This window comes from Cherax quadricarinatus, chromosome 43 (assembly GCF_038502225.1).
Source record: "Cherax quadricarinatus isolate ZL_2023a chromosome 43, ASM3850222v1, whole genome shotgun sequence".
NCBI classification, from domain to species: Eukaryota; Metazoa; Arthropoda; class Malacostraca; order Decapoda; family Parastacidae; genus Cherax; species Cherax quadricarinatus.
In genome coordinates, this window is record NC_091334.1 from 27,995,392 (window position 1) to 28,111,149 (window position 115,758).

The window sequence follows — 115,758 nt, forward strand, 5'->3', positions numbered from 1 at the left end:
GTTGCTAGTAGTGTTGCTAGTCATGGTTGTAGTAGCGCTGTTAGCAGTGTTGCTAGTAGTGTTCCTCGTAGTGTTGCTAGTGATGCTTGCAGTAGTACTGTTAGCAGTGTTGCTAGTAGCGTTGCTAGTCATGGTTGTAGTAGTACTGTTAGCAGTGTTGCTAGTAGTGTTGCTATTAATGTTTGTAGTAGTACTGTTAGTAGTGTTGCTAGTAGTGCTGCTGATAGTGTTGCTAGTAATGTTTGTAGTAGCACTGTTAGTAGTGTTGCTAGTAGTGCTGCTGATAGTGTTGCTAGTAATGTTTGCAGTACTGTTAGTACTGTTGCTAGTAGTGCTGCTGATAGTGTTGCTAGTAATGTTTGTAGTAGCACTGTTAGTAGTGTTGCTAGTAGTGCTGCTGATAGTGTTGCTAGTAATGTTTCTAGTAGTACTGTTGCTAGTAGTGGATATAGCCACATCACCTATAATCTTATGTGTGAACTGTACTGCTGCTATTAGTGTTGCTAGTATACCTTGAGTATACCTGAAGTTCCGGGGGTCAACGCCCCCGCAGCCCAGTCTGCGACCAGGCCTCATGGTGGACCAGGGCCTGATCAACCAGGCTCTTACTGCTGACCGCATGCAATCCACCGTATGAACTAGTAGTGGAAGAAGTTACATCGCCTGTAACTTTGTTAAGCGTGAACTCTAGTGTTGGTGCTAGTTAGTAGTGGAAGTAGTCATATGACGAGTAACTTAAAGTGTGAATTGTAGTGCTGCTAGTAGTGTTGCTAGTAGTGCTGCTAGCAGTGTTGCTAGTAGTGCTACTAGTGTCGGGGATTTGATCTTGGAGTGAATAGCGAGATAGCAAAAAATGACCTCAGCCTTCTCATATGCTGCCCTTGGCCCTGGCCCTGGTCCTGGCCCTGGTCCTGGCCCTGGTCCTGGCCCTGGTCCTGAATCTGGTACTAGTCTGATTCTAACTGGTTGGCCTACAGCGTGGCCAGCCGCAGTTCAACTCCCACAAAACACCGGAGTAATTAACAAAAACCCACATAGAAATGACACGATATATTGCATACCACTGACAGCTCGGCAGTGCTATGGTATGACGTTCTCAACGTACAGTTATATAACTAATATATAAACTGGGCGGCAGACGCTTCAGGATTCTGTACAATGCAAGAGAACATTGTACAACAAAGATATATGATATACTAGACTGTTCAACTGCCTCCCAGCACACATAAGGGGGATTACCAACAGACCCCTGGCAGTCTTCAAGCTGGCACTGGACAAGCACCTAAAGTCAGTTCCTGATCAGCCGGGCTGTGGCTCGTACGTTGGTTTGCGTGCAGCCAGCAGCAACAGCCTGGTTGATCAGGCTCTGATCCACCAGGAGGCCTGGTCACAGACCGGGCCGCGGGGGCGTTGACCCCCGGAACTCTCTCCAGGTAAACTCCAGGTTAGTGCATAATTAATCATGATGAGTCAGGGAAAGTAAATGATATCGATTGTTATTCTTGTGATCTACGAATTGTGAGAAAAAATGTGTTCACAAAAGAAAGTATTTAATAGAAGACACAAACTTGGTGCACTCAAGTTTTTTCTGTTAAAACTTAGAATTTAGGGAGAATGTGAACACTCAAAAAAAGAAAACAGTTCGAACCTCAGTAAAATCGTCATACAGTAAGTTATTACACCCAACACACACATTATCTCAGTTCACAGTAAGTGTCAAACTTCAAAACCCAGCATCAGAGTACACAGTACTTTATCCACAGTGCCACTCTGGCATTGTGGATAAATACTGTGTACTCTGATGCTAAGTTTGCACGTTCGAATCCTACTGTGGACTGAGAAATAATGTTTGTAAATAATTTCGCCTGTTTGGGAATTATTAAGTACACAATTACATACTGACTTAACTTACACTAATCATGTATTCATGGCATTTGTATTTAACCCCAACTCTGATAAGGTGAGATTTACGTATGCAAAGTTGTTATCAGCTCTGGGGTCAAAGTTGTTATCAGCTCTGGGGTCAAAGTCTGCACCAGCAGCCGCAGCTAACACCTGCCGTGAATGAAGAGTATTAACGTTAATGGTAATGGCTAAAACCTGAGGTGTCCTTGTCACTTGTCGTGTACATAAAGAATAACGATAGACTGGACATAGGTCAATCAGGTTGTTTGAGGTAGAAGGTGTTAATGGGTCAGCAGGATTGTCATAGTCTGGTTCGCTTTTCTGAGTGCCAGAAGTCTCATCAACATTATCACACACTAACTTCACATAATCTAAATGTGACTAGACTGAGCACTATTGATTTCTCTAACTTTGTACTTGTTATCACTTATATGCTCAATAACTCAGTAGGAACCAACAAAATTTTGGTCAAACTTTGATGTTGCAGAAGTCTTATTAAAACTTGTTAACGTTATTACTTTCAAGTTTAATTTTAGTTGGTTACACTAGAGTATTAGTAACTTTGGTAAGTTGTGCTGATGATTTACAGTGTTTCTCATGTTCTTCTGAAAATTCTTTGGGCTAAACTGGTACGAGTTACGAAATCATCTACATTATAACTAGGTTTTAGAGTGAATTACAACAACTAATATGATACACGGTTCTCAGCACCATACAAGGTATAATGCAAGGGATCTCTTACAGAGACATTATATGCAGAATTTATAGAACACTGAACATCAGGTATACCTTCATCCCAGGTTTGCTATTGGAATTAATTGTTGCTCTCAAGTATTGAGCATTTTCTTATTTTTCCTTACAACTAAGCCATTGCTGGCAGAATGGTGAATAACTATGGTTGACTTAGAGATCGTGTAGAAAGTACACAACCTTTCACGAATCTCATTACAGAAATCACCTCCATTACCAGTTACGAGGGTCTTAGGAATAATGACTGTAGATCATGCTTTCCTTAAAACTCTGGCTATCGTCTCGGCAGTCTTATCTACTATGGTTACTAACTTACAGAGGGGACATTGGAAATTAGTCAACAAATACAGTGACACATTCTCAAGGTTTGCTAGTAATGGGATATGCCTGGTTTACATTTCGTCCACCATCATTACCTCTGCACTGCATGCAAACATTGCATTTCTTGGCATATTCTGAAATATCTGATGACATACAAGGCCAAAAGTATTTCAACCTGACTTGTTTTACTGAATGATCCATACCAGAGCGTGCAACACTTAGCACATCATGAAATAGCTACAGGGCTACATTCACCAGTGACTTCTGAGTTACTAACTGATGTACTCTTCTGCTAGGAGTGCACAAGTCGGCTATGCAGTACAGTAATTCTTGGTTCGCAACAAAGTCGTTGATAGGTGCTGGTGGTTTCACAGAGTTAGATCTTCACTAAGAAGGAATCGAATCATACCAGGCCTTAATGAGTTTGTTTCTTGAGCATTCTTTACATCCTCTGCATTGAATGGACGGTCAACTACTGCTGCATTAATGTATCATGATAAGGCATTTGACTTGCCTAGGAAGTGTTCAAAGGTCGGATTGAACTCTTAAATGGTCAAAGACCATCTGGCTAATCTTACAGTTGGCTGTTCTGGAACAGAAGAATCAGTGGAGCATGATCTGTCAAGACACAGACAGGATACTGGTATATAATATCTCTGCAGTGTTTTAAAGACCAAACTATACAGCCAATGCTTCTTGCTCAGCTACTGTATAATTACATTTAGCCTTGGTGAGGACACAAGTAGCAAATACATCTTGGTTGTACTTGTTATCAATCTTTTGAGCTATTATGGCACCCCAGGCGATGAAACTAGTCTGTTATCAGATAAAAGACTTTTAGTAATCTGGGAATCTCAAAACAGGAGCAGAAGTTAGCTTTTCCTTTAATGTTTAAATTACTCTTTTTTTGACAGAAGGTCCAGATGAAAGAAGCCATCTTGAGCAACACAGAGGAGCTGTGACAGAAGAAAAACTGGCAATGATCTGTAGAAACCTCTTATGCCTGGAAAAGATTTTATGGCATGAGCAGTTTTGGCATTAGAAAATTTTGGACAACAGTTACATTACTTTGACTCACAAAATCGTAATGACATGATTGCAAACAAACCATACCACAGGTGGGGTTTGAACCCGTGGTCAGAGAGTCTCAAAACTCCAGACCGTCGCATTAGCCACTGGGTTCAAACCCTACCCATGGCATTTTTTATTTTACATTACTTTGGTTTGTCATAACCCCTCCATGAGTGACTACATGACCAAAAAACTTAATTGCTGATCTGAAAAAGCTGACTTTCAGATAGCTTTATCTTTAAATTGGCTTCTTTAAGCTTATCAAGCACCAAGTCAAGTCTTTCAAGATGCATTTGCCATCTTCAGGCATAATGATCACATCGTCTAAGAACACAATGAGTGTGTTACCTATGAGACCTCGAAATATGATTTTATGAGCCTTGAGAACGTAATAGTTAAGGAACATAAACCAAAGGGCATTCTGAAGAAATGGTAATGACCTTTTGGAGTGGGAAAAGGCTGTTAGTTCTTGGCTGTGCTCTTGAAGAGGAACTTTGCAAAATCCTTGTAACAAGTCTAGAGTCGAAAAGACTTTATCTCCAGTATTACATAATAAGTCATCAAGAACAATAAGTGGGAAATGATCTGGTATTATTTTAGCATTCAACTTCCTAAAGTCAATCACCAGGTGCAAAGTACCATTCTTCTTTGGTACTAAGATCGTTGGTGCATTCCAAGGTGGATTATTATGTGTGGTGATGCCATCACAAGCATCTAGTTGACTAACTCTTCTGCCACTGCTACTTGTGAATGAGGCATTCTGTACGCAGGTATATAAATAGGTCTGGTATAGGTTCATGTGGATTGCGATGGGATGGTAGGTTCATTAAACCCATCTTCTCACAAGGTAAAGCAATGGTTCTAGGACATTTGTTCAACATATGCAACTAACTTGGAACTTCATCTGGGAAGTCAGTAGCAACTAAACATTTTTCCTTTCCTGGAGGAGTAAGGTTAGATAAGGATCGTCAGGAAACAGGAGAAGTGTTTCCTGACAACATACCCCAATGAAAAGCAGGGGTGCCACTAACATGATAAGAAACAACACAATAAGTGTCAGGGGCCCAAAACTGTTCAGCTACCTCCCAGCATACATCAGGGGGATTACCAATAGACCCCTGGCTATCTTCAAGCAGGCGCTGGACAGGCACCTACCTGGAGTTTACCTGGAGAGAGTTCCGGGGGTCAATGCCCCCACGGCCCGGTCTGTGACCAGGCCTCCTGGTGGATCAGAGCCTGATCAACCAGGCTGTTACTGCTGGCTGCACGCAAACCAACGTACGAGCCACAGCCCGGCTGATCAGGAACCGACTTTAGGTGCTTGTCCAGTGCCAGCTTGAAGACTGCCAGGGGTCTGTTGGTAATCCCCCTTATGTATGCTGGGAGGCAGTTGAACAGTCTCGGGCCCCTGACACTTATTGTATGGTCTCTTAACGTGCTAGTGACACCCCTGCTTTTCATTGGGGGGATGTTGCATCGTCTGCCAAGTCTTTTGCTTTCGTAGTGAGTGATTTTCGTGTGCAAGTTCGGTACTAGTCCCTCTAGGATTTTCCAGGTGTATATAATCATGTATCTCTCCCGCCTGCATTCCAGGGAATACAAGTTCAGGAACCTCAAGCGCTCCCAGTAATTGAGGTGTTTTATCTCCATTATGCGCGCCGTGAAGATTCTCTGTACATTTTCTAGGTCAGCAATTTCACCTGCCTTGAAAGGTGCTGTTAGTGTGCAGCAATATTCCAGCCTAGATAGAACAAGTGACCTGAAGAGTGTCATCATGGGCTTGGCATCCCTCGTTTTGAAGGTTCTCATTATCCATCCTGTCATTTTTCTAGCAGATGCGATCGATACAATGTTATGGTCCTTGAAGGTGAGATCCTCCGACATGATCACTCCCAGGTCTTTGACGTTGGTGTTTCGCTCTATTTTGTGGCCAGAATTTGTTTTGTACTCTGATGAACATTTAATTTCCTCATGTTTACCATATCTGAGTAATTGAAATTTCTCATCGTTGAACTTCATATTGTTTTCTGCAGCCCACTGAAAGATTTGGTTGATGTCCGCCTGGAGCCTTGCAGTGTCTGCAATGGAAGACACTGTCATGCAGATTCGGGTGTCATCTGCAAAGGAAGACACTGTGCTGTGGTTGACATCCTTGTCTATGTCAGATATGAGGATGAGGAACAAGATGGGAGCGAGTACTGTGCCTTGTGGAACAGAGCTTTTCACCGTAGCTGTCTCGGACTTTACTCTGTTGACTACTACTCTCTGTGTTCTGTTAGTGAGGAAATTATAGATCCATCGACCGACTTTTCCTGTTATTTTTTTAGCACGCATTTTGTGCGCTATTACGCCATGGTCACACTTGTCGAAGGCTTTTGCAAAGTCTGTATATATTACATCTGCATTCTTTTTGTCTTCTAGTGCATCTAGGACCTTGTCGTAGTGATCCAATAGTTGAGACAGACAGGAGCGACCTGTTCTAAACCCATGTCGCCCTGGGTTGTGTAACTGATGGGTTTCTAGATGGGTGGTGATCTTGCTTCTTAGGACTCTTTCAAAGATTTTTATGATATGGGATGTTAGTGCTATCGGTCTGTAGTTCTTTGCTGTTGCTTTACTGCCCCCTTTGTGGAGTGGGGCTATGTCTGTTGTTTTTAGTAACTGTGGGACGACCCCCGTGTCCATGCTCCCTCTCCATAGGATGGTAAAGGCTCGTGATAGGGGCTTTTTGCAGTTCTTGATGAACACGGAGTTCCATGAGTCTGGCCCTGGGGCAGAGTGCATGGGCATGTCATTTATCGCCTGTTCGAAGTCATTTGGCATCAGGATAACATCAGATAGGCTTGTGTTAACCAAATTCTGTGGCTCTCTCATAAAAAATTCATTTTGATCTTCGACTCTCAGTCTGGTTAGCGGCTTGCTAAAAACTAAGTCATACTGGGACTTGAGTAGCTCACTCATTTCCTTGCTGTCATCTGTGTAGGACCCATCTTGTTTAAGTAGGGGCCCAATACTGGACGTTGTTCTCGACTTTGATTTGGCATAGGAGAAGAAATACTTTGGGTTTCTTTCGATTTCATTTATGGCTTTTAGTTCTTCCCGCGATTCCTGACTCCTATAAGATTCCTTTAGCTTAAGTTCGATGCTTGCTATTTCTCTGACCAGTGTCTCCCTACGCATTTCAGATATATTGACCTCTTTTAGCCGCTGTTATTCTTTTCCGTCGCCTGTAAAGAGAGCGCCTGTCTCTTTCTATTTTACATCTACTCCTCCTTTTTCTTAGAGGAATGAACCTTGTGCATACATCGAGTGCCACCAAGTTAATCTGTTCTAGGCATAAGTTGGGGTCTGTGTTGCTTAGTATATCTTCAAAGCTTATATCTGTTAGGACTTGGTTTACTTGGTCCCACTTTATGTTTTTGTTATTGAAGTTGAATTTGGTGAATGCTCCCTCGTGACTAGTCTCATTATGTCGGTCTGGGGCTCCACGCATACATGTCTGAACCTCAATTATGTTGTGATCTGAGTATATTGTTTTTGATATGGTGACATTTCTTATCAGATCATCATTGTTAGTGAAGATGAGGTCTAGTGTATTCTCCAGTCTAGTAGGCTCTATTATCTGCTGGTTTAAATTGAATTTTGTGCAGAGATTTAAAAGCTCGTGTGAGTGTGAGTTTTCATCAGAGTTGCCTTCTGGTGTTATTACTGCAACAATATTATTTGCTATATTCCTCCATTTTAGGTGCCTTAAGTTGAAATCCCCCAGGAGCAAGATGTTGGGTGCAGGAGCTGGAAGATTTTCCAGACAGTGGTCAATTTTTAACAGCTGTTCCTGGAATTGCTGGGATGTTGTATCCGGAGGCTTGTAGACTACCACAATGACTAGGTTTTGGTTCTCGACCTTTACTGCTAAAACTTCCACAGAAGGAGAATATATCTTAATCATAACACTCACCAATTTGACTGCAGATTAATGTGTATCATACTCAAAAAACCTCACTGTCTATCTATGAAAATAACACTGGCCAGGTTACTACATAAGACTTATCTGAGGTTCCTGGAGCTGTCTTGTCTAGTCGCCTGATATCTCAAGTTATGCAGGAATGCACATCCAACAATTTCGCCTCCTATTTGAGAGGTGTCAACCCAATTTTAACCTCTAGAGCACGAAAATTCTTCACATTATTAATTAACGTCTTACTCCATTCAAACAAAATGGCGACTCACTCCCCCAGCCGCAGGTTTCCCATTTTTTATATCATACTTCTTTTAAAAATACAATATATGGCATCTATTTACCTATAAATTACCGTATTTCCGGAAAATATATACAGTATTTTCCACAGTGTACAGTGTCTTGAATGATTCCTTACTAAGGTATTGGAACGCTATTCTCAGGCTTGCCAGGCGCCCATGTGCTGCAGCAGTTATCTGGTTGATGTGTGCCTCCGGAGATGTGCTCGGTGTTATGGTCACCTTAGGATCTTTCTCCATAAGTGAGGTTTGCAGTCTTTGTCCACCTAGCCTATACTTTGGCTGCAGTCTTCTTTGCCCTTCCCCTATCTTCATGCCTTTGCATTTGGCAGGGTTGAATTCGAAAAGCCAGTTGCTGGACCACATGTCCAGCCTGTCCAGGTCTCTTTGTAGTCCTGCCTGATCCTCATCTGAATTAATTCTTCACATTAACTTCACATCATCTGAGAACAGGGACACTTCAGAGTCTATCCCTTCCATCATGTCATTCACATATACCAAAACTAACACTAGGCCTAAGACTGACCCCTGTGGGACCCCGCCCATCACAGGCGCCCACTGTCATACCTCATCATGTACCATTATTCGTTGTTGCCTCCCTGTCAGGTATTCTCTGATCCATTACAGTGCCCTTCCTGTTATACGTACCTGATCTTCCAGCTTCTGCACTAATCTCCTGTGAGGAACTGTGTCGAAGGCCTTCCTGCAGTCCTGTGCGCACCAAGTTGTGGATGTTGGTGTCCAGACAAGAGCGACACCATTATTAATGCCTAACCGCTTGGGTACGTTGCTAATAACACTATTAGTAGTATTACTATTAGTGTTACTAGTTGTGGAAAATACTGTATATATTTTCCACAAATTCAGTATTTGTATGTAAATAGATGGCCATACTGTATTTAATAATATTTATGTCATAGAAAACGGAAAACCTGCGTCTGCGCAGACGAGACTCGCCATCTTGGTTTTTTGAATTTGTATTAGAACGTTGGTGTAATGGGAAGAATTTTTCGTGCTCTAGAGGTTAAAATTGTGTTGACACCTCTCAAATACGAGGCGAAATTGTTGGATGTGCATTCCTGCATAACTTGAGATATCAGACGACTGGACAAGACAGCTCCAGGAACCTCAGATAAGCTCTCTAGATTTGTGTGTAATTCTGGCCAGCATTATTTTCATAGATTTAGTTAGAGTGAGGTTTTCTGAGTATGATACACATTAATCTCCAGTCAAATTGGTGAGTGATATTAAGATATATTTTCCTTCTGTTATGTAATTGTGTATATATAATCCTTTTTTAATTTTAATATACAGTCCACAAATTTATATATTTACCAGCATTCCTGGTGATGTATATTTCATTTAATTAATAGGTCCAGAGCAACTTGTGGATATGACAGTGGTAGGTATCGAAGGGGGACATTTTTGTGGCCTAGGTGTCCCAAATTCCTACTTGTCTAACTGATAAATAATAATTATCTGTTCATTAACTGTTATGTACATAATGATACATTCAGCTAAATGCAATTTTCCACACTAGTAGTGCTTCTAGTAGAGGACTAGCAGTGTTAATAGTAGTGATACTAGTAGTGCTACCAGTAGTGGTACTAGCAATGCTACTAGTAGTGCTACCAGTAGTGGTACTAGTAATACTACTAGTGCTACCAGTAGTGGTACTAGTAATACTACTAGTAGTGCTACCAGTAGTGGTACTAGTAATGCTACTTCGTGCTACCAGTAGTGGTACTAGTACACTACTAGTAGTGCTACCAGTAGTGGTACTAGTAATACTACTAGTAGTGCTACCAGTAGTGGTACTAGTAATACTACTAGTAGTGCTACCAGTAGTGGTACTAGTAATGCTACTAGTAGTGCTACCAGTAGTGGTACTAGTAATGCTACTAGTAGTGCTACCAGTAGTGGTACTAGTAATACTACTAGTAGTGCTACCAGTAGTGGTACTAGTAATACTACTAGTAGTGCTACCAGTAGTGGTACTAGTAATGCTACTAGTAGTGCTACCAGTAGTGGTACTAGTAATACTACTAGTAGTGCTACCAGTAGTGGTACTGGTAATACTACTAGTAGTGCTACCAGTAGTGGTACTAGTAATGCTACTTAGTGCTGAACATTAAAATGGTATAAAATACCGACAGGTTGTTAGGTAAGACACATATGCAACAGTTAGGTATCTTTATTATGAAACGTTTCGCCTACACAGTAGGCTTCTTCAGTCAAGTACAGAAAAGTTGATAGAAGCAGAAGATACTTGAAGACGATGTAATCAGTCCATCACCCTTAAAGTTTTGAGGTGGTCAGTCCCTCAGTCTGGAGAAGAGCATTGTTCCATAGTATGAAACAATATGGAGAAGAAGTGACAGGATGGAGTTTTTATAGCGCCAGGAGGTGAGACGTAGGCCACTAGGAGAGGTAAGAACTCAGGTGTTGAAAGGTTAGGTCCCTCTCAAACCCAGCCCCTCTCACTAGTGGAAGTTGTCGAAGTTGATTGCAGGTCTGTACCAAGATACCCTTGTGTTGCAGTGTCTGACAGATTGAACATTAAAATGGTATAAAATACCGACAGGTTGTTAGGTAAGACACATATGCAACAGTTAGGTATCTTTATTATGAAACGTTTCGCCTACACAGTAGGCTTCTTCAGTCAAGTACAGAAAAGTTGATAGAAGCAGAAGATACTTGAAGACGATGTAATCAGTCCATCACCCTTAAAGTTTTGAGGTGGTCAGTCCCTCAGTCTGGAGAAGAGCATTGTTCCATAGTATGAAACAATATGGAGAAGAAGTGACAGGATGGAGTTTTTATAGCGCCAGGAGGTGAGACGTAGGCCACTAGGAGAGGTAAGAACTCAGATATTGAAAGGTTAGGTCCCTCTCAGACCCAGCCCCTCTCACTAGTGGAAGTTGTCGAAGTTGATTGGTACAGACCTGCAATCAACGTCGACAACTTCCACTAGTGAGAGGGGCTGGGTTTGAGAGGGACCTAACCTTTCAACACCTGAGTTCTTACCTCTCCTAGTGGCCTACGTCTCACCTCCTGGCGCTATAAAAACTCCATCCTGTCACTTCTTCTCCATATTGTTTCATACTATGGAACAATGCTCTTCTCCAGACTGAGGGACTGACCACCTCAAAACTTTAAGGGTGATGGACTGATTACATCGTCTTCAAGTATCTTCTGCTTCTATCAACTTTTCTGTACTTGACTGAAGAAGCCTACTGTGTAGGCGAAACGTTTCATAATAAAGATACCTAACTGTTGCATATGTGTCTTACCTAACTACTTAGTGCTACCAGTAGTGGTACTAGTACACTACTAGTAGTGCTACCAGTAGTGGTACTAGTAATACTACTAGTAGTGCTACCAGTAGTGGTACTAGTAACACTACTTAGTGCTACCAGTAGTGGTACTAGTAATGCTACTAGTAGTGCTACCAGTAGTGGTACTAGTAACACTAGTGCTACGAGTAGTGGTACTAGTAATGCTACTAGCAGTGCTACCAGTAGTGGTACTAGTAATACTACTAGTAGTGTTACTATGAATGCTACTTATGGTGTTACTAGTAGTGAAACTATTAGCATTAATAGTGTTACTAGTAGTGCTATTAGTAGTGTTACTACTTGATAGATGGATCTGGATCTACAACTTCCTGACAAACAGAATACAAAGAATAATAGTAAACAGAGTAAAGTCTGAGGCAGCCATGGTATAAAGCTCTGTTCCACAGGGCACAGTACTCGCTCCCATTCTATTCCTCATCCTCATTTCCGACAGACAGAAATGTAAGCCATAGTTCCGTGTCTTCCTTTGTGGATGACACCCGGATCACCATGACTGTGACCTCCATCGAAGACACTGTGAGACTCCAAGCGGACATTAACCAAATCTTCGAATGGGTCACTCAAAACACAATGACGTTCAACGAGGAGAGATTTCAACTACTCAGATGTGGAAAACTTGAAGAAATTAAAAATGTGTCAGGGTATACCACAAATTCTAACCATACAGTGGAGAGGAAAAGTAATGTGAAGGACCTGGGAGTGATAATGTCAGAGGTTCTCGCCTTCAGAGACCACAACAATGTATCTGCCTCATCCGCTAGGAAAATGATAGGATGGATAATGAGAACCTTCAAAACTAGGGATGTCAAGCCCATGATGATTCTCTTCAAATCGCTTGTGCTCTCTAGGTTGGAATACTGCTGTACACTAACGGCCTCCTTCAAGGCTGGTGACATTGCAGACCTGGAGAATGTACAAAGAACTGTCACGGCACACATGAGTACGATAAGGCACCTAAATTACTGGGAACAGTTGAAGGTCTTTGATCTGTATTCCCTCGAATGCAGGCGAGAGAGATACATGATAATATACACTTGGAAGGTCCGGGAGGGATTGGTACCAAACCTACACACGAAAATCACTCCATGTGAAAGCAAAAGACTCGGCAGGAGATGCAACATTCCCCCGATGAAAAGCAGAGGCGCCACGAGTACACTTAGAGACAACACAATAAGTGTCCTGGGCCCAAGACTATTCAACTGCCTCCCAGCATACATAAGGGGGATTACCAATAGACCCCTGGATGTCTTCAAGAAGGCACTGGACAGGCACCTAAAGTCAGTACCTGAAAAACCGGGCTGTGGTTCAAATGTCAGCTGGCGTGCGGCCAGCAGTAACAGCCGGGTTGATCAGATACTGATCCACCATGAGGCCTGGTCTCAGACCGGGGCGTGGGGGCGTTGACCTCCGAAACCCTCTCCAGGTAAACTCCAGGTAAACCATAACATACTGGACCATAACATACTGGACCATAACATACTGGACCATAACATACTGGAACATAACATACTGGAACATAACATACTGAACCATAACATACTGGACCATAACATACTGGACCATAACATACTGGAACATAACATACTGGACCATAACATACTGGACCATAACATACTGGACCATAACATACTGAACCATAACATACTGGACCATAACATACTGGACCATAACATACTGGACCATAACATACTGGACCATAACATACTGGAACATAACATACTGAACCATAACATACTGGAACATAACATACTGGACCATAACATACTGGAACATAACATACTGGACCATAACATACTGGACCATAACATACTGGACCATAACATACTGGACCATAACATACTGGACCATAACATACTGGAACATAACATACTGGAACATAACATACTGGACCATAACATACTGGACCATAACATACTGAACCATAACATACTGGAACATAACATACTGGACCATAACATACTGGACCATAACATACTGGACCATAACATACTGGACCATAACATACTGGAACATAACATACTGGACCATAACATACTGGACCATAACATACTGGACCATAACATACTGGACCATAACATACTGGAACATAACATACTGGACCATAACATACTGGACCATAACATACTGGACCATAACATACTGGACCATAACATACTGGACCATAACATACTGGACCATAACATACTGGAACATAACATACTGGACCATAACATACTGGACCATAACATACTGGACCATAACATACTGGAACATAACATACTGGAACATAACATACTGGAACATAACATACTGGACCATAACATACTGGACCATAACATACTGGACCATAACATACTGGACCATAACATACTGGACCATAACATACTGGACCATAACATACTGAACCATAACATACTGGACCATAACATAAGGAGGAGAAATTTTTTCCTGGATAGAGGCATGGTTGACAAATAGGCAGCAGAGAGTTTGCATAAATGGGGAGAAATCAGAGTGGGGAAGCGACACGAGCGGTGTTCCACAGGGGTCAGTGTTGGGCCCCCTGCTGTTCACAATCTACATAAACGACATAGATGAGGGCATAAAGAGCGACATCGGCAAGTTTGCCGATGACACCAAAATAGGCCGTCGAATTCATTCTGACGAGGACATTCGAGCACTCCAGGAAGATTTGAATAGACTGATGCAGTGGTCGGAGAAGTGGCAGATGCAGTTTAATATAGACAAATGCAAAGTTCTAAATGTTGGACAGGACAATAACCATGCCACATATAAACTAAATAATGTAGATCTTAATATTACGGATTGCGAAAAAGATTTAGGAGTTCTGGTTAGCAGTAATCTGAAACCAAGACAACAGTGCATAAGTGTTCGCAATAAAGCTAATAGAATCCTTGGCTTCATATCAAGAAGCATAAATAATAGGAGTCCTCAGGTTGTTCTTCAACTCTATACATCCAGGTAAACTCCAGGTAATCCTTGGTTAGGCCTCATTTAGATTATGCTGCACAGTTTTGGTCACCGTATTACAGAATGGATATAAATTCTCTGGAAAATGTACAAAGGAGGATGACAAAGATGATCCCATGTATCAGAAACCTTCCCTATGAGGATAGACTAAGGGCCCTGAAACTGCACTCTCTAGAAAGACGTAGAATTAGGGGGGATATGATTGAGGTGTATAAATGGAAGACAGGAATAAATAAAGGGGATGTAAATAGTGTGCTGAAAATATCTAGCCTAGACAGGACTCGCAGCAATGGTTTTAAGTTGGAAAAATTCAGATTCAGGAAGGATATAGGAAAGTACTGGTTTGGTAATAGAGTTGTGGATGAGTGGAACAAACTCCCAAGTACCGTTATAGAGGCCAGAACGTTGTGTAGCTTTAAAAATAGGTTGGATAAATACATGAGTAGATGTGGGTGGGTGTGAGTTAGACCTGATAGCTTGTGCTAACAGGTCGGTTGCCGTGTTCCTCCCCTAAGTCAATGTGACCTGACCTGACTAGGTTGGGTGCATTGGCTTAAGCCGGTAGGAGACTTGGACCTGCCTCGCATGGGCCAGTAGGCCTGCTGCAGTGTTCCTTCGTTCTTATGTTCTTATGTTCTTATAACATACTGGAACATAACATACTGGAACATAACGTACTGGAACATAACATACTGGAACATAACATACTGGACCATAACATACTGGACCATAACATACTGGACCATAACATACTGGACCATAACATACTGGACCATAACATACTGGATCATAACATACTGAACCATAACATACTGGACCATAACATACTGGACCATAACATACTGGAACATAACATACTGGAACATAACATACTGGACCATAACATACTGGACCATAGCATACTGGACCATAACATACTGGGACATAATATAAGGCGTGTAGATACAAAAATTGCATTAACGGGAGATATGAACTTGAGATAATATGACTGGAACACTGTGACGGGAAGACTTGATACAATTCTGGATTAATTTTTAAAACAGGTTGTGAGAGAAGCAACTAGAGGAAATAACCTGCTGAACTTGGTTCTTGCCACCAGGAAATAACTAGTAATGTGATCACAAATCACTCAGTTTCAAGATATCATGGAATTACCTGGGTGGGTTGAACTGGCATGACCTGACTATGGGTCAGCCGACCTGACATTTTTCAAAACATAGTTCTAGCTTCCCAGATTACTTATGTTCAAAACAGGGAAATTAGATCAAACAAAAATAATCCTAAATGGACGAATAATGTATTAAAGCATCTCATAAGTCAAAATTGACCTAATTTGCAGGAAATGCTCAGCATAATAAGGGGCTTTGTTTATTGTATTATGTCATTGTACATGTACTTGTAGAAATAAAGATATTATTATTATTCTTATTATGAGTGGGTGTGAGTTCGACCTGACTAACTTGGGTCAGTAGGTCTTCAGCTGTGCTCCGGTGGCCCGGTGGCCTGGTGGCTAAAGCTCCCGCTTCACACACGGAGGGCCCGGGTTCGATTCCCGGCGGGTGGAAACATTCCGACACGTTTCCTTACACCTGTTGTCCTGTTCACCTAGCAGCAAATAGGTACCTGGGTGTTAGTCGACTGGTGTGGGTCGCATCCTGGGGGACAAGATTAAGGACCCCAATGGAAATAAGTTAGACAGTCCTCGATGACGCACTGACTTTCTTGGGTTATCCTGGGTGGCTAACCCTCCGGGGTTAAAAATCCGAACGAAATCTTATCTTATCCTTATGTTCTTAAAATAATTCATAACACACTGGACAATAATAATAATAATAATAAATATTAATAATAATAATAATAATAATAATAATAATAATAAATTAATTTTCTGGTTATTACTGGCAATAATTCTTGTAACGTTCGCGAAGGACGGAATTCGTTAGACATAATTAAAATAGTAATAACTTTACCTAATTTCCCAAAATAAAAGCATATAGTTTTATATGCTATTTTGGGCAAATATATTTTTTTAATAAAATTAGTAATAAAGTTTGTATTGATAATTTCGTTGAGTTATTAATGTTTGTTGTTGTTGTTGATGGGGGCTGAGTCGACGCCATATTGATCCTCGGAGTTCATTTATCACGTTTTGTCTGTATTTTGGGTGGCATGAGCCTATGAGATGAGTGATGAGGAGCGAGACATTGACATCGAGAGTGACGTGAGTAATTTATAGGCATGGTAGGCCTGGTTTTTCTCCTTTTTATTGAGGGAAATGTTGACCCCCCTCTGGTTTCTCCCTTCCAGGACGTGTACCATAGGCCTTTATTTGCATAATTTATTATTATTTTAGGCCATATATCCTAGATACGATGTGATTTAGGCCCTCATAGGCCTAGGTTTTTAGTTTAGTTTGCCATAATATGAAAATTACGTGTCAGTAGATCTTATTATAAAATTGCATAGGCCTGTTTTCACAACCTACCCACTGGTTTACACCATTTATAGGCCTATTTTGAGGGGTTTTAACTAAAGAAGTTTCGTCTGTTAGAAGTGTGTACTATATATTTTTTGTGTATCACCAAGCATAGGCCTATTTTTAACAAAATTGGCCTATTAGTATGTATTAATTGCTTTATTAATTATAATAATTATTATATTTGTAATATATTTCCAGCCCTGGGAAATTGTTTAGAGCCTAATAGGCCTATGTTTACTTTTTAGCCCAAAAAATTTCTTAGCATTGTGCATTAATTTATTACTCTCTTAATTACTTTATTAATTATATTAGTATTTTGTCAAATATATTTTGCTCAGCAGGTGATTTAGGCTCTCATAGGCTAATATTTTTTAATATAGAAACTTCATGTATATTAATTTCTTTAATAATTATATAATTTTATTAGTTATATTATTTTTATATATCTGCTTAGCAAGTGTTTTAGACCCTGGTAGGCCTAAACGAATTTTAAATATTTGTAACCAAATATTTAAAATTTGTGTAATATTTTTCTTACAGGTAGCAGCTTATAGGCCTCATTTAACTAGGTTGTATATTTTCAGTTATGTATTTCAGCCTAAGCAGTAATTTAGGCTTGCAGACCTATTGTCTTGATTTTATTTAAAAAATAAGATGAATTTATTCTATTGTATATTTTCAGCTATTTTTTCCAGCCTAGGCAACAATTTATGCTCTCATAGGCCTATTGTTTTGGTTTTACTTAAGAAAAACAAGAAATTTCTATTATATATGTCACTAATATATTTCACAAATTGTTCAGGTTTTTTAACATTATATGTAAAGTAAGACCAGCCTAGCCAACAATTTAGACTTATAAGCCTATTTGTTTTTCTTTGAACAAAGATAAAAATTTCGCCTGTTATCATGTTTGTTATATTATATGCCTATTTCTTAGGCTTTGTTTAAACAAGATTAGAAATTTCATCAGTTATCTTGTCACTAAGATGTTTCATACACAAATTTAGGTTGACTTACAGAATCATAATGACACGATTGCAAACATATCAGAGTACTGGTGGGGATTGAACTCATGGCAAGTGAGTTGTAAAACTCCAGACTTGTGTGTAAGCCACTGGGCCAGCTGGCTGCAGTAAGATTCTTCCAACTAGGTATATTTATACACCATGGAGAGGTTAGCATGGGCCCTGCTGTGATTACAAATGCAAGTTTTTACAGATGAATCTCCCGCCAGTGTGGTTGTGATGTACTCTAGCTCAAGTCCCCTCAAAGCTGTTATGATGATGGCTTTGAAGGGACTTCAACTAGAGTTTGTCACAACCACTGGTGGGTGATTCACCTGTAAAAACTTACATTGTGGCCCGGTGGCTAAAGCTCCCGCTTCACACACGGAGGGCCCGGGTTCAATTCCCGGCAGGTGGAAACATTTTGACACGTTTCCTTACACCTGTTGTCCTGTTCACCTAGCAGCAAATAGGTACCTGGGTGTTAGTCGACTGGTATGGGTCGCATCCTGGGGGACAAGATTAAGGACCCCAATGGAAATAAATTAGACAGTCCTCGATGACGCACTGACTTTCTTGGGTTGTCCTGGGTGGCTAACCCTCCGGGGTTAAAAATCCGAACGAAATCTTATCTTATTTGTGGTCGCAGTGGGACCTGTGTTAACCTTCCTACTGTGTATAAATGTACCTAGTTGGATGAATCTTTGTAGCCAGCTGGTCCAGTGGCTTACACACTGGTCTGAAGTTTTACAACTCACTTGCCACAAGTTTAATCCCCACCCAATATTGTGGTTTCTAATTTAGGTTATTATAATAAGGCCTAGTTTTGTGGCTTTGTTTAAACAAATTTTGGCAGTTATCTTTTTTGTCACTAATATATTTCTTAGAGTAACTTAGGCTCTTATTGGCCTATTTTTTTTGGCTTTGTTTAAACAGATTTTTTCTGTTCTCTTATTTGTCATTAGTTTAATTTAGGCTCTTTCAGGCCTGATTTTTGGCTTTAAACATAGAAATTTTGTCAGATACAGTGGACCCCCGGTTAACGATATTTTTTCACTCCAGAAGTATGTTCAGGTGCCAGTACTGACCGAATTTGTTCCCATAAGGAATATTGTGAAGTAGATTAGTCCATTTCAGACCCCCAAACATACACGTACAAACGCACTTACATAAATACACTTACATAATTGGTCGCATTCGGAGGTGATCGTTATGCGGGGGTCCACTGTATCTTGTTTGTCATTAATACGGTTTACGATATTATTTCATTCCAGAAGTATGTTCAGGTGCCAGTACTGACCGAATTTGTTCCCATAAGGAATATTGTGAATTAGATTAGTCCATTTCAGACCCCCAAACATACACATACAAACGCACTTACATAAATACACTTACATAATTGGTCGCATTGGGAGCTGATCGTAAACCGGGGGTCCACTGTATACAGTGGACCCCCGCTTAACGATCACCTCCCAATGCGACCAATTATGTAAGTGTATTTATGTAAGTGCGTTTGTACGTGTATGTTTGGGGGTCTGAAATGGACTAATCTACTTCAAAATATTCCTTATGGGAACAAATTTGGTCAGTGCTGGCACCTGAACATACTTCTGGAATGAAAAAATATCGTTAACCGGGGGGTCCACTGTATTTCTTTCAGTGTGTAGGCCTTGTTTTATAAGAACATAAGAAAGAAGGAACACTGCAGCAGGCTTAGTGGCCCATGCGAAGCAGGTCCAAGTCTCCTACCGGCTTAAGCCAATGCCCCAACCTAGTCAGGTCAGGTCGCATTCACTTAAGGAAGGAACACGGCAACTGACCTAGTAGCACAAGCTAATCAGGTCCAACTCACACCCACCCACACCCATTCATGCATTTATCTAACCTATTTTTAAAACTACACAATGTTTTAGCCTCAATAACTGTATTTGGGAGTTTGTTCCACTCATCCACAACTCTATTACCAAACCAGTGCTTTCCTATATCCTTCCTGAATCTGAATTTTTCCAACTTAAAACTTTTGCTACGAATCCTGTCTAGTCTAGATATTTGCAGCACATTATTTACATCCCCTTTATTTATTCCTGTCTTCCATTTATACACCTCAATCATATCCCCCCTGATTCTACGCTTTTCTAGAGTGCAGATTCAGGGTCTCAGTCTATCTTCATAGGGAAGATTTCTAATACATGGGATCAACTTTATCATCCTCCTTTGTATGTTTTCCAGAGCATTTATATCCATTCTGTAATACTGTTATGTTTTTCCTGCCTGGCCCATAATTTAGGTCCTCATAGGCATATTTTGGGGGGTTTGAACAAGAATAAAAAATTTCTCTAATTTTTTATTAATGTTTCTTACAGGTGGGAGCTTGTATATATTTACATTATATATATCTTGCCTGGGTAGTGATTTAGGCTTTCACAGGCCTATTTTTTGGTTTTGTTTAGGCAAGTTAGAAATTTTATGTTGGCCTTATTTAATATATTCATATCTGTATTTTATATATCCTGCCTGGGCAGTGATATAGACCCTCATAGGCCTGTTTTTAGGCTTTATTTTGATGAAAGCTAGAAATATATTGCATAAATATATTTTACAATACCAATATACGTAGTTATATTCTGAGGTTTTTTTCCTGGTCAGTTATATAGGCATCTCATAGGCCTAGTTTCTCAGTTTTTAGCTAAATGTATGAATTAGTGTAGGTGAAGCTCTTAATCCAAGCAACTGGAGTTATCCTCCACTTCCTTGGATCAAACATGACTGCCTCTCATTCTCCAGGGACTATATGACCATGAATGAAATAATAATAGTAATAATAATAATAATAATAATAATAATAATAATAATAATAATAATAATAATAATAATAATATGCAGTGGTACCCCAAGTTTCTTACAGCTCCCAACTCGAACAATTATGTAAGTGTATTATTGTAAGTGCTTTTGTAAGTGTATTTTTGGGGGTCTGAAATGGACTAATCTAATTTACATTATTCCTTATGGGAACAAATTTTTTTGGTAACGGCACTTGAACAGCCTTCTAGAATGAATTATGGCCAAAACTCGGGGTACCATTGTACAATGTATTCATAATTCGTGATGGTAACAATAATAATCATACCACTTCCAGGTCCTATAGGACCCCTATGGGTTTAGCTTTTCATCCAGTTAAACTCAAATGGTATACAGTAGACTTGTTATATTACATGGATTTATTTGCCACATTTTGGTTATTACACTACAGTGGACCCCCGCATAACGATGGCATCACATAGCGATTATTTCGCATACCGCTTACTTTAATTGCAAAAATTTTGCCTCACATACCGCTTAAAAACCCGCTTACCGATTTTCTTCCGAGACGCGCTCACATGTTCCGCCAGTGGCATTGTTTACCAGCCAGCCTCCGCGGTAACATCCAAGCATACAATCGGAATATTTCGTATTATTACAGTGTTTTCGGTGCTGTTTCTGGAAAATAAGTGACCATGGGCCCCAAGAAAGCTTCTAGTGCCAACCCTGTGGTAAAAAGGGTGAGAATTAGTATGGAAATTAAGAAAGATTTTGAAGGGTTTGGGGCTAACCCTGAGAAGCCTATGCCAGTTGTGGAATCCATTGTGCCTACTTCAAAAATTAAGGAAATGTGTGCACAGTGGGTTGAACTGCAAACCTTTATGGATGAAAATCACCCTGACACAGCTGTTGCAAGCCGTGCTGGTGACTATTTCAATGACAATGTTGTGGCCCATTTTAGACAAATCGTAAAGGAACGGGAGGTACAGAGCTCTATGGACAGATTTGTTGTGCGACAGAGGTCCAGTGACTCTCAAGCTGGTCCTAGTGGCATTAAAAGAAGAAGGGAAGTAACCCCGGAAAAGGACTTGCTACCTCAAGTCCTAATGGAAGGGGATTCCCCTTCTAAACAGTAAGAAGATAATGCTCTCCCCTCCTCCCATCCCATCAATCATCACCAGATCTTCAATAAAAGTAAGTGTCATGTAAGTGTGCATGCCTTTTTCAGTTTGTGTGTATTAAAATTAACATTTCATGTGGTAAAAAATTTTTTTTTTCATACTTTTGGGTGTCTTGCACGGATTAATTTTATTTCCATTATTTCTTATGGGGAAAATTCATTCACATAACGATTATTTCGCATAACAATTACCCCTCTTGCACGGATTAAAATCGTTAACCGGGGGTCCACTGTATTAAAAAATTGCGGCATAATTTTATACAAATTTTCCCCGCCTGCAAACTGAACACGGTTCTGTTTGCAGGCGGGGAAAAATTTTCCCAGCTCAAACTGCCGCCTGGCTGTGGGTGAGACCATTGTGTCAGTGGGGGAGACCTACTGCCATTCCCTGCCACCTTTGACACTCCTGCCCCCTCCCCATATCCCAGCCTTCGTGAATGTGTGTCTAGTGCCATTCTCTCCTAGGAGATAGCTGTGTTTGTGAATTGTGTTTTGATCTTTTAATTGGCATATCTTGTATCTGCCAAACAATCATGGCACCCAGTAGGCATACCAGTGTTACTGAAAGTGGCAAGAAAAGGTTTAGGCATTTAAGCCATGAGTTATGAAGAAAATAGAGATACAGTGAACCCTCGAGTTACGAACTTTTTTCGTTCCAGATGGCTGGTCAAGTGCTGCTACTGAACGAATTTCCTCTCATCAGGAATAATATAAAATAGATTAATCTGTATCAGACCCCCAAAAATATACTTACAAAAGCACTTACAAAAATACACTTACATAATTTGTCATGATGGGAGTGGTTCTTAACTCGAGGATCCACTGTGTTAGACGAGAGAGCCTGTGGCCTTAATAAAGCAACAGTTGGTACAATTAACCCTTTGACTGTCGCAACCCCCAATCCTGAGGTGTCTCCTGGTGTCGCAAAATTTAAATAGAATGAGGTAAATATACAAGCTTGTGTAATGAATAACCCAAGATGTCTTCTCGCTAACTGACTTACTGACTGACCTGACTGACTTACTGACTTTATTGATTGGCTTACTTGACTGGCTCACTTGACTGACTGGCTTACTGACTTGGCTTACTGACTTGACTTACTGACTGACTTACTGAATGACTGACATTCTGAATGACTGACATACCGAATGGCTGACTTACTGAATGACTTGACTTTACTGACTTACTGACATAAAGTTAGACTTTTTCACTGAAGAGGACCCTGACAAATTTAGAAGCAGTGCTCTGAAGTGGTGTCTGGAGCAGCTGATGCCTTACCATCAGATGTATAATGTACTGCAGGGTAAAATAGTCCAGAAATCCATTACAAAATTTATGCACACTCCAGTACAACCATTGACTTCAGTACCAGAACCTCTACCATCCACCTCAGCCCAGTAGGGCCAAAGCATAATTCTCCACTCTCTTCACAATCACTGACAAACACCAGCACCCACAATTTTAGGTAAGAAATACTGTTATTTCTCTTGCATTTGTAGTCCTAAGCAGTAAAAATAACATAATACATCAATACAATGAACAACAATTATGTATTCACTTATATTTTTCTAAGATCTGGAGGTCTAAAAAAAAGTTTGGCTCTTTTGGGGCTCCCAGGAATGTAACCCTATTTTTCCCATAATTTCTTCAGTTTATCTAACACGGATTTACCTAACACAGTTTTCAGGAAGTTACTACTATGTAACATAACAGTCTACTGTACATATCTAATGAGGAAATCTGATGGTTATGCCTGGCTTTTCCTGCTGATTGAATGCCTTCGCTGTTGGAACCCATAGTGAAAACTACGGTAGAGAATCTTTTTCTGAAGGTAATGACACCAAAAAGAAGAAACTTGATGGAAAATTTACAGAATTACGCAAGCACAAATTAAGTGGTCTGCGTACAATTTATGAATCAATGAGTTTATCACTTTGAGTCCTATTTTTGCTCCATTTGACAAAATTCTTAGCTATTTTGCTAGTACGCCTTATGTTTTATCAGTTGAGCACAAGAAATTCTTAATTCACCTATTACAACTACTATACTATAATGTGCACAGAAGTCAGTAATTTAGTCAATTTTACACAAATTGAAAAACTACCAATTTAAAAATAAATGCAAAATAAGCACTGTAGACATTCCAGCCAGTAATGTAACATTTCCTCCATTCATTAATCATGTCTGCAGGACTCCTATATAACTGTTGTCTTACATTCTGAATTCATCACACAAAAAATTTGAAGAGTTGTCCTTTTTCTCAGATAAAATATAACCAGGAATGATTGGTCATGGTTTGTGGCATCCAAATAATGGAATGAAGCAGACCAGGGGTGTAGGGGAGGCCCTTACCTGTCCTCAGGAAAGTCATCAGAAATTTAACATTTCTGCTGCTTTGAGCCCAATTTTAACCCGTAAACGGTCCAAGCAGATCTACGTTCACATGTGTAGCGCTACAAAAGTAGATCTATGTTTGTTTTTATATATTTTCAAATATAACAAAAAAAAGTAGATCAAAGTTTTTTTTTTGCACATTTTCAAATGTAAAAAAAAACAAAAAGATCTACTTTTTTTACATTCAAATGTTGAAAAAATGTATATATATGTTTGGACCGTTTACGGGTTAAGATACTTCCGGCCCTTAACCCTTTGACTGTTTCAGGCCCCTTTCTGAAACTGTCATTCTATGTCGCTAAATTTTTGAAAAAAAAAAATTATTTTTTCTTATGAAATGACAGAGAATGTTTTCCCAATGATAATGACACCAAAAGTTCGAAATTTGGTCGAAAACTCGTGGAATCACGCTCCCGCGAAGTTAGCGGTCTCGGCGACATATGCGTATCGGCGATTTCGCCGACTTTGAGCCCTATTTTCAGCCAATTCCGTTGTTCCAGTTGACCAAACTCATAGCTATTGCTTTAGAACTCCATTTTATCTATCCGCTGAGTACAAGAAACCTCCCATTTACCAATTTGGACTACCCAATATTGTGGTCAGAAATTGGCAATTTGGCCAATTTCACGCAAACTAAAAAAGATGCCAATTTCAAAATAGGGTCCAGAATAAACAAGGTAGACATTCTTGGCACTAAAATAACATATCCTCTGTTCATTAGTCACATCTCTAGGCCCCTCTTTTATTATTATTGCTTTCTATTTTGATTTTTTATTCATACAAAAAAATACAAAATTTACTGTTATGCAGACTACTGCATTATTGTAAAAATGGTATAAAAAATGTCAGTGCACTAGTGAAAGAATATTACACTCCCCAGCTAACGTGTATTGGACGTGTGGTGTGATTTGTTTACTGGAGTTTACCTGGAGAGAGTTCCGGGGGTCAACGCCCCCGCGGCCCAGTCTGTGACCAGGCCTCCTGGTCGATCAGAGCCTGATCAACCAGGCTGTTGCTGCTGGCTGCACGCAAACCAATGTACGAGCCACAGCCCGGCTGGTCAGGAACCGACTTTAGGTGCTTGTCCAGTGCCAGCTTGAAGACTGCCAGGGGTCTGTTGGTAATCCCCCTCATGTATGCTGGGAGGCAGTTTAACAGTCTCGGGCCCCTGACACTTATTGTATGGTCTCTTAACGTCCTAGTGACACCCCTGCTTTTCATTGGGGGGATGTTGCATCGTCTGCCAAGTCTTTTGCTTTCATAGTGAGTGATTTTCGTGTGCAAGTTCGGTACTAGTCCCTCTAGGATTTTCCAGATGTATATAATCATGTATCTCTCCCGCCTGCATTCCAGGGAATACAGTTTTAGGAACCTCAAGCGCTCCCAGTAATTGAGGTGTTTTATCTCCGTTATGTGCGCCGTGAAGGTTCTCTGTACATTTTCTAGGTCAGCAATTTCACCTGCCTTGAAATGTGCTGTTAGTGTGCAGCAATATTCCAGCCTAGATAGAACAAGTGACCTGAAGAGTGTCATCATGGGCTTGGCCTCCCTAGTTTTGAAGGTTCTCATTATCCATCCTGTCATTTTTCTAGCAGATGCGGTTGATACAATGTTATGGTCCTTGAAGGTGAGATCCTCCGACATGATCACTCCCAGGTCTTTGACGTTGGTGTTTCGCTCTATTTTGTGGCCAGAATTTGTTTTGTACTCTGATCAAGATTTAATTTCCTCGTGTTTACCATATCTGAGTAATTGAAATTTCTCATCGTTGAACTTCATATTATTTTCTGCAGCCCACTGAAAGATTCGGTTGATGTCCGCCTGGAGCCTTGCAGTGTCTGCAATGGAAGACACTGTCATGCAGATTCGGGTGTCATCTGCAAAGGAAGACACGGTGCTGTGGCTGACATCCTTGTCTATGTCGGATATGAGGATGAGGAACAAGATGGGAGCGAGTACTGTGCCTTGTGGAACAGAGCTTTTCACCGTAGCTGCCTCGGACTTTACTCTGTGAATGCTCCCTCGTGACTAGTCTCATTATGTCGGTCTGGGGCTCCACGTGTACATATCTGAACCTCAATTATGTTGTGATCTGAGTATATTGTTTTTGATATGGTGACATTTCTTATCAGATCATCATTGTTAGTGAAGATGAGGTCTAGTGTATTCTCCAGTCTAGTAGGCTCTATTATTTGCTGGTTTAAATTGAATTTTGTGCAGAGATTTAAAAGCTCGTGTGAGTGTGAGTTTTCATCAGAGCTGCCTCCTGGTGTTATTACTGCAACAATATTATTTGCTATATTCCTTCATTTTAGGTGCCTTAAGTTGAAATCCCCCAGGAGCAAGTTGTTGGGTGCAGGAGCTGGAAGATTTTCCGGACAGTGGTCAATTTTTAACAGCTGTTCGTGGAATTGCTGGGATGTTGCATCCGGAGGCTTGTAGACTACCACAATGGCTAGGTTTTGGTTCTCGACCTTTACTGCTAAAACTTCCACTACATCACTAGAGGCATTTAGCAGTTCTGTGCAAACAAGTGACTCTGCAATGTACAGGCCAACCCCCCCCTTTTGCCTGTTCACTCTGTCACATCTGTATAGGTTGTAACCTGGGATCCATATTTTGTTGTCCAAGTGATCCTTTATGTGGGTCTCAGTGAAAGCCGCGAACATTGCCTTTGCCTCTGCAAGCAGTCCACAGATGAAAGGTATTTTGTTGTTTGTTGCTGGCTTTAGACCCTGTATGTTTGCAAAGAAGAATGTTATCGGACTGGTGGTATTGTTGGTACTGGGGGGGGGATTTTTTTTCCAGCATTAGTATCTGTATCTGTTGGTTTGGAGTAAAGGCCATCGACTGTGGTTCCACTCCAGGAATGACTGGATTTGGTGTACGATTTCTGCCATTTCCTGCCAGTTTTTTTTCCTTCCTGGCACTAAAAAACCTCTCCCTCTTGAGTGGCTGTGGCTACCCAGGTTTTCCCATGGCCTGGATGTTTTGTATCTTTTTGTACCCTTTAGATGGTGTGCCTGGCAATTTAAGTTATAGCACAGTCTTTCCTGTACTGAAGAGGTACACATTTCAGGGTGAAAAAGCTTACAGGAAGGGAGTTTGCATTTTCCTGTTGTCATATGGGCATGGCATTTTCTAGGGTGGTCATAGTTGCACATCCCGTCCGTTTTTCCAGATTTCCCATGTCTGCAGATACCAAGTGCATAGTATGTGCACAGGCTTGGTTTCTGTTTGCCTTGGGTTTCTGTGACTGTATTCCCTGTTGGTGCATGTTTCCCTGTCTTATTCCTATCCTCCCTAGCACCAACAATGGAGCTCCCACCAGTTGTTTTTGGTAATATATCCTCACTATTGCTAGTGAAGTCCTCTTGTTTGCTATTTCCTGTGGTATTTCTAGTTTGCAATATTGGTTTTATCTTATCTTTGACTACACTTGTTTCCCCACTACGGCTCCTGTCCCCTATGAGGTCATTTATATGTATTCCTTCCTGCGTATAATTCCCGACTACCTGGACAAAATCTCCAGCTTCACCATTACTGTCTCCCAGGACAGCACCTCCAGCTTCACCATTACTGTCTCCCAGGACAGCACCTCCAGCTTCACCATTACTGTCTCCCAGGACAGCACCTCCAGCTTCACCATTACTGTCTCCCAGGACAGCACCTCCAGCTTCACCATTACTGTCTCCCAGGATAGCACCTCCAGCTTCACCATTACTATCTTCCAGGAGAGCACTATCAGCCCCACATTTACTGACTACCAGGACATCACCTCCAGCCTTACAGTTTCTGACTACATGGCCAGTATCAAGGGCAGTACCATTCAGCCTGAACATTGGTAAAAATCGAACATTTCCGCTACTTTGAGCTCAGTTTCAAGGTCGTTTTCATCGTCAAAGTAATGAAAATCATCTCTATTTCTGTAATATGTTTTCCATTTTATCACCTAAGACCATGAAAACGCAAATACATCGATAAATACTATAGGAAAGTACACCTCAAAGTCGGCGTTTTAATCCAAAAAAACGATCAGTTTTTTTTGCTCATTACGCACTGTGCTGCAGGATTTTTTTTATGTGGTGCACACTGACCACACAGACCCATTCTCTCACATGTGGGCCTACCAGCTTTCTTCCGCTTGATTTGAAGCCGCTTGAATTATTGAGTATATATACATCTGAAACACTGGCTCGTAAGACGTATACATATGACCAAAACAATCAAAGGGTTAAACCAACCCAAATCATCTCTATTTTGGTAGTATGTCTTCAGTTCTATCAGCAGCGCTGTATAGCCCTTGTGGCTTAGCGCTTCTTTTTGATTATAATAATAATAAATTCAGTTCTATCAAATGATACCAAGAAATAGCTAATAAAGGCATAAAAGTCATCCTAGAAAACACCTCACACTTGCTATTTTATACAAAACAGATGATCAGTTTGGCTTTTCCCATCATGCACCCTGTGGGGCAAGATTTTCTTTGTACTCTGCACACTCACCACAAACCCATTCTCTCATATCTAGGCCAAAATTTACTGCTCACAGCTTATCTGAGTGAGTGAGCTCATGATGTAGAACTATGTTCACTGTTTTATAGCAAGATAGAGCCTTTTCCCTGATCATAATGGCTATGAATAATAATAATAATAATTTATTATTATTATAATTATTATTTTTAATACCAGTATTATTTTTGTAAAATAATATTATTATTATTAATATTTTTACTACTGCTGCTTGTACAGGTCTTAGTTTCACGACCCCATGTAATAAGCAAAAATCATTGGTTGGTGGGAAAGAGCATCTTTTTCATTATTGAATGCATCAAATCTGCCTGATAACGTGTTTACACTATCATATATCAAGTGCTTAATACAGCTAGGCATTAAAAAACAGAAAAAGAAGTAAAATAAATACACATTACATACAGTACTTAAAATACGGTGCTGGTCGCCCTTCCCTTATGCAAATGTTGTACAAAAATGGAGCAAAAGCAGTAAGAGCACTGAACACAATGAACAATGGTTCAGTTGAAATCCAATGAAAACTTGGAACAACAAAAAGAGGCGCTGTATATGTGGGGCCCTCCTGTACTACTACTACTACTACACAATATTCTTCGTATCCCAGGCTATACATTATCCTTATGGGTATTGTACTCGCCCGCAGCCTAACTGTTTCTTGATTTTTGCCACAGGACGATGAGTCGCTGGGTGGTGGCGCCCGGGGCGAGTTTCAATTTGCCTCACAGGCGGAGAAACGTGCCCACCACAATGCCCTGGAGAGGAAACGTCGCGACCACATTAAGGATTCCTTCTGTTCCCTGAGGGACTCTGTTCCATCACTCCACGGAGAAAAGGTGAGACCTTAGCTTCAAGCTGCAGGTGTGCACTGGTCCAGTACCTGGTGTTACTGGCTCCCAGTACATGCTACACTGTCTAGTACCCAGTATACACTTCTAACAGTGTTTCTAGTACCCAGTACATACTATACAGTCTCTAGTACCCAGTCCAGTCTGTACTCTGTACACTGTTTCCAGTACCCTGTACACGGTCTCCTCACTCACCTGGGAGGCAGCTTACAAGCAAGAACTCCCTCCTCCCTCTCCTGCCAGGTTGGGGCCTAGTCCTAGGGTAGCCTAGACACACTGCCTGTACACAACCCAAATAATCCTAAGGCTCACCTGTGAAGAGTATTATTCACCGCACCTGAGTCAAACTCGTAAATGGTGGCAAACACTAACCTCGTACACCTCATTCGCTACCCATACATATCCTGTTTGGGTAGGAGTGAGTTGTCACCAGACCCGTGGATTGCTGTTGTTATACCCGTAGAGAATCCATTTGTCCCACTAGCAGAAGAAAAAGATTTAACAGCAACTGCCTTTCCAGGTGAAGTGACAGGTCTTATACAGGTATTGATCAAGACTAGACAGCTCATAGCCTGTAAGTGTTAATACAACCTCTCCTCGCTTAATGACAGAGTTCCACTCCTAAGACCACATTGGTAAACAAATTTGTTGCTAAGTGAGGAGCATACTACAGTGGACCCTCAGCTAACGATATTAATCCGTTTCTGAAAGCTCATCGTTAGCTGAATTAATTTTCCCCATAAGAAATAATGGAAATCAAATTAATCCGTGCAAGACACCCCAAAGTATGAAAAAAAAATTTTTTTTACCACATGAAATATTAATTTTAATATACACAAACTGACACTTACCTTTATTGAAGATCTGGTGATGATTGATGAGATGGGAGGAGAGGAGAGTGTGGAAGTTGTTTAGAAGGGGAATCCCCTTCCATTAGGACTTGGGGTATCAAGTCCTTTTCTGGGGTTACTTCTCTTCTTTTAACCCTTTCAGGGTCCAAGGCCAAAATCTGAAGTCACGCACCAGTGTCCAAGAATTTTCCAAAAAAAAATTTTTTTATTTTTTCTTATGAAATCGTAGAGAATCTTTTTGTGAAGGTAATAAAAAAAAGTACGAAATTTGGTGGAAAATTGACGAAATTATGCTCTCGCGAATTTTGATGTGTCAGCGATATTTACGAGTCGGCGATTTTGCCGACTTTGACTCCCATTTTAGGCCAATTACATTATTCCAATCAACCAAATTCTTAGCTATTTCACTAGTATTACTTCTATTCTATCGATTGAGCACAAGAAATCGCCAAATCAACTGTTTCAACTACAAAATAAAGTGATCGGAAATTGTTAATTTGGCCAATTAACACAAAGTTCAAAATATTCCAATTTCAAAATAGGCTCCAGAATAAACAATGTAGGTATTCCTGGAACTAAACTAACATTTCCTCTGTTCATTAGTTACATTTTGATGCTTTACAAATAAATTCCATTTTGATTTTTTATTCACATAATGAATTTTTATTCACACCAAAAAATAGAAGATTTACTGTTATGCAATACTGTAATAATTGTATAAATATCATCACCATATTTGTGAATGTATATTAGACCCACCAGCTGACGTGTATTAGATGTGTGAGGTCGTTTGTTTACTCTTGAATATCGGCAAAAATTTAACATTTCCGCTACTTTGAGCTCAGTTTCAAGCCATTTCCAGTGCTAAAACCAATCAAAATCATCTCTATTTCTGTAATATGTCTTCCATTCTATCAAATGAGACCAAGAAATCGCAAATACAACTATAAAAAACATACGAAAAAACACTGCAAAGTCGCTGTTTTAATCGAAAAATCATGATTTCAGTTTTTTTCTCTCATTATACACAGTGTGCTGCAGGATCTGTTTTATGTGGTGCACACATACCACATAGATGTATTCTCTCATATCTAGGCCCAAATGTACCACTCACAGTTTATCAGAGTGAGCTGAGCTCATGGTGTAGATCTACGGTTTGGACACTCACCGTAAAGCCGTAGATCTACAGGACGGACCCTGAAAGGGTTAATGCCACTAGGACCAGCTTGAGAGTCACTGGACCTATGTCACACAACAAATCTGTCTATAGAGGTCTGTACCTCCCGTTCCTTTAAGATTTGCCTAAAATAGGCCACAACATTGTCATTGTAATAGTCACCAGCACGGCTTACAATAGCTGTGTTAGGGTGATTTTCATCCATAAAGGTTTGCAGTTCAACCCACTTTGCACACATTTCCTTAATTTTTGAAGTAGGCACAATGGATTCCACAACTGGCATAGGTGTCTCAGGGTTAGCCCCAAACTATTCAAAATCTTTCTTAATTTCCATACTAATTCTCACCCTTTTTATCACAGGGATGGCACTAGAAGCTTTCTTGGGGCCCATGGTGACTTATTTTGCGGGTACAATCACTAAAAACGCTGTGATAATATGAAATGTTCCGATTGTATGCGTGGATGCAACTGCACTGGCTGGCTTGTAAACACTGGCCACACGTGGACGCGTCTCGAACGAATCATGTTGGGTGAGTTTTTTAATTAGCCGAGGCAAAATTTTTGCATTAAAATGTATCGTTAGCTGAGGGTCCACTGTATAATGAAAGTGGGTTTGTGTCAACCATTTTTTATATTGTTTTAATGTCACCTTTGCATGATTTGTAACATTTTTGATATATTTTTAAATGTTTATACAGTAGTGTACTGTATATTTTAATAAACAGAATAGAGGAAATCAGCTCTGATATACATTACATGTATTTAGGTATGGAAACTGGTCAGAGAGCCCGTTGTAAGTCCGAGGCGTCAGTAAACAAGTACGTCACTAAGTGAGGAGAGGCTGTACCACATAGTATAGATAGGTTAGGTTAGCTAAGGTTCGTCAGGAAACAGGACAAGTGTTTCCTGATGTGGGTCTTAGTCAGATGAAAACCCTTCGTTGGAGCTTTTGGTCATCTGACCGAGGCCTTCCACTGGCTTTTCAGTCCACCCCTTTAAAAATTGTGGTCATAGTTATAACCATTCAGATTTTTTCATGGTATAGATAACAGTTGTTTCAGTCATGACTATGTTTGGGTTTCACTCTACTTATAACCCTCATTGAATGAATGGTTCAGAAAGCCAAATTGATAAACAAGACACTTGCATAACATTTGGGTATCTTTATTCTGTAATAAGGAAACCCAGATGTTGTACAGGTGTGTCACCTATAACCCTCATTGCACTGTGTGTTATTTTGCAGTTGCTGTGTCAGTGTGTGTCACCTCACATTATTCAGATACAATGTAAATGAATTAGTAATAATAATAAATAATATCTTTATTTCTACAAGTACATATATACTGTACAAGGTATACAGACCATAGTTGACATCAGTGACATACTACTATATAGAAAGCCCCTTGTTATGCAGAGCATTTCCCACAAATTAGGTCAGTTTTGTCCCAGAATGTGACCCACACCAGTCATATAACACCCAGGTACCCATTTTAAACTGATGGGTAAACAGGGACAGCAGGTGTCTTATGGAAATGTGTCCGTAATGTTTTCCAGCCATAACGGAGGAGATTCGAACCCCGGGCCTCGCTGACTGTGTTTACACTTAACTGCTTCTGAAAATTATTTAGTGTGTGTTAACTTATTACATGTTAAGACTTCCTCTGCTTGATTATGTGTTGTTATGTGACAGTCATAGTATTGTAGTGTGTGTCATATTATGTTACTGTGTTATTGGTGACTGTGTTATACTACTGTGTCATTGTAACATGACTATGTCACTGCTAGTTTTAACTGTGGCTCAGTTAGTAATTTAAGCTGATTATTTATGTCCTCTATGAAAATTTACACTAATCAGATATATTAAGCATTTACACCTCCCCTCCCTCATTTACACTTTCCCCTCCCTCATTTACACCTCCCCCTCCCTCATTTACACATCCCCCTCCCTCATTTACACATCCCCCTCCCTCATTTACACAAGCACTGTAAACCGGCTGTGAGTGACCTTGTTCAGTAATTAGTGAAGAATTCGCAGGCCAGTCGTGCGCAGATACTGAAGAAAGCTGCTGACTATATTGAGTTTATGAGGAGAAAGAACAGTGCCCACCAGCAGGACATTGATGATCTCAAGAAACAAAACAACCTGCTGGAGACCCAGAGTGAGTGAGTTGTCTTTGTTATGTTTGTGTCAAAACAACTTACTGGAGAACCAGAGTTAGCTTTTTTGTTTTGTGTTGTCTGTGATTGTTGTATCTTGTTTTTGTTTGTTGTGTCTTGTTTGTGGCTGTTTTTTATTTTTGTGTCTGGCTGTGTTGTGTTGTTTGTAGCTGTGTTGTGTGTTTGTAGCTGTGTTGTGTGTTGTTTGTAGCTGTGTTGTGTGTTTGTGGTTGTGTTTATTGTAGCTGTGGCTGTGTTGTGTTGTTTGTAGCTGTGTTGTGTGTTTGTAGCTGTGTTGTGTGTTTGTAGCTGTGTTGTGTTAGCTGTGTTGTGTTGTTTGCAGCTCTGTTGTGTGTTAGCTGTGTTGTGTGTTTGTGGTTGTGTTTATTGTGTGTTCTTTGTGGCTGTGTTGTGTGTTTGTAGCTGTGTTGTGTGTTTGTGTTGTATTGATTATGGTTGTATTTACCTATTTGTGGTTGCAAGAGTAATCATAGCTCCTGGCCCCGTCTCTTCACTGGTCGCTACTAGGTCCTCTCTTTCCTTGCTCCATGAGCTTTATTATACCTCTTCTTAAAGCTGTGTATGGATCCTGCCTCTGCTACATCACTCTCCAGACTGTTCCACTTCCTGACAATTCTGTGACTGAAGAAATACTTCCTAACATCCCTGCGACTCGTGTGAGTTTTCGACTTCCAATTGTGACCCCTTGTTGCTGTGTCCCATCTCTGAAACATACTATCCCTATCCACCTTGTTGCTGTGTCCCATCTCTGAAACATACTATCCCTATCCACCTTGTCAGTTCCTTTCAGTATTTTATATGTCACCTTGATGAGCATTTGTCACCTTGAGGAGCATAATTTGATTAATGAATCTCAGTATGGATTCATGAGAAGTTTTTCCTGCCTGACAAATTTACTGATGTTCTTCAATAAACCATTTGAGGGAGTAGACAATGGTAAAGAATATGATATTGTTTATTTGGATTTTAGTAAATCCTTCGATAGAGTACCTCACAAGAGACTCATAAAAAAATGGATCGAGGCATGACTTACCAATAGAAAGCAGTTTCCATTAATGGGGTCAAATCTGAATGAGGGAGTGGTCACTAGTGGCATTCCACAAGGATCAGTTTTAGGCCCATTGTTGTTCATAATTTACATTAATGACCTTGATGAAGGAAAGTGACGTGAGCAAATTTACTGATACTAAAATAGGCCAAATGATTGATTCTGAGGAGGATAGCAGTGAACTCCAGGAGGATTTGGACAAATTAATGACTTAGTCTGAAAAGTGGCAGATGAAGTTCAGTGTGGACAAGTGTAAGATCCTAGTTCTTGGGAATGAAAATAACCCTCGAAGTTATAAACTAAGTAAAGTAGAGCCTGATCACACAGTGTGAAAAGGACTTGGGAGTCATGGTAAGCAGAAACCTAAAGCCAAGACAACAGTGCCTAAGTGTGTGCAATAAGGCTCATGGATTATTAGGATTTATTTCGAGAAGTATAAGTAACAGGAGTCCAAAAGTTATTTTACAGCTCTACGCATTACTACCAAAGACTCGCTTGGATTATGCCACTCAGTTTTGGTCTCCTTACTACAGGATGAATATAAACATACAGAGAAGGATGACTAAAATGATTCACTGTAAAAGGACTCTCCCATATGAAGATAGATCCTTGAATCTCCACTCTCTTGAGAAACCTAGAATGAGAGAGATCATCGAAGTGTATAATTGGATGATAGGCATAAACAAAGGTGATATTAACCCTTTGACTGTCGCGGCCGTATATATACGTCTTACGAGGTACTGTGTTTGACGTATATATACTCATAAATTCTAGCGGCTTCAAATCAAGCAGGAGAAAGCTGGTAGGCCCACATGTGAGAGAATGGGTCTGTGTGCACCATATAAAAAAAATCCTGGAGCACGCAGTGCATAAAGAGAAAAAAAAAACTCCGACCGTTTTTTTTAATTAAAATGCCGACTTTGTGGTCTATTTTCGTATAGTATTTATGGTTGTATTCTCGTTTTCTTGGTCTCATTTGATAGAATGGAAAACATGTTATAGAAATAGAGGTGATTTTGATTGATTCTACTATAAAAAGAACCTAGAAATGGAGCTCAAAGTTGGGGAAATGTTTGATTTTTGCCAATGTTCAAAAGTAAACAAATGATGCCATTGTCCAATAAATGTCCAACTAGCCATTCTAATATGCAGTCATGAATGGGTTGATGTTATTTATACAATTATTACAGTATTGCAGTAGTCTGCATAATAGTAAGTCTTCTATTTTTTGTTTGAATAAAAATTCAAAATAGAAAGCAAGAGTAATATTAGAGGGGCCTGGAGACATGACTGATGAGCAAAAAAAGTTATTTTAGAGCCAGGAATGTCTGCATTGTTCATTCTGGACCTTATTTTGAAATTGTCATATTTTTTAGTTTTCGTGAAATTGGCCAAATTGCAAATTTCTGACCACATTATTAGGTAGTTGAAATAGGTAAATGGGCAGTTTCTTGTACTCAATCGATAGAAAAAATGGAGTTCTAAAGAAATAGCTATGAGTTTGGGCGACTGGAACAATGGAATTAGCCGAAAATAGGGCTCAAAGTGGGCGAAATCGCCGATTTGTAAACAGCGCCGAGGTCGCTAACTTCGCAAGAGCATAATTCCCTCAGTTTTCCATCAAATTTCGTTTTTTTGGTGTCATTACAATCGGGAAAAGATTCTCTATCATTTCATAAGAAAAAATATTTTTTTTTTTTTTTTGAAATTTTGCGACACCAGGAGACACCTCAGGATTGGGGGTTGCGACAGTCAAAGGGTTAATTACTGAGGATATCGAATCAGGTAAGAACCAGGAATAACAGATTTAAATTAGATAAATTTAGATTTTGAAAACTAGTACTTACCTATGTCCTTTCTAACAGAGTTGTCGATGTGTGGAACAATCTTCCGAGTAGGGTAATCGAGACTAGGACCTTGGGTAGCTTTAAAAAGAGATTGGATAAATACATGAGTGGTAGGGGCTGGGTTTGATTGGTGTCATGGGTACAGGAGTAAATTCTTGGGTAGCTTTTGGAAGGGGTGGTTTTGACAAGGACCTGCTTTGTATGGGCCAGTAGGTCTTCTGCAGTGTTCCTCCATTATGTTCTTATGTCGTTGTCTTCTGTATTTCTCCTGTCTTCCAGTGTCGTCAGGTTGAGTTCCTTTAACCTCTTCTCGTAGAACAGACCTCTCAGACCCAGGACTAGTCTTGTTTGCTAACCTTTGCACTTTCTCAAATTTCTTGACATGTTTGACCAGGTGTAGATTCCATACTGGTGCTGCATACTCCAGTATGGGCCTGACATACATGGTGTACAGTTTCATGAATTAACCCCTTGACTGTCGCAACCCCCAATCCTGAGGTGTCTCCTGGTGTCGCAAAATTTAAAAAAAAAAAAAAATTCTTATGAAATGATAGAGAATCTTTTCCCGATTGTAATGACACCAAAAAAAAAATGAAATTTGATGGAAAACTGACGGAATTACGCTCTGGCGAAGTTAGCGACCTTGGCGATATTTACAAATCGGCGATTTTGCCCACTTTGAGCCCTATTTTCGGCTAATTCCATTGTTCCAGTTGACCAAACTCATAGCCATTTCTTTAGAACTCCGTTTTTTCTATCGATTGAGTACAAGAAACTGCCCATTTACCAATTTCAACTACCCAATAACGTGGTCAGAAATTTGCAATTTGGCCAATTTCACGAAAATTAAAAAAATATGACAATTTCAAAATAAGGTCCAGAATGAACAATGCAGACATTCCTGCTCTAAAATAACATTTTCTTTGTTTATCAGTCATGTCTCCAGGCCCCTCTGATATTACTCTTGCTTTCTATTTTGAATTTTTATTCAAACAAAAAATAGAAGATTTACTATTATGCAGACTACTCCAATACTGTAATAATTGTATAAATAACATCAACCCATTCATGACTGCATATTAGAATGGCTAGTTGGACATTTATTGGACAATGATGTCATTTGTTTACTTTTGAACATCGGCAAAAATCAAACATTTCCCCTAATTTGAGCTCCATTTCCAGGTTCTTTTTATAGTAAAATCAATCAAAATCATCTCTTTTTCTATGTTTTCCATTCTATCAAATGAGACCAAGAAAACGAGAATACAACCATAAATACTATACGAAAATAAACCACAAAGTCAGCATTTTAATTAAAAAAAAAAGGTCGGAGTTTTTTTTTTCTCATTATGCACTGCGTGCTCCAGGATTTTTTTATGTGGTGCACTCTGACCACACAGACCCATTCTCTCACATGTGAGCCTACCAGCTTTCTCCTTCTTGATTTGAAGCTGCTAGAATTTATGAGTATATATATATGAGTATATATATATATAGTATATATATATAGGTGGGGATATAGTTTTGGAGTGGTTGGTGCAATTATTTAATAAATGTATGGAAGAGGGTAAGGTACCTAGGGATTGGCAGAGAGCATGCATAGTTCCTTTGTATAAAGGCAAAGGGGATAAAAGAGAGTGCAAAAATTATAGGGGGATAAGTCTGTTGAGTATACCTGGCAAAGTGTATGGTAGAGTTATTATTGAAAGAATTAAGAGTAAGACGGAGAATAGGATAGCAGATGAACAAGGAGGCTTTAGGAAAGGTAGGGGGTGTGTGGACCAGGTGTTTACAGTGAAACATATAAGTGAACAGTATTTAGATAAGGCTAAAGAGGTCTTTGTGGCATTTATGGATTTGGAAAAGGCGTATGACAGGGTGGATAGGGGGGCATTGTGGCAGATGTTGCAGGTGTATGGTGTAGGAGGTAGGTTACTGAAAGCAGTGAAGAGTTTTTACGAGGATAGTGAGGCTCAAGTTAGAGTATGTAGGAAAGAGGGAAATTATTTCCCAGTAAAAGTAGGCCTTAGACAAGGATGTGTGATGTCACCGTGGTTGTTTAATATATTTATAGATGGGGTTGTAAGAGAAGTAAATGCGAGGGTCTTGGCAAGAGGCGTGGAGTTAAAAGATAAAGAATCACACATAAAGTGGGAGTTGTCACAGTTGCTCTTTGCTGATGACACTGTGCTCTTGGGGGATTCTGAAGAGAAGTTGCAGAGATTGGTGGATGAATTTGGCAGGGTGTGCAAAAGAAGAAAATTGAAAGCGAATACAGGAAAGAGTAAGGTTATGAGGATAACAAAAAGATTAGGTGATGAAAGATTGGATATCAGATTGGAGGGAGAGAGTATGGAGGAGGTGAATGTATTCAGATATTTGGGAGTGGACGTGTCAGCGGATGGGTCTATGAAAGATGAGGTGAATCATAGAATTGATGAGGGGAAAAGGGTGAGTGGTGCACTTAGGAGTCTCTGGAGACAAAGAACTTTGTCCTTGGAGGCAAAGAGGGGAATGTATGAGAGTATAGTTTTACCAACGCTCTTATATGGGTGTGAAGCATGGGTGATGAATGTTGCAGCGAGGAGAAGGCTGGAGGCAGTGGAGATGTCATGTCTGAGAGCAATGTGTGGTGTGAATATAATGCAGAGAATTCGTAGTTTGGAAGTTAGGAGGAGGTGCAGGATTACCAAAACTGTTGTCCAGAGGGCTGAGGAAGGGTTGTTGAGGTGGTTCGGACATGTGGAGAGAATGGAGCGAAACAGAATAACTTCAAGAGTGTATCAGTCTGTAGTGGAAGGAAGGCGGGGTAGGGGTCAGCCTAGGAAAGGTTGGAGGGAGGGGGTAAAGGAGGTTTTGTGTGCGAGGGGCTTGGACTTCCAGCAGGCATGCGTGAGCGTGTTTGGTAGGAGTGAATGGAGACAAATGGTTTTTAATACTTGACGTGCTGTTGGAGTGTGAGCAAAGTAACATTTATGAAGGGGTTCAGGGAAACCGGCAGGCCGGACTTGAGTCCTGGAGATGGGAAGTACAGTGCCTGCACTCTGAAGGAGGGGTGTTTATGTTGCAGTTTAAAAACTGTAGTGTAAAGCACCCTTCTGGCAAGACAGTGATGGAGTGAATGATGGTGAAAGTTTTTCTTTTTCGGGCCACCCTGCCTTGGTGGGAATCGGCCAGTGTGATAATAAATAAAAATATACGTCAAACACGGTACCTCGTAAGACGTATATACACGGCCGCGACAGTCAAAGGGTTAATCCTTGCATATGCTGCAGCAGTTACTATTTGGTTGATGTAAGTTTCTTCAGGTATGGGTACACATGAATACAGTTACGTAAATTATCATACATAGCAGCATATGTGTAGATTACCTAGGATAACCCAGAAGAGTGACTTATTTCCATTGGTGTCCTTGTGGGCCATAGGAGATGTGCTTGGTATGATGCTCACCCCAAGATCCTTTTCTTTGAGTGTGGTTTGTAGCTTTTGGCCCCTTAGCCTGTACTCTTGGTTGTTGTTTGTGGCTGTACTCACCTATTTATGGTTGCAGGGGTCGAGTCATTGCTCCTGGCCCTGACTCATCACTGATCACTACTGGGTCCTCTCCCTGCTCCATGAGCTTTATCATACTTCATCTTAAAACTATGTATGGTTCCTGCCTCCACTACATCACTTGCCAGACTATTCCACTTCCTGACAACTCTATGACTGTGATGTGTATTGATTGTGGCTATGTTGTGTGTTGATTATGGCTGTGTTGTGTGTTGATTGTGGCTGTGTTGTGTGTGTTTGTGGCTGTGTTGTGTGGTTTGTAGTTGTGTTGATTGTGGCTTTGTTGTTTGTAGCTTGTTGTTGTGTTTGTATCTGTGTTGTGTTATTTTTTGTTTGACGTGATCAGTCCCTCTATCTTTAATATTATTAACCCTTTGACTGTCGCGGCCGTATATATACGTCTTACGAGGTACCGTGTTTGACATATATTTACTCATAAATTCTAGCGGCTTCAAATCAAGCAGGAGAAAGCTGGTAGGCCTCATGTGAGAGAATGGGTCTGTGTGGTCAGTGTGCACCATATAAAAAAAAATCCTGGAGCACGCAGTGCATAATGAGAAAAAAAAAACGACCGTTTTTTTTTTAATTAAAATGCCGACTTTGCGGTCTATTTTCGTATAGTATTTATGGATGTATTCTCGTTTTCTTCGTCTTGTTTGATAGAATGGAAAACATATTATAGAAATAGAGGTGATTTTGATTGATTTTACTAGAAATGGAGCTCAAAGTTGGGGAAATGTTTGATTTTTGCCAATGTTCAAAAGTAAACAAATGATGTCATTGTCCAATAAATGTCCAACTAGCCATTCTAATATGCAGTCATGAATGGGTTGATGTTATTTATACAATTATTACAGTATTGCAGTAGTCTGCATAACAGTAAATCTTCTATTTTTTGTTTGAATAAAAATTCAAAATAGAAAGCAAGAGTAATATCAGAGGGGCCTGGAGACATGACTGATGAACAAAGAAAATGTTATTTTAGAGCCAGGAATGTCTGCATTGTTCATTCTGGACCTTATTTTGACATTGTCATATTTTTTAGTTTTCGTGAAATTGGCCAAATTGCAAATTTCTGACCACATTATTAGGCAGTTGAAATAGGTAAATGGGCAGTTTCTTGTACTCAATCGATAGAAAAAATGGAGTTCTAAAGAAATAGCTATGAGTTTGGGCGACTGGAACAATGGAATTAGCCGAAAATAGGGCTCAAAGTGGGCGAAATCGCCGATTTGTAAACAGCGCCGAGGTCGCTAACTTTACGAGAGCATAATTCCGTCAGTTTTCCATCAAATTTTGTTTTTTGGTGTCATTACAATCGGGAAAAGATTGTCTATCATTTCATAAGAAAAAATAATTTTTTTTTTTAAATTTTGCGACACCAGGAGACACCTCAGGATTGGGGGTTGCGACAGTCAAAGGGTTAACATTGTAAGATATGTCTTATAATCCAGTCTTGTAGTATTGCCACCCAGTCTTACTCCTCGTAACATTACTATGTTGTCTTACAGTTCGGTCACTGGAGAAGACCAAGTACACTGGGAACTTTGCTGCCATGACCAGCAGCAACGTCCTCCTGGGCAGCAAGGGCAGTGCCCTCATGGAGTTTGACGGATCCGGCTCCGACACCTCAGACTCGGAGACCTTGAACAGTCTCCGGCGCAAGAAGTTGAAGACCTAGCTGCAAATTTGTGAGAGACTGTGATTATGTGTCTCTTGTGTTCTGTGGGACATGACTGTTCTCCTTTGTATGTCTGTGAGTATGTCTCTTGTCTCCTGTGTGTGTGTGTGTGTCTGTGAGTATGTCTCTTGCCTCCTGTGAGAGATGACCATGTTCCTCTGTGTATGATTGTGAAGATGTCTGTCTCTTGTCTTCTGTGAGAGATAACTGTTCTCCTGTGTGTATGTCTGTTTCTTGTTTTCTGTAAGAGATAACTTGTGTGTGTCTGTGAGGATGTCTGTCTATTGTCTCCCATGAGATAACTGTTCTTCACTGGTCTCCCAGGAAGCCTGCATTCTTCAGTGGTCTCCCAGGAACCCAGTGTTCTTCACTGGTCTCCCAGGAACCGTTCTTAACGTTCAGTCTCTGCTGGTGTTGCCAAGCAATACTTTAATATATTAATGTTCTTATGTTCACCTCAAGGGGGGCTCTCCTGATCCAAGGAACTGGAGCCACCCTCCCCTTCCTAGGATCAAACCTGTTCACCTCTCACTTGTTATATATATTTTATTGGTAAAATATTACATATGTGGAAGTTATGTGTATTATTCTCACATATGAATTTTTATTTGATAGAAAAAGACATTTACCAATACTCATTCAGTGGCTGTCTGGTCAGGAGTGTGTATTCTGAAGGATGTTATAGTCGTGGAGGTGGGAAGTACAGTGCAAGCACCGAAGGATGGGTGAGGATGTTACAGTCATGAAGGTGGGAAGTACATTATTATTATAATCAAGGGGGAAGCGCTAAACCCGTAGGATTATACAGTGCCGGGGAGGGGGGGATGTGGAAGGCATTCAGGCTTAATTTGGGGAACCGGAGCACAGATCCAATTCCCTAAATCAAGAGCCCCTCACCAACATCAAGGAACCTTCCCTGAGGGGGGTGGGAAGTACAGTGCCAGCACTGAAGGATGGGTAAGGATGTTACAGTCCTGGAGGTGGGAAGTACATTGCCTGTATTCTGAAGGATGGGTGAGGATGTTACACTTCTGGAGGTGGGAAGTGCGGTGCCAGCACTCTGAAGGAGTGAGGATGTTACAAATCAAAGGGTCATCTGAACTGTGACACTTCTGGCAAGATACTGAATGAATGATGGTGAAAGTATTTCCACTTTTCCCTACTACTCTGTCTTGGTGGCAGAAGACACTATGACCCACTTCTGCCTCCACTATACGCCTACTTACCTGGTGTTCTGGGGGTCAACACCCCCCATGACCCGGTCCATAATACAATCAGAACTAAGCGCTAAACCCAAAAAAGTCATACAGTGCTAGACACTGTCCATAACCGAGCCTCGTGGCGGATCAGATCAAAAACATAAATGTACAGGTACAGTGGTACCTCGAGTTACAAACTTAATTTGTTACAGAAGGCTGTTCAAGTGCTGATACTGAATGAATTTGTTCCCATAAGGAATAATGTAAATTAGATTAGTCCGTTTCAGACCTCCGAAAATACTTACAAAAGCACTTACATAACTGTTCGAGTTGGGAGCTGTTTGAAACTCAAGGTACAACAAAATTGTTTAACATTTTGCTCTAACGTTGACAGTGAGGCTGTGTTCTTGTTCCTCATATGTATCTACATGCAAAACCACCACAGTCAGTAATTTAATATCTATAGGCCTTTAACCCTTTCAGGGTTGGTGCCGTACTACTACTCATAAATTCTAGTGCCTTCAAACCTAGCGAGAGAAAGATGGTAGGCCTACATATGAAAGAATAGGTTTATGTGGTCAGTGTGCGCAGTATAAAAGAAAAAATCCTGCAGCACACAGTGCATAATGAGAAAATAAAACTTTGTGTTTTTGGTTTAAAACAGCGACTTTGCAGTGTATTTTCGTATGTTATTTATGGTTGTATTCTAGTTTTCCTGGTCTCATTTTATAGAATGGAAGACATATTACAGAAATTGAGACGATTTTTATTGGTTTCACAATGAAAAGTACCTTGAAATTGAGCTCAAAGTAGAAGAAATGTTCGATTTTTGCCAAAGTTCAAAAGTAAATGAATCAACCCATGTGTCCAATACACGTCAACTGGCAAGTCTAATATTCTTTCACAAGTGCGCTGATATTATTTATACCATTTCTACATGAATGCAGTAGTCTGTATAACAGTAAATCTATTTTTTGTGAGAAAAATTCAAAGTGGAAAACAAAAGAAATGTAACAAAGGCCTGGGGACGTGACTAATGAACAGAGGAAATGTTATTTTAGTGCCAGGAATGTCTGTCTTGTTTATTCTGGACCCTATTTGGAAATTGGCATCTTTTGAAATGTGTGAAATTGGCAAAATTGCCAATTTCGGACCACTTTACTGGATAGCTGAAATCAGTAAATGGGTGGTTTCTTGTACTCATTCGATAGACAAAATGGAGTTCTAGCAAAATAGTTATGATTTTTGTTGACTGGTACATTGCAACTGGCCGAAAATAGGGCTCAAATTGGGTGAAATCGCCGATGCGTAAACATCGTATTATTATTATTATAATCAAGGGGGAAGCGCTAAACCCGGAGGATTATACAGCGCCTGGGGGGAGGGGATATGTGGAAGGCATTCAGGCTTAATTCGGGGAACTGGAGCACAGATCCAATTCCCTAAATCAAGAGCCCCTCACCAACATCAAGGAACCTTCCTTGAGGGGTAAACATCGTAGAGACCGCTAACTTCATGAGAGCATAATTCCGTAAGTTTTCCATCAAATTTCATACTTTTGGTGTCATTATGATCGGGAAAAGATTCTCTTTCATTTCATAAGAAAAATAATTTTTTTTTTTTCGAAAAATTTCTAACCCTGAGAACAAGTTTAGGAGATGGCCTGCTGATGCTGAAAGGGTTAATGTTTCAACCAAAACTTTCAAAGAGCTATTAACAGTGAAAAGTAATAGATCTTTGTTCTCTGGTTATGTACACTGAGGCTTGAGAACTCTGAATGACCACAAGGCCAGTTTATCATCATGGGAAGCACTAAACCCACAGGGATTATATACAATGTCTGTTGGAAGGCATTCAGGTGCAATTCAGGAAACTGGAGCACAGACCCGATTCCCTAGATCAAGAGCCCCTCACCAGCATCAAGGAACTTCCTTTGAGGGACACTGGACTGCAGAGTATTCAGGGGATGTGTTGATCTGTAGAGTTAATATATAGGCTAGGCTAGGTTAGGTTAGGTTAGGTTAGTGTAGGCCTCATCCTAGCAGACTGTTGTATAAGAGTTTTACAGTACAGTGGACCCCCGGTTTACGATATTATTTCATTCCAGAAGTATGTTCAGGTGCCAGTACTGAACGAATTTGTTCCCATAAGGAATATTGTGAATTAGATTAGTCCATTGCAGCCCCCAAACATACACGTACAAACGCACTTACATATTATTATTATTATAATCAAGGGGGAAGCGCTAAACCCGGAGGATTATACAGCGCCTGGGGGGGGGGAATGTGGAAGGCATTCAGGCTTAATTCGGGGAACTGGAGCACAGATCCAATTCCCTAAATCAAGAGCCCCTCACCAACATCAAGGAACCTTCCTTGAGGGGCGCACTTACATAATTGGTCGCATTGGGAGCTGATCGTAAACCGGGGGTCCACTGTATATGATGTGCGAGGATAGTAGTAAATAGTTAATGCTGACTGCAGGTGGAATGTACATGTCTTGAGGAACAGTGTAAAAACACTACCAAATATAATGTGCGTTAGTGTTACTGTTGCTTTTGATTATAACTAATAATAGTGTTACTGTTCTCCTCTTGTAATTTATTATTATTATTACAATCAAGGGGGAAGCGCTAAACCCGGAGGATTATACAGCGCCTGGGGGGGGATGTGGAAGGCATTCAGGCTTAATTTGGGGAACTGGAGCACAGATCCAATTCCCTAAATCAAGAGCCCCTCACCAACATCAAGGAACCTTCCTTGAGGGGACTCCTTTTGTAAACTAATGAAAAGGTGACTGTACACATAGGTGAACACTGCAACACTTAAAACATCAACACATTATGCAACATTGTGCACATAATACAACACTGATGTCATCAACACAAAGAACACTTAGATTTTGATTGGTTCTTCACCTGATGTGACCTGACCACTGCCACCTGTGATCTGCTAGTCTACATTATAATGTGATGATAAGATCTAGATGGTGTATAAGATCTAGATAAGTAAAACACAAACAGTTAGGTATCTTTATTCAGAAATGTTTTGCCTACACAGTAGGAGGTAACAGAAGCAATAGAGATGTCAAGACAATCAGTCCCTCAGCCTGGAGAAGTGTTCTGCTGCATAGTCTGGAACAATGTGAAGCTGAAGCACAGTATGGAGACTTGTATACTGTCAAGGTGAGGCACAGAACATCTTGACAAGAGGCAGAGCTCACTAGAAGTAAGAATGTCTAACCACTGGTTGTGAGTGAGAAAGGTTGGATTTGAAAGGGACCTACTTAGTAGGTTTGCTACACAGCCTATAAAATAAGCCAATCAACAACATTCTCACTTCTACTAGTGGACTCCACCTCTTCTGTCATCAAGATGTTCTGTGCCTCACCTTGACAGTATAAAAGTCTCCATACTGTTACTTCACCTTCACACTGTTCCAGACTACTGAGCAAAAAACTTCTCCAGGCTGAGGGACTGACCACCTCAAAACTATGTCTTGGAGGGCAATGGACTGATTATACAATCTTTATCTCTACTGCTGCCTCCATATTTGACTGAAGAAGCCTACTGTGTAGGCAAAATGTTTCAGAATAAAGATACTTAGCTGCTGTACATGCATCTTACTTATTAACACTGTTTACCATTATATTCACTCACTATGATTTTACAAGTTATTTAAAACAACAGGAAGTACTCAGTAAAAGACCTAACTAGTACCTCTCTGTATGGTTGACATAGTTAATGGTCCAGGACCTGACACTAGTGGTCCAGGACCCATGGACCACCTCTGTATGCAGTCACTCTCTTAAAGGTTCCTCCATATGCAGTATGTTCTCTTTATAAATCATTATAATCACAACTAAGCACTCTATGACCCTTGTGGGTTTAGTGCTTAGTTTTGATGATAATTAAGCACTAAATCTACAAGGGTCATACAGTGCTAGTTCTCTTATAAAGCTCCTCTATATACAATCAGTTCTTATAAATTATCATTGGGAAGCACTCAACCCTGTAGAAATTATAGAGCACCTGGGCAGGGAGGTTTAGAGCAAGGGTGTTAGAGCAGTGACGACATCGGAGGTAAATTCTGCGTGCTCAGTGGTAGACAGGACAGTCTAACAGTATATGGCAAACTGAAAGTGGAACCTGACAATTCTCACAGAGTGGAACAGGGCGCCTCTCCACGAGATACCCATTAGTGAGACATTGTCTGTGGGAGTACAAACAATCACAACAAATACAGGTGGGCCCTGCTTATACAGCAGGTTAGGTTCCGGCCCACTGCTGTAAAGTGAAAATTGTGAAGTGAATCACAGCCTTTTTTTCACTTTCAAATGCATATAAAAGCCTGATAACGTGTTTATGCTATTATATATTACGTGAACAATAGAGCTAGGCCTAAAATATGCATATACAGGCTCTCCTCACTTAACGACAGAGTTCTGTTCCTAAGACCACGTTGGTAAACGAATTTGTCAGAGGAGCATTCTGTAATGAAAGTGGGTTTGTGTCAACCATCTTTGATATTGTTTTAATGTCACCTTCACACCATTTATAACATTTCTGGTATACAGTGATACCTCTCATATCCGAATTATATAGGCCGAGACCGGTTTGGAAGCATGGAGTTTCCGGATACGTGAGAGGGAAAAAAATATGCATCAGCACTGTCATATTACCATCCATACCCTGTCATATCACCATCAACGACGGTGTTATAGGTTTAAAAAGTGAGTCCAATGTTGTCTGGTGGTGGGCCTAGACACTCTGGGCTCGAATAACAGCCTCCCAGGTTTCACAGATCACAGGACCATAACTTTTCAAATGGGGTGTGGACAGTGGATGCTTCAAATACTCCAAAAGTGTTTCAACACCTGCCCTTGCTGCTGAAGGTTTTGGTCTTTGAGGCATTGGTTTGTTGTCACTTTTGGAATGTTCTGGGTGCAACACTGATTCTGCAGTCTCTGCATCCGTCAAAGATTGCACACCAGGGTCGTCTTCATCACACTCAAGCCAGTCTGGCACATGGTCTTCTGTAGTTTTTTCCCCAGCCTTGGAGCAACCTGCATCCACGTATGACAATATTTCCCTCTTTTTTTTCTAGAGTAAGCACATTCCTGGTCCTCTTAGGTGCTACACACAAGGTAGCTAGAACAAAACACAGCTGTAATAATTCCAAAAGGAAGGTAAAGAGCACGGCTCCTAGTGGCCAACTGGTACACTAAAGTGCGTGCCAAGTTTGATTCAGCTTTCTGCCATATTCGTCGCTAAGTGAGAGAGGCTGTATAGTACATCCTTAGCTTAAAGTGAGGAGAGGCTGTATAGTACATCCTTAGCTTAAAGTGAGTGGTGAATATATTTATTGTATTAAATTTGAACAAATGAAGAATGGGTATAATTGAAAAACCACTCTATTAGTGAAATACTGAAAAGCAAAGTGCTGTACAGCATGGCCTGCCTGTACTGTTTACCTCTATGTTGGAATACAGTGGTCTGTGGGTTATATTTCAATATTAAGACATGTTCAATAGTCTTTTATTGTCTCCCAATAAACATTTTTTTGCAGGACAAAGAACATAAATGTGCTGAACATTATCAATGAACAAATTCAGTGGAACGATCAAGCCTCGAACTTACAATGCCAAGGTCTTAAGAACTGGTCCGGCACTCCTAAGGACTGGTCCGGTGCTCCTAAGAACTGGTCCGGTGCTCCTAAGAACTGGTCCGGCGCTCCTAAGAACTGGTCCGGCGCTCCTAAGAACTGGTCCGGCACTCCTAAGAACTGGTCCGGCGCTCCTAAGAACTGGTCCGGTGCTCCACTGCATTATCACAGAAGAAATTAAAGATAATTACATCATTGGATACAAAAATAATCTGTCACTGTACTGTGCCTGGCACCAATCACATTATGAACAATACTGAACAAAAAGGTTGATACACGCTCATTGTACTGGTGAACAAGCTCTTACTGGTACATCATCATGCTCAGCATGGAGCTTTATCATAATGAAGCTCTTCAAGGCTAAATAATTAAAACCTGTTTGGAGCTTTATAATGAAGCTCATCAGAGAAATATCTAATTCAGAGCTGTTTAGAGCTTTATAATGAAGCTCTACATTCCTAGATTTAATTCAAAGAAGCATCGAGTTTTATAATAAAGCTCTACAGGGCAAAAAGTGTAAATAAAAGCTGTACAGAGCTCTGTCATGTCATCACCAAATGCTCTACACACACACACAGCACAATGCCCTCCAATGAGCTTTTTCTTTGCAAAGGCGAGCCTGAGTGTATTTACAAAGGTTGATCTATATCACTTGCCAAAGTGATATAGATCGACCTACACCTTTAAGCTTTTTTTTTTTTTTTTTTTTTTTTTTAAATTTTTAGAATTACTAACAAAATAAATAATTGAATGGGTGGGACTTGAACCTCTGTCAGGTGGGTGGTAAACCTGGCAGGCAAGTGTGCTAACCACTTGGGCAGCTAGCTATATTTTATACACCATAAGGTTAGCATGGGCCCCCACTGTGACCGGCTTTGAGACAGTTGCAACACATGTGCTGGTGTGGAATTTGTTCGTAAAAACTGGTATTTGCTGTCACACGGTCAGTGTGTGTGGCTCATGCTATCCTTCCTATGAAGTGCAGAAGTATGGTTAGTTGTATGAATCTCATTCGAGTCAGCTGGTCAAGCTGTTAACATGTTAGCCTGCGAGTTTTACGACTTGCTGTGGGTTCAATTCCCATCTGTTCCCAGATTTTTTGCAATCGTTACGATTTCATGCACCAACAATATATAAGGTTAAAGGACATGTACAATGAACATCACATTATGCTTCCTTCTATCTAAACTTTGATTTTTTTTTAGATTATATATATACAGTGGAACCTCAAATATCGAACTTCCTTCGTGCCAGACGACTGTTCGAGTGCTGTTACCGAACGAATTTATTCTCATCAGGAGTAATGTAAATTAAATTAGTTCATTTCAGACCCTCAAAAATACACTTATAAAAAACACTTACATAATTGGTTGAGTTGGGAGCAGTTCAATATTTGAGGTTCCACTGTATATATATATATATATATATATATATATATATATATATATATATATATTAATATATACAACGATTCTTTTTTCATGAGTTACTTTCACTTCTAATGAAGACTATGGGAAGAATATATCACAATAATGTGGCTGCAACAATTCATAACTGACTCCCAGCCTGGAGGTTGAGGTTTTAGACGAGGTGTCGGTTCTGGACCAACCTTCAGGTCTTGGTCGAGAACTGTTTTTAAGTGACATAAGATTTGATTGACATCCAAAACAAAGTTTAAGCTCCATCTCAACTTTGTGAATAATACAGAGCACAGTCAGCACTCTTATACAGCTATTTTATATAGTCAGCTCCTCTATATACAGCTTTTACAAAGCTCTTTATATACAGTCAGTTCTCTTATAAAGCTCCTCTATAAACAATCAGTGCTCTTATAAACCTCTATATACTGCCATTACTTTTAGAAATGTTATAAAAAAAAAAAGGTTCTCTCAAAATTAAATAGTACGAGAATAAAGGCTTTCAAAGTTCACATTAATCAATTTTGGATGTAGAGTGGACCCCCGCATAACGATTACCTCTGAATGCGACCAATTATGTAAGTGTATTTATGTAAGTGCGTTTGTACGTGTATGTTTGGGGGTCTGAAATGGACTAATCTACTTCACAATATTCCTTTTGGGAATAAATTCGGTCAGTACTGGCACCTGAACATACTTATGGAGTGAAAAAATATCGTTAACCGGGGGTCCACTGTACTTTTTTCAATTGTCTTTGCAAAAAATTCCATATTGAATAGCTTTATAATAGTCTTTACTGTATTTAAGTAACATGACTGACTTTATCACATGCTAGTCTTACATAGGAAGAAATGAAAGATGAGCGGGATGCTTTCTGCAATGTTGCAACTTACGAGTCTTTTCTACAGATATGATTGCATAACAGTCTTACACAGGAAGAAATACTAGAGGTGTGGGATAGCCTTTCCGAGTCTTTTCTACAGACATGATCACATAATAGTCTTCTGTAGGAAAAAATAAAAGATTGGTATAACTTCTCCAGTGCTGCAAATCTATGAATCTTTTCTAATTATAACCTCATGTTAGTGTTCCACAGGAAAATTAAACGAGGAATGGGACTCAGTGAATCTTCTCCAGGGGAAGCATAAGGTTGGTGTAAGTCTGTTCGTCTTGCTGCTGCAGCAATGACAGTGAGTCCAGACTGAAGAGCATGTTGTTGGTGTCATAAAGGTTTGGTCGATGTGCCAGGCCAAGGAGAGCGGCCATTTTGGCCGCCAGGGGACCTTTCTCTGCCACGTGCAGCTCCTCGTCTGGCATCATCTGGGAAAAAACGAAACAGAAATAGCCAAGAGCAGAGATTTCATTAATTATAATAATAATAATGGGAGCAAGGGCTACTAACCCCTTCTCCTGTATAAATTACTAAATTTAAAAAGAAAAACTTTTATTTTCCTTGTTAGGCCACCCTGCCTCAGTAGGATATGGTCAGTTTGTTGAAAAAAATAATAAACTTATTTATTTACTGCAGTTTACAGATGATATAGTTTACATGTAATAAAATACTGTTAAGTACAAAAGAGAGCCACTAACATGCTGTGCATTCCTGGCAGACTAATATTAATGTTTAAAGACTACTGCAGAACTAGACATGGATTATTAAGTAAGAGTTTTTAAATGTGCAAGAAAAAGGGAGTAGCTAAACGAACAATAGTAAAATTTTATGTATTAATACTTCAAACTTATTCCGTGATCTTTGGTTAAGTGGAATTTGTTAAGCAGTTTCAAATTGACTCAAAGTCTTCAGTTTATGAAATGACTGAAAGAGATGGTGAAGATACAGGAAGACAGTTTCAGTAGATTTATAATAAAACAAGATGAGTAATTAACTTTCTATGGGAGTTTGAGGAAGACTGCAAGAACAGTGATAGAGTTGGATGAGCTGGTTATGTTTGGTATAATACAGTGTTGCTTTAGTTAAGTTAGGGAGATGAGATGATTTTTACCAATAGCTCTAAATTGACTGGCAGACAGAGGACCTTTGATGATTCAGGCAATGAATTCCAGATCTTAGGAACTTTTGTGCACACTGAGTTTTTACATAGGTTGAGTCAAAACACAGATGATGTTGAAGAGAATGTTGTGTCTCGTGTTGTGACTGTGTTGTTGTTGTTGTTGTTGTTGTTGCTGCTGCTGTTGTTATTATTATTGTTGTTGTTGTTGTTGCTGTTATTATTATTGTTGTTGTTGCAACTATCAAAGAAAAATATTAGAGAAAGTTTATGTTGTTATTTTATGCTCTATATATATAGTAAGCACAGTAATATGAGTGTGTATTATGTACATTAAGTAAGTTTAAACTCTTGAAGAATGGAGGGGTGCTATCTAGCACAGGACTGGGTGATAGTCGCCAAAACAACTTTTACCCGAGTTATTAATGGTTTAAGGTGATTAGTAGTAGTAGATCCCTAAGAGCAAATACCATTGGGGAGGTAAGAGTAGATTAGACACTGGTATAGTGTTATGTGGGGTATACAGTACTGTATCTTGGAGAGGTTAACTACTGTTTTGGAGACCTTCTTGTCTATGTGTTGCATGTGGGTATTAAATTTTAAATTGTTATAAAGCTGTAGAGCTAATAATTTAGCCTCAGTGTGTCTTGTAATGGCAGAACCATTGATCAATATGTTAGGTTGCATATTTGAACCTCTGCTTTCACACATTATGAAGTATGCTTTGTCTATATTGAGAGTGAGTTTGTTGGTCACCACCCAGTCACTACCACTATCACCACCCTGTCACTACCACTATCACCACCCTGTCACTACCACTATCACCACCCAGTCACTACCACTATCACCACCCTGTCACTACCACTATCACCACCCAGTCACTATCACCACCCTGTCACTACCACTATCACCACCCTGTCACTACCACTATCACCACCCTGTCACTACCACTATCACCACCCTGTCACTACCACTATCACCACCCAGTCACTACCACTATCACCACCCTGTCACTACCACTATCACCACCCTGTCACTACCACTATCACCACCCTGTCACTACCACTATCACCACCCTGTCACTACCACTATCACCACCCTGTCACTACCACTATCACCACCCTGTCACTACCACTATCACCACCCAGTCACTACCACTATCACCACCCTGTCACTACCACTATCACCACCCTGTCACTACCACTATCACCACCCTGTCACTACTACTATCACCACCCAGTCACTACCACTATCACCACCCTGTCACTATCACTATCACCACCCAGTCACTACCAATATCACCACCCAGTCACTACCACTATCACCACCCTGTCACTACCACTATCACCACCCAGTTACTACCACTATCACCACCCTGTCACTACCACTATCACCACCCTGTCACTACCACTATCACCACCCAGTCACTACCACTATCACCATCCTGTTACTACCACTATCACCACCCTGTCACTACCACTATCACCACCCAGTCACTACCACTATCACCACCCTGTCACTACCACTATCACCACCCTGTCACTACCACTATCACCACCCAGTCACTACCACTATCACCACCCTGTCACTACCACTATCACCACCCTGTCACTACCACTATCACCACCCTGTCACTACCACTATCACCACCCTGTCACTACCACTATCACCACCCTGTCACTACCACTATCACCACCCTGTCACTACCACTATCACCACCCAGTCACTACCACTATCACCACCCTGTCACTACCACTATCACCACCCTGTCACTACCACTATCACCACCCTGTCACTACTACTATCACCACCCAGTCACTACCACTATCACCACCCTGTCACTATCACTATCACCACCCAGTCACTACCAATATCACCACCCAGTCACTACCACTATCACCACCCTGTCACTACCACTATCACCACCCAGTTACTACCACTATCACCACCCTGTCACTACCACTATCACCACCCTGTCACTACCACTATCACCACCCAGTCACTACCACTATCACCATCCTGTTACTACCACTATCACCACCCTGTCACTACCACTATCACCACCCAGTCACTACCACTATCACCACCCAGTCACTACCACTATCACCACCCTGTCACTACCACTATCACCACCCAGTCACTACCACTATCACCACCCTGTCACTACCACTATCACCACCCTGTCACTACCACTATCACCACCCTGTCACTACCACTATTACCACCCAGTCACTACCACTATCACCACCCAGTCACTACCACTATCACCACCCAGTCACTACCACTACCACCACCCTGTCACTACCACTACCACCACCCTGTCACTACCACTATCACCACCCTGTCACTACCACTATCACCACCCAGTCACTACCACTATCACCACCCAGTCACTACCACTATCACCACCCTGTCACTACCACTATCACCACCCTGTCACTACCACTATCACCACTCAGTCACTACCACTATCACCACCCAGTCACTACCACTATCACCACCCAGTCACTACCACTATCACCACCCAGTCACTACCACTATCACCACCTTGTCACTACCACTATCACCACCCTGTCACTACCACTATCACCACCCTAACACTACCACTACCCCATCACTATCACCACCCTGTTACTACCACTATCACCACCCTGTCACTACCACTATCACCACCCTGTCACTACCACTACCACCACCCAGTCACTACCACTATCACCACCCTGTCACTACCACTATCAACACCCTAACACTACCACTACCCCATCACTATCACCACCCCATCACTACCACTACAACACCATCACTATCACTACCACCATCACCACTCCATCACTACCACTCAACACCACCACCTCATCACTACAACTATCACCACCCTATCACTACCACTATCACCACCACAACCCCATCACTACCACAATCACCACCATAACCCCATCACTACCACGATCACCACCATAACCCCATCACTACCACGATCACCACCATAACCCCATCACTACCACGATCACCACCATAACCCCATCACTACCACAATCACCACCATAACCCCATCACTACCACTATCACCACCACAACCCCATCACTACCACAATCACCACCATAACCCCATCACTACCACAATCACCACCATAACCCCATCACTACCACTATCACCACCACAACCCCATCACTACCACAATCACCACCATAACCCCATCACTACCACGATCACCACCATAACCCCATCACTACCACGATCACCACCATAACCCGATCACTACCACTATCACCACCACCATCCCATCACTATGACTATCACCAGCACAACCCCATCACAACCACGACCCCATCATTACCACTATCACTACCAGTATCACCACCACAATCCCATCACTAATACTATCACAGCCACAACCCCCATTACTACCACTATCACCATCACCCCACCACTACCACTATCAGCACACCATCACTACCACTCTCAGCACCACAACCCCATCACAAAAACTATCACCACCACCACCCCATCAATACCAAAATGACCATCACTACCACTATCACCACCATAACCCCATCACTACCACTACCCCATCACTACTACTATCACCAGCACAATCCCACCACAACCACTATCACCAGCACAATCCCACCACAACTGCTATCAACACCACCACCCCATCACTACCACTATCACCACCGCCACCCCATCACTACTACTACCACCACCACCACCCCATCACTACTATAACCACCACCACCCCATCACTACCACTATCACCACCGCCACCCCATCACTACTACTACCACCACCACCACCCCATCACTACTATAACCACCAGAAACCCATCACTACCACTATCACCAGCACAATCCCACCACAACCACTATCACCACCACCACCCCATCACTACCACTATCAGCACCACCACCCCATCACTACTACTACTACTACCACCACCACCACCCCATCACTACTACTATTACCACCAGAACCCCATCACTACCACTATCACCACCACCCCATCACTACTACTACCACCACCACCCCATCACTACCACTATCTGCCACCACCCCATCACTACCACTATCACAACCACAACACCATCACTACCACTATCACAACCACAACACCATCACTACCACTATCACAACCACAACACCATCACTACCACTATCACAACCACAACACCATCACTACCACTATCACAACCACAACACCATCACAACCACAACACCATCACTACCACTATCACAACCACAACACCATCACAACCACAACACCATCACAACCACAACACCATCACTACCACTATCACAACCACAACACCATCACTACCACTATCACAACCACAACACCATCACTACCACTATCACAACCATAACACCATCACTACCACTATCACAACCACAACACCATCACTACCAATATCACCACCACAACACCATCACTACCACTATCACAACCACAACACCATCACTACCACAACATCACAACCACAACACCATCACTACCACTATCACAACCACAACACCATCACAACCACAACACCATCACCACCACAACACCATCACTACCACTATCACAACCACAACACCATCACAACCACAACATCACAACCACAACACCATCACTACCACTATCACAACCACAACACCATCACAACCACAACATCACAACCACAACACCATCACTACCACTATCACAACCACAACACCATCACAACCACAACACCATCACCACCACAACACCATCACTACCACTATCACAACCACAACACCATCACTACCAATATCACCACCACAACATCACTAAAACTATAGGCACCACAACCCCATCACTACCACCATCACATCACTACCACCAAAACATCACTGCCACATCACTACCACCACCACCACATCACTGCAACCACATCACCAACACCACCACATCACTACCACCACATCTCTACCACCACCACATCACTGCCACCACGAAATCACTGCCACCTACACATCACTACCACTACATCACTACCACATCACTGCCACCACATCACTACCACAATCACATCACTACCACCACCACATCACCACCACCACATCAGTACCACCATCACATCACTGCCACCACCACATCACTGCCACCACCACATCAGTACCACCATCACATCACTGCCACCACATCACTGCCCCCACCACATCACTGCCACCATCACATCACTGCCACCATCACATCACTACAACCACCACATAACTAACACACCACTACCCCTATCACCACAACATCACTGCCGCCACCACATCACTGCCACCATCACATCACTGCAACCACCACATAACTAACACACCACTACCACCATCACCATCACATCACTACCACCAGCACATCACTGCCACCACCACATCAGTACCACCATCACATCACTGCCACCACCACATCACTGCCACCACATCAGTACCACCACCACCACATCACTGCCACCACCACATCAGTACCACCATCACATCACTGCCACCACCACATCACTGCCACCACCACATCAGTACCACCACCACATCACTATCACCACCACCACATCACTGCCACATCAATACCACTATCACTACCATCAACATCACACAATTGCCAAAACAAGATAAAAATCCTGAAATAAATAAAACAGACAAAATAAATGTCGGAGACTAAGGATTAATAGTGGTCTTGACTGGTCGGAGACCCAGGACTGATAGTGGTCTTGACTGGTCGGAGACCCAGGACTAATAGTGGTCTTGACTGGTCGGAGACCCAGGACTGATAGTGGTCTTGACTGGTTGGAGACCCAGGACTGATAGTGGTCTTGACTGGTCGGAGACCCAGGACTGATAGTGGTCTTGACTGGTCGGAGACCCAGGACTGATAGTGGTCTTGACTGGTCGGAGGCCCAGGACTGAGTGTGTCGACTGGTCGGAGACCCAGGACTGATAGTGGTCTTGACTGGTCGGAGACCCAGGACTGATAGTGGTCTTGACTGGTCGGAGACCCAGGACTGATAGTGGTCTTGACTGGTCGGAGACCCAGGACTGATAGTGGTCTTGACTGGTCGGAGACCCAGAACTGATAGTGGTCTTGACTGGTCAGAGACCCAGGACTGATAGTGTCTTGACTGGTCGGAGACCCAGGACTGATAGTGGTCTTGACTGGTCGGAGACCCAGGACTGATAGTGGTCTTGACTGGTCGGAGGTTGAGGACTGATAGTGGTCTTGACTGGTCAGAGGTTGAGGACTGATAGTGGTCTTGACTGGTCGGAGGTTGAGGACTGATAGTGGTCTTGACTGGTTGGAGATTAAGGACTAAAAGTGGTCTTGACTGGTCGGAGGGTGAGGACTGATAGTGGTCTTGACTGGTCGAGACTAAGGACTGACAGTGGTCCTGATTGGTCGGACACTAAGGACTGATAGTGGTCTTGACTGGTCGGAGACCCAGGACTGATAGTGGTCTTGACTGGTCAGAGACCCAGGACTGATAGTGGTCTTGACTGGTCGGAGACCCAGGACTGATAGTGGTCTTGACTGGTTGGAGACCCAGGACTAAAAGTGGTCTTGACTGGTCGGAGGGTGAGGACTGATAGTGGTCTTGATTAGTCGGAGGGTGAGGACTGATAGTGGTCTTGACTGGTCGAGACTAAGGACTGACAGTGGTCCTGATTGGTCGGAGACCCAGGACTGATAGTGGTCTTGACTGGTCGGAGACTCAGGACTGATAGTTGTCTTGATTGGTTGGAGACTCAGGACTGATAGTGGTCTTGATTGGTTGGAGATCCAGGACTGATAGTGGTCTTGATTGGTTGGAGATCCAGGGCTGATAGTGGTCTTGATTGGTTGGACACCCAGGGCTGATAGCGGTCTTGACTGGTCTGAGACTCAGGACTGATAGTCGTCTTGATTGGTTGGAGACTCAGGACTGATATTAGCAGACAGATGACTGATCCTGTGTCACATGTTGATGACAATCACAGGTTGGCAAATGTGCCAAGGTATTGAGAAGGGGGTCACAAAAGAGGAAAACTCATTAACCACTGCTTGGTCGATATCCAGAAATGCCAGGAACGTGTGCGGAACGCACGGATGTTGCATGTTGTACCCACCAGGATGTCAACACAGCGAGATTTGCAGCAGTGATGTGCCATTAGTGACAGTGGAACACTCTCGACCACTTAGTTGAGACTGTTCCACTTAATGGACTGATGGATCAGGTGGCTAGCACTAACATTTGTTGTGGAGACAGTTGATACTATTAATAATAATAATATAGTAACAATGGACAGTTTTGTAACCAACTGATGGCAAATTGACAGACAGAAGACTTTGTTCCACATGTCCAGAGTCTATTATATGAAGGTCCATTATATGGAAGGTTTGCTGTATTAGTGAGTGAACTATACAAGTCTGAAATATCATAGGCCTACAGTGATGTAGGCCTAAGAATTAGCTTGCCCCCAAAACAATGCATAATTGTGACTTTAGTGCCACCACATGACAATGCTGACACTCTCAACTACATGACACAATACTGACACTGTCAGCCACATGACACAATACTGACACTGTCAGCCACCTGAAAACAATACTGCTATTGTCAGCAAAAGAATACTCACACTGTCAGCAGTATAATACAGGTCTCCCTCCACATTCGCGAGTTAGGGAATCAATAACCTCGTGAATGTTGAAAAATCACGAATGTTTGGTGCACAAACATATTGTAGGGCAATATAATAATAGCATTTACTTAGCCTAACAATACTGCTTCCCTACTGAACCGTGTACAATTATAAAACACATGAAAACATTGTAAAATATTGTACTAGTGCCAGACCTTTGGTAAAGAATGTGAGAAAGACTATAGAATTCAAGCAAGAACTCATAGCAGAGTACCAGAGTGGAGGAGGAAGAGAGGGGAGAATGTGCCTTCTTTAGTGATTCAGTGATTCTACGATATGTACGATACTAAAGCAGCACGAGTTGATAAAGGCAATAGTGCCAGCCAGCGATAAAGAGTAGCATTAACAGTGTAGCAAGTAAGTTAAGCAATTAATCGATAGAAAAAGGACAGCATGAACCTAACTCCTCCAATGTTGTTGGAGTTATATAGGGCGACTGACAACACTGCCGTTTCTGCTGCTGCCTTCACCACCACTATGTAAGGCTTATGCTCTCAGTGGCCCCTTATACACCCAAAAACAACAACACAGCAACACTTATGGCATACTTAATGATGTATTTTATTCATTCTAGAGTATGTGTCATGTTTCTGTGTCATTAATATTGTTTATATTATGTCATAGTAGATGAATTGTGATAGATAAATAAGCCGGAGAGTTGATATTAGTGTCATATTGAAGGGCTATCTTGTCCCATCTCCAAACAAACTCTGCCACTGCCACAATTCCTAATACAGTGGTCCCTCAATAATCGTCCATAATCCGTTCCTGGAAGTGGGACTATTATCGAAATGGACGATTTTCGAATAAATTTTCCCCATAAGAAATAATGTAAATCCAATTAATTCGTTCCAGACACCCAGAAGTATCAACAAAAATTTTTTTTTTTACCTAAAAGATAGATTTACATACACAAATGAATGAACATTCAACATGACAGTTACCTTTATTGAAGGCTGTTGTTGATGAATGGAAGACAGGGAGGAGGAGAGAGGAAAGAGAGGTTATTTGGAAGGGGAATCCCCCTCCATAAGGACTCTAGGGCACTAATTAAATGTATAAATGAACATTGGTAATAGGGGTAGTTGATGAGTGGAACGGTCTGCCTAGTAGGGTGATCGAAGCTAAAACATTGGGTAGTTTCAAATTTAGGTTGGATAAATACACGAGATAGAGGGGTTGGATTTGAGTTGGACTTGCACCTGAGCTTATTGCTTGGGTAGCATTTGTTCTGTTAGTGGGTTGGATTTGTGAAGGACCGGCCTAGTATGGGCCAGCAGGCCTATTCCAGTGTTCCTACTTTCTTAAGTTCTTATTTAACATCACACTTACCAGAAGGGTGATCGAGGCTAGGACCTTGGGTAGCTTCAAGAAGAGATTGGGCAAATATACGAGTTGGAGGAGCTGAGTTTGATTTGTGTCATTGGGTACGGGAGTAAATTCTTGGGTAGCTTTGGGTGGAGGTCATTTTGATAAGGACCTGCCTTGTATGGGCCAGTAGACCTGCAGTGTTCTTCCATTGTTATGTTTTTACTGGCTATTTGTTTATAAGGGAGGGATGGCAAGTTTATTGTTGGAGAATATGGCACTAATATCAACTCTTTGGCTTATTTATCTATCACAATTCAACTAATATGACATAATAAACAATATTAATAACATAGAAACATGGAATATACTCTAGAATGAATAAAATAAGTCATTACGTATGTCACAAGTGGTGTTGTGTTGTTGTGTATATAAGGGCCACTGAGTGTAAGCCGTCCATAATGGTGGTGAGGCGGTGGTGGTTTTTGTAGCCCTATATAACTCCAACAACATTGGAGGAGTTGGTAGAATCGCTGAATCACTAAAGAAGGAACCCTCTACCACCATCACTACGACCTTCTACCACTATTACAACTGTTACCACCATCACTACTACCTTCTACCACCATCACTACTACCTTCTACCACTATCACTACTACCTTCTACCACCATCAATACCACCAAAGAAAGCTTCTAGTGCCAGCCCTTTGGTAAAGAATGTGAGAAACACATAATTTATGAAAAAGTTTGTAGAAAAATACAAAGATGGTAGTGGTAGAGTGGAAGCAGTTGTGATAGTGGTTGATGAACATAAGAAAGGAGGATCACTGCAGCAGGCCTGTTGGCCCATGCTCGGCAGGTCCTTTACAATTCATCCCACTAACGAAACATTTTCCCAACCCAGTCCTCAATGCTACCCAAGAAATAAGCTCTGATAACTCTATCCACTCATTTGCAAGTCCCAAATGAGTGGATAGAGTTATCAGAGCTTATTTCTTGGGTAGCATTGAGGACTGGGTTGGGAAAATGTTTCGTTAGTGGGATGAATTGTAAAGGACCTGCCGAGCATGGGCCAACAGGCCTGCTGCAGTGATCCTCCTTTCTTATGTTCTTATGTTCATCAACCACTATCACAACTGCTTCCACTCTACCACTACCATCTTTGTATTTTTCTACAAACTTTTTAATAAATTATGTGTTTCTCACATTCTTTACCAAAGGGCTGGCACTAGAAGCTTTATTTGGAGCCATGGTAGCTTATTTAGCACTTGCAAGCACTAAAATCAATGGAATATTATGAAATATTTCGTAGGAGCATGTGAGGGGACCGTCACTCACTGGTAAACAATGGCACACTGGCTGGGAAGGAAAGGCCGAGGCGGCTCAGAGCGTGAGTACGCGTCCAAGACGAAGGACTATTAGGACTATTAGCGAGTTACCGGACCATTTGCGGGCCAATATTTTGACGAAAAAACTGGACTATTTCCGAAATGGACGACTTTCAGGCCGGACGATTATTGAGGGACCACTGTATATGTAATGATATATTTTAAATATGATTGGGCAGATGGGAATTTGCGAATGTTCGAAGCCCGTGAAAGTGGAAAACATGAATGTTGAGGGAGACCTGTACTCACTGTTAGCAACATAATACTCAAACTGTCAGCAATGCAATACTCACAGTCAGCAACACAATATGCACAATGTCAGCAACACAATACTCACACTGTCTGCAACAATACTCACACTGTCAGCAACACAATATGCACAGTCAACAACACAATACTCACACTGTCAGCAACAATACTCACACTGTCAGCAACATGCCTGTATACCAGACCATCAGCACCAACATAGAAGGTGGAGAACCCATCGTACCAACTGTCCATTTGTTCCTGAATACCCTTCCAGTTCCACAGCTTCAGCTTCCAGAACTGCACCATTGCCTGAACAAAACACATTGCTGTAAATGCATCAAGATTTACACTTACAGTTGAGCCTAAGAATTTAAACTTACGGTCAAGCCTACAAATTTACACTTATGGTTGAGCCTATGAATTTAACCCTTTCATTGTTGGGACCCCTGATTCTAAACTCTCGCTCTGCGGTGAAAAAAAAAAAATTCTTACCAAAATCTTAAGAATATTTTTGTTTAATTTTTTTTTTTTTTGTGATCAGAACTTACCGAGATATAGCGGCATGAAGTTGACAAAGTGAACCGCTTACGGCAACATCAGCAACTGCCGCTCACTCGGTAATACATGTACATGTATTATTTTTACTTTTATTGTATTTTTTCTTTGATTTTTTAATATTTTAATTTTTCAAATAACTTTTGTGGCCTGTGAGACCAATATAATGTTTAAGGTATATATATCCACTCGTATGCAATAACCACACAGATATCATTACGTTTACAAAACCCATTTACACAAACCAACAATAAAAAAAGTTATTACACATATATGGTCACTGGACACATTCCTAGAACTGCTACAGCTTGTGGAAGGTTGTTGTGTGTATTTGGCCTTTGCTGTGGGTGCTGAGAGCGGCGTGGTTGGTGTCACAATGATGCATTATAAAATCACCACCACCCATTACCCCCACAGTCTTCCCCAACAAGCACGCTGTATTTCCCACTACCCACACGAAAATAAGTTACTTTGTCTGACTTTTTTGGGTTATCCTAGGTTGATGGTTGTCTGGGTCATCCTTCTTTCCTTCCTTACTTCTCCCTTCCTCTCATCTCTTCCTTCCTTCCTTTCTTTCTTCCGGTTTCCTGGGCATTGCTTTCGGTCACAAATTCCTCAACACCATGAAATTCATCTTCACTGACACTTCCATCTGTGTTAGAACTGTGAATGAGGTATTTCTTACCACAAGGCATGGGAAACAAGGCATACTGAAATGGCGTTCCCACAATGCACCACTGGCCCCACGATTTTTTTTATACTGCACACACTGACCACGCAGACTCATTCTCTCACATGCAAGCCTACCAGCTTTCTCCGGCTAGATTTGAAGCCACTAGAATTTTGGCATAGTATTACGGGACCAGCACTGGCTTTCAAGCTGTAACATTACGGGACCGACAGCGAAAGTGTTAAACTTATGGTGAAGCCTACAAATTTATACTTATGGTTGAGCCTAGGAATATAAACTTATGTTCGAGCCTACAAATTTACACTTACAGTTGAGCCTATGAATTTACACTCATGGTTGAGCCTACGAATTTAAACTTATGGTTGAGTCTAAGAATTGACACTTATGGTTGAGCCTACAAATTTAAACTTTCGGTTGAGCCTAAGAATTGGCACTTATGGCTGAGCCAACAAATTTACACTTATGGTTGAGCCTACGAATTTGCATTTATATTCAAGCCTATGAATTTACTCTCATGGTAAGGCCAACAAATTTGCACTTATGGTTGAGCCTATGAATTACACTTATGGTTGAGCCTACAAATTTACTCTTATGGTTGAAGCTATGAATTTCCACTCACGAAGGATTCACCTTGAGTCCAGAGAGTCCGGTGATGCGCCAGCGGACTCTCACAGTGCCATCTTCAGGATGTTTGGTAATCTTCAAAATCTCAAACTTCACATGGGCAAACTTTAAGTGCCCCACCGTCCTCAAGAGTGCCACTTGCTTCACGTACGCCACTAAACCACTGTAATAAAGTACTGCAAGTTAGAAAGTAAACTTTAAATGCTATATGGACCTTAACAGTGCCACTAAACCATTGTAATAAACTGTACATGAATGGTATACAATACCAACAAAATGAAAATTAGACATGTGCAACATCTGGGTATCTTTATTGTAGATGTTTTGCCATCCAGTGGCTTTATCAATGCAAATTTGAGGACATAATTAAAAGACAGAAGAACTATGTACAAAAGATGAGGTAATCAGTCCCTCAGCCTCGGTGTGAAGGGCACCGTAGTCGTGAAGATTCTGGAGTGCAGTCCTTAATAGTGCCACTGGACCAGTAACAAGTGTTCCTCTTAACCACTTTAGAGATCTGAGTGGTAAAGGCAGGAATGACACACAGCTTCAAGACTAGGTATGGCAGAGGTGTGTGCTGGGGACCAGGAACTGTGACTCAAACAAGGTTAAGAGGAAGAGGACACACTGACCATCACTCGGTTGAAGTTATGCTTGTTCAGCGCCTGTTTTTCACAGCACACAAGACAAACTTGCAGAACATTATCATACGAATAACAATAAGAACACTACCATTACCTGGAGTTTACCTGGAGAGAGTTTCGGGGGTCAACGCCCCCGCGGCCCGGTCTGTGACCAGGCCTCCTGGTGGATCAGCGCCTGATCAACCAGGCTGTTGCTGCTGGCTGCACGCAAACCAACGTACGAGCCACAGCCCGGCTGATCAGGAACTGCCTTTAGGTGCTTGTCCAGTGCCAGCTTGAAGACTGCCAGGGGTCTGTTGGTAATCCCCCTTATGTGTGCTGGGAGGCAGTTGAACAGTCTCGGTCCCCTGACACTTATTGTATGGTCTCTTAACGTGCTAGTGACACCCCTGCTTTTCATTGGGGGGATGGTGCATCGTCTGCCAAGTCTTTTGCTTTCGTAGTGAGTGATTTTCGTGTGCAAGTTCGGTACTAGTCCCTCTAGGATTTTCCAGGTGTATATAATCATGTATCTCTCCCTCCTGCGTTCCAGGGAATACAGGTTTAGAAACCTCAAGCGCTCCCAGTAATTGAGGTGTTTTATCTCCGTTATGCGCGCCGTGAAAGTTCTCTGTACATTTTCTAGGTCGGCAATTTCACCTGCCTTGAAAGGTGCTGTTAGAGTGCAGCAATATTCCAGCCTAGATAGAACAAGTGACCTGAAGAGTGTCATCATGGGCTTGGCCTCCCTAGTTTTGAAGGTTCTCATTATCCATCCTGTCATTTTTCTAGCAGATGCGATTGATACAATGTTATGGTCCTTGAAGGTGAGATCCTCCGACATAATCACTCCCAGGTCTTTGACGTTGGTGTTTCGCTCTATTTTGTGGCCAGAATTTGTTTTGTACTCTGATGAAGATTTAATTTCCTCATGTTTACCATATCTGAGTAATTGAAATTTCTCATCGTTGAACTTCATATTGTTTTCTGCAGCCCACTGAAAGATTTGGTTGATGTCCGCCTGGAGCCTTGCAGTGTCTGCAATGGAAGACACTGTCATGCAGATTCGGGTGTCATCTGCAAAGGAAGACACGGTGCTGTGGCTGACATCCTTGTCTATGTCGGATATGAGGATGAGGAACAAGATGGGAGCTAGTACTGTGCCTTGTGGAACAGAGCTTTTCACCGTAGCTGCCTCGGACTTTACTCTGTTGACGACTACTCTCTGTGTTCTGTTAGTGAGGAAATTATAGATCCATCGACCAACTTTTCCTGTTATTCCTTTAGCGCGCATTTTGTGCGCTATTACGCCATGGTCACACTTGTCGAAGGCTTTTGCAAAGTCTGTATATATTACATCTGCATTCTTTTTGTCTTCTAGTGCATTTAGGACCTTGTCGTAGTGATCCAGTAGTTGAGACAGACAGGAGCGACCTGTTCTAAACCCATGTTGCCCTGGGTTGTGTAACTGATGGGTTTCTAGATGGGTGGTGATCTTGCTTCTTAGGACCCTTTCAAAGATTTTTATGATATGGGATGTTAGTGCTATTGGTCTGTAGTTCTTTGCTGTTGCTTTACTGCCCCCTTTGTGGAGTGGGGCTATGTCTGTTGTTTTTAGTAACTGAGGGACGACCCCCGTGTCCATGCTCCCTCTCCATAGGATGGAAAAGGCTCGTGATAGGGGCTTCTTGCAGTTCTTGATGAACACAGAGTTCCATGAGTCTGGCCCTGGGGCAGAGTGCATGGGCATGTCATTTATCGCCTGTTCGAAGTCATTTGGCGTCAGGATAACATCGGATAGGCTTGTGTTAATCAAATTTTGTGGCTCTCTCATAAAAAATTCATTTTGATCTTCGACTCTCAGTCTGGTTAGCGGCTTGCTAAAAACTGAGTCATATTGGGACTTGAGTAGCTCACTCATTTCCTTGCTGTCATCTGTGTAGGACCCATCTTGTTTAAGTAGGGGCCCAATACTGGACGTTGTTCTCGATTTTGATTTGGCATAGGAGAAGAAATACTTTGGGTTTCTTTCGATTTCATTTATGGCTTTTAGTTCTTCCCGCGATTCCTGACTCCTAAAGGATTCTTTTAGCTTAAGTTCGATGCTTGCTATTTCTCTGACCAGTGTCTCCCTGCGCATTTCTGATATATTGACCTCTTTTAGCCGCTCTGTTATTCTTTTCCGTCGCCTGTAAAGGGAGCGCCTGTCTCTTTCTATTTTACATCTACTCCTCCTTTTTCTTAGAGGAATAAGCCTTGTGCATACATCGAGTGCCACCGAGTTAATCTGTTCTAGGCATAAGTTTGGGTCTGTGTTGCTTAGTATATCTTCCCAGCTTATATCGGTTAGGACTTGGTTTACTTGGTCCCACTTTATGTTTTTGTTATTGAAGTTGTATTTGGTGAATGCTCCCTCGTGACTAGTCTCATTTTGTCGGTCTGAGGCTCCACGCATACATGTCTGAACCTCAATTATGTTGTGATCTGAGTATATTGTTTTTGATATGGTGACATTTCTTATCAGATCATCATTGTTAGTGAAGATGAGGTCTAGTGTATTCTCCAGTCTAGTAGGCTCTATTATTTGCTGGTTTAAATTGAATTTTGTGCAGAGATTTAAAAGCTCGTGTGAGTGTGAGTTTTCATCAGAGCTGCCTCCTGGTGTTATTACTGCAACAATATTATTTGCTATATTCCTCCATTTTAGGTGCCTTAAGTTGAAATCCCCCAGGAGCAAGATGTTGGGTGCAGGAGCTGGAAGATTTTCCAGACAGTGGTCAATTTTTAACAGCTGTTCCTGGAATTGCTGGGATGTTGCATCCGGAGGCTTGTAGACTACCACAATGACTAGGTTTTGGTTCTCGACCTTTACTGCTAAAACTTCCACTACGTCATTTGAGGCATTAAGCAGTTCTGTGCAAACAAGTGACTCTGCAATGTACAGGCCAACCCCCCCCTTTTGCCTGTTCACTCTGTCACATCTGTATAGGTTGTAACCTGGGATCCATATTTCGTTGTCCAAGTGATCCTTTATGTGGGTCTCAGTGAAAGCCGCGAACATTGCCTTTGCCTCTGCAAGCAGTCCACGGATGAAAGGTATTTTGTTGTTTATTGCTGGCTTTAGACCCTGTATATTTGCAAAGAAGAATGTTATCGGACTGGTGGTATTGTTGGTACTGGGGGGGGATTTTTTTTCCGGCATTAGTATCTGTATCTGTTGGTTTGGAGTGGAGGCCATCGACTGTGGTTCCACTCCAGGAATGACTGGATTTGGTGTACGATTTCTGCCATTTCCTGCCAGTTTTTTTTCCTTCCTGGCACTAAAAAACCTCTCCCTCTTGAGTGGCTGTGGCTACCCAGGTTTTCCCATGGCCTGGATGTTTTGTATCTTTTTGTCCCCTTTAGATGGTATGCCTGGCAATTTAAGTTATAGCACAGTCTTTCCTGTACTGAAGAGGTACACATTTCAGGGTGAAAAAGCTTACAGGAAGGGAGTTTGCATTTTCCTGTTGTCATATGGGCATGACATTTTCTAGGGTGGTCATAGTTGCATGTCCCATCTGTTTTTCCAGATTTCCCATGCCAGCAGATACCAAGTGCATAGTATGTGCACAGGCTTGGTTTCCGTTTGCCTTGGGTTTCTGTGACTGTATTCCCTGTTGGTGCATGTTTCCCTGTCTTATTCCTATCCTCCTTAGCACCAACAATGGAGCTCCCACCAGTTGTTTTTGGTAATTTATCCTCACTATTGCTATTGGAGTCCTCTTGTTTGCTATTTCCTGCGGTATTTCTGGTTTGCAATATTGGTTTTATCTTATCTTTGACTACACTTGTTTCCCTACTATGGCTCCTGTCCTCTATGAGGTCATTTATATGTATTCCTTCCTGCGTATAATTCCCGACTACCTGGACAAAATCTCTAGCTTCACCATTACTGTCTACCAGGACAGTATCTCCAGCTTCACCATTTCTGTCTCCCAGGACAGCACCTCCAGCTTCACCATTACTGTCTCCCAGGACAGTATCTCCAGCTTCACCATTACTGTCTCCCAGGACAGCACCTCCAGCTTCACCATTACTGTCTCCCAGGACAGCACTATCAGCCCTACATTTACTGACTACCAGGACATCACCTCCAGCCTTACAGTTTGTGACTACATGGCCAGTATCAAGGGCAGTACCATTCAGCCCGGACTTTTTATGTTCCCATCTGTTGTAGAAAGCTTCCAGGTTTTCTATGAAAGCAGCTTTGATGTTATCCTCTTTTAATACCCTTGTGATTTTAGTCCACAGATTTTCCTCATTTGGGCATACCCAAAAACACTTCTCTGTTTTAATACTGCTTGTAGCTAGTTCTGGGATATCTGCACAAGGAGCGTGACACCAATTTCCACAAAAATGACAATTTATCCATGTGGTAGCCCGTTTGTTTGACTGACCACAGACTACACACAGCTTCATAATGATTTGAATGGTTGATTTACTGCAAGTCTACTAGCAACCTCTTGAATATTATATTAATAACCTTAAATGAAGCTCTAGCTATTTGTATTTCTGTTTCTAACTCTTTTTGTATATTGGACAGCTTACCGTCACGTTCCTGATTTTTAATGTTTGTGTTTATAAGGGCGCCTACAAACCCATCCGTTTACAGTCTGCTTTATTGTCCAACGAAACTGTTTGAAACCAGTCCCGGGTTCGGACCAGTCAAGGGTTCGGACCAGTCAAGGGTTCGGACCAGTCGATCTGCTCTGATCAGTGGGTCACTTATTTAAAACATACTGGTCGGTGATTTGAGCTAACACATGAAGGATCTACTGGAAATTATCTACCCGAGTAATATGTGATTTGACTGATACAAAAGTATAACTTGCGTGTTGAAGAGCCGGTGATATCTGGCAGCTCCTACAATGACGTACAGTCGACCTCTTTGTTTATCAATCGCTGTATCTGGCTTTTCTATTTTTGTTTTTCCGTCTCCACCACAATAAATGCTATATTATCACTATAGTTGACTGGTGCAAATTTTGGAGGAAGGACGCTTTTTCTGTAGTAATAATTGCTTCTCGTTGTGTATATTGCGACCGCTGGTAACTACAGGTTATATGAAATTCACAGTAACGTCTCGTATTTCAAGAAAATGAAACTAATGAAAGTCACTCCACTCCACTAAGTACCATTATAATACTGGTTAGTTGCTACTACAACACTGTATTCTGCTATTCACTGGTATCACTAGATTATATGCGAGTACACTAGCAGGCCAGGAAGATTATTAAAAACAGCTGACCTGTGGTAAGTTTCTGGCGACTTCTGGCACCTGCCTCTATAGGCTTATCACTTCATTTACAAATTCACCTGTTTTCAAATGACACTTTAGCCTTTATCATCAATATACTAGGGAGCCACTGTAGTATACACTATACACTATGTATACTCAATGCTTTCAGGGAGACTTTCTTTCCTCTGACACAACGTTCAATTATTATTATTTTTTTCACACGGGAAACAGGCCTATGATTCCCCTCTGGCAGTAAACTCTGCTAGGTAATGCACACTAATTCTCCTTTTTTGACTCAGTATATAATGTTTTCCGCCCAAGATTGGTTCCAGGCGCTAGAGGGATGTATCGTATAGGATTGATGACACAAATTAAAGTTCTAGCACGTAAGAGCGACCGTGAAAACACCAGAAAGCCGGGAGCACAACGAGGCACGCTGACGGTTGGTTATATATATATATATATATATATATATATATATATATATATATATATATATATATATATATATATATATATATATAGGAAGAACAATAAGAACAATATCATAGAACATTACCAGCTTAAGAACGAAGAACGGCCAGTACTTACACTGTCTTAACACCTCTGATTCTGTTCTCAAAAACGATGTTCTGTGAGTATATGGTATAGTTCAGCGGCTGAATGAACAACCTCGGCAACTGAAACAAAAAATAACAAACCGTGACTTAATAACTCTAAGAGTGTTATTTATCATGTAAAAATTGTTGTGTGGTCTTCAAAACGTTCAACTAGAGTTAGTTGTTCTTCAGAATGTTCAACCATGGTTATAGATGTGTTCTTCAGAATGTTCAACCATGGTTATAGATGTGTTCTTCAGAATGTTCAACCATGGTTATAGATGTGTTCTTCAGAATGTTCAACCATGGTTATAGATGTGTTCTTCAGAATGTTCAACCATGGTTATAGATGTGTTCTTCAGAATGTTCAACCATGGTTATAGATGTGTTCTTCAGAATGTTCAACCATGGTTATAGATGTGTTCTTCAGAATGTTCAACCATGGTTATAGATGTGTTCTTCAGAATGTTCAACCATGGTTATAGATGTGTTCTTCAGAATGTTCAACCATGGTTATAGATGTGTTTTTAGAACATTCAACCATGATTATATATTTGTTCAAAAGAACAATCATGGTTATAGATTTGTTCAATAGAACATTCAAATTGATAAAAATGTTCACACAAAATTGTAAGCTATAGGTTCATACTGCAAATAAATTAAAGTGTCTTACACTCTAAAATTTCAATTATAAAATCAGGGAATGGGTGGAGATTAAACCCATGATAAACCAAGGAATGGGTGGAGGTTAAACCCATGATAAACCAATGGGTGGAGGTTAAACCCATGATAAACCAAGGAATGGGTGGAGGTTAAACCCATGATAAACCAAGGAATGGGTGGAGGTTAAACCCATGATAAACCAAGGAATGGGTGGAGGTTAAACCCATGATAAACCAAGGAATGGGTGGAGGTTAAACCCATGATAAACCAAGGAATGGGTGGAGGTTAAACCCATGATAAACCAAGGAATGGGTGGAGGTTAAACCCATGATAAACCAAGGAATGGGTGGAGGTTAAACCCATGATAAACCAAGGAATGGGTGGAGGTTAAACCCATTATAAACCAAGGAATGGGTGGAGGCTAAACCCATGATAAACCAAGGAATGGGTGGAGGCTAAACACATGATAAACCAAGGAGTGGGTGGAGGTTAAACCCATGATAAACCAAGGAATGGGTGGAGGTTAAACCCATGATAAACCAAGGAATGGGTGGAGGTTAAACCCATGATAAACCAAGGAATGGGTGGAGGTTAAACCCATGGTAAACCAAGGAATGGGTGGAGGTTAAACCCATGATAAACCAAGGAATGGGTGGAGGTTAAACCCATGATAAACCAAGGAATGGGTGGAGGTTAAACCCATGATAAACCAAGGAATGGGTGGAGGTTAAACCCATGATAAACCAAGGAATGGGTGGAGGTTAAACCCATGATAAACCAAGGAATGGGTGGAGGTTAAACCCATGATAAACCAAGGAATGGGTGGAGGTTAAACCCATTATAAACCAAGGAATGGGTGGAGGCTAAACCCATGATAAACCAAGGAATGGGTGGAGGCTAAACACATGATAAACCAAGGAGTGGGTGGAAGTTAAACCCATGATAAACCAAGGAATGGGTGGAGGTTAAACCCATGATAAACCAAGGAATGGGTGGAGGTTAAACCCATGATAAACCAAGGAATGGGTGGAGGTTAAACCCATGGTAAACCAAGGAATGGGTGGAGGTTAAACCCATGATAAACCAAGGAATGGGTGGAGGTTAAACCCATGATAAACCAAGGAATGGGTGGAGGTTAAACCCATGATAAACCAAGGAATGGGTGGAGGTTAAACCCATGATAAACCAAGGAATGGGTGGAGGTTAAACCCATTATAAACCAAGGAATGGGTGGAGGCTAAACCCATGATAAACCAAGGAATGGGTGGAGGCTAAACACATGATAAACCAAGGAGTGGGTGGAAGTTAAACCCATGATAAACCAAGGAATGGGTGGAGGTTAAACCCATGATAAACCAAGGAATGGGTGGAGGTTAAACCCATGATAAACCAAGGAATGGGTGGAGGTTAAACCCATGGTAAACCAAGGAATGGGTGGAGGTTAAACCCATGATAAACCAAGGAATGGGTGGAGGTTAAACCCATGATAAACCAAGGAATGGGTGGAGGTTAAACCCATGATAAACCAAGGAATGGGTGGAGGTTAAACCCATGATAAACCAAGGAATGGGTGGAGGTTAAACCCATTATAAACCAAGGAATGGGTGGAGGCTAAACCCATGATAAACCAAGGAATGGGTGGAGGCTAAACACATGATAAACCAAGGAGTGGGTGGAGGTTAAACCCATGATAAACCAAGGAATGGGTGGAGGTTAAACCCATGATAAACCAAGGAATGGGTGGAGGTTAAACCCATGATAAACCAAGGAATGGGTGGAGGTTAAACCCATGGTAAACCAAGGAATGGGTGGAGGTTAAACCCATGATAAACCAAGGAATGGGTGGAGGTTAAACCCATGATAAACCAAGGAATGGGTGGAGGTTAAACCCATGATAAACCAAGGAATGGGTGGAGGTTAAACCCATGATAAACCAAGGAATGGGTGGAGGTTAAACCCATGATAAACCAAGGAATGGGTGGAGGTTAAACCCATGATAAACCAAGGAATGGGTGGAGGTTAAACCCATTATAAACCAAGGAATGGGTGGAGGCTAAACCCATGATAAACCAAGGAATGGGTGGAGGCTAAACACATGATAAACCAAGGAGTGGGTGGAAGTTAAACCCATGATAAACCAAGGAATGGGTGGAGGTTAAACCCATGATAAACCAAGGAATGGGTGGAGGTTAAACCCATGATAAACCAAGGAATGGGTGGAGGTTAAACCCATGGTAAACCAAGGAATGGGTGGAGGTTAAACCCATGATAAACCAAGGAATGGGTGGAGGTTAAACCCATGATAAACCAAGGAATGGGTGGAGGTTAAACCCATGATAAACCAAGGAATGGGTGGAGGTTAAACCCATGATAAACCAAGGAATGGGTGGAGGTTAAACCCATGATAAACCAAGGAATGGGTGGAGGTTAAACCCATGATAAACCAAGGAATGGGTGGAGGTTAAACCCATGATAAACCAAGGAATGGGTGGAGGTTAAACCCATGATAAACCAAGGAATGGGTGGAGGTTAAACCCATTATAAACCAAGGAATGGGTGGAGGCTAAACCCATGATAAACCAAGGAATGGGTGGAGGCTAAACCCATGATAAACCAAGGAGTGGGTGGAGGTTAAACCCATGATAAACCAAGGAATGGGTGGAGGTTAAACCCATGATAAACCAAGGAATGGGTGGAGGTTAAACCCATGATAAACCAAGGAATGGGTGGAGGTTAAACCCATGATAAACCAAGGAATGGGTGGAGGTTAAACCCATTATAAACCAAGGAATGGGTGGAGGCTAAACCCATGATAAACCAAGGAGTGGGTGGAGGTTAAACCCATGATAAACCAAGGAATGGGCAAGAGTCAATCCCACAATAAACCGAGGAATGGGTTCATGTCAAACCCATGATAAACCAAGGAATGGGTGGAGGTTAAACCCATGATAAACCAAGGAATGGGCAAGGGTCAATCCCACGATAAAGCAAGGAATGGGCAAGGGTCAATCCCACAATAAGCCAAGGAATGAGTTCGTGTTAAACCCATGATAAACCAAGGAATGGGTTCGTGTTAAACCCATGATAAACGAAGGAATGGGTTCGTGTTAAACCCATAAGCCAAGCAATGGGTGAGGGTCAAACCCATGATAAACAAAGGAATGGGTGGAGGTTAAACCTACAAGCCAAGCAATGGGTGAGGGTCAAACCCATGATAAACCAAGGAATGGGTGGAGGTTAAACCCATAAGCCAAGCAATGGGTGAGGGTCAAACCCATGATAAATGAAGGAATGGGTGGAGGTTAAACCTATAAGCCAAGCAATGGGTGAGGGTCAAACCCATGATAAACCAAGGAATGGGTGAGGATGAAAAACCCATGGCAGGCAAGTACTAAAACTCAGGGGCCAGCGTGCTAACAACTTGGCCAGTGGGCTGAGAGTTACCTCACTTGTCATAGGTTAAGTCATCCATCAGTTCCACAATTCGTTCACAATCTTCCGAGTCTAACGATGTTTTATTACGCATAAAATACACGATTTCTGTAATGCCTTAAGAAATAAAAATGTGTACTTGTATGGAAGCCAAGAGAGATCATGAAGTGGCCAGTCCAAACGGTTTCATTTAGGTCTAGAACAAGGTTAGAAAAACTAGGCCTACTTAAATGTAATTCAGGTCAGCTGGTAGTGACGCAGAAACATTACCATTTTCTAATACAGTAAATTCTCAACTTACAAACATGCTGGGAATTTTCTGTATTGTATATAATAATGTAATAATATTATATACAATAATGATACATAAGTGATATTATACACAATACAAAAGATTATAAACATGTTTGTAAGTGAAGGACTCGGTGTACTTAAGGACAGGTAACAGCATGAATTTGCTTTAGTACGAATGTTGCATTTAGAGTCAGAAAAAAATTAATTCATGCATGTGTTTTTCCCTAAACTCTTCAAATTGTTGCAAAATTGACAAGTGAGTCAAATTTGTGCATACGAACGAGGGTTTAACATGGCGCACTTGCTTGTAATGTCAGCATAGTTGCTGAATCCCCTTACATGTGTTGTATAGATTAACTGAGCATTATAGTACCATCCATGTGCTTTATATAGAAGATCCCTAGGCCTGTGACTGTATGACGTCACGGGATGCAGCATGAGTGAGTGGGTCGGTCGCTATACCTCACCCTCACACCACGCTTAGACATACGAGCAGGCAGTAACACGGCAGGCTGGGCCCCCTTCCCTTACCACAGTCTGACAATATATATAGCGTTACCATCCACAACTGTGTTTATCTTCAACCATCATATCTCCTACCCAACCCCCACGACAGTAATCACGTCGATGTGTTGCTGACTGCTGGACTTTACCATATACAGTGGACCCTCGGGTAATAGCGGCATCGGTTAACGCCAAAATCGGATAGCGGCGCATTTTTGCGTTAAAATATTGGCTCGGCTAACGCCCAAGAACTCGGTTAAGGACATTTGTCCCAAACGTGTCCGCCTGTCTGCCCGGCCTGAATGCCTGAGCTGCCCTGGCTTCAGCTAGTGTGCCACTGTTTACAAGCCAGTGCGGACGATTCCACGCGTACATGCGATACATTTTGTATTATTTCATTGTTTTTAGTGCTTGTAACTGCTAAATAAGCCCCCATGGGCCCAAAGAAAGCTTCTAGTGCCAACCCTGTACCGGTAAAAAGGGTGAGAAATACTACTGAATTAACCCTTTCAGGGTTGGCAGGCCCTCTCCTAAACTTGTTCTCAGGGTTGGAAAAAAAAATTCTTATGAAACGATAATCTTTTCCCGATCATAATGACACCAAAAGTATGAAATTTGATGGAAAACTTATGGAATTATGCTCTCGTGAAGTTAGCGGTCTCGACGATATTTATGCATTGGCGATTTCGCCCACTTTGAGCCCTTTTATCGGCCAATTCCAATGTACCAGTCGACAAAAATCATACCTATTTCACTAGAACTCCATTTTGTCTATCGAATGAGTACAAGTAACCCCCCATTTACCGATTTGAACTAACCAATAACATGGTCAGAAATTGGCAATTTTGCCAATTTCACACAAATTTCGAAAGATGCCAATTTCTAAATAGGGTCCAGAATAAACAAGACAAACATTCCTGGCACTAAAATAACATTTACTCTGTTCATTACTCATGTCCCCAGGCCTCTGTTACATTTCTTTTGCTTTCCACTTTGAATTTTTATTCTCACAAAAAATAGAAGATTTATGTTATGCAGATTACTGCATTGGTGTAGAAATGGTATAAATAATATCAGTGCACTTGTGAATGAATACCAGACTCACCACTTGACATGTATTGAATGCGTGGCATGATTTGTTTACCTTTGAACTTTGGCAAAAATCGAACGTTTCTGCTGCTTTGAGCTCAATTTCAAGGTACTTTTCTTTGTGAAACCAATCAAAATCATCTCAATTTCCATAATATGTCTTCCATTCTATAAAATGAGACCAGGAAAACTAGAATACAACCATAAATAGCATACGAAAATACAATGCAAAGTCGCTGTTTTAAACCAAAAACACGGTCAGAGTTTTTTTCTCATTATGCACTGTGTGCTGCAGGATTTTTTTTATACTGCGCACACTGACCACATAGACCCATTCTTTCATGTGTAGGCCTACCAGCTTTCTCTCACTAGATTTGAAGGCGCTAGAATTTATGCGTATCAGTACGGCACCGTGGCATGCAAGCCGTACTAGTATGGCACCAACCCTGAAAGGGCTAGAAAGAGATACAGTGGAACCTCAAATATTGAACTGCTCCCAACTCAACCAATTATTTAAGTGTATTTTTGTAAGTGTTTTTATAAGTGTATTTTTGAGGGTCTGAAATGAACTAATTTAATTTACATTACTCCTGATGAGAATAAATTCGTTCAGTAACAGCACTCGAACAGCCGTCTGGCACGAAGAAAGTTTGATATTTGAGGTTCCACTGTAATCGCAAAGTACGAAAGTGGAGTGTGTGTCTCCGAGTTGGCCTGGTTATACAACAAGCTCCATTCAACAACTACTACTATCTTGGCCAACAAAAAGGCAATCAAGGAAGCTGTTGTTGCAAAAGGTGCACGTATGCTTACAAAACAGAGATCGCAAATTACTCTAAGATGTGGAGAGACTGTTGTTGGTGTGGATAAATGAGAAACAATTATCAGGAGACAGTTTTTCCTCAGTCAATAATATGTGAAAAGGCAAGGCAGTTGCATGATCTAATTAAGAAAATGCCTGAAATTAGTATTGATGTTAGTGAATTTAAGGCCAGAAAAGGTTGGTTTGAGAGATTTAAGAATTGTAGTGGCATACACAGTGTGATAAGGCGTGATGAGGCCACCAGTTCTGACAAAAAAGCGGCTGAAAAATGTGTGCAGGACTTTAACCCTTTCAGAGTCCCCAGGCCCTCTCCCAGACTTGTTCTCAGGGTCGCCCAAATTTAAAAAAAAAAAAAAAAAAAAAATTATTTTTTCTTATGAAAAGATAGAGAATCTTTTCCTGATCATAATGACACCAAAAGTATGAAATTTGATGGAAAACTTACAGAATTATGTTCTCGCGAAGTTAGCGGTCGAAACGATGCTTACGCATCGGCGATTTTGCCCACTTTGACCCCTATTTTCGGCCAATTCCAGTGTACTAGTCGACAAAAATCATAACTATTTCGCTAGAACTCCATTTTTTCTATCGAATGAGTACAAGAAACCACCCATTTACCGATTTCAACTATCCAATGCAGTGGTCAGAATTTAGCAATTTTGCCAATTTCACACAAATTTCAAAAGATGACAATTTCCAAATAGGGTCCAGAATAAACAAGAAAGATATTCCTGGCACTAAAATAACATTTCCTCTGTTCATTAGTCATGTCCCCAGGCCCCTCTTACATTCTTTTGCTTTCCACTTTGAATTTTTCTCACAAAAAAATAGAAGATTTACTGTTATACGGACTACTGCATTAGTGTAGAAATGGTATAAATAATATCAGCGCACTTGTGAAAGAATATTAGACTCGCCAGTTGACGTGTATTGGACGCTTAGCATGATTTGTTTACTTTTGAACTTTGGTAAAAATCGAACATTTCTGCTACTTTGAGCTCAATTTCAAGGTATTTTTCATTGTAAAACTAGTCAAAATCATCTCAAGTTCTGTAATATGTCTTCCATTCTATAAAATGAGACCAGGAAAACTAGAATACAACAATAAATACCATACAAAAATACAGTGCAAAGTCGCTGTTTTAAATCCAAAAACACGGTCAAAGTTTTTTTTTCCTCATTACTCACTGTATGCTGCAGGATTTTTCTTATACTGTGCACACTGACCACATAGACCCATTCTTTCATATGTAGGCCTACCAGCTTTCTCTCACTTGATCTGAGGGCGACTGAATTTAGGCGTACTAGTACGTCAAAAACCCTGAAAGGGTTAAGGGGTACATAGAGGCTGAACAATTAAAACTCCTGTTTTTGAAGAAAATGCCAAACAGGACCTACATTACTCAGGAGGAAAAGGCACTCCCAGGACACAAGCCTATGAAAGACAGGCTAACTCTCATGTTTTGTAGTAATACCAGTGGGGATTGCAATGTGAAGCCTTTACTGGTGTATAACTCTGAAACTCCCAGAGTGTTCAAGAAAAACAATGTCGTCAAGACTAAATTGTGTGTGATGTGGAGAGCAAACAGTAAGGCATGGGACACTAAAGACATTTTCCTTGATTGGTTCTATGACGTGTTTGACCCCACTGTGAAAAAATACCTTCTGGAAAATAAATTGTCACTCAAGTGCCTCCTGGTAATGGACAATGCTCCTGCTCATCCTCAAGACTTGCAAGAGCAAATTGTGGGAGAGTTTAGCTTCATCAAAGTGAAGTTTTTGCCTCCTAATACCACTCCTATCCTCCAGCCCATGGACCAGCAGGTCATTTCAAACTTCAAAGAACTGTACACCAAAGCAATGTTTCAAAAGTGCTTTGAAGTGACCTCAGACACTGAATTAACCCTAAGAGAGTTCTGGAAAGATCACTTCAGTATCCTCAGTTACATAAACCTTATAGGTAAGGCTTGGGAGGGAGTGACTTCCAGGACTTTGAACTCTGCTTGGAGAAAATTTTGGCCACAATGAGTACAAGAGAGGGAATTTGAAGGGTTTGGGGCTAACCCTGAGGAACCTATGCCAGTTGTGGAATCTATTGTGGCACTGGGGAAGTCCATGGGGTTGGAGGTTAGTGGCGAGGATGTGGAAGAGTTGGTGGAGGACGACAATGAAGAGCTAACCACTACAGAGTTGCAAGAGCTTCAGGTGCAACAGCAACAGATCACAGCTCAGGAATTTGCTTCAGAGGAGGAGGAAGTTACCTTCGTCAAAGATTAAAGACATTTGTACAATGTGGACAAAGGTGCAAGCATTTATGGATGAATATTATCCTGACACAGCTGTTGCAAGCCGTATTGGCAACATGTACAATGACACTCTTGTGTTCCATTTTAGGGAAATCTTAAAGAGATGCCAGAAACAGAGCTCTCTGGACAGATATTGTGTGCAACAGGGGTCCAGTGACTCTCAAGCTGGTCCTAGTGGCATTAAAAAACAAAGGGAGGTAACCCCAGAAAAGGACTTGTTACCTGAAGTCTTTATGGAAGGGGATTCCCCTTCCAAACAATAGTACACCTCCATCCTCTCCCCTCCTCCTGTCACATTACTCATCAATAAGTCCTCAATAAAGGTAAGTGTTATTTCAGTATTGTTTATTGCACATGTCTCATTGTTTTCTGTGCGGGGAAATGTATATTTCATGTAAAAAAAATTATTTTGTTTAATACTTTTGGGTGTCTAGAACGGATTAATTGGATTTCCATTATTTCTTATGGGGAAAATTAATTCGGCTAACGGCAAAATCGGTTAAAGGCAAGCTCTCTGGAACGGATTAATGACATTACCCGAGGGTCCACTGTACACTTGTATTACTTTTTTGAGAAGTGCCTTAACAAAATGGACAAAAGGAAGAATACTTCAGATGGAAATACTGACAGCACAACAAAGAGGCTTGTTATTACAACAAAAATCTGGTGTACCTGAACATCACAATTGTGGTCACAGCAACTCAAAAATAGGATGAGACACTGGAATTCCTGAATCTATGGAACAAAATATTACAAGACACACAGATGAAATAAAAGAAAAGGGCAAAGTTGCATCAGTTATTTGTAGCTTACAAACAACTACAAGCAATAGAAGTGTTGCAATAATAAGAGCATTTTTTATGTATGGTTTTGTGCCCCCTGAATGGGGCATAATGATTCAGTATTAAGGGAATTTTATGCCTTTTATGAAGGATCTAATAAAGACACTAATAAAGACATAAGCTGTGTTTCCTCTCAGTTTTTACATAAGAGACAAAAAACTACATTATCCCAAAAACTGACCAAGATCAAAGGTATTGTTGATACTGACACGGACCTCAAATGGATAGATTGAAATGAAATAGGTCACCTGGCAATATTTTCAAGTCACCTGTCCTTGTTTTCAAGTCACCTGCAGAATAGAGGCACGAGTGACCTATAGGTTTCCCCTTATCTGTAGATGGGGGGAAATCAGAAAAGGAACCTATTACTAGCAGTGTCGTACAAGGTGTCAATATTGGTCTGCCTGTAGTTAATCCACATGAACAAGAGAGATGAAGGAATAAATAGAAACATGAGCAACTTAGCTGATGATATGAAAATACACTGCCAAATAAATTCTGATGAGGACATCAGACTGCTTCGGGATGACCTGGATGCTGTGGTTGTAAAGTGGAAGATGCAGTTTAATGTAGACAAACATAAGGTCCTTGTCCTGGGAAAGAAAATACCCATGGTACTTATTAAATAATGTAGATCTTAATTCATCTGAATGTGAAAAACATTTAGGAGTTCTTGTTAGCAGAAATTTAAAGCCAAGACAACAGTGCATAATTGCTTGTAATACAGCTAATAGATTTCTTGGCTTGATATCAAGAATAAATAACAGGAGTCCTCTGGCTATACCTCAACTTTATATATCCATGGTAAGGGCCTCATTTAGATTATGTTGCTCAGTTCTGGTCTCCATATTACAGAATGGACATGGGCTGGAAAACACAGCGAGTTGGGCTTGCCTAGCATGGGCCAGTAGGCCTGCTGCAGTGCTCCCCCTTCATATGTAATACTTACAGGGGTGCAGAATTCCAGGGACCAATCCTGGTGGTGGTGACTTGAGAATAAGACTAGTTTCCTGTGTCTGCCTTACTAGGCAACAACAGCTTCACATGCACACCTGGCCAGGAAGGCCTCATGTAACAGGGTTAAGTTGTAAATAAAACTTAACCTCACAGGGAAAGGAAACTTTAGAGCAGAACTCATTTTGAGACTGAGGGACTGACCACCTCAAAACTACATCTTGGAGGGTGATGGACTGATTGCATCATCCAGACTAGGGGACTAATTACTGTGTACAAATACATAGTAGGTTGGTAGACAGCAACCGCCCAGGGAGGTACTACCGTCCTGCCAAGTGAGTGTAAAACGAAAGCCTGTAATTGTTTTACATGATGGTAGGATTGCTGGTGTCTTTTGTCTGTCTCATAAATATGCAAGATTACAGGCATGTCTTGCTACTTCTACTTACACTTAGGTCACACTACACATACATGTACACGTTTATTTATACACACTCATCTGAGTTTTCTTTGATTTTATCTTAATAGTTCTTGGTCTTATTACTTTTCCTTTTATATCCATGGGGAAGTGGAATAAGAATCTTACCTCCGTAAGCCATGCGTGTTGTAAAAGTCAACTAAAATGCCGGGAGCAAGGGGCTAGTAACCCCTTCTCCCATATAAATTACTAAATTTAAAAAGAGAAACTTTCATTTTTCTTTTTGGGTCACCCTGCCTCGGTGGGATACGGCCGGTTTGTTGAAAAAAAAAAAATTACTAAAAAGAATAAGAAGAAAATTGTCCAAGTGGGAAGTCTGAATGTGCGTGGATGTGCAAATGATAAGAAAGAGATGATTGTGGATGTTATGAATGAGAAGAAACTGGAAGTCCTGGCTTTAAGTGAAACAAAGCTGAAGGGGGTGGGAGAGTTTCAATGGAGAGGAATAAATGGGATTAGGTCAGGGGTTTCAAATAGAGTTAGAGCTAAAGAAGGAGTAGCAATAATGTTGAAGGATAAGCTATGGCAGGAAAAGAGGGACTACAAATGTATTAATTCAAGGATTATGTGGAGTAAAATAAAGATTGGATGTGAAAAGTGGGTTATAGTAAGCATGTATACACCTGGAGAAGAGAGAAGTGTAGAGGAGAGAGAGAGATTTTGGGAAATGTTGAGTGAATGCGTGGGGAGTTTTGAATCAAGTGTGAGAGTAATGGTGGTTGGGGATTTCAATGCTAAAGTGGGTAAAAATGTTATGGAGGGAGTAGTAGGTAAATTTGGGGTGCCAGGGGTAAATGTAAATGGGGAGCCTTTAATTGAGCTATGTGTAGAAAGGAATTTGGTAATAGGTAATACATATTTTATGAAAAAGAGGATAAATAAATATACAAGGTATGATGTAGCACGTAATGAAAGTAGTTTGCTAGATTATGTATTGGTGGATAAAAGGTTGATGGGTAGGCTCCAGGATGTGCATGTTTATAGAGGGGCAACTGATATATCGGATCATTATTTAGTTGTAGCTACAGTTAGAGTAAGAGGTAGATGGGAAAAGAGGAAGATGGCAACAACAAGTAAGAGGGAGGTGAAAGTGTATAAACTAAGGGAGGAGGAAGTTCGGGTGAGATATAAGCGACTATTGGCAGAAAGGTGGGCTAGTGCAAAGATTAGTGGGGGGGTTGAAGAGAGTTTATCTGGAGTTTATCTGGAGAGAGTTCCGGGGGTCAACACCCCCACGGCCCGGTCTGTGACCAGGCCTCCTTAGGTCAGTGTCCCAGGATGCGACCCACACCAGTCGATTAACACCCAGGTACCCATTTTACTGATGGGGAACATAGACAACAGGTGGAAAGAAACACGTCCAATGTTTCTACTCTGGCTGGGAATCGAACCCAGGCCCTCACCGTGTGAAGCGAGAGCGTTAACCACCAGGCCACCAGAGCCCTCCACCAGGCCACCAGTATTAGAATGTGGGGCAGAAGCTTGTGGTTATAGGAGGGTGGGGGCAGGAGGAAAGAGGAGTGATTGGTGGAATGATGAAGTAAAGGGTGTGATAAAAGAGAAAAAGGTAGCTTATGAGAGGTTTTTACAAAGCAGAAGTGTTATAAGAAGAGCAGAGTATATGGAGAGTAAAAGAAAGGTGAAGAGAGTGATGAGAGTGCAAAAGGAGAGCAGATGATAGAGTGGGAGAGGCACTGTCAAGAAATTTTAATGAAAATAAGAAAAAATTTTGGAGTGAGTTAAACAAGTTAAGAAAGCCTAGGGAAAGTATGGATTTGTCAATTAAAAACAGAGTAGGGGAGTTAGTAGATGGGGAGAGGGAGGTACAGTGGACCCCCGCATACCGATTTTAATCCGTGCAAGAGGGGTCATTGGTATGCGAAATAATCGGTATGCGAATGAATTTTCCCCATAAGAAATAATGGAAATCAAATTAATCTGTGCAAGACACCCAAAAGTATGAAAAAAAAAATTTTTTTACCACATGAAATGTTAATTTTAATACACACAAACTGAAAAAGGCATGCACACTTACATGACACTTACTTTTATTGAAGATCTGGTGATGATTGATGGGATGGGAGGAGGGGAGAGAGAGTGTTAGTGTTTAGAAGGGGAATCCCCTTCCATTAAGACTTGAGGTGTCGAGTCCTTTTCTGGGGTTACTTCCCTTCTTCTTTTAATGCCACTAGGACCAGCTTCAGAGTCACTGGACTTCTGTCGCACAACATATCTGTCCATAGTGGCCTGTACCTCTCGTTCCTTTATGACTTCCCTAAAGTGTTTCACAACATTGTCAGTGTACAGGTTGCCAACACGGCTTGCAATAGCTGTGTGAGGGTGATTTTCATCAAAAAAGGTTTGCACTTCAAGCCACTTTGCACACATTTCCTTAATCTTTGTAGTAGGCAACTTCTTCAATTTTTCTCTCCCCTCCTCTGAACCAGTTTCCTCAGGTCTGGCCTCTTGCTGTTGAAGTTGATCTATCAGCTCATCAGTGGTTAGTTCTTCATTGTCCTCCTCCACATCCTCCCCACTAACCTCCAACCCCAAGGACTTTCCCAATGCCACAATGGATTCCTCAACTGGCATAATCCTCTCAGGGTTAGCCTCAAACCCTTCAAAATCCCTTTTGTCTACACATTCTGGCCACAGTTTCTTCCAAGCAGAGTTCAAGGTCTTCTTAGTCACTCCCTCCCAAGCCTTACCTATAAGGTTTACACAATTGAGGATATTAAAGTGCTCTCTCCAAAACTCTCTTAGAGTCAGTTGAGTTTCTGAGGTCACTACAAAGCACCTTTCAAACAGAGCTTTTGTGTACAGTTTTTTGAAGTTTGCAATAACCTGCTGGTCCATGGGCTGCAGGAGAGGAGTGGTATTAGGAGGCAAAAACTTCACCTTAATGAAGCTCATGTCCCCATAAAGTCGCTCTGCCACGTCTGTAGGATGACCAGGGGCATTGTCTAACACCAGGAGGCACTTAAGGTCTAATTTCTTTTCAGTTAGGTAATCTTTCACATTGGGGGCAAATGCATGGTGTAACCAGTCATAGAAAAAGTCCCTAGTGACCCATGCCTTACTGTTTGCCCTCCACAGCACACACAAATTCTCCTTGAGGACATTCTTTTGCCTGAACGCTCTGGGAGTTTCAGAGTGATACACTAATAAAGGCTTAACTTTGCAATCACCAGTAGCATTGGAACACATCAACAAAGTAAGCCTGTCTTTCATAGGCTTATGTCCTGGGAGTGCCTTTTCCTCCTGAGTAATGTAGGTCCTGCTTGGCATTTTCTTCCAAAACAGGCCTGTTTCATCACAATTAAACACTTGTTCAGGTTTCAGTCCTTCAGTCTCTATGTACTCCTTGAATTCATGCACATATTTTTCAGCCGCTTTGTGGTCCGAACTGGCAGCCTCACCATGCCTTATCACACTATGTATGCCACTATGCTTCTTAAATCTCTCAAACCAACCTTTGCTGGCCTTAAATTCACTCACATCAGCATTAGTTGCAGGCATTTTTTTAATTAAATCCTCATGCAACTTCCTAGCCTTTTCGCTTATGATCGCTTGAGAGACGCTATCTCCTGCTAGCTGTTTTTCATTTATCCACACCAATAAGAGTCTCTCAACAACTTCCATCACTTGCGATCTTTGTTTCGAAAACACAGTTAAACCTTTGGCAAGAACAGCTTCCTTGATTGCTGTGGCATGCAAAGAGTACGTAACCTTTATTCGGCGCATGGACACACCCTCATTTACAGGCTATCTCCCCCAACCAGCGAACCAGGTTGCTAAGAGTTGATGATGGGGCCCCATCGTTCAACTAGTGACCAGGTTCTAGCCAATAAGAAGGTGGGATTGACAATCGCAGAGGTTATGTGGATACCGCTCTCCTGTCTGCCCTTGTCATTCCCACTCTAGAGCTGGTTGAAGCACGGTCTGCTATCTTGTGGCTTCTATTTCTGCCTTGCTTACCGTGGAGTGCACTATATTTATCACTGTACATAGTGTACATATTGCTGTTATAATTGGTGAAGGATAATATAAGTCTAAACTTTTTCTACTGTGTTTATTTGCTCCCATTACACCTGGGATAACAGGCCATTTGAAATCCTAGGTTGTAATAATTGCCTTTCTGGTGCCCACAATAGTAGCGATGGTTGATTGGGGTTTCTTGTACAACCTGACCAGGTCGGCGATACGCACTCCACTTTCATACTTATCAATGATCTCTTTCTTCATCTCTATTGGAATTCTCACCCTTATTGCTGTAGGGTTGGCACTAGAAGCTTTCTTGGGGCCCATGGTCACTTATTTTCCAGAAAAAGCACCGAAAACACTGTAATAATACGAAATATTCCGATTGTATGCTTGGATGTTACCGCGGAGGCTGGCTGGTAAACAATGCCACTGGCGGCACATGTGAGGCTGGCTGAGGGCGCACATTGGATGCGTCTCGGACGAAAATTGGTGAGCGGGTTTTTAAGCGGTATGCGAGGCAAAATTTTTGCAATTAAAGCAAGCGGTATGCGGATTAATCGTTATGTGATGCCAACGGTATGCGGGGGTCCACTGTATTAGGTAGATGGCGAGAATATTTTGAGGAGCTTTTAAATGTTGAGGAAGAAAGGGAGGCGGTAATTTCATGCACTGGCCAGGGAGGTATACCATCTTTTAGGAGTGAAGAAGAGCAGAATGTAAGTGTGGTGGAGGTACGTGAGGCATTACATAGAATGAAAGGGGGTAAAGCAGCTGGAACTGATGGGATCATGACAGAAATGTTAAAAGCAGGGGGGATATAGTGTTGGAGTGGTTGGTACTTTTGTTTAATAAATGTATGAAAGAGGGGAAGGTACCTAGGGATTGGCGGAGAGCATGTATAGTCCCTTTATATAAAGGGAAAGGGGACAAAAGAGATTGTAAAAATTATTTTTTATTTTTAAAAAAAATAATTTTTACAATCTCTTTTGTAAAAAGAGATTGTAAAAATTATAGAGGAATAAGTTTACTGAGTATACCAGGAAAAGTATACGGTAGGGTTATAATTGAAAGAATTAGCGTTAAGATAGAATGTAGGATTGCGGATGAGCAGGGAGGCTTCAGAGTGGGTAGGGGATGTGTAGATCAAGTGTTTACATTGAAGCATATATGTGAACAGCATTTAGATAAAGGTAGGTAAGTTTTTATTGCATTTATGGATTTAGAAAAGGCATATGATAGAGTGGATAGAGGAGCAATGTGGCAGATGTTGCAAGTATATGGAATAGGTGGTAAGTTACTAAATGCTGTTAAGAGTTTTTATGAGGATAGTGAGGCTCAGGTTAGGGTGTGTAGAAGAGAGGGAGAATACTTCCCGGTAAAAGTAGGTCTTAGACAGGGATGTGTAATGTCACCATGGTTGTTTAATATATTTATAGATGGGGTTGTAAAAGAAGTAAATGCTAGGGTGTTCGGGAGAGGGGTGGGATTAAATTATGGGGAATCAAATTCAAAATGGGAATTGACACAGTTACTTTTTGCTGATGATACTGTGCTTATGGGAGATTCTAAAGAAAAATTGCAAGGGTTAGTGGATGAGTTTGGGAATGTGTGTAAAGGTAGAAAGTTGAAAGTGAACATAGAAAAGAGTAAGGTGATGAGGGCATCAAATGATTTAGATAAAGAAAAATTGGATATCAAATTGGGGAGGAGGAGTATGGAAGAAGTGAATGTTTTCAGATACTTGGGAGTTGACGTGTCGGCGGATGGATTTATGAAGGATGAGGTTAATCATAGAATTGATGAGGGAAAAAAGGTGACCGGTGCGTTGAGGTATATGGGGAGTCAAAAAACGCTATCTATGGAGGCAAAGAAGGGAATGTATGAAAGTATAGTGGTACCAACACTCTTATATGGTATATGGATGTGAAGCTTGGGTGGTAAATGCAGCAGCGAGGAGACAGTTGGAGGCAGTGGAGATGTCCTGTCTAAGGGCAATGTGTTTATCTGGAGTTTATCTGGAGAGAGTTCCGGGGGTCAACGCCCCCGCGGCCCGGTCTGTGACCAGGCCTCCTTAGGTCAGTGTCCCAGGATGCGACCCACACCAGTCGACTAACACCCAGGTACCCATTTTACTGATGGGGAACATAGACAACAGGTGGAAAGAAACACGTCTGTGGTGTAAATATTATGCAGAAAATTCGGAGTGTGGAAATTAGGAGGTGTGGGGTTAATAAAAGCATTAGTCAGAGGGCAGAAGAGGGGTTGTTGAGGTGGTTTGGTCATTTAGAGAGAATGGATCAAAGTAGAATGACATGGAAAGCATATAAATCTATAGGGGAAGGAAGGAGGGGTAGGGGTCGTCCTCGAAAGGGTTGGAGAGAGGGGGTAAAGGAGGTTTTGTGGGTGAGGGGCTTGGACTTCCAGCAAGCGTGCGTGAGTGTGTTAGATAGGAGTGAATGGAGACGAATGGTACTTGGCACCTGACGATCTGTTGGAGTGTGAGCAGGGTAACATTTAGTGAAGGGATTCAAGGAAACCGGTTATTTTCATACAGTCGGACTTGAGTCCTGGAAATGGGAAGTACAATCCCTGCACTTTAAAGGAGGGGTTTGGGATATTGGCAGTTTGGAGGGATATGTTGTGTATCTTTATACGTATATGCTTCTAAACTGTTGTATTCTGAGCACCTCTGCAAAAACAGTGATAATGTGTGAGTGTGGTGAAAGTGTTGAGTGATGATGAAAGCATTTTCTTTTTGGGGATTTTCTTTCTTTTTTGGGTCACCCTGCAATATGAAAATAATGTAGTTTACATGTAATAAAACATGGGTAGTCACACAAGAAAGTGACTGGTGTGCAATGCATTTCATGCAAACTAAACCTAGTGCCTAAAGACTACTTATGAACTAGATAGACTATTTAGTAGAATTTCTTATGCAGTTAAATACAATTATATGTACAATAAGAAATGTAGCTAATGAGCAAATGGTACATTTTCAATGATTTTATTTAGTGGAGTGGCTGAATAGAGAAGGTGAAGATACAGGAAGTTACAGAGTTTTTTTTTTTTTTTTTTTTTTTTTCAACAAGTCGGCCGTCTCCCACCGAGGCAGGGTGACCCAAAAAAGAAAGAAAATCCCCAAAAAGAAAATACTTTCATCATCATTCAACACTTTCACCACACTCGCACATTATCACTGTTTTTGCAGAGGTGCTCAGAATACAACAGTCTAGAAGCATAAACATATAAAGATACACAACATATCCCTCCAAACTGCCAATATCCCAAACCCCTCCTTTAAAGTGCAGGCATTGTACTTCCCATTTCCAGGACTCAAGTCCGACTATATGAAAATAACCGGTTTCCCTGAATCCCTTCACTAAATATTACCCTGCTCACACTCCAACAGATCGTCAGGTCCCAAGTACCATTCGTCTCCATTCACTCCTATCTAACACGCTCACGCACGCTTGCTGGAAGTCCAAGCCCCTTACCCACAAAACCTCCTTTACCCCCTCTCTCCAACCCTTTCGAGGACGACCCCTACCCCGCCTTCCTTCCCCTATAGATTTATATGCTTTCCATGTCATTCTACTGTGATCCATTCTCTCTAAATGACCAAACCACCTCAACAACCCCTCTTCTGCCCTCTGACTAATACTTTTATTAACTCCACACCTTCTCCTAATTTCCACACTCCGAATTTTCTGCATAATATTTACACCACACATTGCCCTTAAACAGGACATCTCCGCTGCCTCCAACCGTCTCCTCGCTGCTGCATTTACCACCCAAGCTTCACACCCATATAAGAGTGTTGGTACTACTATACTTTCATACATTCCCTTCTTTGCCTCCATAGATAACGTTTTTTGACTCCACATATACCTCAACGCACCACTCACCTTTTTTCCCTCATCAATTCTATGATTAACCTCATCCTTCATAAATCCATCCGCCGACACGTCAACTCCCAAGTATCTGAAAACATTCACTTCTTCCATACTCCTCCTCCCCAATTTGATATCCAATTTTTCTTTATCTAAATCATTTGACACCTTCATCACCTTACTCTTTTCTATGTTCACTTTCAACTTTCTACCTTTACACACATTCCCAAACTCATCCACTAACCTTTGCAATTTTTCTTTAGAATCTCCCATAAGCACAGTATCATCAGCAAAAAGTAACTGTGTCAATTCCCATTTTGAATTTGATTCCCCATAATTTAATCCCACCCCTCTCCCAAACACCCTAGCATTTACTTCCTTTACAACCCCATCTATAAATATATTAAACAACCATGGTGACATTACACATCCCTGTCTAAGACCTACTTTTACCGGGAAGTAGTCTCCCTCTCTTCTACACACCCTAACCTGAGCCTCACTATCCTCATAAAAACTCTTTACAGCATTTAATAACTTACCACCTATTCCATATACTTGCAACATCTGCCACATTGCTCCTCTATCCACTCTATCATATGCCTTTTCTAAATCCATAAATGCAATAAAAACTTCCCTATCTTTATCTAAATACTGTTCACATATATGCTTCAATGTAAACACCTGATCTACACATCCCCTACCCACTCTAAAACCTCCTTGCTCATCCGCAATCCTACATTCTGTCTTACCTCTAATTCTTTCAATTATAACCCTACCGTACACTTTTCCTGGTATACTCAGTAAGCTTATTCCTCTATAATTTTTACAGTCTCTTTTGTCCCCTTTCCCTTTATATAAAGGGACTATACATGCTCTCTGCCAATCCCTATGTACCTTCCCCTCTTTCATACATTTATTAAACAAAAGTACCAACCACTCCAACACTATATCCCCCCCTGCTTTTAACATTTCTGTCATGATCCCATCAGTTCCAGCTGCTTTACCCCCTTTCATTTTACGTAATGCCTCACGTACCTCCCCCACACTTACATTCTGCTCTTCTTCACTCCTAAAAGATGGTATACCTCCCTGACCAGTGCATGAAATTACTGCCTCCCTTTCTTCCTTAACATTTAAAAGTTCCTCAAAATATTCTCGCCATCTACCCAATACCTCCATCTCCCCATCTACTAACTCCCCTACTCTGTTTTTAACTGACAAATCCATATTTTCCCTAGGCTTTCTTAACTTGTTTAACTCACTCCAAAATTTTTTCTTATTTTCATTAAAATTTCTTGACAGTGCCTCTCCCACTCTATCATCTGCTCTCCTTTTGCACTCTCTCACCACTCTCTTTACCTTTCTTTTACTCTCCATATACTCTGCTCTTCTTATAACACTTCTGCTTTGTAAAAACCTCTCATAAGCTACCTTTTTCTCTTTTATCACACCCTTTACTTCATCATTCCACCAATCACTCCTCTTTCCTCCTGCCCCCACCCTCCTATAACCACAAACTTCTGCCCCACATTCTAATACTGCATTTTTAAAACTATTCCAACCCTCTTCAACCCCCCCACTACTCATCTTTGCACTAGCCCACCTTTCTGCCAATAGTCGCTTATATCTCACCCGAACTTCCTCCTCCCTTAGTTTATACACTTTCACTTCCCTCTTACTTGTTGTTGCCACCTTCCTCTTTTCCCATCTACCTCTTACTCTAACTGTAGCTACAACTAAATAATGATCCGATATATCAGTTGCCCCTCTATAAACATGTACATCCTGGAGCCTACCCATCAACCTTTTATCCACCAATACATAATCTAATAAACTACTTTCATTACGTGCTACATCATACCTTGTATATTTATTTATCCTCTTTTTCATAAAATATGTATTACTTATTACCAAATTTCTTTCTACACATAGCTCAATTAAAGGCTCCCCATTTACATTTACCCCTGGCACCCCAAATTTACCTACTACTCCCTCCATAACATTTTTACCCACTTTAGCATTAAAATCCCCAACAGAGTTACAGAGTTACAGTAGAAATACAGTGGTATCTCGGGATACAAACCTAATTCGTTCCAGAAGGCTGTTCGAGTGCCGATCTGTTCAAGTACTGAACGAATTTGTTCCCATAAGGAATAATGTAAAGTAGATTAGTCCGTTTTAGACCCCAAAAATACGCTTACAAAAGGACTTACAAAAATACAGTTACATAACTGTTAAAGTTCATATCCCAAGGTACCACTGTATAATGGAACAAGACGAGTAAGGCAAAATGTTTCGGAATAAAGACATGTTAAAGTTACACTTGTCTTGCTTATCACGGTGATATACAGAGGGGGAGAGAGAGAGATCTCACACTCACCGTCTCTGCTAGAACGTCAAATACATGTGTCAGATGCTCGGCACTTGGCTTGCCAGTGGGGTCCGCCTTGTGTGTCGCGCCACTCTGCCCTGATGACACATGGCACTGCATGCTAGACTCACCCTCAGACACACTCTTGATGAACACTGACATGTCGCAAGTAGCACTTTCCCTCATGGGTGCCTCCGAAGAGGTGTCATTGCCACAGGAGAATGTTTCTTTACTGCTGTCATAAGTAGTAAATGCCTCACTACAGCCACTGTTTACAGAGACTGACTCTTCACTGTACCCGGGGCAAGACAGTGACACTGTATCCAAGACCTGGCTCTCGATTTCACTGTATGACACAGAGTACAGGATGTCACTGCCCCGGTGGTACGTGCCCCGGGGGTACCACAGGGCATCAGCTGGTAGACGGAATGTTCTGACGCTGGTGTTTGTGTCGCGGCACACCAGTCTTCCTGAGACGTAATCCTGAAACACATAAACGTATGTCAAATGCAGCCATTAGTGTATCGTTTGGATGCTGACGATACGATGACTGTTGTAAACAAAGAGGTTGTTTCCCACTGGGGTAGGGCAACCCTAAACGAGGAAACACATCCACAATCATTCACTCAATCACCATCTTGCCAGAAGCAGTTCTGATAACTGAACTATAACACCTTCATGAAGGTGAAAGCACTAAACTTATAGGGGGGTCACACAGCACCTTGGGAAAAGCAAAACACCAGGCTTATCACTTGTTAAGTGTAATTTGAAACCACTGATGAATGGCAGTATGAGATGTGTAGCACTTGTTCAACCACTGAATCCAATGGTCAACTAATTATGTATTCCAGTGGTCAAGCACAGGTGTTCTGAGTACCCAATAAAGGCTGTGAAACGTGTTGCAAACACGCACCTGACCCTGGTGACAGGTGTGGTGTGCCGGGAAGCTGCCGAGGGGGTCGAAGCAGTGAAAGTGTGGTCCAGTGGCACTAAGCCTCTCCAACAGGTCACTGCTGACGTCTTCGGCCTGTCATAACAAGGAAGAAATTTGGCTGGTGTTCACAGTTTTGGGATAACTATAATGACTGGAAGATACATCAAGCACAAGTATTCACACAATTACATCAATTTCAAATCTGTCAAGGAAAAGAGGACAGTTATCATCCACTATTATGAGCAGCAGTTATTGGGTCTTAAGGAGCAGTTATAATAATAATAATAATATTTATTTCTACAAGTGCATTATACAATTTATACATATCATAGCTGACATCAATGACATACTACAGCCTCTCCTTACTTAGTGACGTACTTGTTTACCGATGACTCAGACTTACGGCGGTCTCTGTAACCAGTTTCCATACTAAATAATGTATGTATATTAGAGCTGATTTCCTCTATTCTGTTTATTATAATATACAGTACCCTACTGAATAAACATTTAAAAATATACCAGAAATGTTATAAATGGTCCAAAGGTGACATTAAAACAATATCAAAGATGGTTGACACAAACCCACCACCATTATAGTATGCTCCTCACTTAGCGACGAATTTGTTTACTGATGTGGTCTTAGGAACGGAACTGTTAAGTGAGGAGAGGGTAGAGATAGAAAGCCCCTGGTTATACTTGGAGCATTCTTGGGAGCACTGACCCGAGGGTCAATGCTTCCATGGCCCGATCCGTGACCACACCTCGCGGTGGATCAGGGCCTGATCAACCAGGATGTTACTGCTGGCTGCACATGAACTGATATACGAACCCCAGGCCAGCTCACCAGGCACTGCCTTAGGTGCCTGTCCAGCGCCTTCTTGAAGACAGCTAGGGGTGTATTGGTAATCCCCCTTATTCAAAAAATTTCAAAATTCAAAATTTTTATTTCTTTGCATGTCATACAGTGTGTAGTTTACATGTAATAAAATACTGTGAACACAAAGAAAGTTACTAGCATGCATCAGCATTTTGGGCATACTAATCCTAATGCTTACAGATTACTTGAAAACTAGACACAGGTTATAGAGTGGTAAAATTTTTATGTATCACAAATTTTTTTTTATAATTAATAAAATTTATGCTGGGAGGCAGCTGAACAGTCTTGGGCCCCTGACACTTATTGTGTTGTCTCTTAGCATGCTCGTGGTGCCCGTACTTTTCATTGGGGTGATGTTGCATCACCTTCCCAGTCTTTTGCTTTTGTACGGAGTGATTTTCCATGTGCAGAAGAGCATATTGGGCATGTGACTCACATCATTCGGCTAACAGCCAGGTACTTATTTGCTGCTAGGTGAACAGGGACAGCAGATGTCTTAAGGAAACATGCCCCAATGCTTCCACCTGTACCGGGGATCAAACCATGGACCTCAATGTGTGAGCTGAGTGTGCTACTGAGCTATGAGACAGTAGAGCTTATTCATGGTTAGGAAGATGCCAGGGAGCTGAATGATACATATGTCTCTCAACAGCTCAGTAATGAGACGAATAAACAACGTATCACAGAATGACAGTCACCGACACCTAAAGTTAGTACCTGACCAATATTTGCTATGCAGTTGGACGATGTTGCATTGGTGTTTGCACTATCCATGGTTGAAGGGGACTTCAAAAACCAGTTATTTTTTTTTTTGCAAGACTCTCAATATCACCACAAAGGCTGAGGATGTGTTCAAACTCACGTTCAAAATTGTTAAGAAATTTCTTTGGTTTGTCTTGGGCGAGTCTTATGAGTGTCACCATTAATGATGCTTCTGCCATGCTAGGCCAAGCTCAGCCTCCAAACATTCATATTCAAATTAAACATTTATTTCTTTTTATGTGGTACCAAGATAATGTACGAATAACCCGCACATAGGAAAGAGAACCTTCGATGAGGTGCCAGGCCAACTTGGATCATTCATAAGTCACACTAACACAAGAGAGGGGGGGAGGAAGCCAGGATATATACAGGTGAACTGGACAGGGACGGCACCAAGACAGGAAGAAAAAGTAGTAATGGTTAGTGGTAAGGCTGGTAGTGCGGCTTATTTGTACAGTGGACCCCTGGTTTACGATATTATTTCATTCTAGAAGTACAGTGGACCCCCGCATACCGTTGGCCTTACATAACGTTAAATCCGCATACCGATACATTTTATCACTAAGATTTTGCCTCGCATACCGCTAAAAAACCCGCTCAACGCTGTTCGTCCGAGACGCGTCTAATGTGCGGCCTGAGCCAGCCTCACATGTTCCGCCGGTGGCATTGTTTACCAGCCAGCCTCCGCGGTAACATCCAAGCATACAATCGGAACATTTCGTATTATTACAGTGTTTTTGGTGATTTTATCTGCAAAATAAGTGACCATGGGCCCCAAGAAAGCTTCTAGTACCAACCCTACAGCAATAAGGGTGAGAATTACTATAGAGATGAAGAAAGAGATCAATGATAAGCATGAAAGTGGAGTGCGTGTCTCCGAGCTGGCCAGGTTGTATAATAAACCCCAATCAACCATCGCTACTATTGTGGGCAACAAAACGGCAATCAAGGAAGCTGTTCTTGCCAAAGGTTCAACTGTGTTTTCGAAACAGAGATCGCAAGTGATGGAAGATGTTGAGAGACTCTTATTGGTATGGATAAATGAAAAACAGATAGCAGGAGATAGCATCTCTCAAGTGATCATAAGTGAAAAGGCTAGGAAGTTGCATGAGGATTTAATTAAAAAAATGCCTGCAACTAGTGATGATGTGAGTGAATTTAAGGCCAGCAAAGGTTGGTTTGAGAGATTTAAGAAGCATAGTGGCATACATAGTGTGATAAGGCATGGTGAGGCTGCCAGTTCGGACCACAAAGCAGCTGAAAAATATGTGCAGGAATTCAAGGAGTACATAGACAGTGAAGGACTGAAACCTGAACAAGTGTTTAATTGTGATGAAACAGGCCTGTTTTGGAAGAAAATGCCAAGCAGGACCTACATTACTCAGGAGGAAAAGGCACTCCCAGGACATAAGCCTATGAAAGACAGGCTCACTCTGTTGATGTGTTCCAATGCTAGTGGTGATTGCAAAGTGAAGCCTTTATTAGTGTATCACTCTGAAACTCCCAGAGCGTTCAGGCAAAAGAATATCCTCAAGGCTAATTTGTGTGTGCTGTGGAGGGCAAACAGTAAGGCATGGGTCACTAGGGACTTTTTCTGTGACTGGTTACACCATGCATTTGCCCCCAATGTGAAAGATTACCTAACTGAAAAGAAATTAGACCTTAAGTGCCTCCTGGTGTTAGACAATGCCCCTGGTCATCCTACAGACGTGGCAGAGCGACTTTATGGGGACATGAGCTTCATTAAGGTGAAGTTTTTGCTTCCTAATACCACTCCTCTCCTGCAGCCCATGGACCAGCAGGTTATTGCAAACTTCAAAAAACTGTACACAAAAGCTCTGTTTGAAAGGTGCTTTATAGTGACCTCAGAAACTCAACTGACTCTAAGAGAGTTTTGGAGAGAGCACTTTAATATCCTCAATTGTGTAAACCTTATAGGTAAGGCTTGGGAGGGAGTGACTAAGAGGACCTTGAACTCTACTTGGAAGAAACTGTGGCCAGAATGTGTAGACCAAAGGAATTTTGAAGGGTTTCAGGCTAACCCTGAGAGGAGTATGCCAGTTGAGGAATCCATTGTGGCATTGGGAAAGTCCTTGGGATTGGAGGTTAGTTGGGATGATGTGGAAGAGTTGGTGGAGGAGGACAATGAAGAACTAACCACTGATAAGCTGATAGATCAACTTCAACAGCAAGAGGCCAGACCTAAGGAAACTGGTTCGGAGGAGGGGAGAGAGAAATTGAAGAAGTTGCCTACTACAAAGATTAAGGAAATCTGTGCAATGTGGCTGAAAGTGCAAACCTTTATGGATGAAAATCACCCTCACACAGCTATCGCAAGCCGTGCTGGTGACTATTACACTGACAATGTTGTGAAACACTTTAGGGAAGTCATAAAGGAACGAGAGGTACAGGCCACTATGGACAGATATGTTGTGCGACAGAAGTCCAGTGACTCTGAAGCTGGTCCTAGTGGCATTAAAAGAAGAAGGGAAGTAACCCCAGAAAAGGACTTGACACCTCAAGTCTTAATGGAAGGGGATTCCCCTTCTAAACACTAACACTCTCTCTCCCCTCCTCCCATCCCATCAATCATCACCAGATCTTCAATAAAGGTAAGTGTCATGTAATCGTGCATGCCTTTTTCAGTTTGTGTGTATTAAAATTAATATTTCATGTGGTAAAATTTTTTTTTTCATACTTTGGGGTGTCTTGCACGGATTAATTTGATTTCCATTATTTCTTATGGGGAAAATTCATTCGCATAACGATAATTTTGCATAACAATGAGCTCTCAGGAACGGATTAATATCGTTATGCGGGGGTCCACTGTATGTTCAGGTGCCAGTACTGAACGAATTTGTTCCCATAAGGAATATTGTGAATTAGATTAGTCCATTTCAGACCCCCAAACATACACGTACAAACGCACTTAAATAAATACACTTACATAATTGGTCGCATTGGGAGGTGATCGTAAAGCGGGTGTCCACTGTATATTGTTCCTGTCATGGTATTATGCCTTTTAGTTCTTCAAAGATAATGTAGTTTACATATAATAAAACATTGTTAGACACAAAAAGTCACTAGTATGTAATGCATTTCAGGCAAATTAATTCTAAGGCTTAAAGACTACTTAAGAATTAGACAATTAAGTAGGATTTCTTGTGCAATTAACTACATTATATGTACAATAAGAAAGACAGTTTAATGAATACATGGTACAATTTTAAAAGCTCGACTTATTATTTCAAACTGATTCAATGAGGTTCGGTTAAGTATGATTTCATAAGCAGTTAACTACACTGGTGAAATAACACAAATGGTGACTAGAGATCACTGCTTTATCCATGTAAAACACTGGAATCAAAAACATTACTGGGACACTGGAACACAGTTTTTGAAGAGATGATGAAAGATGTCAACTGCATTATCAGCTGTGAAGACTAGGCTACTGAAAAGACTTTGGAACATGGGTTTGAACTCTGACGTGTTGCTGTTCTAGACTTCTGAACGGTGGTTGTCAGTAGGGAACGTACTCAATAGAACTTTCCAATCAAGAGTGGAGTTGGATTTATTTCTCCATGCTCAAGGGAAAGATGAATTCTGAAACGTGTGGACATGGTCAAATCTAGAACTTACATATTTTGTTAATATTTCTGGGATCTTGAACAATCTGAATCATCAGCTGCAAGGAAAAAGTGAAAATCTGTTCTCTCACTGCGACATCGTTGAGACTTTTCCTAAGGAGTTGGAACACTGGTTTGTAACATAAAATGGTAATCAAATTACAAAACTGGTCAGATTTGAACCTATGCAAGAGAGTCCTAAAACTCACAGGTTAATTAACCACTCAACCAGCTGAGTTAACACACAGGTCTGTGAATTTCAGCACTCACTTGCCATGGGTTTAACTCCCACCATTCCATGATTTGTTTGCAATTGTGTTATTGCAATTTTGAGAGTCATGAGACTAAGGTAATAATTTGGCTCAATTTACACATGTGGATGCCATGCTGGGGGGAAAAGGAAATAATTCGACCACAAAAGTCTTGATCATTTACAGAAGCCAAGGGACAAAATCTATCGATACTATCCAGAGAAGGACAGGACGCAGGATGGATCTTTCAACACAAACCACTCTCAACCGCAAGCACAAGACTAGAGAGGCAGGTACCTGCTTGAGATGCAGCAAGTGGGACTCATGTAGAAGGGCAGCTGAGGTGTTCGATGAGGAGAGGTCAGGAGTGGATCCTGTGCATGAATCCTGCTGTTGAAGCTGCTGCTGTTGCTGTGCCAACACACTTGCAGTGCTGCTCAGGTGGATCGGTGTTGATGGGGCACTCTGAACACACCCCTGGTAATACAACCACTCAGATCAGCATTACGCTAACAGGGAGCACAGTGTAATAATCAAAGACTGCTTCTTAGGGAATTACAGATAATAACAACAGTTTGCACTGTACAATATTGTTAGTTGCACATCTCAGATAGTTAGTCCTCTTATAAAGCTCCTCTATATACAGTCAGCTCTCTTTACAAGCCTACTCTATACAGTCAGCTCTCTTTAAAAGCTCCTCTATACAGTCAGTTCTCTTAAAAAGCTACTCTATATACAGTCAACTCTCTTATATGGCTCCCTTATATTTGTCAACTCTTTTTTAAAGCTCCTCTATATAGTCAGCTCTCTTGCAAAGCTCCTCTATGGCACAAAATAATGTAGTTTACATGTAAAACATTATTAGGCACAAAAGAAAGCCACTAGTATACAAAGTAGTTTAGGTAAACTAATGCTAATGATGATAGACTACTTAAGAACTAGACAGACTATTAGGTACGATTACTTACGTAGTTAAGTACAATTACATGAACAATATGGTACATAATGAACAAATGGTACGATTTCAGAATGAATCGGAACGAGTACGTCAGAAGAGTTGCAGTTGTAAAATTTGAGGTAGTAGGTTGGTAGACAGCAACCACCCAGGGAAGTACTACCGTCCTGCCAGATGACTGTGAAACAGAAACCTGTAACTGTTTTGCATGATGGTAGGATTGCTGTTTTCTTTTTCTGTCTCATAAACACGCTAGATAACAGGGATATCTTGCTACTCCTACTTACACTTTGGTCACACTTCACAGACACGCACATGCATATATATATATACAGACATCTAGGTTTTTCTCCTTTTTCTAAATAGCTCTTGTTCTTCTTTATTTCTTCTATTGTCCATGGGGAAGTTGAAAAGAATCTTTCCTCCGTAAGCCATGCGTGTCGTATGAGGCGACTAAAATGCCAGGAGCAATGGGCTAGTAACCCCTTCTCCTGTAGACATTTACTAAAAAGGAGAAGAAGAAAAACTTTATAAAACTGGGATGCTTAAATGTGCGTGGATGTAGAGCGGATGACAAGAAACAGATGATTGCTGATGTTATGAATGAAAAGAAGTTGGATGTCCTGGCCCTAAGCGAAACAAAGCTGAAGGGGGTAGGGGAGTTTCAGTGGGGGGAAATAAATGGGATTAAATCTGGAGTATCTGAGAGAGTTAGAGCAAAGGAAGGGGTAGCAGTAATGTTGAATGATCAGTTATGGAAGGAGAAAAGAGAATATGAATGTGTAAATTCAAGAATTATGTGGATTAAAGTAAAGGTTGGATGCGAGAAGTGGGTCATAATAAGCGTGTATGCACCTGGAGAAGAGAGGAATGCAGAGGAGAGAGAGAGATTTTGGGAGATGTTAAGTGAATGTATAGGAGCCTTTGAACCAAGTGAGAGAGTAATTGTGGTAGGGGACCTGAATGCTAAAGTAGGAGAAACTTTTAGAGAGGGTGTGGTAGGTAAGTTTGGGGTGCCAGGTGTAAATGATAATGGGAGCCCTTTGATTGAACTTTGTATAGAAAGGGGTTTAGTTATAGGTAATACATATTTTAAGAAAAAGAGGATAAATAAGTATACAAGATATGATGTAGGGCGAAATGACAGTAGTTTGTTGGATTATGTATTGGTAGATAAAAGACTGTTGAGTAGACTTCAGGATGTACATGTTTATAGAGGGGCCACAGATATATCAGATCACTTTCTAGTTGTAGCTACACTGAGAGTAAAAGGTAGATGGGATACAAGGAGAATAGAAGTATCAGGGAAGAGAGAGGTGAAGGTTTATAAACTAAAAGAGGAGGCAGTTAGGGTAAGATATAAACAGCTATTGGAGGATAGATGGGCTAATGAGAGCATAGGCAATGGGGTCGAAGAGGTATGGGGTAGGTTTAAAAATGTAGTGTTAGAGTGTTCAGCAGAAGTTTGTGGTTACAGGAAAGTGGGTGCGGGAGGGAAGAGGAGCGATTGGTGGAATGATGATGTAAAGAGAGTAGTAAGGGAGGAAAAGTTAGCATATGAGAAGTTTTTACAAAGTAGAAGTGATGCAAGGAGGGAAGAGTATATGGAGAAAAAGAGAGAGGTTAAGAGAGTGGTGAAGCAATGTAAAAAGAGAGCAAATGAGAGAGTGGGAGATGTTATCAACAAATTTTGTTGAAAATAAGAAAAAGTTTTGGAGTGAGATTAACAAGTTAAGAAAGCCTAGAGAAAAAAATGGATTTGTCAGTTAAAAATAGGAGAGGAGAGTTATTAAATGGAGAGTTAGAGGTATTGGGAAGATGGAGGGAATATTTTGAGGAATTGTTAAATGTTGATGAAGATAGGGAAGCTGTGATTTCGTGTATAGGACAAGCAGGAATAACATCTTGTAGGAGTGAGGAAGAGCCAGTTGTGAGTGTGGGGGAAGTTCGTGAGACAGTAGGTAAAATGAAAGGGGGTAAGGCAGCCGGGATTGATGGGATAAAGATAGAAATGTTAAAAGCAGGTGGGGATATAGTTTTGGAGTGGTTGGTGCAATTATTTAATAAATGTATGGAAGAGGGTAAGGTACCTAGGGATTGGCAGAGAGCATGCATAGTTCCTTTGTATAAAGGCAAAGGAGATAAAAGAGAGTGCAAAAATTATAGGGGGATAAGTCTGCTGAGTATACCTGGTAAAAGTGTATGGTAGAGTTATTATTGAAAGAATTAAAAGTAAGATGGAGAATAGGATAGCAGATGAACAAGGAGGCTTTAGGAAAGGTAGGGGGTGTGTGGACCAGGTGTTTACAGTGAAACATATAAGTGAACAGTATTTAGATAAGGCTAAAGAGGTCTTTGTGGCATTTATGGATTTGGAAAAGGCGTATGACAGGGTGGATAGGGGGGCAATGTGGCAGATGTTGCAAGTGTATGGTGTAGGAGGTAGGTTACTGAAAGCAGTGAAGAGTTTTTACGAGGATAGTGAGGCTCAAGTTAGAGTATGTAGGAAAGAGGGAAATTTTTTCCCAGTAAAAGTAGGCCTTAGACAAGGATGTGTGATGTCACCGTGGTTGTTTAATATATTTATAGATGGGGTTGTAAGAGAAGTAAATGCGAGGGTCTTGGCAAGAGGTGTGGAGTTAAAAGATAAAGAATCACACACAAAGTGGGAGTTGTCACAGCTGCTCTTTGCTGATGACACTGTGCTCTTGGGAGATTCTGAAGAGACATTGCAGAGATTGGTGGATGAATTTGGTACGGTGTGCAAAAGAAGAAAATTAAAGGTGAATACAGGAAAGAGTAAGGTTATGAGGATAACAAAAAGATTAGGTGATGAAAGATTGAATATCAGATTGGAGGGAGAGAGTATGGAGGAGGTGAATGTATTCAGATATTTGGGAGTGGACGTGTCAGCGGATGGGTCTATGAAAGATGAGGTGAATCATAGAATTGATGAGGGAAAAAGAGTGAGTGGTGCACTTAGGAGTCTGTGGAGACGAAGAACTTTGTCCTTGGAGGCAAAGAGGGGAATGTATGAGAGTATAGTTTTACCAACGCTCTTATATGGGTGTGAAGCATGGGTGATGAATGTTGCAGCGAGGAGAAGGCTGGAGGCAGTGGAGATGTCATGTCTGAGGGCAATGTGTGGTGTGAATATAATGCAGAGAATTCGTAGTTTGGAAGTTAGGAGGAGGTGCGGGATTACCAAAACTGTTGTCCAGAGGGCTGAGGAAGGGTTGTTGAGGTGGTTCGGACATGTAGAGAGAATGGAGCGAAACAGAATGACTTCAAGAGTGTATCAGTCTGTAGTGGAAGGAAGGCGGGGTAGGGGTCGGCCTAGGAAAGGTTGGAGAGAGGGGGTAAAGGAGGTTTTGTGTGCGAGGGGCTTGGACTTCCAGCAGGCATGCGTGAGCGTGTTTGATAGGAGTGAATGGAGACAAATGGTTTTTAATACTTGACGTGCTGTTGGAGTGTGAACAAAGTAACATTTATGAAGGGGTTCAGGGAAACCGGCAGGCCGGACTTGAGTCCTGGAGATGGGAAGTACAGTGCCTGCACTCTGAAGGAGGGGTGTTAATGTTGCAGTTTAAAAACTGTAGTGTAAAGCACCCTTCTGGCAAGACAGTGATGGAGTGAATGATGGTGAAAGTTTTTCTTTTTCGGGCCACCCTGCCTTGGTGGGAATCGGCCAGTGTGATAATAATAATAAAAATCTTTGAAGAGCAATGTAAGACTCTTACAGCAGCCAGGGTACAGTAAACCCTTGATATAAAGGACTAATAGTGGGGGAATCATCTGACTGTGCATTAAATAAGAACCTTTAAAAAAAAGCAAAAACAAGCATTGTATGTTTATATTAAAAAAAAAAGCTCCTGGAGAGCAAAATGTTGCCACAATAAAATGTTACATTAGTTGTATTTGTGTCCTTTTACTTAACTTACTGTTGGTAATTCTACCAATATTAATACATTGTACATCAATGTAGTAGTATTATACCATCGATTTACAGACATATAATAAGCACTGAAAATAATGGAGTTGAAAGTGTGATTTATCTGGGAGATTGTAAGATTTTAAGAGTCTGTTATCCTGAAAGTTTACTCTACCGTGGTTAGAAAAGTTACTTTAAATGCTACGGTATTTTATAAAATATCTGACCTACTGCCTATATTTTTAAACAGAGTTTGGTTAGAAAAGTAGGTATATGGTCGGAAGAAAAATGTGGGAGAGAGAAATGTTGTGGCTAATTGTCTGTCTCGAAAACCGATGTTTGCACGTTAATATATAATTAAAAGAGGGCATGAATTTTCCCTGGTGTGTCCAAATAATAATAATAAAAATAACTAATAATAATTATTAATACTAATTATATACATATACATTTTATGTGTAATCAATAAAGGCATTTAAAATTAGTACTGAAATGTACTTCCATGAGTGTACACCTATTTACCTCAGGCTGTGTACATTATTAACATGTTGATCTGTGTGTACACCCAACCTTGTGCATGTCAACATAAGTCTGTGTACACCCAACCTTGTGCATGTCAACATAAGTCTGTGTACACCCAACCTTGTGCATGTCAACATAAGTCTGTGTACACCTATGTTTGTGTCTACACCTATGCACTTATTTGTGTATACTATAACCATATTTATGTAGATTTGTATGTACACCCATGTGTACAGATAGTGTACATCACTGAAATTCCTCCTGTGTATGTATTCCCCCTGTATGCACTTGTGCCTATGTATACCAGATGTACACTCCATGTATGGACACCCCTTGTAGGTACACTTAAGTGTTCTGTACATCCAAATATATACATAGAATTTACCGACGCACTAATTACACTGACATGTACAGCATACTGTGTACACCCTGTCATGTACAAGACTGTACCTCCTGTCAAGTACACCAGTCAAGTGGATACAGTGTACACCCCATATACATCATAGTACAACCACCATATATTTCCCAGTGTACAACCTCTCATGTACACCAACTCCATACATAAACCATGATATACACTCCATATTCACACATACACCCTAGTACAACCACCACATACACACCTAGTACAACTGCAATGTACACAAGTATACCCAAATACAACCACACAGGGTTTCACAAGGGTCAGACACAGGTCCAGTGCAGTGTCTTGTACACATGAATGACATAACAGAAAGGAGAAATTCAGAGGTGTTCCTCTTCACAGACAATGTGAAGCTGATGAGGAGAATACAAGCGGTAGAGGATAAGGTAAGCCTACAAGGGCATCTGGATAGGCTGGAAGCCTGGTCTGTCTGACAAATGGCTCCTGGAGTTTAACTCGAGCAAATGCAAAGTTATGAAGCTTGGGGAAGGACAAAGGAGACCACAGACAGAGTACAGCCTAAGAAGTCAGAGGCTGCAAAACTCACTCAAGGAAAAGGATCTTGGGGTAACCATCATACCAAGCACATCTCCTGAGGTGCACATCTTCCAAAAAACTGCTGCAGCATACAGGTGCCTGGCAAACATTAGAATAGTTTTTCGACATCTAAAAAAGGAGTCATTCACGACACTGTACACCGTGTACGTCAGGCCCATACTGGAGTATGCAGCACCAGTATGGAACCCACACTTGGTCAAGCACATCAAGAAATTAGAGAAAGTGCAAAGATTTGCAACAAAACTAGTCCTGGAAATGAGGAGTCTATCCTCCGAGGAGAGGCTAAGGGAACTTAACCTGACAACACTGGAGGACAGGAGAAAGAGAGGGATGACATGATAACTACATATAAAATACTGAGAGCAATCGGTAAGGCGGACAGAGACAGGATGTTCTACAGATGAGACATAGAAATAAGGGGTCACAACTGAAAGCTGAAGACTCAGATGAATCATAGAGATATTAGGATGTATTTCTTCAGTCATAGAGTTGTCAGGAAGTGGAACAATCTGGAGAATGATGAAGTGGAGGCAGGAGCCATACATAGTTTTAAGAAGAGGTATGATAAAGCTCATGGAACAGGGAGAGAGAGGACCTAGTAGCAGTAGCAACCAGTGAAGAGGCAGGACCAAGAGCTATGAACTGATTCCTGCAACTACAATAGAGAGTACACAGATGTACACCCTGGCACAGCCACGTACACCCTGGCACAGCCACATACACCCTGGCACAGCCATGTACACACTGGCACAGCCACGTACACCCTGGTGCAGCCACATACACCCTGGCGCAGCCATGTACACACTGGCACAGCCACGTACACCCTGGTGCAGCCACATACACCCTGGCGCAGCCATGTACACCCTGGCACAGCCACATACACCCTGGCGCAGCCACTTACATCCTGGCGCAGCCCCGAATACCCTGGCACAGCCACGCACACCCTGGCACAGCGGTGGCCTGGTGGCTAAAGCTCCCGCTTCACACATGGAGGGCCCAGGTTCGATTCCCGGCGGGTGGAAACATTTTGACGCATTTCCTTACACCTGTCGTCCTGTTCACCTAGCAGTAAGTAGGTACCAGGGTGTTAGTGGACTGGTGTGGGTGGCATCCTGGGTGTTAGTAGACTGGTGTGGGTGGCATCCTGGGGGACAAGACTGAAGACAACAATGGAAATAAGTTAGACAGTCATCGGTGACGCACTGACTTTCTTGGGTTATTCTGGATGGCTAACCCTCCGGGGTTAAAAATCCGAACAAAATCTTATCTTATCTTATCTTACACCTTGGCACAGCCACGTACACCTTGGCACCACCACGTACACCTTGGCACAGCCACGTACACCTTGGCACCACAACATACACCTTGGCACCACCACGTACACCTTGGCACAGCCACGTACACTTTGGCACCGCCACGTACACCTTGGCACAGCCAGGTACACCTTGGCACAGCCAGGTACACCTTGGCACCGCCACGTACACCCTGGTACAACCATGTACACCCTGGTACAACCATGTACACCCTGGTACAACCATGTACACCCTGGTACAACCATGTACACCCTGGTACAACCATGCACACCCTGGTACAACCATGCACACCCTGGTACAACCATGTACACCCTGGTACAACCATGCACACCCTGGTACAACCATGTACACCCTGGTACAACCATGTACACCCTGGTACAACCATGTACACCCTAGTACAACCATGTACACCCTAGTACAACCATGTACACCCTGGTACAACCATGTACACCCTGGTACAACCATGTACACCCTGGTACAACCATGCACACCCTGGTACAACCATGCACACCCTGGTACAACCATGCACACCCTGGTACAACCATGTACACCCTGGTACAACCATGTACACCCTGGTACAACCATGTACACCCTGGTACAACCATGCACACCCTGGTACAACCATGTACACCCTGGTACAACCATGTACTACCTGAGGAAGCCTGGAGACTCTGGCTGCCCCTACATTTCCCCCCTCTACTGCCGCCCTGCCACCGCCCCCTGCCACCCTGGGTGGCAGCCCCAGCTTCAGGGACCTCAGACACGCCGCCATCAAAACCCAGCGCCTCAAAAACCTCTAAAAAAACGACGAAATAAACACAGGACCAAGACCAGGACCGGCCAGCCAGGGTTCCAATACTATTTCCTAGCAGACGACGCACCTAAATATTACCCTATTCTCACCTTGTTTCACCTTTTTATTGCGTATATATTCGCCTATATATATTGTAAAATATATAAAAATCTGGGAATTATAAATTAGTCCATATTTTTTTTATTATTGCACTGGTAGATGACGCACCTAAAATATTCCTCATTTTCACCTTATTTTACCTGTTTCCACCTATTTTCAAACCTATATACACGTTTATATACATTCTAAAAATATATAAACATTAGGGAATTATAAATTATACCCTAACTTGTTATTACGGCGCTGATAGACGACGGACCTAAAAGTTCCACTATTTTCACATTTTTCACCTTTTTTAGCCTATATACATTTATATATATACATTGTATTTAAATAAACGCTGGAGAAATACGAATCAGTCCAAAAATAGTTTATTACGGCGATGGCAGACGACGCACCTTATAATCACCAATTTTCCCTTATTTCGACCTTATTTCACCTATTTCCTCGCATATATAATAACAATAATAATTATAATATATTATTTTTATCACCACACAGATATATAAACGTTGGGAAAGATTAATCAGTATAAAATACGTTAATTAGGCGATAGCTGGCAGTTGAATAATTATTTTGAAATACAAAAATTTACCCTCCTGACAACAAGACTTTTAAATAATGTGTATATAATAATAATAATAATAATAACAATAATTCAAAGATTATGTGGATTAAAATAAAGGTTGGATGCGAAAAGTGGGTCATAATAAGCGTGTATAAACCTGGAGAAGAGAGGAGTGTGGAGGAGAGAGAGAGATTTTGGGAGATGTTAAGTGAATGTATAGGAACCTTTGAACCAAGTGAGTAATTGTGGTAGACCTAAATGATAAAGTAGGAGAAACTTTTAGAGAGGGTGTGGTAGGTAAGTTTGGGGTGCCAGGTGTAAATGATAATGGGAGCACTTTGATTGAATTTTGTATAGAAAGGGGTTTAGTTATAGGTAATATGTATTTTAAGAAAAAGAGGATAAATAAGTATACAAGATATGATGTAGGGCCTAATGACAGTAGTTTGTTGGACTAAGTATCGGTAGATATAAGACTGTTGAGTAGACTTCAGGATGTACATGTTTATAGAGGGGCCACAGATATATCAGATCACTTTTTAGTTGTAGCTACACTGAGAGTGAAAGGTAGATGGGATACAAGGAGAATAGAAGCATCAGGGAAGAGAGAGGTGAAGGTTTATAAACTAAAAGAGGAGGCAGTTAGGGTAAGATATAAACAGCTATTGGAGGATAGATGGGCTAATGAGAGCATAGGCAATGGGATCGAAGATGTATGGGATAGGTTTAAAAATGTAGTGTTAGAGTGGAGAGGAGAGTTATTAAATTGAGAGTTAGAGGTATCGGGAAGATGGAGGGAATATTTTGAGGAATTGTTAAATGTTGATGAAGATACGGAAGCTGTGATTTCATGTATAGGGCAAGGAGGAATAACATCTTGTAGGAGTGAGGAAGAGCCAGTTGTGAGTGTGGGGGAAGTTCGTGAGGCAGTAGGTAAAATGAAAGGGGGTAAGGCAGCCGGGATTGATGGGATAAAGATAGAAATGTTAAAAGCAGGTGGGGATATAGTTTTGGAGTGGTTGGTGCAATTATTTAATAAATGTATGGAAGAGGGTAAGGTACCTAGGGATTGGCAGAGAGCATGCATAGTTCCTTTGTATAAAGGCAAAGGGGATAAAAGAGAGTGCAAAAATTATAGGGGGATAAGTCTGTTGAGTATACCTGGTAAAGTGTATGGTAGAGTTATAATTGAAAGAATTAAGAGTAAGACGGAGAATAGGATAGCAGATGAACAAGGAGGCTTTAGGAAAGGTAGGGGGTGTGTGGACCAGGTGTTTACAGTGAAACATATAAGTGAACAGTATTTAGATAAGGCTAAAGAGGTCTTTGTGGCATTTATGGATTTGGAAAAGGCATATGACAGGGTGGATAGGGGGGCAATGTGGCAGATGTTGCAAGTGTATGGTGTAGGAGGTAGGTTACTGAAAGCAGTGAAGAGTTTTTCCGAGGATAGTGAGGCTCAAGTTAGAGTATGTAGGAAAGAGGGAAATTTTTTCCCAGTAAAAGTAGGCCTTAGACAAGGATGTGTGATGTCACCGTGGTTATTTAATATATTTATAGATGGGGTTGTAAGAGAAGTAAATGTGAGGGTCTTGGCAAGAGGCGTGGAGTTAAAAGATAAAGAATCACACACAAAGTGGGAGTTGTCACAGCTGCTCTTTGCTGATAACACTGTGCTCTTGGGAGATTCTGAAGAGAAGTTGCAGAGATTGGTGGATGAATTTGGTAGGGTATGCAAAAGAAGAAAATTAAAGGTGAATACAGGAAAGAGTAAGGTTATGAGGATAACAAAAAGATTAGGTGATGAAAGATTGGATATCAGATTGGAGGGAGAGAGTATGGAGGAGGTGAACGTATTCAGATATTTGGGAGTGGACGTGTCAGCGGATGGGTCTATGAAAGATGAGGTGAATCATAGAATTGATGAGGGAAAAGGAGTGAGTGGTGCACTTAGGAGTCTGTGGAGACAAAGAACTTTGTCCTTGGAGGCAAAGAGGGGAATGTATGAGAGTATAGTTTTACCAACGCTCTTATATGGGTGTGAAGTGTGGGTGATGAATGTTGCAGCGAGTAGAAGGCTGGAGGCAGTGGAAATGTCATGTCTGAGGGCAATGTGTGGTGTGAATATAATGCAGAGAATTCGTAGTTTGGAAGTTAGGAGGAGGTGCGGGATTACCAAAACTGTTGTCCAGAGGGCTGAGGAAGGGTTGTTGAGGTGGTTCGGACATGTAGAGAGAATGGAGCGAAGCAGAATGACTCCAAGAGTGTATTAGTCTGTAGTGGAAGGAAGGCGGGGTAGGGGTCGGCCTAGGAAAGGTTGGAGGGAGGGGGTAAAGGAAGTTTTGTGTGCGAGGGGCTTGGACTTCCAGCAGGCATGCGTGAGCGTGTTTGATAGGAGTGAATGGAGACAAATGGTTTTTAATACTTGACGTGCTGTTGGAGTGTGAGCAAAGTAACATTTATGAAGGGATTCAGGGAAACCGGCAGGCCGGACTTGAGTCCTGGAGATGGGAAGTACAGTGCCTGCATTCTGAAGGAGGGGTGTTAATGTTGCAGTTTAAAAACTGTAGTGTAAAGCACCCTTCTGGCAAGACAGTGATGGAGTGAATGATGGTGAAAGTTTTTCTTTTTCGGGCCACCCTGCCTTGGTGGGAATCGGCCAGTGTGATAATAATAATAATAAAAAAATATATAATGATACATTCAGATAAATGAAATTTTCCACAGGGGCTAATGCGAACGACAGTTGTGAGATGCAAGCTCGGGCAGGCACCTACCCTACCCTAAAAGGGCTGGAAACATTCATTCGCTGCCTGACCACGGTAGAGTGCGGTTGTGCTCTGCACCCCTCTGCTGTTTGTAGGCGAGCTCCCTTGTCAGTTACCTGGCTGCAGCGGTGTGAAGTGATGCTGTCACGCCTTTGTTAACAACATAGGTGCACTGTGATTGTCAAGATGGCAGTTAGTCTGAGACGTCGGATAAATACTGCAGGCATTGAGCTACTTAAAGGAACGATAACGCCTAGTTCTGCGCAAGTCTTATTGCCAAAGATCATCCGGGAGACATATGGCATACAAGATAGTGACTTGTATGGTGTAGCATTAAATGGAGGCCAAAGAATTTTCGTCAAACTGCTATCAGCTACGATTTATGAATCGTTAGTCACCAGGTTTCAGGACGTAAGTCTTAGCATCACACCAGCTGTCAGTGTAAGAATGATAGATGTTTCACGGCATTGTACGTGGATCAAGTTATGCAACGTTCCCTTTGAGGCGGATGAGGTGGATATAAGGAAAGTTTTTGAGATGTATGGGAAGGTGCATTATGCTCAACATGGTACGTGGGCAGCAGGTGCCTATGCTGGTTTTCCAGAGGGTTCTTTCAACCTCAAAATGACTTTGAGGCACCCAATACCGTCCTATGTGTATCCACAAGATTTCAGGATGCAGGTATTGGTAATGTACCCAGGACAACGACGTACATGCCGCCTATGTGGTGAGTATGATCACATAGCGGCGACCTGTAACAAGCAAAGACGTGTTCCTGGACCTGTGGTGGACGTCGCAGCCCCTGCTTCAAAGGTGGCAGGTGAGAAACAAACATCGGATGGAGGGCGTGGTGTTTTGTTGAGCGAGATAGTGGATCAGGCACACAGGACTAGCGGTGAGTTGGAGTCCCTCCCCCAGCTGCCTGATCAGGTATCGTCTCCTGTGGATAAGGAGGAGCAGCAATTACAGGAGAAGGTTCTTGAGATTGAGGAGGAATTGGTGGAGGTGTTGAAGACTTTGTCACCGCCAGAGAGGGACGTTACGTCTGAGCGTGGTGTCATCGGAGAGTCGTCGCTTCCAGAAAGTCGGAGACATGATAGTTTGGGACGTGATGGTGGTTTGGAGTCGTCCGTTGAATCATTAAACCATTCTCAGGTAGAGGAGGAGGTTCATCGAGAGGCAACATCTGACCAAGAAATGTGTAACATGACGGTCACGAGAAAGAGGGCGGCTACGTAAGATTCTGATGACGTCCTTACGCCTGCACAAAGGCCTGGGAAACAGACTGAGGTGAAGTGTGAAGGTAGTGGTGTAGGTGGTGGTAGCCATGATAGGAGGCACCGGAAGAAGGGGGGAAGGAAAGAGAGCACTCTGAAGGTGTCAAACTTAAATTCAAGCTCTGGAGTTGTAAAGAGTGATGAGAGGAAGCAGGGGTGAAAACTTTAATAGGACTTAGGTGTATGTCTGTAAATGTTAATGGGTTATGTAGCGGTATGAAGAGAGATTGGTTTCGTAATTTCCTGAATAAATCTAGAGTGGATGTTGTGTTCCTGCAGGAGCACAATTTTAAAGAGGGTAGGGTGTTGGAGGTGGCAGGATTTCGAGTAGTTACCCTGCCATCTCCCCGTCTAAAAGGTGGTGTGGGAATTTTAATAAGGGAGACGAGCCCGTTTCTTTTGCAGAGAAGTGAGGGAGGAGGGGGAGGGAGGGTGTTGTGTGTGGATGGGTGGTGGATGGGTAAGCGTGTGTCTTTTGTGAGAGTGCATGCGCCGGCAGAAAATAACATAAAGGTAAAGAATGATTTTGTGTGTGAGGATCTTGTGTTTTTCTTAAGTGCACTGCCAGAGGTGGCAATAATTGGTGGGGATTGGAATAGTGTAATCAGGGTTTCTGGACTTGGTGGCTGATGTGGACCCAAAAGGGGCTGGACATATGTCTGTGGCTCTTAGGGATTTATTAAGGGATGTTAGGTTACATGATGCCTTTGGGGAAGGGGGGAGACTGAATATACGTTTGTTAGGAGTGGATATGCTGCAAGACTAGATAGAGTTTACCTTTCTCAGGGAGTGGATGTGAAATCTTTCAGTACTGTTGTGGCTACGATGTCGGATCATAGGGCAGTGGTGGTGGAGGTGGGGTGGGGGATGCTCGCGGACATATATAGAAGTTATTGGAAATTAAATATAAGTGTGTTAGGTGATGAGGAGGGGTTGGAGGGGTTTGCAGTCTTATGGAGGGAGCTTAGTGTGGAAGAACAGGGAGTGGATGATATTGTGACATGGTGGGATAGTGTTGCAAAGGAAAGGATTAGAAAGTTTTATGTGAGAGAAGGAAAACGTATTAATAATTTAAAATATGGACTGGCTAACTATTTAGAGGATAGGTTAAGAGGTTGCTATGATTGGGGGGTGGGTGGGAATAATTTTCCTATGGATGAAATAGCTGAAATAAAGGGGAGGTTGAGGGTGTTGCAAAATGAAAGGTTTCAAGCTGTAAGGGTGCAAGGGTGGAAGAAGTGCTTTGGGGCGACAAGCCGTCAGCATGTGTTTTGTGGCATCAAAAGCAAAGGCAGGTGGTGACAGCTATCCCATGTTTAGACGTAACGGAGATGGTTGGGAATTATAGAGCAGGGCAGGAGATATGAACCACGAAGGGGATGTGTGCGTATGCGGAGGCTTGGTATGAGAAGTACTGGAACAGTGGGGGGGTGGGTGACGTGGCGTTGGACAAGGTGTGTACATATGTGACGTGTAATTTAGGAAATATTGATAGAAAGGCTTTAGGTGGGACTATTACGGCAGAGGAAATAGAGAATGCGTTAAGGGGAATGAGGAAGGGGAAAGCGCCGGGTATTGACGGTCTCCCAGTAGAATTTTATTTACAACATTGGACGTTAATAAGGGGATTTATAGTTAGGTTATTTAATCGTATGAAGGAGAAGGGTACGTTGGGGGAGAAGCAGGTAACAGCAGTTGTAGTGTTGGTCCCGAAGGTCAAGGGGCAGCCCACCCTTTGGGAGTACCGAGCCATATCACCGATGTGTGTGGACTATAAGGTGTTCACAAAAATTTTTGGTAATAGGTTCAAATGTGTTGTGGGAAGGGTCATGTCAAAATCTCAGTTTGGGTTGCCGGGAAGGTCGATGATTGAAGGACATGGGATACTGAGAAGTTTTGTGGAAGCTAAGGGTGGGGGTGAAGGGGCGGCTTTGTTGGCTCTAGACTGGCAGGGAGCATATGATAGAGTGGAAAGGGGAGCTTTGCAGGTTATACTTAGGAGTTTACCTGGAGTTTACCTGGAGAGAGTTCCGGGGGTCAACGCCCCCGCGGCCCGGTCTGTGACCAGGCCTCCTGGTGGATCAGAGCTTGATCAACCAGGCTGTTGCTGCTGGCTGCACGCAAACCAACGTACGAGCCACAGCCCGGCTGATCAGGAACCGACTTTAGGTGATTGTCCAGTGCCAGCTTGAAGACTGCCAGGGGTCTGTTGGTAATCCCCCTTATGTATGCTGGGAGGCAGTTGAACAGTCTCGGGCCCCTGACACTTATTGTATGGTCTCTTAACGTGCTGGTGACACCCCTGCTTTTCATTGGGGGGATGTTGCATCGTCTGCCAAGTCTTTTGCTTTCGTAGTGAGTGATTTTCATGTGCAAGTTCGGTACTAGTCCCTCTAGGATTTTCCAGGTGTATATAATCATGTACCTCTCCCGCCTGCGTTCCAGGGAATACAGGTTCAGGAACCTCAAGTGCTCCCAGTAATTGAGGTGTTTTATCTCCGTTATGTGTGCCGTGAAGGTTCTCTGTACATTTTCTAGGTCAGCAATTTCACCTGCCTTGAAAGGTGCTGTTAGTGTGCAGCAATATTCCAGCCTAGATAGAACAAGTGACCTGAAGAGTGTCATCATGGGCTTGGCCTCCCTAGTTTTGAAGGTTCTCATTATCCATCCTGTCATTTTTCTAGCAGATGCGATTGATACAATGTTATGGTCCTTGAAGGTGAGATCCTCCGACATGATCACTCCCAGGTCTTTGACGTTGGTGTTTCGCTCTATTTTGTGGCCAGAATTTGTTTTGTACTCTGATGAACATTTAATTTCCTCATGTTTACCATATCTGAGTAATTGAAATTTCTCATCGTTGAACTTCATATTGTTTTCTGCAGCCCACTGAAAGATTCGGTTGATGTCCACCTGGAGCCTTGCAGTGTCTGCAATGGAAGACACTGTCATGCAGATTCGGGTGTCATCTGCAAAGGAAG

The 115,758-nt window shown here is 41.6% G+C and overlaps 2 protein-coding genes across 5 annotated transcripts; one reads left to right on the forward strand and one right to left on the reverse strand.

The window, feature by feature from the left end:
* The first annotated feature begins 16,719 nt into the window (after positions 1-16,719).
* Positions 16,720-42,771, forward strand: Max (MYC associated factor X). Of its 4 annotated transcripts, none has more exons than XM_053784181.2 (4): positions 16,720-16,851; positions 29,690-29,851; positions 33,918-34,054; positions 42,028-42,771. In XM_053784181.2, exons 1-4 carry the CDS (start codon positions 16,813-16,815, stop codon positions 42,125-42,127), a joined length of 438 nt encoding a protein of 145 aa, XP_053640156.1. In that variant the 5' UTR covers positions 16,720-16,812; the 3' UTR covers positions 42,128-42,771. The 4 variants fall into 4 exon arrangements, with proteins under 4 accessions (XP_053640156.1, XP_053640154.1, XP_053640157.1 ...); XM_053784179.2 differs by having other exon boundaries at positions 33,918-34,050; XM_053784182.2 differs by having other exon boundaries at positions 33,927-34,054.
* Positions 42,772-48,916: 6,145 nt separating this feature from the next.
* Positions 48,917-108,039, reverse strand: LOC128694186 (uncharacterized). Its single transcript, XM_053784167.2, has 8 exons — positions 107,904-108,039; positions 99,846-100,025; positions 94,012-94,125; positions 93,108-93,581; positions 71,461-71,549; positions 64,972-65,128; positions 63,270-63,404; positions 48,917-51,797 (listed from the first exon to the last, which is right to left on the reverse strand). The coding sequence occupies exons 1-8, from the start codon at positions 108,021-108,023 to the stop codon at positions 51,597-51,599; spliced, it is 1,470 nt and encodes a 489-aa protein (XP_053640142.1). The 5' UTR covers positions 108,024-108,039; the 3' UTR covers positions 48,917-51,596.
* Between the last annotated feature and the right edge of the window lie 7,719 nt (positions 108,040-115,758).

What these genes read in the sequence shown, in the direction of transcription:
- Max (XM_053784179.2), top strand. Translation starts at nt 16,813, where the DNA reads ATGAGTGATGAGGAGCGAGACATTGACATCGAGAGTGAC. An exon ending in ACATTGACATCGAGAGTGAC is followed by an intron (nt 16,852 to 29,689) that starts GTGAGTAATTTA and finishes TTTTTGCCACAG; the next exon opens with GACGATGAGTCGCTGGGTGG. An exon ending in CATCACTCCACGGAGAAAAG is followed by an intron (nt 29,852 to 33,917) that starts GTGAGACCTTAG and finishes TAATTAGTGAAG; the next exon opens with AATTCGCAGGCCAGTCGTGC.
- LOC128694186 (XM_053784167.2), bottom strand. Translation starts at nt 108,023, where the DNA reads ATGGCGGCGTGTCTGAGGTCCCTGAAGCTGGGGCTGCCACCCAGGGTG. An exon ending in TTGACGTTCTAGCAGAGACG is followed by an intron (nt 71,550 to 93,107) that starts GTGAGTGTGAGA and finishes TTTTTGTTTCAG; the next exon opens with TTGCCGAGGTTGTTCATTCA. An exon ending in CCGGACTCTCTGGACTCAAG is followed by an intron (nt 63,405 to 64,971) that starts GTGAATCCTTCG and finishes TGTTTTGTTCAG; the next exon opens with GCAATGGTGCAGTTCTGGAA.